Source organism: Macaca fascicularis, chromosome 13 (assembly GCF_037993035.2).
Source record: "Macaca fascicularis isolate 582-1 chromosome 13, T2T-MFA8v1.1".
Lineage (NCBI taxonomy): Eukaryota > Metazoa > Chordata > Mammalia > Primates > Cercopithecidae > Macaca > Macaca fascicularis.
In genome coordinates, this window is record NC_088387.1 from 116,974,524 (window position 1) to 117,096,419 (window position 121,896).

A 121,896-nucleotide genomic window follows, 5' to 3' on the forward strand; every position below is an offset into this window, starting at 1 on the left:
ATAAACCCAACAAAACTCAAGCAGGAAAAAATTCAAAGAGAATCACACCTAAATATATCTTGGTCAAGATTTTGATAGTTAAGGACGTAGAGAAAATGTTGAAAGCAACAAGAGAAATACTAGTTATCATGTGTAGAGGAGCAACAATATGACTAATAGCTGACCTCATCAGAAATGAAGTAGGTCAGAAAGTAACAGAAAGACACAAAGTGATGGTTCAAAAGTTCAATATCCAGGCCAGGTGCAATGGCTCATGCCTGTAATCCCAGCACTTTACAAGGCCAAGGCAGGAGGACTGCTTAAACCCGGGAATTCAAGACCAGCCTGGGCAACAAAGTGAGACCCTGTCTCTACTAAATATTTTTAAAATATTAGCCAAGCATGGTAATGCGTGCCTGTTGTCCCAACTACAAGAGAGGCTGAGGTGGGAGGATCACTTGAGCCCAGTAGATTGAGGCTGCCATGAGTCATGATCTCACCACTGCACTCTAGCCTGGGTGACAAAGCAATACCCTGTCTCAAAAAAGCAAATCAATATCCAACAAAGCTATTCTTCAAAATGAAGGTGACATAAAGATATTCATAGATTAACAAAATCTGAGATATATTAATGCTACTACACTTTCAAAAAATATTAAAGAAAGTTATTCCAGTTAAAACAAAATGACACCAAACTACTATGCGCTGCATACACAGGAATAAACAAAGGTAATACAAAAGTATGTGAGTTAATATAAAATTTCACTTTGTAAGTGTGTGGGCTTATATAAAATTCTCCCCTCCTCTCTCTCACACATGCACGCACACACACACACAAACATATGTATGTGTGTGTGGATATGTATACATGAGTTATTAAAAATATTATATGTATATGTTTATGTATCTATCTATATATCAGTTATACATATCAGTTGTTTTTCTCATTTCTGTTTTTAATCTTCATATGACTCAAGATTGCATAAGGTAATAATTAAAACACTGTATTGCTGGGCTTACAACATAAATAGATATGAAGATTATATATATAGTAATTATAGCCCAGAACAGGAGGAAGGAAAAGTACTGGAAAAAAAGTTGCTATATTTTATCAGAGTTAAGTGAGCATAATGCCGAAGTATATTGTACTATGTTTAGTTGCATATTTTTATCCCTAGGACAACCACTAGGAAAATAACTGAACCTATAGCCAATGAAAAGAGGAATTAAAAAGACACACCAAAAATGTTTATTTAACACAAACATAAGGCAGTGAAAGAAAAACAGGGGAACATGAAGACACAAGGCAAACAAAAAAATAGCAAAGTATCTGCTACAAATTCTACCACACAAATAATAATATTAAAACTTTAAATGGGCTAAATACACCATGAAAAAGGCAGAAATTATCAGATTGAATAAAGAGAAATGTATGTAAGAGACATACTTTGGATTTAGTGATGCAAATAGGTTTAAGGAAAAATTGTAGAAAAAAGATATACCATGAAAAAAATAGTCATAATAAAACTGGAGTGACCATATTAATATCAGACAAAATAAAATTTATATAATAAATATTAATATAGAACAACAGAGGTAACATGATAATCACATGGTCAATATATCAAAAAGATATAACAAAAATGTATGTACACTTAACAATGAAGTACCAAAATACATAAGAAAATCCTAGTAGGAATGGAAAAGAAAACACAATTCAGTGATGATAAAAGTTGGAGATGTCAATAGAAAACTTTTAGTAATTGATAGAACAACTAGATGGCAAATCAGCAAAGATGGAAGGCTTGGACAATGCTTTCAACCAACTTGATCTAATTAACAGTTACAGAACATCTCACCAAATATTAGCATAATATACATTCTTTTAAAGGATATATCTATTTAAATAGATTGAAATTCTATAAAATAGGTACCTTGATCACAATGAATTTAGTGATCCACAATTGAACAGAAAAAGTGAAAAACTCAAAATATGTGTATACTAAAAATTACGATACCAAATAACCCATGAGTCAAAAAATATATAACAAAGAAAATTTTAAGACATTTTTGACCTGAGTGAAAGCAACAGCACAATATATACAAAGGGATGATATATAGGTAAAATTATGCTTAGAAGAAAATGTATAACTTTAATGCATATACCAGGAAAGAAGAAAGATCTCTACAAATGATAATAATCTATGCTTCCATCTTAAGAAACTAAAAGAAAAATAATAAAAAGATGCTCCACATCATTAGCCATTAGGGAAATATAAACTAAACCACAATAGGTACCACTGCACACCTACTAGAATATCTATAATAAAAAGACAAACAATCCCAAGTGTTGCAGGGAGGAAAAGGAAGCCTCAAAGATTTCTCTTGGGTGGAATGTAAAAGGGTGTAGCCTCTTTGGAAACAGTTTATTAAGTTAAACATAAACATGTCACAGCAAGTGTACTTAAAACATCTACTCAATGAAAATATGTGTCCACAAAAGACTTCTGCACAAATATTTGTAGCAACATTATTCATGATAGCTAAAGAGTGGAAACCACCCAAATATGCCTCAACAGGTGAAGGGATAAACAAAATATGGTATATCCATACCGTGGAATACTTTCCAGCATGAAAAATGAATGAAATGCTGACACATACTAAATCATGAATGAATCCCAGGAACATGACACTAGTTGAAACAAGTAAGTAGCAGGAGACCATTTATTGTGTGGTTTCCTAGATATGAAATGCCCAGAGAAGGAAGATTGAAAACAAATAAATCCAGGGAGTTCAGAATATTAGCAAGAGAGTGTTTGAGGCAGTAGACTTTTTTATTTTTATTTTTATTTTTAAAGTGGAGGAGTGTTTGAGGCAATAGACTTTTTAATTTTTATTTTTAAAGTGGAGTATCACTCTTTTTGCCCAGGCTGCAGTGCAATGGTGCGATCTTGGCTCACTACAACCTCTGCCTCCTGGGTTCAAGCAATTAGATTCTCCTGCCTCAGCCTCCCAAGTAGCTGAGATTACAAGAGTCTGCCACCACACCCAGCTAATTATTATTATTTTTATTTTATTTTATTTTATTTTATTTTATTTTATTTTATTTGAGACGGAGTCTCGCTCATCGCCCAGGCTGGAGTGCAGTGGCACGATCTCGGCTCACTGCAAGCTCCGCCTCCAGGGTTCACACCATTCTCCTGCCTCATCCTCCTGAGTAGCTGGGACTACAGGTGCCGCCACCACACCCAGCTAATTTTTTGTATTTTTAGTAGAGACAGGGTTTCACCATGTTAGCCAGGATAGTCTCGATCTCCTGACCTCGTGATCCGCCGGTCTCAGCCTCCCAAAGTGCTGGGATTACAGGTGTGAGCCACCGCACCTGGCCTATTTTATTACTATTTTTAGTAGAGATGGGGTTTCACCATGTTGGCCAGGCTGGTCTCGAACTCCTGACCTCAGGTGATCCACCCCCTTCGGTCTCCCAGTGTGCTGGGATTACAGGCGTGAGCCACTGGGCCCAGCCATGAAGCACTCAACTTTTAAAATCTAAGTGATATATAGCAAGATGTGAAGTCAGGAAGGTACCGATTGACAGAAACTGGAATTATCATTGCCTTGATGGGTTAGAGAAGAGTGATGTAGCAACTCCCAAAGACGAGGACAAGGACAGGAAGTGGAGGCCAGAGAGCAAGCGTTGAGTTCCTAATTTTACTAGTGGAAAGCTCTGATGAGGCCCAGGGAATAATGGTGTCTCTGTGGAGTTAGACTCCAGAGATTTTGGTCCCGAGAAGCCTGGGGATGAGGGTGGCGTCAGAGGAATGGATACTGGCATCACACAGATGATGCTGAATGAGGCCATTGCGGGAATGAGAATATTATATCAAATGCTTGCGTTGTGGCTTTTGGGCTTCATACCCCTCTGGTTTCTGGTTTTCTGAGTAATCTTTGACCTTTTTTTTTCCATGCTTTTGCTCTTTCTGTATGCCTGGATACCTTTTCGATAGCGTGACTCTGACTCATAACCTTCTGTTCCAGAATATGCTGTCAGTATAAATTGATGCCCTAATTCCAGACTCCCAGATTTGCTTTGACAATGGGCTCTTCCGCCCTGCCCTGGCCTCACCTATCTCCATGGACATGTTCTTGCTCCTGTGAGGGTCCTGCTAGCTCCCTGGTTCGTCCTTCTCAATCTGCCTGTGGGACACACTGACACCCAATTTCTGAGTATATGTTTGTGGAGAATAGAGGGGAATCTTAGATGTGGTGAATAGGGCTAGTAGCAATCCCTAATGAGTGATACAATGGTGCTTCAAACTCCTGTCTCGGTGTCAAATGTGGGTCTAAGTAAATTAGTAAACTAGTTTTAAATATTCACCTTTGCCAGTCTTAGTCTTAATGGAATGATTTAATTGATACAGTGACTTTCTCTTGTATATCTCTGAGTAGCTTACATTTCTGAGATATATTTTTCTTCAAGATACTTTATTAAAATAGTCCCATTACCAATAAGTATGGAAAAGAATAATATAAATATTATAATGTACTTTTCAAAGCAGAGTAAACCATTAAAAAAAGAAAGTTCACTTAAATAGATGATACTATATGGTATGCAACCAAAACTTATTTGTGATATGTATTTGCTACAGAGCACACTACATCCCAATGTGATTATGGCTGCATGCGATGTGACAGCAACTTAATTTAGCGATGAGGTTTCCTACTTCTTGCTCTTATTTATAGAAGTAGGTGTTTGGTCAAATTAATTTCTGTTAACCAAATAAATTAAATATACTTTGGTCAAAATGTATTGATATTACTTTTTCAGATTCTACTTATATAAATCTTTCATTATATACTATTTTAATGTATAAAACTAATTTTCTCTTGATATCAAATTTATAGTAATTGTAAAACAGTGTACATTGAAAGACCAAATGTTCCATAATAAGCCTAAATGTTATCTAAGTGAACATTTCTGTAACCTCTGTAGGTTTCTTTTTGTGCTGTTACTGATCTGAAAGAAAAACAGATTAAAATAGGTGGTTTTTTTTTCTTTTTCCTTATTCTCGATATGATATTTCAGGGGATATTCAAATATAAAGTTTAAGAGAGCCTTCAGGGAGTATTTTTTCACGGCAGCCAAAGTGAACAAAAGAACAGTAAAACAATTTTTTTCTCTGCAGAAAAATCATCACGAGGCTGGACACAGTGGCTCACATCTGTAATCCCAGGACTTTGGGAGGCCAAGGCCAGTGGATCACCTGAGGTCCAGAGTTCGAGACCAGCCAGACCAACGTGAAGAAACCCTGTCTCCAATAAAAATACAAAAGTAGTCGGGGCATGGTGGTGCATGCCCGTAATCCCAGCTACTTGAGAAGCTGAGGCAGGAGAATCACTTGAACCGAGGAGGCAGAGGTTGCGGTGAGCCGATATCATGCCATTGCACTCCAGCCTGGGCAACAAGAGTGAAACTCTGTCTCAAAAAAAAAAAAAAAAAAAAATCATCACCTTCTCTGGTGGAAGGTGGCTGTCTTCACAATAAATACCGCACATCTCACATAGGGAAAGACACCACAGACGTATAGGATGAAGGAGGTATAAAGGTGATAACCTGAACTAACACCAGATCACAGGCTGTTGATGTGGTGTGATGCTCTGTGAAATGAATTCAAGCATTCAATCCAACAAGAATGAGTTCAAGCATTCAATCCAACAAGAATGAGTTCAAACTTCAATCCAACAAGAATGAGTTCAAGCATTAAATCCAACTCTGAAATGCAGGTCTCTTACTTGCTATTTCTAGAACTTTGAACAAGTGTTTTGCTCTCAGAATCTAAGTTCAGTATGAATAAATGAAAGTAACTTCTTATAACACAGTTTATTTTGAGGAACAAAGACAATATTCAGCACCTGTAATATAATTGGAACTTAATAAGATTATCTAAGGAGGGCAGTAATTAGGAAGGAAAACCCGTGAGTTGTTATCCCCATGTAAAATATGACGGATTTAGTGAAGTGAAAACCAAAGCATGTAATCAGGTCCTAATGAATCATCTTTAAAAAGATACATAACATTATATTAAGGAATAAGCAACTATCAAGAAATATCTATTACTTAGTACAATGTTTAATATTTGATGTTACGACTTGTTTGTAGGAAATGAGAAAGGGACTTATTTCCTTAGCACACATTATTACATAGAAGATCAACAGGGAGAATTACTGTTTATGAAACTATTCAGAATAAGTAATTTCTCATCATCACAACCACTCTTTGAGGCAGACATTTCATCCCCGTTTTACAGGTGGAAAGTATGGGCTCAGAGAGTTTAAAATATTTGACAGTTGACAGATTCCAGAACTGAGATTAAAGCCCAGGTTGACTCTCATAGTGACTTCTTTCCAAAGACTACAACGTGGAAAGGGGAACAAAAGAGTGAGTTTACAGAGAAGAAAGAGGACCTCCCTCCTCCACCAGGTGAAGACGGCGAGTACCTACAGTGAGCATGGCCCCTTGCGTCTGTGGGCTACCTCCCCAAAACCCACAGTCCAATCTATGACAAAAACATCAGACAAATCTCAATTATGAAACATCCTACACAATACTCAGCCAGTAGCACGTAAAACTGTCAGGTTCTTCAAAAGCAAGAATGCCTGAGAAATTGCCATCGCCTTGAGGAGCCAAAGGAGACATGACAACAAAATATAAGGCGAAGTCCTGGATGGCACCTGGAATAGAAAAAAGAAAAGCAAGTAAAACACAAAACAAACAAACAAACAAACAAGAAATACAAGTAAACCATGGATTTTAACTAATGACAATGGACCAATATTGGCTTATTTATTTTGTCACACGCCCCATATTCACGGAAGTTAGGAACCACTGGGTACAGAGCAAAGGGGCACTCTGTTCTGTTTCCATTATTTTTCTACGAATCTAAAATTGTGCCAAAATGAAAAGTTTATTTTAAAAAGCAGGCCTATAGTAGGAACAGATCCTATCTATCACTGCCTGGAGTTTTACTTTGGCTGTGGAATCTACAATCTTATGTGGAGGAAAAAAAGTAATGTTTAATTTGCTGGAAACATTAAAATCCTTGGGCCTGAAACCAGGTAGAGTGCTTGCTGATGGCAAAAGATCCGCATGATGGCTCGTGAGGTGCCAGTGCTAAGGCAGCTTCTCGGCCTGTGTGGTGAGGCAAGAAAGACTCAGAAATGCATTTAGTGATGACAACGCCCTGTGTCTTCTCATTCTCACTATGTTCCCCTCAGTATCTGACAGAGACACTGCACGTCAGCGATCATTTAAAAAACGATGAATGAGGGCCGGGGGCAGTGGCTCATGTCTGTAATCCCAGCACTTTGGGAGGCAGAGGGGGGCGGATCACGAGGTCAGGAGTTTGAGACCAGCCTGACCAACATGGTGAAACCCCATCTCTACTAAAGATACAAAAAATCAGCCAGGCATGGTGGCAGGCCTGTAATCCCAGCTACTCAGGAGGCTGAGGCAGGAGAATCACTTGAACCTGGGAGGTGGAGGTTGCAGTGAGCCGAGATCACGCCATTGCACTCCAATCTGGGTGACAGGGTAAGACTCCATCTCAAAAACAGAAAAACAAAAACAAAAAAAAAACCATAACAACAAAAGAGGAATGAATGAATAAGTTAAAATAATGTAAATCCAGCTAAAATTTTTAAACAATATGAAACAACTACCAAAAGAAAAACAACCCAATTTTTTTAAAAGATAGTGTTTAATGTAATGTTGGGAAACACACCTAGAAAATTGATTTTCCCCTCAGCCCCACATTTGGCAGCTTACTGATAAGAACTATGTTTTCCTAATGTGTTAACAATCTTGTAAAAAATAATCTCCAATAACAAATGCATTTAAACTTATACCACCAATATTCTCCACCTTGGGCCATTAGCACAAAGTAAATTTTCTCTCACACAGACTGAAATCAGAGTCTTTCCATTTAAAATAATGTAAAATAAAAATGTAAAACATATTGTTTTGAAGAAAGAGGATGCATGGGGAAGATTAAGTGTCTTGAGATGTTAGCATGGTTTTCAGGTAAGTGGACAGAAAAACACTCTTGTTGTGCAATTGTCTTTCTCTACAACAATTTACTTTCTGCTTAGAATTGGCTATTACATATAAGTAAACAGAAGTGTCTACAATATGCCAGGCTATTTCCTACTGAACAAAATGGTGTTCATTTTTTATATAAATGTTGGACTTCCTTCTAATGCTCCCTAAATTATAGTCTGCTGAAAAACTGAACAAGACAACTTTTGTGAAGACCCATAATACATGTAAAACCACAAGGCAAAGAATATTGACTCTTCAATAATTCAGATGCTTGCACTGATTTAGAATAAAAATTGGGAAGAATAATAGAGAAGTACAACCACATCATTGTGTTTAATATGGCTAATGGATAATAATTTACATGAATTTCTTTGGTATGCCATGATACTAAAATATCTTCCTGTTTATTGGTTTGTTTTGTTTGAAATGCAGATGTTTCTAAGAATGTAGCTTTGTAGGACTTCTTACTTCAGGACCTGAACCATATTTGTGAAGGTCAGAGAAGGGCGGTCCTAAAAATAATACATATGAGAAAGAAAAGAAAAATATTTTACATTTCCTATTCAATTCCCATCTACAGGCATCCTTCCAAGCTATTACAGGTCTGTTCCAGACTACTGCAATAAAGTGAATATTACAATGAAAAGAGTCACATCGCTGGATGTATTTTGGTTTCTGAGTGTATATACAATTTATGCTTATGCTATGTTGTACTTTAAGTGTGCAATGACATGTCTAAAAACAGTACATACCTTAATTTAAAATATGTTATTGCTAAAAACTGTTAATGATCACCTGAGCCTATAATACATTCTAATCTACTATTTTTGCTGGTCGAGGATCTTGCCTCATTGTTGATGGCTGCTAACTGGCCAGGGTGGTGGTTACTGAAGGCTGGGGTGGCTGTGGCAGTTTCTGAAATGAAACAATGAAGTTTGCTGCATCCATTGACTCTTCTTTTCACAAAATATTTCTCTGTAGCATGTCATGCTGTTTGGTAGCATTTTTACCCATTTTTACCCACAGTAGAATTTCTTTCAAAATTGGAGTCAGTCCTCTCAAACCCTGACAACTGCTTATTAACTAAGTCTAGGGACTATTCTAAATCGTTTGTTGTCATTTCAACAATGTTCATGGCAGCTTCACCAGGTGTAGGTTCCATAGACTCCATCTCAAGAAACCACTTTCTTTTTTTAAAAACTTGTATCTTATTTTTATTTTTTATAGGCAAGCTTTATTATGTATGAACTTTATTTCACATACAAAGTTAGAATAGCAATTTTACTTAAAAATAATTCATTATAAAGTGTAAATATCACAGCATAGATATGTTATCCAAAACTCCAAAAGGTAGTGAAACTGGTAACAGATGCTGCTACTCATCTATGGATACCTACAACCAACAACAGTATTAATGAAACTGGTCCCAGACAAGTATGTAGTATGTACCACTCATCCCTGTGCCTTAGGTAAGAGAGGATGTTCTAACACAGGCATTGCTGATGCAAAGACTCATGGAGAGTTGCTCCTTATTAACACTGCTAAAATTAGGTTCACATTTGTTACTTTGTGTGGGAGCTGATGACTCTTGTCCTTTTGTTTTTTTGAGGGATATCTTTCAACGTGTTGGCATCAAACCCACTCATTCCAAAATGTATCACAGATGGGAATTTGAGCTTCTTTACAAAGCAAACCACTGAAAATTCACTGGTAGTATCCAACATTGGTCTGTAACTGATCTCCAATAATGTGGCAATGTCATTTATTTAGAACATCATTTTCTTGATCCCACAAGAATTGACAGGAAAATAAAACTCGTAGTTAAATGAGAGCAATCATGTTATAGGACAGTTACCTTCCAGGTCTATGTCACCAATTCTAATTTCCGTGTTGTTATCAAAGGGCCTTATTTTCATTCTAACAACCAATCATCAGAACACATTGAAACTATTGTTGAGTTTCAACAGTAGTTGAGTCCAGAAGAATTCTAAAACAGTAGAGAGGAAGGACCTGCCTAAGAGCACAAGGTCTTCATCGTTCCAGACTCCAAGACACAACAGAGGGAACAGGAAATCTTCAACTTTTATTTTAAGTTCAAGGGTACGTGTGCAGATTTGTTCCATAGGTAAACGTATGTCATGGTGCTTTGCTGCCCAGATCATCCCAATGCCTATGTATTAAGCCCAGCATCCCTTAGGTACTCTTCCTGATACTCTCCCTCCCCAACTCCCCTTCCAACAGGCCCCAGTGTGTGTTGTTCCCCCGTCATGTGCCCACGCATTTTCATCATTCAGCTCCCACTTGTAAGAACATGTGGTGTTTGGTTAAGAAATCACTTTCCTTTATCACCCATAAGAAGCAACTCCTCATCCCTTCAAGTTTTGTCTTGAAATTGCAGCAATTCAGTCCCATCTTCAGGCTTCCTTCTAATTCTAGTTTTTTCTTTAATTTTGTTTTGCTTTGTTTTTGCTATCTCCCATACATCTGAAGTTAATTCCTCCACCAAAGTCCTGAACTCCTCAGTCATCTGTGAGGATTAAAATTAACTTTTTCCAGACTCTCTTAATGTCGATATTTTGACTTCTTCCCATGAATTACCAATATTCTTAGTGGTAATCACCATCTACAGCAGGTATAGCTTTACAAAATGTATTTTTCAATAGCAAAGTTAAAAGTTACTCCTTGATCCATGTCTGCAGGATGAATGCTGCATGAGTAGGCATGAAAACATTGATCTCCCTGTACATTTCCATCAGACCTCTTGGGTGACCAGATGTATTGTCAATGAACAGTGATATTTTGAAAGGAATTTTTTTTTCCTGAGCTGTATATTTCAACAGTGGACTTGAAATATTCAGTAAACCATGCTGTAAACAGATGTGGTGTCATCCAAACTTTGTTGTTCATTTTTAGTGTATAGGGAGAGTCGATTTAGCATAATTCTAAAGGGTTTTAGGATTTTAAGAGTGGTAAATGACCTTGGCTTCAACTTGAAGTCACCTGCTGCATTAGCCCCTCACAAGAGAGTCACCCTGTCCTTTGACACTTTGAAGACAGACATTGACTTTTCTCTAGCTATGAAAGTTCTGGATGACGTTTTCTTTAACAGAAGGCTGTTTTATCTCAGTTGAAAATCTGTCATTTAGCATAGTCACCTTCATCAATGATCTTAGCTAGATCTTCTGAATAATTTGTTGCAGCTTCTGTATCAGCACTTGCTGCATCAAGTTGCACGTTTATTCTATGAAGATGGCTCTTTTCCTAAACCTTGTGAACCAACCTCTGCTAGAATTGAAGAGAGTTAGAGACTTGCTCTGGACTGGTCTTTGGCTTGAGCAAATGTTGAAGCTGTGTGATCTACGCAGACCCTGAAAACTTTCTCCAGTCAAAAATAAGATTGTTTTTCCTCTCATCTTTTGTTCACTGGAGCAGCACATCTAGTTTCTTTCAATAACTTCCCCTTTGCATTCTCAACTTGCCTAACTGCATGACACAAAGGGCCTAGCTTTTGGGCCATCTCAGCTTTTTTACTGCTTTCCTTACTAAGCTTCACCAACCTTTTCTGCCTTTTAATTTAAAATGAGAGATGTAAGATTCTTACTTTCACTTGAACAGATAGAGGCCATTGCTCAGTTATTAACTGGTGTAATTTTAATGTTGTTGTGTCTTAAGAAATAGGTGGGACAGAAGAGAGAGAGAGGGGGATGGGGAAAGGCTGGTCAGTGGAGCAGTCAGAACACACACATTTATTGATTAGGTTTGCCATCTTTTATGGTTGTTGTCATGGAGTCCCACAACAATTACAAGAGTTCCATCAAATGTCACTGTTCAGAGATGACCATATCAGATATAATAATAATGAAAACGTTGGCAATATTTTGAAAATTACCAAAATGTGAAACAGATAAAATGTAAGCACAGGCAGTGCTTGGAAAAATGGTGCCAATAACTGTTTGATGCAGGGTTGCCACAAATCTTCATTTTATGAAAAATATATATGGTATCTGTAAAGCACAATAAAACATAGTGCAATAAAATGACTTGTGCGTATACTCCCCTCACTGTGGACTTAAAAAAGGGGCATTCTTTTCTTTTTTAGAGACAGAGTCTCACTCCATCACCCAGGTTGGAGTGCAGTGGTGGGATCACAGCTCACTGCAGTCTTGAATTCCTGGGCTCAAGTGATCCTCCAGCCTCAGGCTCCTGAGTAGCTGGGACTACAGGCATGTGTCACCATGCTTGGCTAATTTATTATTATGTTCTTAGAAATGAGGTCTTGCTACATGGCCGAAGCTTGTCTTAAACTCCTGACCTCAAGCGATCCTCCTGCCTTGGCTCCCCAAAATGGTGGAATTATAAGAGTGAACCACCATGCCCAGCCTGGGGTCATTCTTATTGCCATGAGAAAACTCAGTTTGTTGAGTTCTGTGACCATTGTCCAACTGAAATACTCTTTAAAGGAAATTTTACACTCTAATTCCTTGTTTCGTAATTTCAATTCCTAAATTATCAACATAAATACATTCTAAACACACATGTACATTTGCAGAAATAATACATGAAGTGCACCTGTCCCATTCGCAGAAGTAACTATACAAGATTTTACTATGTATTTATAGAAATTTTCTATGCTTATATAAACAAATGTATAGATGTTGATGCAGATAGAGACATGTATTTGTTTCCTGTGGTTTATATAAACAGGTGAGCATTAAACTGGTGGCTTACATTCTTAAGAGACCAGAAATGTATTCTCTCACTGTTCTCAAAGCCAAAAGTCTAAGGTTAAGACTTTAACAAAGCTGTGCTCCCCATAGATGTTGTAGGAGAGGGCCCTTCCATGCCTCTTGCAGCTTCTAATGGCTTCAGGGGCTCCATGGCTCGTGCCTGCATCATGCCATGTTCACAGGTCCCCAGGGTTGGGACAAGGGCATATCTTTGGGGACAACACAGTTTAAACCATTCCAGGGTGTATGGGCACATGTATATCTACATAAATACACAGAGATTTAGAAATTCTTGGTTTCAAATGGACTCCCAGCAAGAGACAAATGGAACCTTCAAATTGAGATAATCTGAGGAGCATTTACTAAAGAGACCATGTGTATAGGTCTTGGTAGGATAAACAGCAAAAACAACAGCAAAACCCAGAAGGGGTAGTGGAGTACCCTGCAGCCAAAGGGCAGAGAGAAGGAAGTGTGAGCAGAACACAGGAGGAAAAAGTGGTTTAAAGACAAGTTGATCCTGAGAGGAGCAACTTTCTCTGGTCAGGGGAAGCCGTCAGATCTTCTCGGAGTCCTGTCCTCCACGAGGGATCAGCAAGGAGGCAGAATAGCAGAATGAGCCAAAGAGATCCACGTATGTCCAAGATGACAAGATACCATTTGCAAGGGAGCAAGCACACTATTTCTCTCTCTCTCTCTTTTAGAAACGGGTCTCACTGTCATCTAGGATAGAGTACAGTGGTGCTCACTGCAGCCTCCAGCTCCTGGGCTCAAGCAATCCTCCCACCTCAGACTCTCCAATACCTGAGATTGCATATGTGCACCACCACACCTAGCCTGAATAATTATTTCTCTTAAAACAAGCAAGAATTGAAGATCAGAAAGGGCAGGATTTACAACTTTTTGTCATTACAGTTATAGACAACCTGGTCATATTGCAAAGACATTTAAATATATTCTAAATGACAAAATATTTTTGAATTCCTCAGAATTAAATATATACATTTTTGATTCATCCCCTCCACCCACTGGATTTTAGAATATAGCTTTTAACTTTACTTTTTGCCTAAAATTAATTGTAGAGATAGCGTGTTGTTAAGTAATCAATGATGGAGGATAACATTATGTGATCCAAATTACTGAATAGAAATTAAAGACATCTTACAATGAAAGTCATGTTCTCCCAAATGCATTGGTTAAAAAAAGTGGCAGGCAAATCTGGCGGTATTCCATTCTGGCTTCTTTGAGTTTTGCTAGTAAAAGAGAATGATTTATTCTGCTTTACAAGTTTGGTTAAATTGCCATATATTATACTTTGTCCATTCTGTCCAAAAACATAATGCATGTCAAACAGATGTAATTCTGTAGTAGAGTGCCAAAATCAAGCTTTCTTCATGTTATAAATTATTCCTTTCCTATACAGAAGATACACAAAACTTTTTGCCTTGGACCACTAAATGATTTACTTATTTATTTATTTTATACTAAAATAGCTTGAGTCTCTTTTTGTAACTAAAGAGATTTAGTTTAACTGACTTACACTGTCCGTGTATTTGCTGATAATTCAAAAATAATGAAATCTAATTTATATTAAAATCGTACTGAACTAATTGAGTTTCCCTTTGCCTACTCCTATATTTTATCAAAATTCCAAAATATGAGGATCATCTTTACTTTTGACTTGACAATGTGCAGTTAATAAACATTCCTTGAAAACAAAAGTTTCATGTGATAGAAATGTGGGTGAATTTATTCCTGTCACGTTGCATATCTAGAAAGAAATGTCCTGAGGATGTTTTTTTTTAGCACCTGGAAAGAGTTTTGGAGGCAGGAAATGAACTCTCCAGCACTAACCCTTCCTCTGGCCCTTCCATTACATCTTGTATATTCACTCACATGATATTCATAGCAGGATATTATATTAGCAATTTTTACCGAGGAACCAAATAAAAAAATTGAGGCACCAATAACAGTTAGGTAAAACCATCAAAATGAATTTCGAAATAGACCATTGACAGTACTTCCAAACATTTAAAATAGGATGCTCCCTAAAACACCCAAAGGGCATAGCAAAAGCTGAGGAGAGGAGTTGTTGAAGATTCTTCAATAAGAGCTGCTGGGATCCTGTGAATCTCACCTCCAGGGACAAGGGTAGGAGGTTCTTAATTCTCGCCTTGCACCTAATGAGATGGGCTTTCTTTCACAGGACCACCTGCAGAGATTAAAGTGTGCCCTCTGGACTTTGTGGGACACAGTGAGCTGTCCCTGAATTGTGCCAGTTAAGTCTTCAGATGGGGAGAGAAACTGGCAGGCTAGATCAGCCCTTGTGTCAAGAGTCTCTTCAAGGAATGAGTGAGTGTTCGTAATGGACCGCATGTAAGCCGCGCACCAGCCATCTGGTGTGGAGTCCTCTCAGGTCCTTGCCTGTGGGCGGACTGCCCAGAGTGTAGAAGAGCCCTCAGCAAAGGAGGAACTGAGCTGGTAGGTAGCCCCGGAATAAAGGGGATCTTCCATGTCAAGGTACAAGGGACTTCTGAAGAACCCACTGAGGATTCACAAGATCCAGATTTTAATGCGGGCCAGACAGAAGGGTGTGAAGTCATTTTACAGCAATACCAGTTAGTTAAAACCTCTCTCTCCTCACAGCTACTCCTCCCTGCAACAAAGTCAGAAAAGGCGGTGGAGGAGTGGAGCAGGAAAGGAGGTGAGAGGAGGCGGGAGGCTGCGGGCCCTGGCTGCTCCCCGGGCTTCTGGAGTTGCCTCACCACGGAAAGAACAGGGTGCATTTATTGATGAATATATTGAAATGTGCTTTCTAATTTCTGACTCAAGATGGTGTTTCGTTCCTCAAAATGACTCTAACCTTTCAAATTATCTGAGAATAATTAGAAAATTCTTGAGCCTGTCAGAGTTTTCATTCATGGACAAGGTAAGAACTTCCCCTGTGAAATCAATTTCCAAGGGATAATGGGAACCCAAGTGACAATGGCTCCGGGTTCCCCGTGTGCTGAGTGTTCTCATCATGCACCATAACCAGCAGTTGGCCTGTGTGTGCTGTGCAGAGCCCTGTGCGCTTCCAAGGACAGCAGCTCTGCTGTTTCCACTGTGCGTTCCCAGGCTGGCTCAGTGCATTGCAAATACAGCTTACTGAATAAATATTTTACATTAGTTGGATGAAAAATTTAGCATAAGGCTAAATATCTCCAGTATTCAAGTTAGTGCATATGTGTAGTGGGTGGTATTTTGTGTGTGTGTGTGGTATACATGTGGGGGTGGTGCTGTGGTGTGTGGTGAGTGTAGTGTGTGCTCTCTGTGGTGAGTGTGATGTGAGAGATGTGGTATATATATTGTGTGTGGTATGATGTGTGGCATGTATGGTGTGGTGTGTTTGTGGTATGAATGGTGGTGTGGTGTGTGGTGTGGTGTAGTGTGGGTGGTGGTGTGGTGTGGTGTGTGGTGTGTGTGGTCTCTGTGGTGAGTGTGATGTGAGCTGTGTGTGGTATGTAGTGTGTGTGTTTGTGAAGTGTGTGTGGTGTGGTGTAGGATGGTGCGTGTGATCTGTGTGGTATGGTGTGTGTATGGTGTGGTGTGGTATGTGGTGAGTGGTGTGATATGGGTGATGTATGTGGTATAATGGTGTGCTGTGGATGGTGGTGTGTGTGTGGAGTGAGGTGTGTGTGTGATGTGGGTGGTGCATGTGGTATAGTGGTGTGGTGTGTCATGTGTGTGGTATATGTGGTGTGGTGTAGATGGTAGTGTTGTGTGTAGTACGTACAGTGTGGTATGTGTTGTATGTGGTGTGAATGGTAATTTGTGTGCAGCACGTACAGTGTGGTGTGTGTGGTGTGTAATGTGTGTGGTCTCTGTGGTGTGATTTGAGGTATATGTGGTATGTAATGTGTGTGTTTGTGGTGTGTGTGTGGTGTAGTGTAGTGTCTGTGTGGTATGGTGTGTGTGTAGTATGGTGGGTGTTTGGTGTGATATGTGGTGAGTGGTGTGTGGTGTGGGTAATTTATGTGATATGGTGGTGTAGAGTATGTGGTGTGTGTGGTATGGTGGTGTGTGTGTGGTGTGGTGTGTGCAGTTTGTGTGGTGTGGTGTGTGTGTGTGGTATGGTGTGTATGATGTGTATGGTATGGTGGGGGTGTGTGTGTCTGTGTGTGTGGTGTGGGTGATTTATGTGGTATGGTGGTGTGGTGTGTGTGGTATGGTGGTGTGGTGTGTGTGGCATGGTGTGTGTGGTGTGTGGTATGTTGGTGTGGTGTGTGTGGTATGGTGGCGTGTGTGTGGCACGGTGGTATGGTATGGTGATGTGATGTGTTTGGTGTGTGTGTGTGGTGTGTAAGGTGTGTGTGGTGTGTGTGGTGTGGTGCGGTCTGTGTGCTGTGTGTGTGTGGTGTGTGTGTTATGGTGGTGTGGTATGGTGGTGTGGTGTGTGTGGTGTGTGTGTTATGGTGGTGTGGTATGGTGGTGTGGTGTGTGTGGTGTGTGTGTTATGGTGGTGTGGTATGTGTGGTATGGGGTGTGGTGTGTGTGGTATGGTGGTGTGGTATCATGGTGTGGTGTGTGTGGTGTGTGATGTGTGTGGTATGGTGGTGTGTGTGGTATGGTGGTGTGGTGTGTGTGGTAAGGTGTGTGTGGTGTGTGTGGTATGGTTGTGTGGTGTGTGTGGTGTGCTGTGTGTGTGGTGTGTGTGTAGTGTGTGTGTGGTGTGGCGGTGTGTATGGTGTGGTGTGTGTGTGGTGTGTCTGGTATGGTGGTGTGGTATCATGGTGTGGTGTGTGTGGTGTGTGATGTGTGTGGTATGGTGGTGTGGTGTGTGTGGTAAGGTGTGTGTGGTGTGTGTGGTATGGTGGTGTGGTGTGTGTGGTAAGGTGTGTGTGGTGTGTGTGGTATGGTTGTGTGGTGTGTGTGGTGTGTGTGTAGTGTGTGGTGTGGTGGTGTGTATGGTGTGGTGTGTGTGGTGTGGTGTGTGTGTGGTGTGTGTGTAGTGTGTGTGTGGTGTGGTGTGTGTGGTATGGTTGTGTGGTGTGTGTGGTGTGGTGTGTGTGTGGTGTGGTGGTGTGTGTGGTGTGGTGGTGTGTGTGGTGTGGTGGTGTGTTTGTGTGTGTCTGTGTGTCTCAGGTCTGAGTATAAGCATCACGTTAGTGATGTATAAGCAGGACTGTGGAGCCTCCCTTCTTCCCTTCCTCTGGGACTCCGTGTCCCTCCCGTCGTGAAGCACAGTGCACGGGGACCTGTCTCCGCTGTTCTCAGGAGTGCGGCCTGGGAGACAAGCATAGCTCTGCACCCTCAGGGCCAGGAACACCGAAGACCAGCCACCATTAGCCACAGGGTTTAAAGCACAGTGGGAGGAAGCCTGTCCTTCCGGAGTCCACCGGAAAAGAAAGCAGCAAAATTAACTCACATGGTAAAGAGAGAGAAGCGAGTCCAGGCCAGGACTAAGCAAACCTGGGCCTTTGAGCGAAGCAATGTCAAGACCAGCTGCCAGCCTCAGGTGTCCTACAGAGGACAGGGCCAGACCTCACAGTATTGGGACTATGGGCTCTGTGGAAACTGGGACTGGCTGGACACCCACTAAGCCAGGCAGGATCACATCCTCATGAGAAGGCTGGAGTGTCTGTGGCAGAAGGCAGCAGTTGATGGCTGGAGGAATCGCCTAAGCACCTCATGAGTGCAGTCTCAGTGCAGGCTGCCTTCACAAAGCATCGTGGACAACGAAGCCTATGAACAAATCTGTCTTATTTCTCACAGCCCTGGAGGCTGGAGAATGAAAGATCACAGCACAGCACCAGCAGATCGGTGTCTGGTGAGGTTCTTTTCTGGTTGAGGGACAGCACCTTATGGCTGTGTCCTCACATGTGGGAATGGCAAGGCAGCTCTCTGGGTCCCTTTTACGAGGGTACCAATCCCATTCACCGGGGCTCCACCCTCTGACCTCATCACCTCCTAACACCATCACCTTGGGAGTGAGGATTTATTTTCAAGGACACACACATCCAGTCCATAGCAGTGCCTTTGCCCTAAGCACAGACATGACTCTCAGGAGTTCTTGCCGTTTCAGCACAAAACTTCCCATTCAGTGGGACTTTGTTGGTTCTGTCAACTGAGGTATGATGACGTTCCTAAATTTCGAAAAGGGAGCCTTATTCTCATAAAGGGCTACAGGCTGTGGGGTAGCTATTTTGACTGCCTGGGAAGCGTAGCCTCCAGTTAGAGGCCAGAAAAGGGCACTTGGAGGGAGGAGCAAAGGGCACAGGAATTAATGCTGAGCCAGAAGGTCAAATATACATGTTCAATAGGCTATGGGTAAAGTCATGAATATTTATGAGGAAAACCACAGGTTTGTGCAGTTGAGCTTCAGGCCTCTTCGGGGGACCCATGTTCAACAAACGGTGGCCTTAGCAAGATCAGAGGGTGGAGTTCTTGGCACTCTGATGTCAAAAGGTGCAGCAGAGGACACGAAGACCCTTACTGTGCATCCACCCAGACATGTCAGAGCCACTCGGTGGCCATGGGCTCTTATATCAGGAAGAAATGCTGGTGGGTTGTTCTGCAGATACCTCAAAAGGGAGGGTCAGCATCAGGTGGTTGGTTGATGTCAGTGGTGGAGTCTTTTGAAAGGGCTGGTTTCTATTCGGTGTTAAGGAGAAAGCCTAGTCATGGTTAGCAAGGGAGAGGGTAGAACCAGGCGTGTCTGACGTCTCATCCCATCACGGCCAGAAATTCAGTCTCCAAGATTACTCTTGAGTCCCCTTGGCCAAGAGGGGCTCCATTCAAAGAGCTGGGTCTTAGGATATTATTGTTAGCTTACAGGTCTTAATGGCATTGGTTTTAGGACCAGGCACCTGGAGTCAGCTAGGTGTCCATTCTGAGTACCTGTGCTGGGACCAGAACCAGGAGGAAGGTGAACTGTAGATGCTGCCATGCACTTCTGTGAGGCGAAGGCATGGTTTATCTCAGCTTATATGGAGCCTTGATTTTAACATCATCTCTTGGGCACACTAGGTGAAAATAAGGGTAGACCCTTACTTTAATTCAAAATTAGCCTATGCTAATTACTTGCATGCCTTGAGAAAGCTTTGTTAAATATTTCTAAATATAATCATAATTTTGTAGAAAGTCAATCCTTGAAGCACATCCACACACACTCATGTTTTCATATGTTTAAAATGAAGTCCCACACAGCCTACTTGATTAACCCCGTGTTATAATTTAGAACTATTTTTCAAGGTATCATGAGGTGTGAAGGTCAAAGACAAGACTGACAGGTTGAACCACTTAACAAATTCCTGGGGCAAGTCACCCCGACTCCCTTGCTGTCATCTCTCCACATCCAGCCACTGCACCCAGCACAGGCCCCACTGACCTTCTCACACTCCTATGGTCGTTGGTGACCCCATTTGTGGTGGCCCTCAACATTTTATCATATTTACATTCTCCTCATAGATTTGTAGAATGAAAACATGAATACATGAACACACTTTGTTTCCCCTCTCAGCTTTGAAAGCCTTGTTTTCAGCTCCATAGTAATTGTGTTTTGATTACAACAGACACAAACCTGCAGGAAGTATTACCCAGAAGCCTACCCCTGAGATAAGGCATCTTCAGCTTCCCAGTATCCACAAAGATAAGGGAGCCAAAGACAAACGACATTCGCAGCTATCCTGTCTCGCAGCTATCCTGTCTCTAACATTTATAGCCATTCATTTATTTGTAATTTAAGTCTGTGATTTTATTCAATATTTATTTACCTCATCCACTATTTCCTTCTCAAACATGTACTGCTATTAAACATCTTCTACTGGATATCTGTTGACACATTGATTAATAGGCATCATAGTAAACCATCTCATAGATATTCAAGTTCTTTTTAGTGCGTGGATAAGAATCCACTGACTAATAAAAATTATCACTTATTTCAAAGTCCTGTCAATATATTGCACTTACATTAAGTACAGGCAAAGACAACTTAGATGTGTGTTGGTGTCTGCCTCTTTCAGTTTCATGACTCCTCAGAGGACCCAAGCTCAACAAATGGTGGCCTTACTTATCATGATCAGAGGGTGTCGTTCTTGGCCGGCTGATGTCCAAAGGTGCAGCAGAGAGCATGAAGACCCTGACCATGCACCCACCCAGACTTGTCAGTGGTCTCGGTGGCCGTGGTCTCTTATCAGGAAGAAATGCTGGTGGGTTGTTCTGTGGAAACCCCAAAGGGATCTTCATTGCCAATTTTCATACTCTAGAACACTTCAGTTGAAAATAAAAATATGGGTTAAAAAATCTCACTGGATAAAAAAGGGGAAAGTTGTACTGGGAATTCATTCATTCGTGTTTCTAATTAAATTAGGGGATCAAAATATATGACAAAGTAAGGAAATGTCCAGTGAAAGAGTATTCACATCTACCCCGTGTTACATTTCTTATCTCTTCTTTCTTCTGTCATCCTGCCTGTCATCTGTGGGGGTGCCATTCACAGCTCTGGAGCCTGTTCGACATTGGCAGAAAAATCTGTTAGCAGGCATTGCTCCAACATCCTCCTGAGACCACACCCAGTGGCCTCACCATGACTGTCAGCACATAGAGGGAGTGTTTGGGAGAGCCCTGTTATTCTAGGGTTAGAGCAACACTCTCCCCAAAGCTACCTGACATGCAGTCATTTTGTATTATTAAACATAATGCACTGCAAATCACAAAATGACCTTTTGGTTGAGTTTCACTTTATAACCAGTGCCTTGGTGTAATATAGCTGCAGTTACAGTAACTGTTATAAAGCATTGGTATCAAAGACAGAGTTGAAAGGACAAATGAGGTATTTAAATAAATTCATCGGAGAACAGAGGAGATAGAGTCTTCCCCATCCCCAAGACAGTGACCTATTCACCTTGGTTATCTATTTGTAAATTGTTTGGTATAAACTACTGTGTTAAGGATAGAAAATCAGGTCTTGAGATGAGAAGCAGTCCTGTTGGTCTTAAAAGATCCTGTAGTTTTTGGCATTGATCCGGAAGGAAAGCATTCTATTTAATGCTCAGTTACCTCTGTCCTCAAGACCCTGTGAGTGTGAGTGTGTCTTCATAGGCACTAAGCAAACTAACTTTATTCTGAGTGCAACTCAGGCCTCAAAGCCAGTTTCCACTAGGTTGAGCAAGAAGCCTGACTATCTCACCATGTCGGGGTGCTGTTGAGGCCATGGCGTCAAGGGCAATCTGGAGTTAACTGCTTCTCATTCTTGCTTTGTGTTTCAGACAGGACCAAATGAGACATCAGGACTTCAAGGCAGAGGACGAACGTGAGAGATAATTTAAATGTCATTAATTCGTTGAGATTCTTAATCTTATTTTTCTGAATAGTTGATTAAATAGGTAGTAACACTTTTGGTTACATGCCTGGGAACATCTCAAAAAATTGATCGACTTTCTGAGCTCCTCATGGGCAAAGCCTCTTTTGGAATAATTCATATCTGTTAGTCAACTTGTAAATTATTCATTTTTTGATTAATATGCTAATTAAACATTTGCTGTTAAAAAGGTATAAATATCTCTCATTGCCTAAAGTAATTAGAATAAGTAATTATTTAAACATTATAATTCTGATGTGAAATAATAGCTATGAGATTAAAGGGAAGGAGATGACATAAAAATATGCTTGATATAATATCAAATGTTGGACCAAATAACAATATTTCATGTTGTTTATGTAAATGTAGACATATGCTTTGGAAGGCTGTAATATCTATTTCTTTTTGGACGAGTCATCAGTTTTCATTTCACTGAAATGTACAATCTAGAATTGTAATTTTGCTCTTCTCTAGCCTCTTTTAAAAAGAAAATATAAATTATTTCAATCCATCTATCATGTAACTTGTGTGTATTTTATTTAAACCTTTATTCGACAGTGAATTTTTAAATGACTATTATTACCAAGTGTGATGCCAGGTGCTGGGGATGCCAAGTTGACCAGGGCTTGGAGCGATCCACACAATTTGCAAATTTATCAGGGTATTACTCGGATCACTGGAGTACAGAATCTTGCCCATCTAGTAGGCAATAATGTGTAAACTTTAGATCATATGACTTTATCTGGTAAAAAAAATCATTGATACATACTCGATAATACACCTACATGTATTCCTATAATAAATGCATTTTTTATTACTATAAGTAGAAATGTTAAAGTCAATTTTTGTGTGAGATTAGGCTTTGACATTCCCAAATTTGCAAGTTGATGAATGCATAGAAAAATATCAAGACCCATGTCTTTATCACTAACATATTTTCATCTATGAATCTGACTCATTTAATGCTTAGTTTTACTTACATTCTAAAGAAAAGCATAATTTCTAGATTTTAGTTATTCATTCATCTGTCCACCAATATAACACTTGCACATTTCTTAATAAATTCCATATATAAGAGTAAAATATACATGTTGGATGAGGTAGATACTGAATAATTGTGGCTGTAAATCCATAATTAAAATAGTCTTACTGATTATTTTGGTTTGGGGGTTCTAAGTGTCTACAATGTGATTGAAAGTGAACTTGTACGAAGCATTTGAAAGAAAGTTCTGCCATGTTCTTATTGATGACTTTGTAAGATCATCTTTAATCCATGTTTTCTAGGTAGACATTTTCAAACTACTTGTACATTTCTCTACGTAACTTAATTAAAGCCAAATAATAGACTCTGTAAATCCTATACACTCAATCCTTTTCTGTCACAGGAGGAGCTTATCTAATTGGTAAGCTGGGAAGAAGAAAAAGGGGCTGCACTGCCCAGGCCACCTCCCTTCAAAACTCTTGGTAGTAAGCTGCTCTTTCCAGGGGCACTTGTTCTTCCCTGCCCTCAGAGGTGGATCTTTTTTTTTTTTTTTTTTTTTTTTTTTTTTAATGTTAACAAGTTAAAGGAGTCAGTAGAGGCAAAGTATCAGCTCCTCCATCTGTCATGGAGCTCCGCCCTTCCCTGGACACAACTCACGTGTCAGACATGACACTTGGTTATGGGTGAAAGTACCAGTCTCAGTAGTAAATCAAGTGTTAATGTAGTTTAAAAATAATTTAGATAAAAATTATTGTATTTCCAAATTTCATGTTTTCTTCTTGTAACACAGTTGGCCACCTTCACATCTCAGAAGCATGTGCACATATGTTTAAAAACAGAACATTAAAGTACAGCCCAATGCCACTTTCTTTCACTAAGATGTTCCTAATCCTGCCATCCTGAAATCCTGACTTCTTCTAATACCTCATGGTCTTTTACTGGCTCTGGTTTGTGACGACCACTTTCATTTCAGGAAATAACAGCTAATATGTAATACTTGCTAATCACAGGCATTCGCTTCATATCTTCCAATGATCTGGTGGCCACTGAAGATCAGAAATCTTCTCCTATTCATGTTCGCATCATCCTAGCACCTGTGAACTGTATGCCATGAGGCTTCTTTATAAATGCCAATAAAAGAATGAGTAAATATTCTATCTCATCTCAACCTTCCAATGTGTACAGGACAAGATAGGATAGGCGGCCTTGAGACTCCATGGAGCATGACATGACTAAGACAGGAAACAAGCGGACAATTGTGGTTTTCAGTGCAGAGAAGAACCCTGGGCCAGGAGTCATATTTTTATCCAGAACCCCTGTGTAACATTTAGGTGATGCAGATGGCTCTTTGTCATTTGTCTTTTTGCTTTGCTGATAGAGTATCTTCAAATGCAACAGAAGAGATTGTAAAGTGCATTTGTGGGCAGGGTGGTAATTTTTCTGGATCAAAATAAAAAATATAACTAAGTATCTTGAATACAATTTCTCTTACAGTATATGTAACTCTGTACATAATAATGCATAGTGGAATCACTGGAACACAACACACTCAGATTGAATCTCTGAGCTATTATCTGTGCCCAGATAACTGGTGAAGTTACTTCTCCTGTCTATGCCTCAGTTTCCTCCTCTGTAAAATGGGTGTAAGCATATCAACTATCAGAATAGTTGTCAGCCTCGTATGAGGTAATGAATGTTGAACTATTCCCCTAATTATAATTGAGCAAGAATCAAACTATTACCAAGCTTATTTCATTAAGAAAAAATGCCATTTTAAAAATAACATTGAAAAGTTAGCCCAAGACAACAGTTCAAGAGCTTAGAAGAGTTTCCAGGAGTGAATACAGTTTTTATAAAAAGGAATAAATAAATAAATCATTGAGGGGGATAGCCCCACAGTAATTGCTAGGGAAAGATACAAAAGAAAAGCAGACAAGTGATACACATCTTCTTTTCTTAATATGTTTTCTTAAGATTTACTGCTTCCTATATTATTGTTGTAAAACTCTTATGAATTTCTTCATTTTTTAAAAGCAAAGCCTGTCAAGTGGTTCATGAGCTGAAATACGGAGATAAATAGCCAAAGAACCAGGAAAAATCTTAGGACCTAAAAGGTGCTCAGGTAGAGCAAATACACAGTTTATACACTGTAAGGGCAGCAAGGGTCGTTTATAAAGTAATATTGAGCATATCTGAGTTTTTACAATTTCTTTGTTGCAAGAAATTTTTTGAATTTGCCTCCTTTACCCAACAATAGACACAGGCTAATGAACAGGTGTCCTCCAAATGCCTGAACTCCAAAAGAGAAAACAGTATTTGCAAAAGATAACATGAAATATGCAAATGAAGACATGTCCTTGCTATGGTATATTTTTCCCATTAGGAAGAGGGATTGGTACAGAGAATAGGCATTTCTCACATCACTTGGCCCCACCATTCTCTATCAAAGGGTGATCTCTGGACTATTTGCATCAGTATCCCCTGGGAATTTGTGAGAAATCCAAATTCTTGGACCCATCTAAAACTGACTAGAGCTGAAAATCTTAAGGTCAGGCCCATCAATCTGCATTTGAATGGTCCCTCTGGGTGGTTCTGATATACATTCAAGTTTGAGAACCACTGATATATACACTTGACACATTAAAATATGAGTGAGCATCCTCACATTTACACCATACAACCTCAGGACTGGAGGGTGCTGGTAGCCCAGGACGCTACCTGAGTTGCTCTATGAACATCCTTGTTTACAACTTGTGCCTTATTTTTGAATTTTAATATAAATAGCTAGCTAACTAGACAGACACAGATGTAGATACAGACAGTGGATACAGAGAAGTGTAGACCTGTATTTCAGCCCCAAGTTAGTGATTAATCACAGAGAAGAGAACCCAAGACAGAATGGAAATAGACTTGGATTCCTATAGAGCAGAATTTGAATGAAGGTTGTTCATTTCCTTCTCTTCTCCCTCTCCAGTCTTCCATAGTGCTTCATTCTCCCCGCACCCCTCCAAGCTAATGGTTGCTTTGTCAACATATGTGAGATGAATATGCAGATTAAAGAATCTCTTAGGTAAAGGTAGGCAAGCTTTCCCAACCCATTTATTTTTGTGAAGAGAAAACCAAGGCTCAGAGAGACCCCTCTTGCTCAACTGGATTTTACTAACTCTTTGCAGTGCCTCAGATAACCAGCAAGAAAATTCTGTTTTCTATTCTATTAGTGCTGGAAAACATGCTGTTCACCCAGGGGACACTCAACAAAACCAGGGAACAATCAACAAAGAGCAGTGGTTGGTGCCAGTCAGCCTGAATGCAGGCGTCTTGATAACAATAGATGGCAAAGCTAAAGTTCACAAAGGTGAGGATTTAATTCTCTTCTCAGGCTTCACGCTATTTGTTTTCATAATGTCTGAAATGCTCTCTACATCTTTGAGGAAACGCACACTCTCAGTGCCTTTTTCAGAGAAAAGAAAAAGTACAGCATTATTCTGAAGAGTAATTACATTTAAAATATGTTCATCTAAATTATAAAAAAATCTATAAAATTTTATATAATAATTTTGCAAAAAATAAGAAATATGTCTTTTTCATTAAGCTTATGAATAAAATAAAAAGCTTATTCATTCCTTTCTTCTCCAGAGATTTGCATAATGCGTAGCTATAATAGATGCTCACTGAATCTGTTAATTGGATGATTGAATGAATTAATACAGGAAAAAACCCTCACTGTTCATGAGTTGAGTCTCAATTTCTAAGAATTCATTTATTCATGGCTTCTTATCACACCACCATCTGAGACAGAAGGTAATACTTGATTCAACAAATTTCTACTGAGTACTTAATCTATACTCAACACGGACTTCTAAACAAATACTTGTCAGTGTTGGGTAATAAATGCAACAAAAATAGTATTTACTTGGCACTAAAATAATACAGGTGGTATCATTTATTTTTTCCAAAGGGTCAAGAAATTCTTGTACCTAAAAATAAAATTGAAGCTGGTTTTGAAGTGTGAGTGTGAGTATTGAAAGGCAGGCAATGGAGGGCGTTTCAGGAGCTAGGAAGGGTGTGCACCAAGGTTTAGAGCCATTCAAAGGTGGCACCTTGCGTCTGCTCTGCTGTGTTTTTTGAATGAATCACAGTGGTCCAATTTCTAGAACTGATCAAGAGGTACATTTTTTTAAACCACATGCTTGAAGGAGGATCCTATACATCCAACAAACCCTTATTCCAAGACACTTTTCTGAATGTTTCATTGGATACTGGGTGTAGATGCCCTCCAAGAAACCAACTCCTCTGTGAACTACTTAAGTAGTTCTCTGTGTAGATACAGTCCTTGAAGCAAACGGTGTTATCTTATTTTCAGTGATAAAGTACCTGCTGTTCTCTTCTCTCCTAGCCCTGTCCTGATATTTTCTGTAATTGTATTAAACGGATTTGTTCCAGGAACACCTTTACTGTAATTATCGTTAAGGAAATGAACTTCACACCTGAGTATCCAGACCTGCAAGATTTTATCTGAACATCAATGTTGAATTATTAGTTTGTAACACTGGCCAGGTTGGTGAGAAAATAAATGCATGCAGGCCACACTGAAGAGATAGGAATCAGCAAGCCCTGATTACTGGAAACAGCCTTTGAGATCCTTTGCTAGGCATTGTGCTGTACAATGTCACTTGAATTGCTGCCTGGCATCATTGGCAATAAAATGTCCTTGCAGAAACGTGTAGTTTCCTGATGAGCATGCACTCACAGCAGGAAACAAGGAACATCATCTTACTTCATTTGATTCATTACCTATGTGTTCTTTCATGCAGTAGATTTGCAGAGGTTTTATTACATTTAGAATTTTGGGAGATATTTTATAATGCTCGTTAAAAGGATTATACAACAGAGAATGTCTTTCTCAGGAAGAATGCACTAAAGCCAGTTACTATACCAAGATGTACCACAGACTGGTTAACTTATGGGTTAAACGACATCTTCCTATGATAATCATGACTTGCAGAAATATACTAATCCTTTATTTTTACTTTTTTTTTTTTAGACAGTGTCTTGCTCTGTCGCCCAAGTTGGAGAGCTGTGGCAATCTCAGCTCACAGCAACCACCTTCTCCTAGGCTCAAACGATGCCCTCACTTCTCAGCCTCGAATTACCTGGGACTACAGGTATGCACCACCACTCCCAGCCAATTTTTGTATTTTTTGTAGAATCAACGTTTTGCAGCGTTGCCCATACTGGTCTTGAGCTCCTGAGCACAAGCGATCCACCTGCCTGCCTTGGCCTCCCAAAGTGCTGGTATTACAGGTGTGAGCCATGGTGCCTGGTCTAGTCCTTACTGTTTATTGAGAACATGTTTAGAAATACCAGTTAGTAAGTGAAAAAGCCATGATTCAAACACTGCTGCTGCCAAAGCCCAGATGCTTCCACCTTATGTGTATACTTGTGTTTGGGGATGGAAGGAGGATGTTGTCTGTCTACACTAGCCAGAAGCACAACTGCATGTCTTCAACTCCTTCATCTCTTACCCTTTGCTTTTATCCCACTAACCTTTCTTGGATCCTCTGTCACCTAAACAAGCTGAGTCCCAGTTTACTCATTAAAAAAAAAAATAATAAAAGGAGTAGAGTAATAATTCTCATTCCATAGGGTCCTTCTGAAGGTTAAATGTAATCATGTCTGTAGATTGCTCGGTGCATGCAAATTTAATTTCGTCTCCGTTTTGTGCCTCCTTGTTATGAAAATTTGCTCAAGGAATTGTGCTTATTTCTGTGTTTATTGTTGTTTCAATCATGCTGGTGTTTAGGATCATTGAAGACCCATGACTACCTTCTTGATTCTAGCTACAGGAGTATTAATATAAATGGGGAATAGATTCTGACTCCAGGGTCTTCCTAAGTGGAATGCAAAGTACACAGAGACAGTTCTGTGTGTTAAGCTCCACAATAGCAATGTGAGATAAGGTCTGGGAGGTCACAAAGAATAAATAAGCAATTATACATGCAAGTCCTAGGGAAAGAGTGTGGTCCTGATGTTAACACCTTTTCTTCTCCATTTTATTGCCTTAGGCTATTAGTTACTTAGCACATAGCCCTAATAGATATTGATAAGATATAGTTATCAGGAGCAATGCAATCCATCAAAAGACCCTCCTCTGAATCTTGTTTTTTTAAAATATATTGTTGGTTTATAGGTTTATAAAGCATATAAAAATATCTGGACCTACTGTGTTAAATAAGTAAAAAGTAAATGTATTTTGCCATTCCTTGTTAACTATATTAATTGATAGTATCTATTTGTAGACAATCTGATTGTTAAGACTTTTAAATAATGAGTCTGGTCTGCCCAGAATTGCTGACACTTACTGAATACATAAAATAAGATTTCTGTCAAATGTACTTTTTAAGTGATATTTCCCATTATTCTGACCATATGCTATTGCAATGTCATTTTCTGTGTATCATGGAAACTTGTGCTTTCATTTTCCATGCTGGGGACGTTGCAGGGCTTAGGACCTTTGCCACCAGGAGCACGTACAGCTGACAACACCAGCTCTGTGGCCACTGGGCTCTACCACAACCTGGGACCTCCCAGATGGTAATCATCTGGGACAGGGCTGGCTCGTAGCAGCTCCTCTATCTATCCTTGAGAGAAAGATTGCAGGGAGTGAGATAATAGAGTAGATTTTCCTAGGGTAAAAGCTCTCAGAAGTAAACATTCCAAAGCATTATACATCTGTGTCTATTTTTCTTTAGTCTTAGATTACAAACAGGCAAACATTTCCTGGGAGCGTTGATAGCACAAGTGTGGCTTGCAGAGTAGAAAGGATTTTTCATGTTACCATGGGGACACCTGAGTGTGAAAAAATATAACCTTTCTCTCCCCTTAGCTCTTAAGATAAGTGCAGAGCTTGAAGCCTTTTATCTGTGGCCATTTATTTATTTTTATATATCTTTTCAAAACTACAGCTTGCTTCATTTTCTTTCATGACAATTTCATGAAAGGCAGTGTCTTTTAAGCAGCCGTGTCTTTACTGCAGTGTGAGTTTTCACTACAGTGGACGGACCCCTTGCTGGACGTCAGCCCGGCCCCTGGCATGTGCAGCACTGAGCCTGGGCTCCTGCCCCACAGAGACAGGCAGTGGAAGGAGAGCAGCATGACCAGAGCTCGGGACTTTGTGAGACCCCCTGCATCCAGATCCCGACGTTCCTGCTTCAGAGGACAAACATGGTTCCAACTTTCTCACAACTGAGAAAATGGTAGCCAATTGCCTAACACACAGAGGTGAACTGCTGATGATTACTCGTTATAAATGAAGTGACTTTTGACCCAGCATAAACCCTAGCAGATTGCACACCCACCCTGTCTCTTGAGTCAAAAGACGCTGTGCCACCCAGATGCACTGTTCGGCAGAGGAGCAAAGGCGGTTCCCTGCAGGGAGAGAGGATGCTCCATGTCCCCGGGGATCCAGGCATCCTCCTCCCTTCTAAGGGGCATAGAACATCTGAGGAAAGTTGATAACTTTCTCAAGAATCAGCTCATTTCAGCACAAATCTTGATGTATAGATTTGCTTAATAAAATGAATTTATGAATGAGGAGCGAGGGACATCATGCTTCAAAAGTTGCATCCAAAAAACACTGAAGAAGAATCCCATCTACTGAGGAGGCGGAAAGTGGTCAGAAAGTGTCACTTCCACACAACTGATAAGAAAAAGTTAATATAGTTACAGAATTATAACCTGTCCGAGTCCCCTAAAGAAGTGAAAAACTCCACAGACGAGAGAAAGGACTCAGAACCCCATTCACATCTGGAAGATTTGGGGGGGTGAAGGTGATGGACATAAAGGCAATGAAGAAGGCTGTGGACATTTCATTGCCTTCTGAAAGTCAGGTGTAGGCTGACGGCACAGTGCCTGGGTCCCCAGAGCCTCAGTGAGTCCTCACTCAGGAGTGCCTGCCCCTGGGGCACCAGTCCCCCAAGCTCCCACCTCTCCAAGGCCTGGACTACCACACTTGGTTCTCAGTTGGCTGGAGTCTAGAAATCGTGAATATATTTACCCTCCGTCCAGAAGCAGAAAAGCCCTACAATATTTTAATTCCTCTCTTCCTGTCTTGGTTTATGTAATGGTTTTGAGTATTTTAGCTGCGTTGTATTTTAACCTGATGAAATGCTGGTATTATTCTAAGTCAAGCTTGTTTATATTAATTGCATACTTATCATTCTTCCCTCTTTATTCCTCCTTCAAAACTTTCAGCCGGGATTACTCTCTTTCGACCTGATATACAACTTTTAATATTTCTTTTAAAGCAGATCTTCTGGTGGTTCATTCTCTTATTTTTTGTTTGTCTGGATTTTTTTTCCCCGTCCTCATTCTTAAATTAGGTCATATAATTACAGGTTGAGAAATGTCTTTTCTCAGCACATTGAAGGTACCTCACTGAAATCTGGTTTCCATTCGTGACATTAAAAATCTTGTTGGCCAGGCATGATGGCTCACACCTATAATTCTTGCTCTTTGAGTGGCCAAGGTAGACGGATCACTTGAGCTCAGGAGTCCAAGATCAGTCCGGGCAACATAGCAAGACCCTGTCCCTACCTACCGCCTCTGCTCCTCAACACAAACAATCTTGTCAATGTAACTCTGGCTCTTTTGCAGATACATGTCTTTTTTGTCTTGCTACTTTCTAGGATTTATTTCTACACTATCCATTCCGTTCCATTTATTTATCATTTTGCTCATTGTAGTAAATTTCAGTGATATTTCCGATGTTGAACATGTTTCTTACATTACTGAAATAAATACAAGTTAATTAAGGTATATGTTTTAATACAACATTTATTTGTTTATCTAATACATATTTAAGGATTTTGCATTTACAATCATAAATGAAATAAATTCTGAAGTTTTTCATTTTCCTCCTTCATTTTTAGAATCAAACTTGTATTAACATAATAAAATGTTTATTGTATTAAAAAGTAACAGTGGGGAGAGGAAAAAGTGTTTATAAGATCTTTGATGACTGTTTCAAATCCATTTAAGGTTGTTAGTCTACTCAGGAATTTTGTTTCTTTTCAACCCATTGTTAACATTCTGTATTTTCTAGCAACTCATCTATTACACTTGGACCACCAAAGTTATTCATATATACTTATTTTATTTATTTTTTCTGTAATCTCTGTTATCTGCTTGGCTGTTTCCCAATTTCTTAATTTAGTGTTGTATTTTCTTCCGTTTTTCTTTTCTTTTTTTTGCAACGTGTGGTGCATGAGCTTGTTACATCCAACAACTGGAGTTGTTAAACTTCTTAATTGCTTTGTTTTTGACATTATTTGATGACCCGGGCTTGTAAAACTCTTTTATTACTTTTTTTCAGACATTACTTTCTGTTAAACTGATTTCTGCCTCGCATTTATTATATGTCTTTTCTACTTTCGTCAGTATTTTAATTTGTTCATCTTCCAACAATTTATTTTGAAACCCTAGCTCATTCATGTATTCTGACAAATGTAAAGGTATAAAATTATTTTCATGATCTGATATTAGTATGTGCTCCAAATTCTGACACATAGCATTTACAGTGTTGATTTATAATTATTTCCCAATTTCCTCAATGCTGTTTTTCCTCAACTCAAATTATTTTATAATGTTATATAATTTTCAGATACCAGAAATTTCTTTTTGCTTTCATTTTGTTAACATTTTCTCATTTTATTGCATTCAATAAAGTGGGTATAAAGTTGATCCTTGGAAATTAATGTGTGTGTTTGTGTGTGTGTACACTAATGCCCAGTAAAATTTCATGAATAATTCATATATTATTTTAAAAACAAAGTCTCTGTTTTGTGTAAAGTTCATGCACACATATCTATATTAAACCTTATTGTTATTCATATCTTCTATGTCTTTGCTTATTTTTTACTTTCTTGATCTACCTATTTAGGAAAGTTATGTTAAAAAAATTCCCAACTATATTTGTTAGTTGATATATTTTACCTGGTAATTTTATCTGTTGTTGTTTTATTATTTGGGGTTGGTTATGGTAAAAATTCATATGTTCATCAATATTATTTCTTCTTGATGCATTTTTTTCTCTTGCTGATACGAAATGTCCCTTTCTATTCATTGTCATTTTTTGTCTTAAAATTAAATCTATTTTTTTGATAGTCAAATAGGTACTCTTCCTTTCTTTGCTCTACACTTCTTAGCTCTCTTTTTAAATTTTCAAAGTTTATGTGTCTTATATTTCTGTTTTTAAGTACTTCTCTTATAAAAAACAAGGGCAGAGAATTGTATTGTATTGTTTGTTATTATTTCATTTTAAACAATCCCAAGAGTTTATATTTTGGTTGGTGGATTTAATTCATTAGCATTTATTGTAATTACCAAATCTTCATTCCCAAACATGCTTTATAACTTTATCTTTGTATTTTCTAGTATTTCTCACTCTCATTTTTTATTTCTATTTTTTGGACATCAAGTACAAAAAATAAATGGGTACTTCTGCTTAGAGCATGAAATCATTATGGGTACATGCAAAATTCTTTCTTAGTTTATGAACTCATTTACTATTTTATCTTTTTGCTTGTTTATTTTTCCTTTTTTTATATTCCTGTTCTACATGCTCATTTCTTTCCCCACTGTAGAAAACCAACTCATTGTGTTCAGTTGTGCCTATCATTACTATTTGACTATGATTTTGTAAAATATCTACTGTCGTTTTATACTGTGACTTTAATTGAGCAAAATACTGTAATATCATGCATCTCCTTCAATTTATTTCTTTTGTCTACTCTTAGTGCCATATGTTGAAGATGCATACTTATTACTCTTAACCACCTTTTATAAGCTTAGACTCATATATCTCAGTATAAACTGGCTATTTACACTAATGGCTACAACATCTCATAAGAGACACCCAAATGGAAAGTCATCAGGTTTACTGAAAATGGGCATTTCTTCCCACATAAACTATGTCATAATCCCCCAACCCCCTGCTCAAGTATAAAAATCTCACAGTGAAAACAGAAATCTAAACTCTATTATGGACTAAGTCCATGCTTTCATTCACTGTATTAGAGTATTCAGTTAATCACCTATTGCTGTAGGTTGTATTTCCTGAACCGCTCTCGGATCACTACCTGTGCCTAAGTGAAGTACCTCATTGCCTCTGTCTATGTCATTGTAAAAATAATCTAAGAGCCCACCTCTTTAAGCCTCCAGAAGTGGCTCTCTAACATCTTACATGTTGTTTCTGGTGGACTTTCTAGAGCACATGTCTGGTCAGCTTATGGGTCTTCAGTGCTTTCTCGTCACATATGGGGTACAGTCTAAGTTTCTTGGTTAAAACCAAACCCTCCCTGTTTTTCCTCTTTCCACTTTTACCTGGACCCTATGATTTAGCCACACACAAAGGCTGCTGATCCCTGGGCCTCCTGCTTTACACCTCCGTGTTTTGCATATGACAGTTTATCCACTGGGCTCCTTTCCTCATTCTTTTTTTGTTTTTTTTTTTGTTGTTGTTGTTCTTTGCAAAACTACTCATTTTAAAGGATTTAACTCAGAAATCCGCTCTTCTATAGAAGGCCATTCTCCTCTCACGTCCACCCCCAACCTAAATTTAAGCTTTCCTCTGCTAGAGTCCCTTTGTTCTTACATTCCGTTTTCTCTGACATCAGAGCATTTAAACTTGTGGCTTCCTTGCTTGGAATTCTCTTCCACAAGCTATTTGCAGAGGTCAACTTTTGCCCAAATACCACTTTATAAGAGAACCTCTCTCTGCAGTGCTATAACATGGCAACTCGCCTCCCATACACTCTCACCCCTTCACATCGTCCTTTGTTCTCCTTGACTTGTAATGTTCATGCATTGCTCCACTGTGGTCTGCACCTGCAACAGTAACAGTCAATGAACTCAAGTGAATTTAACTCTGTTGCACTATGATTTCTCTTACTTTAAGTAGACCTCTAAGAAGGTTAGAATACATTCTTTGTTATATCCCAATCAAAATGATGAAAATCTTCTAAAACTTCCCTTACAAAGGTTATATACTGATTGTAAACGTTTGCAAAACATAAACATAGCACAAAAATATAAATAATTACTCATAAGCTTACCACTCAAAGGCAACCATTTATTTCTAGTATTCATCTATCATTGATTTATGTTCATTTTAATGCTTATCTAGTTATTGTTCTAGCTGAAGAATTGTATTATCTGCACTTTTTCATGCACATGCTATATAAACTCTTCATAAATATTACTTTTAAATTGTTGTACTTTATTCTGTTAAATATAAACATCAAAATCACAATATAGTTAATAATTTCAAAGCAGTTGGGACCACAGGCTATTTCCAATTATATAAACATCACACAAGATGTGTATTTTTTAAAGAAATAATTTTTCCTGCATTTTTATTCTTTCCTTAAGATAGTCTCTTATAATTATCAAAATAAGAGATATAAATTATTTTAGATTTCTTTATGTATCACCCATTTAAAAAATAACTTTTCAAATGAGGTCTAAATTTCAAAAATTCAGACAAATTTTCTGGTCTTAGTGGGCGAATTTTATGGGCTTAGTGTCCCTATGAAACAGTTCCAAAGGAGCTTGCTCTCCCCTTCCACAATTTGAGGACACAGTTAGGGGCCACTGTCTGGGAGCCAGAAAGCGGGCCCTCGTCAGATGCCAAATCTGTCAGCACTTTGACTTTGGACTGTCTTTTCTCTGGAAGTGTGAGCAATACACTTCTGCTGTTTATAAGCCACCCAGTCTATGTTGTTTTGTTATAGCAGCCTGAACAAACTGGCACTCAGATAGCTGTGGTAATATATTACAGATACCATGTTCCTTTTCCAAGATGATGAGTTGTTTTATGTGTATTTATATGAATGAAATAATTAGTTCTCTTAGTTTATTCACACAAGAGAAATGATCAAAGAGATTTTAATATAATTGCCCTGTGTATTAGTCAGTTCTCACACTGTTATAAAGAAATACCTAGACTGGGTCATGCATAAAGAAAAAAGGTTTAATTGGCTCATAGTTCTGCAGACTGTACAGGAAACATAGCAGCTTCTGGGGAGATATCAGGAAACTTACAGTCATGACAGAGAGAGAAGGAGAAGCAGGCACATTCTGCCCATTACCTAGTTCCAAGGCTGCTTTCAAATTTTCAGATATCTTTAGAGCAATGCCTCACTCCTCAGTATTAATTTTCTGTATTAGTCAGTTATCATACTACTATAAAAATACCTGAGTCTGAATAATTTCTAAATAAAAGAGGTTTAATTGACTTACAGTTCTGAAGTCTGTACAGAAAGGAGAGCAGCTTCTGAGGAGGCTTCAGGAAACTCACAATCCTGATGGAGGGCAAAGGAGAAGCAAGCATGTCTTACATGGCCAAATCAGGAGAGACATGGGGGGAAATGCCACACTTTTAGAAATTCAGATCTCATGAGAACTTGGTCACAAGAACAGTACCAAAGGGGGAAGCCCTGTTACGTGATCCAATCACATCATACCAGACCCATCTTCAGCATTGGGGATTATATTTAACATGACATTTGGGTGGGGACACAGATCCAAATTGTATCACCCTTCTTTCTATACACTCACAATAGTGAAACCTAGGGCAGTTGATACCCAAACTTTTGTCATAAATATCAATAGAGTTACAGATTCTCTCTGAATTTTTATTATCTTAATATTTTCTAGCCATTGTTAATCTTAATTATCCAAGCCCTTTTTTACATGGCAAAACTAGAAGAATAAAAATTTTATAACATATTCTATGTATCTAATTTATACAGTTTGTATTTTTATAAATAGGTAAACATGACCAATATAATTGTGTTTATACACAAAGAATTTTTTTGTTTTTTAGCTGTACTAATTTCTGGATCATTACTTGCATAGAGAGAATACACACTTTTCTGAGACATAGTAGTCTATGCAGAGATCACAACTGAGTTGGCATTAGCTAATGGTTTTTACTATAAAGGCCATAGAATATCATAAGTAAGCATAATTAGTTAAGATTAGCTGTTGCCTTCTCAATAGTTCTGAAGAGTCATCTATTTAATTTTCTTTACATTAGCTAAATATAGTTGTAACAGACTTTAATCTGAATCACCACTAACTAGATGTCCCAAAACAAACTGAGCTTACTTATAATCAATAGCAAATAAAGAATAATGGCTATGAAAGTCATAAAAAGGCCAAATTTCTATAAATTATGTCAAGAAAAAAAGTCAAAGTGTATGTTAGTTCAATTTTGGATAATGCACAGCAAAAGCTTGTTATAAATAGCAGAATATGATTTAGTCCTCACTTGATTTATATGGTTAATGGTTATTTTACTTTCATAGGATAATTTATGGGTAGTTTTAAGAATCTCTTTTATTAGATAAAAAATAAAATTAGAGTGCTAAATAGAAACTTTAAAGAAATAATCAAAAGTACTTTTTCATCTTTAAATTAGGCTTTAAAGGGGGTTAAAAAGTATTGCTTTGAAGTCATGAAATGAATGCTCTAATTCTACACTTTGCATATAGCACTTTATTTTTAGATCACATTTTATAACCCCTTATTTTTTAACATAAGTTTTCAGAAAGAAGATATGATTTACGTGTTTAAAACAACCCGACAATACTCTCTCCGGTTTTATAAAATTGAGATGAAAAGTTGAAAATAGTATACCATTTCTTTAAGCAAGAGATTATGGATTTTTACTTTTACTAGAAAATATGTGTACATTAGAAGAACAGGGAGTTCCCTTCTCTCTTGCTATTAATTGTCTGTTTTAATGCTGTCAGCCAATTCACTGCTTTGCCCTGCTATTGTAAACATCAAGGTCATTTTGAGGTTCTGCCAAAATGAAGATCATTATCTACAGAGCAGTATTAAAATAGAGTGGCTCAGCCCTGGGGCTGTCAAGAGCTCTGAAGAATGAGCCACTCAGTTAATGCTGTTTCTCTGTAAAGGCAGACTGCTGCTTAAGGAAGATTCTTACATAGTCAGGTGAACTGACAGCAACTGCTATGGAAATATTTTTCCCTTGCATGCAAATATGTGTTCAATGTTGTTTCTCAAAGCCCACATGAAAAAAAGCAATGGTGGAGGGATGTGTCACTTGGGTCCTCCAGGAAATAATTGCCCGGACATCAACTTCTAGTGCAGCAACAGGATGATCTCCCTTGACCATCTCCCCTGAAAAACTAGAAGAAATTATTATCATTACTATTGTTGTTATTTTCAGACAGGGTCTTGCTCTGTTGCTCAGGCTAGACTGCAGTGGTGCAATCTTGACACACTGCAGCTACCAACTTTTAGGCTCCAGCAATCCTCCCACCTCAGCCTCTGGAGTAGCTGGGACTATAGGCACTGTGCCACTATGCTCGGCTAATTTTTAAATTTTCTGTAGAGATGAGGTCTTACTGTATTGCCCAGGGCTGGTCTCAATCTCCTGGGTTCAATTAATCCTCCTTCCTCAGCATCCAAAAGTGCTGGTATTACAGACATGAGCCCCTGAGTCTTGCCACATTTTTTTTTAATACCACCATTCAGAGGTTCTGGGAATAGTCTTAAGAAAAACATCCACTGAAGAAATATCTATTCAAGAAAATCTACAAAAAACTTGGTAAGACACCAAGAGTCTATGGTATTTGAACCAAGACATCCCCCTCCCTCTACTTTCTAGCTCTGCAAGGTAGAGTCAACTCTAGCCTACTGCAGCCAAGAATGCAGGGCTCCCTCCTCTCTCCCCTACTCCAGCTCTTAAATGGAAGGCTTTCTTCTATTTAGAAGTAGGCAGTTTTCATTAGACCTATAGCTATGCTTTGTTGTGTCTTAGCCTTGGGCAAGGGCAGTCAAGAGATAAGAGCTTCATTCTCTCATCCAGTTTCCAGTCATGAAACAATGACTTTACCATGGGTATAATACTGGTTCCTTAATAGACATTCCCTTACCTGTAGGTCTATGACGGAAGAGGCAAACTAAAAGGTCCATGCTACTGCCTCTGCTCCTTCCATTAAACTCTCATGTGCTAGAACTGGAATCACTAGACATAAGCTCGCTGTTGTCCCTGATTCCACCTTCTGAGTTCTTACTTGGAAGTTGGGAGGAGGTGGGGAAGCAAGCTAAAGAGTAGAAAGCTCTTAATCTCTTCCCAAAGTAACTGTCTTCTCTTGAAACAGAGCATTGAGAAGTTCAAGCCTAAGGGTTCCCTTAAGAAAAAGAGTTTGCAGTGAAAAGTCAATTGTGAAGAGACTCATGGATCTACTAGAGATACAGCCAGACTTCAGGACAGTCCGTTTGCCTGGGTACTGGAAAATAACACAGCTAGATGGAGTCTTTCTGATGTCAAAACAAACATTAAACACTGACCACAGAAGGGAATCCATCAAAAGAGTCATAACTTGATTGAAGTAGTTTGTAGCCAAATTCATGCCCAGAACAATGTAGAAGACAATAAGCAATAAGTTGGCATTAGTGAAGTCTATCAGCTGGATTTGGTCAGGTAAAGACTGGAAGAGATCCTCATCAAAGCTATTGTCATCACAGGGTAAAGGTGGAGATATCCCAAATATCATCATTTTGGAGGAGCAACAACAAAGGATAATAACTGTGAGGGAGGAAATAGATTTCACTAAAATAATTCAGCTAGTCACTATTCAAAGGGAAAAAGGAAAAACAAATAAATAACAACAGCAAGTCTTGGATATATGTTTGATGGTGAGACAAATACCCGGAGTTGCTACAATATGGTGTTTAAAATGTGTAGTTTCCAACAACAACAACAAAGTACAAGGCATACAAAGAAACAGTAAAGTATATCCCACACACTGGTAACAATGTAGGCATCCATAAATTTCTGTGAGAGTGACCGATGTCAGGTTTAATAGATCAAAAGAGCCATAAGAATTATGTTCAAAATCCAAAGGCATGCATGATAAATGAAATAATTTAAGGTATAAATACAATATCACACCAAATAGAGAAAATCAATAAAGAGATAAAAATTACATTAAGAAAAAAAGAAACTGGAAATTTTGGAGTTGAAAAGTGTAACAACAAACCAAAAACATTCTCCAGAGGGCCTGAACAGTAGGTTTAAACTGTCAGATGAAGGAATTAGTGAACTTGAAAATAAAGCAATAGAGATTATACAATAGAACTAAGTATCACAATAAAACAAGGCATCAGGAAAATAAACAGTAATTTTCAAGGCAATCACAATATAAGATTAACAGCCGACTTCTCAGCAGAAATAATGGAGGCCAACAGGCAGTGAGATAACACATGGAATTCAAAGGCCTCAAAGGAAAATTAAAAAATAAAGCAAACAAAAAGGTTTTTTTTTGTTTTTGTTTTTTTTTTTTTTTTTTTTTTTTTTTTGAGACGGAGTCTCGCTCTGCCGCCCAGGCTGGAGTGCAGTGGCCGGATCTCAGCTCACTGCAAGCTCCGCCTCCCGGGTTCACGCCATTCTCCTGCCTCAGCCTCCCGAGTAGCTGGGACTACAGGCGCCGCCACCTCGCCCGGCTAGTTTTTTGTATTTTTTAAAGTAGAGACGGGGTTTCACCGTGTCAGCCAGGATGGTCTCGATCTCCTGACCTCGTGATCCACCCGTCTCGGCCTCCCAAAGTGCTGGGATTACAGGCTTGAGCCACCGCGCCCGGCCCAACAAAAAGGTTTTAAACAAAGATCCAGCAGAGCTATTTTTCTAAATGCATGTGAAATAAAAACACTCCCAGATAAACAAAAACTGAGAGAGTTTGTTTCTGGTAACCCACCTTACAAAAAATGCTAAAGTTCTTCAGACAAGTGACCCATACAGTAATCTGAATCCACACAAACCAAAATTACTAGCAAAAGTAATTATGAAATTATAAGAGACAATATGTATTCATATTTTCCCTTCTTAAGGTATTTTAAAAAGCAATTGTATAAAATAATACATATACAATATGTTAATGGGCATATAACATATAGAAATGAAATACTTGTGTAATATATTTGCCAATAACTTTACAAAGGGTGGTAGGAGAAAATCTTAAGATAGCAATGCAATAATTCTAATAATGCATTTCTGGGTTTATAACATTAATAGATGCAATATGCATAACAATAATACCACAAGAAAGGGAAATATAACAGAACTATATAGCAGTAGTATTTTATTTGGATTAAGCTAGTATAAATCAAGCTTTTTGGATAAGATATGATGTGTGTTGTAAGCCATAGAATAACTACAACAAATGTTTAAATAAATACAGAAACAATGTTTGTTAACAAATGTAAATGTTTTATTAGAAAAGATTCACTTAATACAAAACAAAGGTATAATGAAGTAATAGAGGAACAAATAAACACATGGACAGAAGATATAAAATGACAAACATAAATCAAACTATATCCAGAATAATATTAAATGTGAATGGAATAAATAATCACAAGACAGAGACTGTCAGACTGAATTAAAAATTATCCAATTATATGCTGTCTAAAGGAAATGTTCTTTAGATTCAAAAACACAAATAGATTGAAAGTGGGTTGGAGAAACATATAGTATGCAATCAATCAGTAAACCACAAGAAAGATGGAGTGGCTGTACTGATACCAGACAAAACAGACTTTTAAGCCAAAAAAAACATTTTTCAGAATAAAATAGACCATCTTACAGTGACAACGGATAAAGCAGTTAATTTATTGGAAAGATAAAACAATTATAAACATATATAATATGTATAACAATTATAAATTATATTATGTACTTCAATAAAAGAACATCTAAACATATGTATTTAAAACTGACAGAATAAAAAGTTGAAATAGATGAGTCAACAATAATATTGGAGATTTCAATACTCCACTTTCACTTGTAGATTACATAACCAGATAGAGATCAACAAGGAAGTAGAAGATGAAACTACAAAGCAATTATAAGTAACAGGTATGTATAGAATACTTCACTCAACAGTAACACAATATACATATATTCTTAGTATATACGTATATTGTATAAGTATATTGTATAAAATAATATAATATAATATATAATATAATAATATAATATAATAATATAAAAACACAATATACTTCTCAACTGTGCATAGAACATTGTTCAGGATAAACAATATGTTAGAACATAAAATGAATGTAAAGGAATATAAATAATTTAAAACATGTCCTTCAATCATAATGGAATGCACTTAGAAAACAAATGGGACGGTTGCAAATATTTTAAAATTAAACAACACAGTAACAAATAACTAAGGTGGAAAAGAATAAATCAAAATGGAAATCAGAACACATATTGAAATGTGGACACAAAATACCTCTACTTATGGTATGGAGCTAAAGAAGGGTTCGGAGAGAAACAGGAGCTAAAAAGTGTTCAGAGAGAAATAGTACATGCTTATATTAAGAAAGATAGGGGAAAGCAAGATGGCCCACTAGTCAGAGACAGCTGCCATCGAGGGAGCGAGACAACTGGTGCACTACTAACATCTTCAGAGCGAAGGCACTGAGAGTGAATGGAGGGAAGACACAGGAGCTGAGCTAAAGGAGCAGGAAGCTTGGAACCATGCAAGGGCCTGTCACATATTGGGACTTGTTCCTGGCCCCCAGCAACTCTGGGAGAATGAATAAATTGAACTAGCAAGAAGCAACCTGTTCTCACCATGGGCCTCTGTAATCCCAGCAGGGTGAGACCTCTTGAACACTATGGACACTTAAGTTAGCAAGGATGCTGCTTAGCAAAGTCATAGGGGCAGAAAGCCAGGTGATGTACAACCCAAAGGGTTTGGTGTAGGAGCATCAGTACTGGAGCATGGGAAGGGATAGCCTTAGGCTCGAATTGTTCCCATAGAAGACTTTACCCTTAGTGGAGTTATTGGGCCTGAATTCCACAGAGTGGTCTTCCTCTTCAGACAGGGCTGAAAATAGAATTCAGAATATGGACAGGAAAGAAAATTATTGAGATGCAGGAGCAGGTTGAAATTCAAGCTAAGGAAGCTAAGAATCACAATAAAATGATGCAGGAACTGACAGACAAAATAGCTAGTATAGAAAAGAACATAACCAACCTGATACGGCTGAAAATGCTACACAAGTTTCATAATGCAATCACAAGTATTTATTAATAATAGAACAGGACAAGCAGAATAAAGAATGCCAGAGCTTGAATATTGGCTTTCTGAAATAAGATAGCCAACAACAACAGAGAAAAAAAAAAGAAAAGAAAAAAACAGAACCTCTGAGAAATATGGGATTATGTAAAGGGACCAAATCTACTACACATTGGTGTCCCTGAAAGAGATGGGAAGAGTGTAAGCAACTTGGAAAACATGTTTCAGGACGACAACCATGAAAACTTCCCCAACTTAGCTTGAGAGGACAACATTGAAATTCAGGAAATTTATAGAACCCCAGTAAGATACTCCACAAGAATATCCAAAGATAAACATCATCAGATTCTCCAAGGTTAAAATGAATGAAAAAAATGTTAAAGGTTAGGTCACCTACAAAGGGATGCCCATCAGACTAACGGCAGAACCCTACAAGCCAGTAAAAATCAGGGGCCAATATTCAGCCTTCTTAAAGAAAAGAAATTCCAACCCTGATTTTCATATCCAGACAAACTAAGCTTTACAAGTAAAGGAGAAGAAAGATTGTTTTCAGACAAGGAAATGCTGAAGGGATGCATTACTAAAATAACTGCCTTACAAGAGCTCCTGAAGGAAGCACTACAAATGAAAAGGAAATAACATTACCAGCCACTACAAAAACGGACTTAAGTATATAAACCAGTAGCACTATAAAGCAACCACATAAACAAATATGCATAGTATTCAGCTAACAACATGATGACAGGATCAAACACACACATATTAGTACTAACCTTGAATGTAAATGGGTTAAATTCCCCAATTAAAAGGCAGAGAGCAATAAGTTAAATTAAGAACCAAGACTCATTGGTATACTGTCTTCAAGAGACCCATCTCACTAGCTACAATACCCATAGGCTCAAAATAAAGAGATGGGGAAAAAATCTACAAAGGAAGTGGAAAACAGAAAAAGGCAGAATAAGAAACTCCATAGTCTTGGCCCCAAAGCTCCTTCAGCTGATAAAGAGTTTCAGCAATGTTTCAATGTACAAAAATCACTGGCATTCCAATACACTAACAACAGACAAGACCAACAACAATAGCCAAACATAATTCCATTCACAATTGCCACAAAAAGAATAAAGTACCTAGGAATATAGCTAACCAGGGAGGTGAAAAATCTCTACAAGGAGAATTACAAAACAATTCTCAAAGAAATTAGAGATAACACAAACAAATGGAAAAACATTCCATGCTGATATGGTTTGGAACTGTGGCCCCACTCAAATCTCACATTGAAATATAATCTCCATTGCTTTCGGTGGGGTTTGGTGGGGAGCGATTGTGTCATGGGTGTGGTTTCTCATGGCTTAACACCATCATCCCTTGGTAGCAATAGTGAGTTCTCTTGTGAGAGCTGGTTGTTTACAAGTGTGTGGCACCTCCCTCCAGCTGTTGCTCCTGCTTTGGCCATGTGATGTGTCTGCTCTGGCTTTGCTTTCTGCCATGAGTAAAAGCTCCCTGAGGCCTCCCCAGAAGCAGATGTTGCCATGCATGCTGTACAGCCAGCAGAACGATGAGCAAATTGAACTTCCTTCCTTATAAATTGCCCCATCTCAGCTATTTTTAAAGCAATGTGAGAATGAATTAATACACACACTCATGGATAGGAAGAAAAAATATTGTTAAAATGGCCATACTTCCCCAGGCAATTTATAGATCCAATGTTATTCCTATGAAACTACTGCATACATTATTTTCAGAACAAAGAAAAAAATAAACTAAAAAAATTTACATGGAACCAAAAAATAGCTAACGCAGTCCTAAGTGAAAAGCACAAAGCTGGAGACATTATGGTACCCAACTTCAAACTACATCACAGGGCTACCAGAACCAAAAACAGCATGGCACTGGTACAAAAGCAGAAACATAGACCAATGGAACAAAATAGAGAGCCAGAAATAAGTCTGAACACCTCCAACCAGTTGATCTTCAGCAAAACTAACAGAAACAAGCAATGGGAAAAGGACTCCCTATTCAATAGTGTTGAGATAACTGGCTAGCCATATGCAGAAGATTAAAACTGGACTCCTCCCTTACACCATATACTAAAAGCAACTTAAGATGAATTAAAGTTTCAAATGTAAAACCCAAAACTATAAAAACTCTAGAAGACAGCCTAAGCAATACCATCCTGAACATAAGAACAGGCAAAGATTTCATATAAAGACACTAGAGCAGTTCCAACAAAAGCAAAAATTGACAAATTGATCTAATTAAACTAAAGAGCATCTACACAGGAAAATAAACCATTAGTAGGGTAAATAGACAACATACAGAAAGAGAGAAAATTTTTGCAAACCATGCATCTGGCAAAGGTCTAATAATCTGCATCTATAAGGAATTTAAACAAATTTATAAGGAAAAATAAACAATAAAATGTGTGCAAAGGATGTGAACAGACACTTCTCAAAAGATGACATACATGTGGCAAGAAGCATATCAAAAAAAGCTCAGCATCACTGGTCATTAGAGAAATGAAAATCAAAACCACAAACAGATACCATCTCACACCAGTCAGAATGGCTATTATTAAAAAGTCAAAAAATAGCAGATGCTGGTAAAGTTGTGGAGAAAGGAAAACTCATATACCATTGATAGGAACTTAAATTACTTCAAGCATTGTGGAAGACAGTGTAGTGATTCCTTAAAGTGCTAAAAGTGGAACTGCCATTTGACACAGCAACCCCACTGCAGGGTATATACCCAAAGGAATAAAAATAATTCTATTATAAAGACATGCACACATATGTTCACTGCAGTACTATTTACAATAACAAGGAAATGGAATCAACCTAAATGTCCATCAGTGGTAGACTGGATAAATAAAATGTGTTACACATTCACCATGGAATATTATGCAGGCATAAAAAGAACACGGTCATGCTGTTTGCAGGAACAGAAGCTGGAGGCCATTATCTTTAGCAAACTAATACAGAAACAGAAAACCAAATACTACATCCTCTAACTTATAAGTGGGAGCTAAACATTGGATACACATGGACACGAAGATGGCAACAATAGACATTGGGGGGTACCAGAAGGGGTATGGAGGGAGGGGGCCAAGATTTAAAAAGTAACTATTGGGTACTATGCCCAGTACCTGGGTGATGAAATCATTCATATCCCAAACCTCAGTATCATGCACTATACCCATATAACAAATCTGCACATGTACCCCAGAACATAAAATAAAAGTTGAAATTACTGAAAAAAGAAAGAAAGATAAAAGTTCTGAAATCAATAACACTGGACAAAGGAGAGAAAACTAAAACTGAAATAAGTAGAACAAAGGAAATAAAGAATGCAGCTGAAAGTAATTGATTATAAAATACAAAAATAGAGAAAATCCAAGAAGTAAAATGCTGAGTCTTTGAAAAGATCAACAGTGTTGAGAAACATTTAGTTATAATGGCCAAGTGAGAAAAAGCAAAAAGAAAGAGAAATCTCAAATTACTAGGATAAGTAATGAACAAATGCAGGTTACTATTGGTGCAACAGAAATAAAAAAAAAATACCAATTAATATGAGCAATAGTGCACTCATTATAAATTAGGTAACTTAGACGACATAAACACATTCTTAGATAGACACAAACTAACCAAACTAACTCAAGAACAAATAAACAATCTGAATATACTTGTAGTAGGTGAATCATTGAATAAGTAATCAATACAAAATAAAACAAAATACTATTTGCAAAAGAAAGCCCACACGCAGATGGCTGCACTGCTTAACTATGCTAAACATTAAAAAAATAATAATACCAGCTCTTCAAAGACATTTCAAGAAGTAGACAAAAAACAAAAAGAAAAGGAGATAATATTTTCCAGTTCATTTTATGAGAAGAATATTACTATGATACCCAAACCAGACAAAGATATCACAGAAAAAAAACTACAGATATGTCTCATAAATACAGATCCAAAAATCCTGGACAAGATACTAGCAAACTCAACCCACCAACCTATGTAAAGAATTATATACTGTGACCAAGTGGAATTTATCCCAGGAATGCAAAGTCGGCTCAATATTTGAATTGAACTTTTTTTTAAGTGGAGGTCTTGCTCTATCTCTCAGGCTGGTCTTGAACTCCCGGGTTCAAGAGATCCTCCTACCTCAGATTCTCAATTATTTAGGATTGCAAATATGTGCCATTACACCTGGCTAACATCTGAATTTCAATTAATACATTACTCTATTTCAATAGAATTTTTTTTGTTTTTATTTCAGCTTTTATTTTAGATTCAGGGCAGACATATGCAAGTTTGTTACATGGGTATATCGCAGCATGATAAGATTTGGGATATGATTGATCCTGTTGCCCAAGTAATGAGCATGGTGGTCTATAGGTAGTTTTTCAAACTTTTCCCTCCTCCCTCTTCCCCTTCTAGTAATCCCCCATGTCTATTGTTCTCATCTTTATGTTCACGTGTGCCTAATGTTTAGCTCCCACTTGTAAGTGAGAACATGTGGTATTTGGTTTTCAGTTTTTGTGTTAATTTGCTTAGGATAATGGCCTACAGTTGCATTCATGTTGCTGCAAAATACATTATTTATTTCATTCTTTTTTATGGTCTGTGTAGTATTACATGGTGTATATGTACCACATTTTCTTTACCCAATCCACCACTGATGGGCACTTAGGTTGACTCCATGTCTTTGCTATTGTGAATAGTGCTGTGTTGAACATACACACGCATTTGTCTTTTCAGTAGAAAAATGTATATACTCCTTTCAGCATATACCTAGGAATGGGATTACTGGGTCAAAAACAAAAACAAAAACGAAGTCAACAAACTAGGAAAGAAAGTATATTAATCAGGGTTCTCCAGACAGACAGAATCAATTGAATGTACTGCCTTAGATATAGTTATATGAGAATAAGTTTATTAGGGGGATTATTTCTCATGATTATAGAGATGGAGAAGTCCCATGACAGGCCATCTGCAAGCTAGAGGACCAGGGAAGCCAGTACTATGGCTCAATCTAAGTCCAAAGGACTCAGAACCAGGGAAACTGATGGTGTAATTCTCAATCCAAAGACATGAGAACCCAGGGGCTGCTGATGCAAGCTGTGGAGTACAAAGGCCAGAGGACCTGAAGTTTAAATGACCAATGGCAGGAGAAAAGCCTAGTTCTAAGAGACAGAGAGAGAGAGAGAGAGAGAGAAAGAGAGAGAGAGAAAAGAAAGAGAGAGAGACAAGGAGAGAGAAAGAGAGAGAATTCGCTTTCTTTTGACCTTTTGTTTTATATGGGCCTCAGCTGATTGGATGGTGAGCACTCACATTAAGTGAGGGCGGATTTTCCTCACTCAGTCCACTGATTCTAACGTTAATCTTTTCCAGAAATGCCATTTCAGAAATAATGTTCTGCCAGCTATCTAGGTATCCCTTACTCCATTCAAGTTGACACCTAAAATTAACTATCATGGAAGAGAATGTTTTCAATTGATATCTATGAAGAAAGTAACATTATACTCGATGGTTAAAGGCTGGATAATTTCTTCCTAAGATCTGGAATAATAAAAGTATATCCACTGTTGACACTTCCATTCAACAGTAAACTGTATATTCTAGTCAAGGTAATTGGTCAAGATCAAGAAATAAGGCATCCACAAGGAAGAACGAGGAGTAAAACTATTTGTATTTGTAGATGGCATAATTCTGCACATAAAAAATCTGAAAGAATTCACACACAAAAAATTAATAAATGAATTCACCAACATTGAAGGATACAGGATCAAAATGTAATTTAATTGTGTTTTTGTACAATTTCAGTAAGCACTGTGGGGATGAAGTTAATAAAACAATTTCATTGACAATAGCTTCAAAAATAATAAAATACTTGGCTGGGCGCGGTGGCTTACACCTGTAATCCCAGCACTTTGGGAGGCCGAGGCGGGTGGATCACGAGGTCAGGAGATGGAGACCATCCTGGCTAACACCGTGAAACCCCGTCTCTACTAAAAATACAAAAAATTAGCCAGGCGTGGTGGTGGGCGCCTGTAGTCCCAGCTACTCAGGAGGCTGAGGCAGGAGAATGGTGTGAACCCAGGAGGTGGAGCTTGCAGTGAGCCAACATTGCACCACTGCACTCCAGCCTGGGCAATAGAGCGAGACTCCATCTCAAAAATAATAACAACAACAACAACAACAACAACAACAAAATACTTAAAGGGATTATAACGGAAAAAGGATGAAACATATTCTAAAAACTATAAAATGTGATTGAAAGAAATTGAGGACTATGTATATAATTAGAAAAGCTTCCTATGTTCATTGATCACAAGACTTAACATTGTTAAGATGGTATTATTCCTCAAACTTATCTTCAGAGTCAATAAAATTCTCATCAGTATCTCAGCTGTTTATAGAAATTGACAAGCTGATTTTAAAGCTCATATGGGATTTCAGGAAAATTAGCCAAAACAATCTTTACAAAGAAAAACAAAATAGGAGTAGTTATATTTCACGATTTCAAACTTACTTCAAATCTACAGTAACTAAGTTAGGGTGAAACTGACAAAAAGTCAATTACATAGGACAACAGAATAAAACTGAAAGCCCCCCAGAAGAAAATCTATTTATGGTCAAGCGATAATCCGTAAGAGCACAAAATTATTCGATGAGGAAAGAATAGTCTTTTCAAAAAATGGTGCTGGAAAAACTGTATAGCAACATGCAAGTGGATGAAGTTGGACATTTACTTCATACCACATACAAAAATTGACTGAAAATGGATCAGACCCAAATGTAAAAGCAAAATTTGTAAAATTCTTATGATAAGACAGAGGTATATAAATCTTTATGACCTTAATTTTACCAAAGGAGTCCTACATATGACACCAAAAAGCACAGCATCAAAATAAATATATAAGTTGCATTTTATCAAAATTTTCTTTTTCACAGTTTTGGCTTTCAAAGCAGCTTTAAGACAGTAAAACATCAACCCTCAGAATGGTAGAAAACATTTTTAAAGCATCTATCTGCAAGAGACTTGTTTCCAGAATATATAAAGAACTCTTACAATTCAATAATAAAGAAAAAGAACCGAATTAAAAAAAAAATGAGCAAAGGACCTGAACAGACACTTTACTATGCATAACATACAAATGGACAACAAACACATGAAAATGTGCTTGACATCATCAGTCATCAGGGAAATGCAAGCCAAAAATCACAATAAAATACTACATTACACCTTGTAGGATGGCTAAAATCAAAAAGTCACCTAACAACAAGTATTGGCAAAGGGGGAAAAATCGTAACACTGGCACATGGCTGGCGGGAATGTTAAATGGTATAGTCACTCTGGAAAACAGTCTGACATGCCCTCAAATGATTAAGCAGAGAATTTCCATATAACCCAGCAATTCCACTACCACATTCATGCCCAAGTAAAATGAAAACATGTTCACATAAGAGCTTATACACAAATGTTTATAGTAGCATCAATCACAATAGCCTAGAAATGGAAACAACCAAAATGCCCACCAACTATTAGATTGGTGCAAAAGTAATCATGGATTTTGCCATTACTTTCAATGGCAAACCACTATTACTTTTGTGCCAACCTAATAACAAATGTATAGGAAAATATGTTATACCCATACAGTGAATATTATTTAGCCATTAAAAGGAATTAAGTACTGACACAAGCCATGACAGGGATGAACTTTGAAAACATTATGCTGAGAGAAACTTGCCATGAAGCACAAAATATTGTATGATTTAATCGACATAAAATGGCCAGAATAGGCCAAACCATAGAGACAGAAATCAGATGAGTGATGGCTTAGGGCTGGGGATGAGGTGAGGGACAGGAGGCTAGAGGAGTAAAAGCTAAAAAGTACAGAGTTTCTTTTTGAGATGATGAAAATGTTTTAAAATCGAGGATTGTGATGACTGCAGCACATTGGCATTTTGGCCATGGCTACTGTCACTGAAGAGGACATAGTTGGTGCACTTTGAGGACACAGCTGTCAAGGAAGGAAGCTGTGCATCCATGCACGGGCTTTCCAACAGTCACGAAATGGAAATGCCTCAGCTCCTTGAAAAAAATAAAGGTTAAGGAGAAGTTAAGATGTCAACATTACTAAATTTAAGAAATGTCTTATCTATGATTTAGAATTCTTTTTTTTTTCTTGCAGTCTATATTACTAAGACTATGAAAATGTGAGTGAAATATTTTAGAATGTTTTATGGAGCCAAACATACAGTTATGCTCATGGCAGAAACACAGAGTGAAAACTAATTCCAGAAAGTTCTGGAAGAGGAGCAAACAACTGTGTCCGAAGAAAGTCAGGAATCCCATGGTCTCTCATCAGAAAACACCCTATGATGGCGATTAAGGGTAAGATTTTTGGAATTCCTCACACTTTGATCTAGGTCTCTCATTAACAAACATGGAGTTTCTGAGCAAGTAACAATTTCTGAGGCTGTGATGCTTCATCTGTAAAATAGGGATAATATCTATTTAGATAGGTTATTGGAAAAATTATATTAGATCTTGTGCATAAAGTACTGTATTAGTCGGGTTCAATTAGGAAACTGAAGATATAACTGATATAACTGAAAAACAGCAAATATTTTAAGAGAAAGTATATAACATATGAGAGAGAGCATAATTTTAAGGGAGGACCTGAGCAGGTTGTTATATAAAATTAAGTAGGGAACTGAAAGAAAGGAAGAAAACAAACAAACCACAACACTAATACATGAGGGTAGCAACTACAGGAAGTAGCTTGCCCTACTCTTTAGGACTGGCAGAACTAGAGAGAGAGATGTGTACTATTGGAACTTAGAAGCCTCAAGGAGGGGTGCATGGAGCTGAAACATAAGACTCCCAAGGAAAGGCAGTTGCTGGGCTCTATGAGAAGACAGGATCGTCTCTGGCTCTCTGAGTACTGAAGAGCTGCTAAGTGTCTTTACCTGCTGCTGCAGACAGAAGCATAGGGTGATTTTAGGATGATGTTTGTAGGACCAGGAAAAAGACAGGGAAAAAGCAGAAAAAAACAAATCCTTACCTCCTTTTGCCTGCCTTGCTCTTGTAAGCCTTTTGCCAAAACTGAATTTAGAGTCAGCTGGCACAGCAGAAAAATTATCTGCAGAGCCTAAATCCAGCATCACAAAGCAAAGGAGCAAACATTGTGTTTGGAGCTGGGAGATAAGAGCTTAATCACCATCACAAGCAGTTTATAAAAAATTAGAATTGATAAGTCTTAATTATTATTGCAAATATCATCATGACCAGTGGATAATCTGGAAGTGAAAGACCTCTAGAGTCAACTCCCTTATATAAAGGACATCAGATTTGGGGGACTCCTAATGCCTAAGGGATTTTTACTTTTTCATATGCCATGCATTCATAACAGACTTGTCAAACATTGATGTCTCTTTTAATTATTCTACATTAAGAAGCCTAAAAAGGGCTGGGCATGGTGGCTCACGCCTGTAATGCTAGCACTTTAAGAGGTCGAGGGAAGTGGATCACTTGAGGCCAGAAATCTGAGATCAGCCTGGCCAACATGGTGAAACCCCCTCTCTACTAAAAATACAAAAATCGTCCCAGCATGGTGGTATGCACCTGTAGTCCCAGCTACTCAGGAGGCTGAGGCACAAATCGCTTGAACCCAGGAGGTGAACGTTGCAGTGAGCTGAGGTCACACCATTGCACTCAAGCCTGGGTGACAGAGCGAGACCCTGTCTCAAAATAATAATAATTTAAAAAGTCTAGTAAGAATGTTGTATCAGCTGTGCCTGTTCAATAGGTCAATAATCTTTACGGTGCTATAAATGCTGTACTAAGAGGAAATATTTCTAAACTATGCATCAGAAATTATATGATTTCATAATTTAAAAATTGATCAAACTATTTATTATGATTTGTGATTTAGGATTTAGAAAATAAGTTCCATATACTCATGACACTGGATTTACTGTCATTTTCATCAGAATCCTGATGTTAGAGTGGGTAGCTAAGCAGACATGCGCAGGGCAGGAGGGAGCCCCCTCTGAGGAATGGAAGGCAACCATCAGGTGATGGTCAAGAGGTTGTTAAACTGTTTGTCTAAAATAATAATTGCTCACATCTGGAGCTAGGGAAAGGTAGTCTTCCAATATATAGAAAATGCCTGCAGCTGATGATTAGCAGCTTCTCAGTAAGATTCAAGGAGTTGCGTGAGTAGGCTTGAGCATGTGCACTAAGAGGCAAAATGGCATAGTTTAACTGGTATAATGACCCTCCTCTAGGAATACTTGACTGGTAAGAAATGCCTCAAATGACCATGTGCACAACTCCAGTAAACACACTGCATTTGTAGCCCCTCCTAAGTGCTTGCAGGCCACTGCTCATTGTGGGCAGCCCACTCCAGTGAAAAGTCAAAGAAGGAGAGATGCAAAAAACTCTGAAATATGTCAACATATAAAATCCCAAGTCAAAGGACTAAATGGTGCACTTGAATCTCTCAAGTTGCCCGGCTGGACCTCTTCCAAGGGTACTTTATTTCCTTTTGTTCCTGCTCTAAAACTTTTTAATAAAACTTTCACTCCAACCCTAAACCTTGCCTCAGTCTGTCACTCTGCCTTATGCTGCTCAGATGAATTCTTTCCCGTGAGGAAGCAGGAATTGAGTTGCTGAGACCTGTACAGATTCACCATGGCTAACACTGATATTTCCTCTGTAACGATGATTTCAAGATCTAAAACATAATTTACTTCAAGGCTCCTTGTGGCAGACATGGACTTATGATACTCCAATTTATCTTTAAGAACTTGTTGATCAGCTATAAGAAGGGTAATTAGCTGATGGCCTTCAGCAATTGCACCTTTGGGATCCACGACAGTGTTTGAACTGAGGTCATGCTTCTCCTAGCAGCTCCCAGCCAGTGACTAGGCAAGACAGCAGTACAAGAAACCATCCACCCATGCAAGACTCATTAATAGCCATGCTTTATGCCGGAGCTCCTTTTGAGGCTGGGTTAGAAATGCTCAGAGCTTCACTGCACTCTGAGGCTCCTTCTACCCAAGCATCCCCCGCTTTTACCCTCCCTTAGTTCAAGTCAGGTCTGTATTATGCTCTGAAGGCTCTCCTTGGCAACGCTGCTTGCTCTTTCTTTATCCTCCATGGGAAGAACCCCGAATAATTTTTTTTTCCTCTAACACCATCTTGGCAACTGTTCCTTTTTGTTTTGATATCCTTAAGTCTAATCTGTTTTTCCTTTTCTTTTTTTTAATAGCTTTATGGAGATATAATTCCCAGAACATAAAATTTACCAATGTAAAGTGTACAATTCAGTGGATTTTAGTATATTCACAGATACATGCAAATAGTATCACCATCAATTCTAGAATATCATTATTCCCTTTGTCCCCAACCTCAGCCCTGAATAACTACTAATCCACTTTCTATCTCTGTAGATATATTTATTTTGGACATTTCAAATAAACTGAATCATATAATATGTGGTCTTTTGTGTTGAGCTTCTTTCATTTGGTGGAACGTTTTTAAGGTTCATCCATATGCTAACATGTATCAGTACTCCATATTTGTTATAGGCAAGTCATATTGCATTGTATGGTCATTTCATATTTTGCTTATCCATTCACCTATTGACAGACATTTGAGTTATTTTTACCTTTTGGATATTATGAATGATGCTGCCATAAACATTCATGTACAAGCATTTTTGTGGACATATCCTTTCATTTCAGTTGGACACATACCTAGGAGTGGAATTGCTGAATGATACAAAAACCATTAATTACTATGGGAACTGACAGGCTGTTTTCCAAAGGATTTTACCCCATTTTACATTTCTACCAGTAATGCACAAGTGTTCCAATTTCTCCAGATTCTTGCCAACATTTATCTGACTTTTTGATTCTAGCCATCATAATGGGAGTGCAGTTGTATTTCATTGTGGTTTTGACTTACATTTCTATGATGACTAATGATGCCAAGCATATTATCTTGTGCTAATTGACCATTTGTATCTCTTCTTCAGAGATTGTGGCTTCTTGGATGAATCTGTTTCTGAGGTCAGTTGTTTTTTTTTTTTTTTTTTTTTTTTTTTTGAGACAGCGTCTCACTGTCACCCAGACTGGAGTGCAGTGGCACAATGTCGGCTCACTGCAACCTCTGCCTCCTGGGCTCAAGGAATTTTTCTGGCTCAGCCTCCTGAGTAGCTGGGATTACTGGCACACACCACCACATCCGGCTAATTTTTTTTTTTTTTTTTGTATTGTTGGTAGAGAGGAGGTTTCACCATTTTGACCACGCTGTGAAGTCAGTTTTTGATATTTTTTCTGACACTAAGAGGACTCTACCCAGCTGTTCTAATCTACAGTTGACCTTTGAGCAACACAGGTATGAGCTATGATTAAAAAAAAAAAAAAAATCTACTTATATGTGGTTTTTCTTCTGCCTCTGCCACCCATGAGACAGTAAAACCAACGCCTCTGTAACCGGTGGAAGGTATCCGAGTTACTGATGGCGAATCCTCATGGGTCTGCAGCAGCCTCAATTCTTGCCTCCTCCTCAGAAGAAATTTGACTGAGGGGCACAAGGCAGAAAGAGACCAAGACAGGTTTCAGAGCAGGAGTGGAAGTTTATTTTAAAAGGATTTAAAACGGGAAAGAAAATAAGGAAAGTACGCTTGGAAGAGACTCAAGGGGGCACCGAGGTCACGTGCAGTGTTTAACCTTCATCCTAAGACTTTAAACGCTGGGCCCTTTCCCATGGTTTTTTCCCTTAGGGTGGAAGTAAGGAACCTCTTACCCTGGAGAGGTGAGCTTGCGCGGTATGGACATGCGCAGTAAGGACGCTCTTACCCTGGGGAGGTGAGCATGCGCGGTATGGACATGCGCAGTAAGGACGCTCTTACCCTGGGGAGGTGAGCATGCGCGGTATGGACATGCGCAGTAAGGACGCTCTTACCCTGGGGAGGTGAGCTTGCGCGGTATGGACATGCGCAGTAAGGACGCTCTTACCCTGGGGAGGTGAGCATGCGCGGTATGTTTAGGAAGTTGCAGACAAGCCTCTCTGAGGCTTTCTTCCGTTTTCCAGGGGACTGTCCTCAGAACGTCACACTCTGCCGTTTTGTCTCTTAATGCGCACGCTCAGGAAGCTGTGTCTCCGTGGTGCCTGCATTCAATTAACATTTTAGTACAGCACTTGTGAATCTTCCGAAAATGGCCTCTCCCTGGCACCGGCTGCGAATTTATCACTTTTAAAGAGGCAATGTGGTAAGTGCCAAACCATCACCGGATATTTCTAGTTGGTGGGGAAGGAGCCCTCCCTCTCCTGCCCCGCTCATGCTTGTCTAACTACCTGTAACACCTCCTTTTTCTCCTCCTCTCAGCCTACTCAGCCTACTCAGCGTAAAGACGATAAAGGTAAAGACCTTTATGATGATCCACTTTCACTGAATGAATAGTAAATATATTTTCTCCTTCTTATGATTTACTTAATAATATTTTCCTTTCTCTAGCTTACTCTATTATGAGAATACAATGTGTAATACATATAACCTACAAAATCTATGTTAGTCAACTGTTTATGTTATCAGTAAGACTTCCTGTCAACAGTAGGCTATTAATAGTTCGTTTCTGGGGCAGCCAAATATTATACACAGATTTTTAACTGCATAGGGGGTCAGGGCTTCTAACTTCCGTGTTGTTCAAGGCTCAAGTGTACATCTGTCTTCTGAAAGCTAGCTGGATCATGGTCTAACCTGTACCATTATGTGACTCATAAATTCCTTTCAGGGTTTTCACCACAACTCCATTCTTCTTGAGAAAGCCCTTGGTCTTGACTTTTTCCTTATTTTATTGCAAATGAAGTCAATGTCTTTGGGAAGGGATCAGGAGCTGTTTTAAATCTGTTTCTCCCCCAGCATATCTCTTAACCAGGACTCTGGAGCCTGGGTTGGGACAATGACAAGTCTCTCTTCGAGTGACATCACACTCTAGTCGGTGGTGCTGGGTGGGCTAGTGAAGCAGCCAGCTGAGGGACTCTTGGTTTATGTCTGCAGGCCTAGGATCACCACCTCATTAGTTGGGTCAGGGTTATGAGGAGCCTGGTGTCATCAGCCTGCCATGTTTTGAGTGGGCAATGCAGTCACCCAAGACTCAGCCCCAACACAAAGTAGCTGGAGGGGAGATGAGAAATGTGGATGTTCTGGGAAGACAGCCTCCAGCTGAGAGCCAGGGAAAGGGACCCCAGTGCTTGGCAGCACCAGCAGTCTGGAGTGGAGAGTCTACCTCACTGAGCTGTAGCCATCTTCATTCAAAATAAGACAGATTCTGTTCTTCCTTGCTGATTTTTGTAATTGTTCTTGAATAGATGTTTCTTTATTTGCTATTTGTACTTTGTACCATTTCCAGGGATCTTTAATTTTTTTTTATAGTTTTCACCAATTTATCTGGTCAGTGGAGGTCCACACCATCAAGCTATCATAATTCTCTTTTTATTGAAAAAATAACATATGCAAACAGGACTAATTTAGAAACCAACCCACAAACAAACATTGGACGACATAATATCCACCACTCAGAATTATAATTATATTTGAACATGTGTCATGGATGTAAAGTGATTATTGTAGTGCCTAACAAATGGTGCCTATAACAGATAGTTCCAAAGATAATGTGGGAGCTAAGAATGGTGAGTAATTTTTTTAGTAACAGCCAAAGAAATGGTGAGAATGAGCTTTCTCTAGAAACTTGTGATGGAGCAGGCACAGGAAAAGTAAGATATGTAGTTTAACTGAAACACTCCACTGCTTGTGAGGAACAAAAGCAGCATGAGATGTGGTCCCTGCCCTCCAGGGAATTGCAAATTATTTTAGAAGACAAGATGCTGACTTTCAAAATATGTACTTAATCTGTGAGGCCACTGAGAAATCATCTAATACAGTGCTCGTATTGTGATATAAATGAGGAAATGAAGGCTCAGGGATTCACTTTCTAAGATTTCTACATGCTATAGTAGAAGCGATCTAACCTAGAATGTACACCTAATTTGACCTAGTGATCATTCTGTAAATAACTATATTGTGAAACTGTCTGTAGTTGGTGTTCCTGAGAAGTAATTACTGCTAGAATTCAGATGTAGGAGCCATCACTACAGTTGCTGTGATTAGAGAAGGCTGCAGCTTAGAGCTGAAGGTTTATCCCAGCTGTGAGGCAGTGGGGTTCAAAATGAATGTAGAATAAAATTAATGAGCAGTTTTCAAAAACCCCACCGACCATACCTCACCACGGGTGTCAGGATTGTTTAATGTGCTCCAGTCGATTCTAACTTCTAGCCCAGGTACAGAAGCACCATTGTAATGGAAAGATAGGAGCGATCAGCAAAACTTAGAGGAAAGTATTTCCAATGAGGAAGATTGATTAGCTAGTGCAAGGAAGTAGAAAATTGCATAATGTGTTGACAAGACTGAAAACATAGACATTTACAAATATATTTATTGTTAAGTAAATCAATACTACCTGTGTACCTATCTGGATTTATTTTACAGTGGTCAAAAGCCATTAACTGTTTGGGGAGGAAGCAATAGAACTGAACCCTATTGCTTAGAAGATTAAAATGAGAAGACACAGGGACCCTCCTCCAAAAGCAGGTGTTGTGTTTCTACAGTTCCTGCAGTGACTTGTAGGTATCTGTATCCCAGGGTACAGTCTTGTAGTTTGGTTCTTCCAGCTAGAAGGATTTTAGGCACTCTGAGACCTCTGTTCTCAGGTCTGGAGTCAGTCTTGTCCATTTTGGAATAAGGACAATTGAGGCAACAGGATGACAGCTAATATCTATAGTAGACCCACAAAGGGCATGCACATTATCTCATCTAGCTCACCGAGTTAGTGCTACGCAAGGAGTCAATAGGTATTATATGCTGAACATTGGCCAACCTGATTACCAGTTTTTTTTATGTGATGTGCCCAGGTGTGAAGCTCATGAAAACTATGCTGTCTTTCCCTTTCTCAATTCTTCTAGTGTCACTTCCTATGATACATTATCAATGTGCATTGTGGGTTACATGCATATTTTGTCCTAAATTGGATATCATATTGTACCTTTTTTGAATTTCTATTATCTGATACATAATACCCCACAAATATTTGTGTTATTATCACCACTCTATGACTGGAGGAGCTGAAGCTCAGGGAAATAGCTTGCCTGGAGTGACAGGCGGATTAAGGCATAACTGGAACTGGAGCCCAGGCTGACTATGGATGCCGGCACTTACAAGCTGCCTCCACTGGGATGTGTTTTCAACCCTACACTGGTGAGACTGTGCTCGCATGTCTGGCCTGTTTTCCTAAAGCCTGGTGCACCTGAAAGCTACTAGGCTCCAAATAAGTATGTATTGATTGAATAAGATCTCCTGCCAGCCTTGCTTCCTGCCCTAGAAGTATGAAGAAGTGTGGCCAGCCTAGAGAAGAGACATCAGCTAAAGCAGAGAAATATTCTAACAGCCCATGGGCCAATTTAATCCATAGGGAGAATCAGGACCATGACAATTAGGTGCCATGAAGCAGATTCTGGTTTCAAAAAAATTTTTTATTTTGCTACTGGACCCTCCAAATTGAAGTTGACTTCATAATGACGAAGGAGATTCTGTGTCACTGGGGCCTTTAGAAAAGGAGGGCAAACTTCCCTTCGGTCTGCATATTATTGAAGATACTCCTGCATCAGAAGAGGCAGTTTTCAATATGGATTGCACGCAATATTCATGAGGGAGATTTTGCTAACACCTGGGCTCTGCTTAAAACCAATAAAAACCAACCATCAGCAGGGAGAACTAGCCATTGGTAGTGTCCAGGTTTACCTGGCGATTCCAGGGGGCAGCCAGGATTGAGAATGACTGAACTGGGGAGTGAGACAAGAGTGAGGAATAATTAATAATGATTGTTATGTGGGAATGCATAAAAATATGGACAGACTCTCGGGTTACCCTCTGAAATATACTAGTTTATGATTCCTGGAGGAAGGAGTTTAAGAAGGAGGAAGAAGAACCTTCTAATTTAAAAAGTCTCCAAGGTGATTCAGATGAGCCTTGCTAGCCCTAGGATGTAGACCAGCATTCCAGAACATTCAGACTAGAGCTCAGCGCCTGTGTGACGTCTCCTGACTGTCCCAGGTGTGTGGTACCACCCAATCTGGACCATGCCCAGAACACAGGGCCCCTCTAGCAAAAATATTCAGTACCAGTTCCATCCATGCCCAGCTTATGTCATTGTCTTCTTTCCCCAAAATTGGAGTATACCTTAATCCAAATTCTGCTTGTGCTGGCTTCTGGGTTCCCCTCAGTGTCTTCCAGCCTGTAGGGCCCAGGTTGGTCTGGTCTCTGGGGTCTAGCACAGTGCTGTAAAAGAGACGTCTTTCTCCTGGTCTCTGCTTTGACAGCAAAAGCTTTTAACTCCCTGTGTGTTTGATTTTAATTGCTTTGTAGTATCAGTGCTTTCTGGGAACCTGTCAGGTCAGCATATAAAAAGAGATCTGCAAAAGATTAAGTTGTTCAATACCAGGTCTTTTTGAACTGCAGCATACGGGGAGGGAGTCTCATTTTTATAATCTCTTTCTCCAAGATGCAAAGGCCTAAAAGCTGGCCTTTCTCTTCAAAACATGAATGCTTTACCTAAGGGAGAAAGGGTCTTTCTTTCGTGTCAGTTAGAGTCAGCCATCAGGCACACACACACACAAATAGAAATGCATCAGCTTATCATCGGTGGCTCTTGATTGTACACAGCCAGCCCCTGGGCCCTTTTCCATCACAGGTAATTACAGGTGAGCTACATGACAGAGCCTCAGTCAGTGTCATCATTTCTAGAATATGCAATTTTTTGAATCCTAATAAAATTTGTTACAATATATATGAGAAAAGTTAATCATGCTTATAAACCAGTTTATAGATATAGATGTATTTTGTAGATGTACATAATTTCAAAAATAATATACACAGACTAGCAGACACTTCAAAATGATGAATTGATAATTTCTTGCTTATCTTGGTATATTGAGCAATTACCTAACATCAGAGAATTTTGGCTGTGTGTTAAATAAGCTCATTTACATTTTTATTTTTCATTCTTTTGTTCTCTCTTTCAATGTTTCAACTACACAGAGGTTCAAAATCACTAAATGGAAACACCAAGACATTAGATCTGGAATGTAGTCTTCAAAACCGGTATCCCCCAAGATGCTAGGCACAGGCATTGCGCGCCAAGAATAACCACATTATTTCAGACTTCTCCTTTAGTCCTCAAAGTCTAATTTAAATGCTGATGATGTTTGTACATTGGCTTAAAAAAGAAAAAACTCTTTACAGAAAACTCTTCACTGCTTTCACATAGGACTCTGCTTTAGATTTTCTCAAATCTGTCACTAATCAACCATAGAGTCTTTCAATACTGGTAAAGTTAAATATTGGTATTTTTACAAGGTAACTCATGCAGGGATAAGCTTTGGTGTCATTTAATCTGTGTCTATAGCTGGACACTGACTGGATCTTTTTTGTAGCTTTTAAGTAGCCTTCTGGAGATTAATCTGGGGATGGATTGTAGCCTCAGAGTCCAATCAGAGTCAGCCCGTTTGGTGGTTTAGATAACCAGGTCTACTAGGCTCTTTAATCTTATCCTAGGAGATATGACTGGCATTTAGGATCTGCTTTCTCAGTGGAAGACTTGGCAGCATCCTTTTGTTGAAGGATAATATCAGTCCACCTTCTAGTATCACCTTGGTTCTGTTCGTGGTTTGTTGTTGATGTAACTCTAAAGTATGAAACAGTGGTTGGCACTTAGGAGATGACCTGTAAGCATTTTTCTTGTTAATTAAATACTATTGACATGTAGCCATAGTTAAGGTATTGTATACTTGAATTTTTTAGATCCTAAGTGTTCTTACCAAATAAAGGTAATCGTGAGGTGACAAAGATATTAATTAGTGTGACTCTGAAAATCATTACACAAGTTATACTTATATCAAAATACCACATTTTACATCTTAAGTATATAATTTTTTTATTTGTCAATCATACCTCAATAAAGCTGACAAAAATTAGTTAATTAATTAATGCTATTTATTGCCAGTTCTTCCTCCAGCCAAATGTTGATCTACGTGTAGTTCAGTGGAAAATTTTATCTCGGACACTGTTGTGGTTTGGCTCTGTGTCCCCACCCAAATCTTATGTTGAATTTTAATCTCCCCGTGTTAGAGGTGGGGCCTGATGGGAGGTGATTGGATCATGGCGGTGGTTTCTAATGGTTTAACACCATCCCCCTAGTGCTGCCTCATGGTAGAGTTCTCATGAGATCTGGTTGTTTAAAAGTGTGTAGTACCTCTCCCTTCATGCCCTAGTGCTACCTCTCTCTCTCTCATTCTCTCTCTCCCTCCTGTTGCCATGTAAAGATGTGCTCACTTCCCTTTCCACCATAGCCTTCCGTCATGATTGTAAGTTTCCTGAAGCTTTCCAGTCATGCTTTCTATACAGCCTGTGAAACTGTGAGTCAATTAAATCTCCTTTCATTATAAATTACCTAGTCTCAGGTAGTTCCTTATAGCAATGTGAGAACAGACTAATACAGACACATTGCTGTCTCCTTGAACACAATACATCTTAAGCCAAAGCATATTTTCTTTCTTATGTGGCTTTTTTGGCCTAAAGCACATTCATCTCTTAATCTATCTATATATTATATATATATAAACATATATAATATATAAACATATATAATATATATAAACAATATATATATGTAATTTAGGAAGCCCTGAATGTATTTAGGGTTATGATGAAAAAAATAACCCTTCCTATAAAGTTTTCCCAGTTCCCCTTCCACCAACCTATAATCATCACTCTCCTTTCATTCCACTGTTCACTGGTAGCTTTACCACATTATAGTTTTGTATTAGTGATACTAATAATTGTCATTTACTGAGTGTCTTTGTGACTGGCATGAATGGTTATATTATTACAGATTGGCTATTCCAAACAATATTTTTGTATGAACTTCCAAACCTCCAAGCCTCCAATCACTCCTCTACTGCCTGTTGACCAAGGTCTGGTGACTTCCCCTGGAGAAGACCCTGCCAAAAGACCAACCCATTGTCCTCTTCATGAAGGGGCTAGACTAGGCCTCCTCGGTTTGGCTGTTTGTCCTCCTTGTCTCCCCTGGCTTCTTGCTAACTACCCCCCACCGAATCCTGAATATGACATAGTAAGTGTTTTACCACTGCCTTAACTCAGACGCCTGGGGTCAGAAATGGACCCTGGATCTGCGTGGAGATGCTCTCAGATTCCATACTCTGACGTAGCTTTTGGTTCAGTTCCACGCCTGGGTTCTCCACTCTTTATAGTGTGTGTTACTCTAGGGTCTACACAGTGCTTTCATTATTACTTTATTCTTCAAAACAAGGCTGTAAAGGTGAGTAGAGGGTACTGGCGCCTCCTGTTGGTGGACAGGAAGATAAAGGGGGGCTGTGCAGGATGTCCAATTCAAGCATAGAAAGTGCTCAAGTTGAATTCACGTCTGTTTCTTTTCCTGTCCCACCATGCTGCCTCCAGTTCTGGAGACTGCTTGTTTTGCAGAGACTTGATTGGTTCTCAATAAACAATCTTAAGTCCTGGAAATTCTGTCTCCAATATAGTCTCCAACCTTCTGAAATTACTGTGGCAGGTCTGGACCTGATGCCTTCCACTTATGTGGATTTTTTTTTTCAGACACTGGCAATATTGCAAGTATAGTTATCATTCAATCTCAACAATGTGCCTTCCAAATATAAAAATCTAAATAAAAACTGTCTCAAGAGATTTGAAAATACGATAATCATTTTGGTGATTGATATGATTGTTCACAGCTGAAACTCATCAGTTCTCTAATGTCTATTTCAAATAAATGTATATAATTTGGGGCAAGTCAGCTAAATTTGCTTAGCATCAGGAACTTCGAAATTGGTACAATAAAAATAGCTAATACTTATACTAGAGACTCTTCATGTAGCATCTTTTTTGATCCTCACAACTTTGTGAGGCAAGTACTATTATTACTTTCATTTAATGATGGGAAAACAGAGACTCAGAGAGCTTAAAAGTGTCAGGGCCACAAAAGTAGTATGTGCTGAATTCAGAAATTGGATCCATGAGCAATGCTCCTAAATACTGTGTTGAATTTTACTGTAATAAAACGGCCCCTGCCATCAAGTACAGTTCTACTTATTAAAATGAGATGTCGTTTGTTAAAATTCAGCCTATGTAATTGCTCATTATGGTGAATATGAGTTTGCATATACAGTGAGTCCTTCCTTATGTCATCAATAAGTTCTTGGAAACTGGGATTTTAAGCAAAATGATGTATAAGGAAGTCAGTATTACTGTAGGCTAATTGATATGAACATGACTTAAATTCCTGTGGCATGCTTCTGGTCACAAAAACATCACCAAACTTCAAAAATAAAGACCCTAAAACACTTCTAATATTGAACGTTGGAATAAATGTGAGCTATGTGTACATTTAAGAAAGGCTAATAAAAACAAATAAGATATTTATCTTGTGACTCCAGTTCAGGGGTGCAGGTGACTGCAGCCTGTCTGGGCAGCTCAGGGTCAAAGACCGGAACCAACCCTGGACAGGACGCCATCCCATCGCAGGATGCCCTCATACACACACTCAGTTCGTGCAGAAGGAGGCCACTGTGACACACCAGTGAACCTAACGTGCCCTACTTTGGGATGTGGGAGGAAACTGAGTACCTGGAGAAAACCTACACAGAGAGTTGCACTGGCCGGGGGCAATGTTTATTCTCATAAACTTTATTACAAAACAACATTGAACAGAATGACATTATTTGAGGACCTGCCATACCTCTGCCTTGAAAAACAGGGCTAAATTAACTTAAGTGAAGTGTTTTCCTTAATTAATGTTTCTATGTGACAATGTTAGTTTAGACACACTCTCTGCTAAGAAAGACATTTGGAACTCAAACTTTAAAGACTAAAACATTCTTCTCTCAAAAGCAATTACTCGTGACTGAAAAATGCAGGAGAAAATTTCATGGAAACAGCCTACCATCACAATGAAGCACCTTTCCAACACTTATCGTCGTAAATGCTACTCTTGGAATAAGTCGTTTCTTTTGATAAGACTTTGAAGTAAGTATTATTAGTTTCCCATGCTATAGGTGAAGAGATAGAGGTACAGAGAATGTAAGCCACTTGTCCAAAACTAGTAAGTGGCAGAGCTGGGATGGTAACCCAAGCAGTCCAGCTCCAAGCCTGTGTTTTACCTTCTTCTTGCACTGCTCCTCTCCCAGGGATTGGGAACCATGTAAAGCCAGAACCAGTTTGTAGACATAGCCTTCATGTGGGTGAAGCTCAAGTCAGAGGAATGAGTTCATCCAGTCCCTGTGTGGCGAGCACTCCTTGCTACTGTGATGATCTCTGTTCACTGGCCACACCCCTGTACAGGAGCACTTGGCTCCCACCTGGGATTTCTCATGGCATTTTCACCTTTGTCTTGCTTGCTCTTTATTCCTGCATCTAAGTGACACCTGACTTTTTTTTTTTTTTTTTAATTCCCCATTCCTGCACTGTGCTCACCCCTGGGTCAGATTCCTTGTGTTATTTTCACCTGGCCCTTGGGCTCTGGATTTCCAGAGAACACCCCTCTGACTGTGACCTGTGCTTAGCACTTAACACAGGTGGGCATCGTCACCAGATTCAAATTATGTGAAATGCAATCGTGTGTGATGGGTAGGAAATCGCCACTATGGATTAATACCATCTATGGCGTTGCCTTTTTTAGAATTCCGTCAAGGTTCCAGCTATGAATACAAGAGCTCTCACACCAGCTCTGGGCAAGGACTTTTCAAGTCCAATGTACAAAAGAATAGATAAGAAAAACAACAGAGGACTTACAGAAAAATTCCATTTTACTTGAAATAAAGGTTTGTCTAAAGCCTAGTACGTTTTGGTTCACCTAAATCTTTCTGGTTTGGAAAAAAAGGACCAGGGATTAATTTTTCAACCCATGTCTGTAACTCCTATAAAATCAGATTTATTTTACTTTCCATTTGGGAAAGATATTCTTTTTAATGGCCATGTCTACTTAAGAAGCCTTCAGCTGAGGTTTAAATTAGATTGAAATACGACCTGGATTGTGAATGTATCACTCTGTCTTTAATACCATAATCCTTTCATTTCCTAGCGTGGTTCAATAAATGAGAGAGAATTCATGCAAAAATGTACGTCGTTGAAAAGGTTGACTTGGAATTATGCTCATGATTGGTGGAGAGATTCATATCCATGATGTCATACTCATTTGACCCTGTTGCCATTCCTTGACTGGAGGAACTAGAGCAGGAGAACATGCTTGCACCTCACTGATGCAGGACCTGCTTCCTTCAGCCCATGATGTATGGAGCAGCCTTTCAGAGTATGTAGAAAAATAAGATTTCTTTTCTTTGAAATTGCACATGAAGGACTCAAAATCAAATATATCATTAATGTTGCTTCGGAAGTTTTAATAGAAGGGGGTTTGTAGCTAACTGGAGAGACATGATTTTGCATGTTAACATGCTGTAAGCCACTTGCTAATATAGCATAATGCATGCAAGAAAGAACACCATAGTTAAACTTTTAGAAAATATGTAACTCCATTATCTAAAATGCATGCAGGTGCTATAAAACTATAGTAGAAAGCTCATCCACCCTATCCAGTTTAAAGAAATGTTTGTTTTTCCTGCTATATCATATTGGTTAATATGTTGTTATTGATTACGTTTTATGTGACTTGAATTAAATTTGGCAAGTTGCAGCTTATTTGGTATAAAACTTATACTCATCAAAATATATCTTTTTATACAAATATATTTATATGGTTATAAAATAATATATGTATTTATCATAGAGAGACTAAAGCACAATTATATAAAATTACACAAAAGTATATAAAATATAAAAACACACAAGTATATAAAATAGGTTTATATTTATACATATATATACACAAATTAATACACAATCATTTATAAGAAAGTGGCCATGGTAAAGAGTAAAATAAAATTTGACTTAGCAGTGTAAGACTCGGACTTAAATTCCAGATCTCTCTGTTAATGGGTTTACCTCCCTCAGCTCAGAATGCTCAATTTGTTTATCTAGCAAAAATAAAAATAAAAAAATCATTTCTATGCTTTCTATTTCATAAACAGAGTGTGAAAGAGCTTGCAGCAAACTCTAAATTGAATATGTGCATCATGACATCTATGTATATTATATACAGATTACCCATATCTATATTATGTGTTTACAAACTATGAAATAAACCAAACCTCTCGCTCCCCATACCACCGCTCCCTGTTCTCATTTTGAACCTAAACTCCTCCCCCGACATCATCATCAGCCTATCAGCTTCTCTCTCGTAATTGAAAAGCGGCATACCAGGCCTGGCATGGTGGCTCACGTCTGTAATCCCCGCACCTTCGGAGACCGAGACAGGCGGATCACTTGAGGTCAGGAGTTTGTGACGAGCCTGGCCAGCACGGCAAAACCCTGTCTCTACTAAAAATACAAAAATTAGCGTGGTGGCGGCCGCTTGTAATCCCAGCTGCTCGGGAGGCTCAGACTGGAGAATCACTTGAACACGGGAGGTGGAGACTGCAGTGAGCAGAGATCGGGCCATTGCATTCCAGCGTGGGAGACAGAGTGAGACTCAGTCTCAAAAACAAACAAACAAACAAACAAAAAAGAAAGAAAGGAAAGAAAGAAAGAAGAAAGAAAGAAAAGAAAGAAGGAAAAAAAAAAGAAAGAAAACCAATACACCTACTGGAAAATTTCTAAGGACAGGACAAAATTGAGCCTTAAAATAAAAGATATCACTCAGTGAGTTGATGTCACTCAGTTTTGTGTTTTAGCTGACATTTATTACTACTTGGTGTCACGTGCTGGTTTAAGCACATTTAAACTAAATTCTGGAATAGCCATATGACATAACTACTGTTGGCATTTTACAGAGGAGAAAAATAACTCATGGGAAGTTATATATACCTGCTGAAGAGCTTTTATTTTGTTTTATTTTTTTCTGTTTTATGATATGGCTGTTTTATTTTGTTATGAAATTTAGTTTATGTCAGGATGTTCAGACAAGTGGATTACAGCAATATTCATGCAGCTCCATGAAATGCTCATTGTTCAATGTGCTCAAACAAGCGAGAAGCCTCCCAGGGTGCCAACTGGGAAATGTTTATAACCAAACATGTTTTTAAAACATGCACACAATGGAAAAGGCACAGAGAAATCAACATGCTTTTGTACATTTTTCCAAAATAACAAGAAAATATTGAAATCTTGAGAAAATTATTTTTAATGACTTCTCTATTGGAAATTTTTGATATTTATGAAATGTTATCATTTCCCAGAATAAACTATTGTTTCTACAAAGCGCTTTTCAATTCTTCCTCCAGAAAAATCCTATGAACAATTGCTTAAGGAGAAATGTAATTCAGAATGGAAGAAGAAAGGGGTAACACTAATTTACCAAGTTGCCAGCAATTTTTGGTATTCGTAGTTATTCAATAATAAACTGTTCTTATCCCAGTCTTTAGAAAAATTAAGTTATTTGACTAAATACAGATTTTAAGGGGTAAAATTAATATTTGAATTTTTAGTAGATTTTTGTAACTCTAAGTGCTATGATTTTTCATTGATTAAAAGAATAATAAACTCAGTGTTTTAAAATTGTGAATTATTATTCAATTTGTGATAACATTTTTCAATTAATTTTCAGGCACACAAGATAAACTTATCATAAGTCTAAATATAAATATTTTTAGATCTATTCCACTGGACCTAATTTGTATCTCCAAAAAATCCTAATAATTAAAATGGTTATTGGTATCAATAGCATAATTAGACCTTGAAATATAATTCTTCTGCTAACATTTGTTGAAAGACTAAAAATAACACTTTCCTGTATCTATTATCATGTGCTGGACCCTATGCTAAGCCTTATCTGCTAACCCTCATTGTCACCCAGGGTGAAAACTGCAATCCCCATTTTTATTTTAGAAATCAGGATGAGAAAGGCTAATTAAGATTTTCCCAAGGACTTACTGTAAATTAAGTGGTGATTCCAGACTTTATATTCAGCTTTTACTGACTTTAAAGCATAAAGTGGTTCCATCAAACCATGAATCATGTATGACTGAGTCCACGAGCCCTGTGGAGTTCATTAGCGCTGTCAGAGTGACCCTTAGCACTTTGGGGAAAATGGTCTGATTTTCTATGTCCCACAGAGTGCTTTGGACATCACATCTGTCTTCTTCATATCTCCTTTTCTGATTACCATCTTAGTCCACCACATTTGTGAGAACCATGCACCACCTGCTACAGGAATCAATGGCCAACTCTTTCGAAAGATGCACAGAGAAACTTTTTTTCTCTCCAATCTTGAGAGTCACTTGTCAGAGAGGCACAGATAAACATAAAAATTTGAGAAAGAAAAGCCACGTCCAGCTGGAGAGGTGGAAAATTCAAATATACCATTTACATTAATAAACATTGAGTGTCTCTGTGTCTAGAACTCTGCTAGGTCTCTTTCTGGAGATGGATAAATGCTATTCACTTGTCAGGAAAGGAAGCTGTTCAGCATGGCTGGCTGAAGAATAGGATACTTAGAGGAGAGAGTGGCTGGAGTTACATGTGCAAGTTGAGTAGAGAGTGTAAGAGTCTGTGTGCTCTATTGAGGATTTTAAACCTTACATCATCAGCAATGAGAGTCAACTAAGTTTTTAGTAGAAATGATGTGTGTTCAATTTTGTATTTTAAACAGCAACTCCAGGAGAAGAAAGGTGTGAGATTGGAAGCTATAAACATAGTTGCTGGCTGTTGATCAGATTAGTTTAAAAGTGAAGAAGACCTGAGCTAATATGAAGATGAAAATTGAGCGGTAAGACAATATTTGTAAATTACTTTTCTGGAAAATTACAATAAACTAAAGGATACATTGGACAGAGGGGGCAGTTAGGAAAGAATCAACAAGGCTGGAGGTTTCGAATTTGAGTGACTGGGCGGATGACGGAGCCATTAACTGGTTGGAAAAGGAGCTATTTTGGTGGGCCCGTTGAGTTTCCTTTTGGAATTGGGACTTAAAGTTGTTTTTGAATAGCCAAATGAAGGTGCTTTTGGACATAAGTGTCTATGGTTAAGAGAGGTAGAGGCAGGTGACTTGAGAATCTTGGCTATTGTGTAATAGTGAAGTACTTTCAAAAAATTGGTGCAGGCAATGTTTCTATCTAGTGTACAATGGTTGGTTATCTTTCCAGTAACATTGCATCTTTCTTACCAGATAATGCATTCAGCTAATTTGTTTTTGTTATCCATTAATGAGGATATAACAAGGAAAGAAAATCAAAGAAATGGTATGATACTGGTGGGTGCTGATCCTCAGTAGGATAAGGGGAAAGACAATTTCTGCCAGATACTACTTTGAAACACAATGGATGGTGGCTCTGATGAGAGGAAGTAAGAGAGTGGGGAAATGTAGAATCATAAATGTTTTTTTTAAGTGTAAAATGAAACCAACGTCTTTGAGAAAGATGGAAGTGAGAGGGAGCCCAAGAGAAAGTAGGATTGAGAATAGAGCATAGATACACTTTCCTGGGAGCAGTATTCTTCTGGGTGAAAAATGGCATACATCATCTATAATTTTAAGGCATATTGCCTATTTCAAAAAAATGCTGCTATCAATTATTATATAAGATTAAGTGAAGTTAAAATGTTACTTTAATTTCTTTATTAAATATCATGTGTCTAAATAGATAAAAAAAGAGGGGGCTGAAAGGTGCGTCACATGATGCACCAAACTTTTCAGGGTGGCTGTGGCCTTTGGTGTAATTTATTTTACCCTGAGTGGCTTGGACAGACCTACAGTTAAACACTGTCCCCCAGCATATCAGCCATGTGAGCTTGTATACACACATGCACACACACCACACACACAGACACTAGACACACACATACATACACACACACACTTTTCCTTAACCTCAGTTTATTTAATCTTATAAAGTGCATTAATATCACCTAAGAATATAGCAGGGATTAAAATAAACCAGGTATGTAAAGAACATTAATCTGACAATCCTTTATGTTACGTTTCCTGCTTTCAGTTTGAGAAGAAATTTAAATTACATCATCTGTTGCTTTCCACTTATTATAGGCAATTCTAAAATGCCACATCCACCTAAAAAACTTTGCTTTGTCGTTGACTTTATCCCTTGGTTTTTCCCACTGCATGTCTAATGGAAAGACTGTTCATTTTCCCCAGTATATCTCCTAAGTTGCAGATGAACAACTGTCTTCTTCTAGTCAGAGTTCTCTCAGGAAGACGTTTATATCCATAAAGAAATCTGACTTCCCATCAGCAACTTCCTGGCTTTATCAGTTTCAAATATCTCTGCATACCTACAGCATTGAATCACAGGAAGTATCTTCCTCCAAAACTTTCATGGGTAAAAGGATCTCTTTAATTATTTTTTCTTCTCTCTCTCTCTCTCTTTTTTTTGTCCCCTGTTGTCTAAGGAAGAAAGGGTCTCTCTGTGTAGCCTTTTTCTATGCACAGGATGTATGTTAGGCTAATGTTAAATTGAGGCACAATAAAATTTTAATGTAAACACACAAAAATTCATGAATCAGGCAGCTCCAAACCAGAAGTGTCTCAAGAGCTCCACCGAGGGGGAGGCATTTATAGGATGTACGTGGAAATAAAGCAAGGAAGATGTTTGATTGGTTACAGGTATACAGTGGCCTTAATTCGTATATCCCGTTGGGAAAAGTCCCTAGTTCCATAATTATAGGTTTGTTGGCTACTTCTGATTGGTTGAGCTTGAGTTCTGTTTTTTCTTTTAATGTAGGTATTTATAAGAAATAAGTTAAGTTTTGCTTATGTTTATAAATCAAGCAAGGTTGAAATTATTTATGACACCACACTGGTTTTGTCTGTTCAGGGATTCTTCAGGCCTGGTCTTCATTTGATTATACTTTGACCCTAATAAGCAAAAGCCTTTTCTTTTTTTTTTTCTTTTTCTTTTCTTTTCTTTTTTTTTTTTTTTTTAAGACAAGTATATTTGACTTATTGATTTTGGAACTATGCGTGCTATTGAATTAGAGGCCAGCAGTGAATGCCAGTCTAAACTGTTGAGTTAAGGAAGTGGTTGGCACATGGTCCCAGCTGAGGTGTGATAAAGTTTGGTATCCAGAGACCCTTTCTTCCCAGGAGACACTGTAGAGAGTTGGTTCAGGACCCAGGCATGGTCCGGGTCTGGCCTTAGTGAGAAGCAACATTTGAGTGAGTAGCTAGGAATGGGCTCTGCAGAGACAGAAGTCAGATAGGAGAACAGGTAGAGGCCCTTCGAGTATCCAGGAGGGGTCAACCTGGCAAGAAAAAACAGGGAAGGCGGCAGCCATCCTAGGGAGGCCACGCCCACTCAGTAAAGTCAAACTACATGAAAATATGATCTTTATTTTCTTACAGTGGTGTCTTCATGCATTCTGCCCAAACAAGAAGCCTTCCTAAATTAAAGAAAGAAAGAACACTGCTTGCGGTTGATTGTGGTAGTCCTAGGCCCCCTGGGTCTCAGTTGAAGGGCTACATCCACAGTGAGAAGTCTAGGTGCACCATCTCACAAGTGTACTTACCTCCATTATAATAGTTATTTTAAGGACATCTTTGTCCAAATCCTTAACTCTTTTCCACCAAGCCACAAATTCTCTCAAAGCATAGTAATCAGGTTTACATTAATCAAATTTGCATCCTTGGCATGTAACTGGCCATAGAAGTGTTTGGAAACTGTATTTATATTACATTATAATAACACAGCTCTGTTCAGTATATACAGTGCCTTTCACTGATTCATAAGGTGTGAGAATATTTAAATGTAATCTCTGATTGGTTTGTGTTTGTTCTTCATTTCATTCCTATTTCATGTCTGTGTATCTCATTGCTGTTTTCAAGCCCAAAGTGCATCAAGTACTTATATTTACATACAGAGTTTCATTTTTGTACAATCAATACAAATTATATGGATGAAAGCAATGCATACTTAATTGGTACATATTTTTATAGAATAATCTATAGCCTAAATAATGATCGTTTTTAAAAGAGGAAAGTGGGATTTTTTTGTTCTTGTCTTTTTCTTCCTCGTTTCCTTATGAAGTAGTCTCTGCAAGTTGAATTGCAAAGTCAATATAATTTTTTAAATATCTGAAATAAAATATATAAAAGCTTTCATTAATTTCCATGTTAGGCAAATTGAGATTGGAAAATCTCACTTTGACTAATTAATGTGAACTATAAAATGTGTAGACAAAAGTTAAATATTATGGGAACAAACCCATCCTCCTTAGTATTTACATGAACCTTTTATATACAATGAGGTAGTATAAATAAAAGCATAAAGGACATAGTCTACTGCATGAGGTGCTTGATGTAATTTAATTTATATTCTTTCATTTTTAAAGAAAAATTTCTTTCAAATTCATATTTCATATTTCAATTTATATTCTTTCATAATTCTTCAAGTAATTATCAAATATGTGCATAATAGAAATTGTCTTGGAATTTGCTTTACTTAACAGATTAAAAGAGAAATCAATAGAGAAAGCCATTTGCCATATTTAATGGCTTGTTTTGCTTTTATTTTTTAAACTCCACTATTCAAGAGGCATCTAAGTGCGCAACTTACAATCAGGCTATAATATGAATTACGTGTTGGCAATTTTTGCATTAGGGCAAATGTGCACCATTTACATCTCTGCAGTTTTCTATTCCATTTTCAAAGGAAATAATTTTATATTGTAATTTACTGTTTTTAACTTGCATCACCATTTTTAGGAAAATGTAGAGGGGAGCAGCTCAGGTCAGATGAACTCCATGGTTCCTCCTAACTCTATACCACTATCATTTATTTTCTAAGGGCATGTGAAATAAGGGCAGAACATTTAAAAGCAATCTCTGGGAATATCCTAAGAGATATATAGATGATTGCATCCAAAGATCTCTTTTAAGCATAACCTCTAGTGTATTTTTGAAAAGAATGTAAGAGAATATGATCAAAATGCAGAAAACGTTTGGCTTTTACGTTGATCATTCTCTGGACACAAATCTCTCCTGATCTGTGTGTCAACAACAAAAACACAAACAACAAAAACCACATTAATTGCAGGACACACACCGCTCCTGTGTTTTCTGCCTAATTCTCCTTCACAGGCCATGTGTAATCCTTATTAAAATCTACAAAGCACATTTTTTTGTGAAGTATTTTCTTTCGTGCTATAGCATTTTTTACAGCTGTGAATTGATGGTGTATGGGGGGGAGCTGGCTGACTTAGAAGATAAGCAAGACTCCAGGGCTAATTAGCTCACCCAGCTGGTCATCCTGTACTAGATAAGAACACCAAGGCGGGAACTCAGGCTGCCAACTGATATTCATGGTGTTCATGTGGCTAACCAGATAAACTCTGTCCCTTTCTGGCTTTCCTTGAGCCCTCAGCCTTTGGGCAACTGTATAAAGCTATAGGCTTACATTTCTCATACCTAAAGATACATAAGCATCAGCTGGCAGGAAAAGGTCTGTTTTAGGCCAACTAAAATGCATAGGAAAGGGGGTTGGGTGCTACTTCTGTGTCAGTAGATGGAGGTTGGATTTCTACTCTACGATCTAACAAATTAAATTCAACGTATGGTAACTGATCATCTATTAGATGCTTTCAGGCATTGGAAAGTTTTTAAAAAACACCTCCTGTTCCTAAAGAATTCACAGAATTCTGAAGAGGTCAGATGGGGACACACCAAAATCATTATCATACAGATTCTGCATTCATTAAATCACAAGGTGCAAAGCCCGATTTGGCTATCAGGAGAAGGAAGATGGAAGAACAGCCAGAGCTGACTCTGCAAGATGAGTAGGAAGTACCTGCTAGATTCTGAGGAAGAGGATTTCTAGCCAGGAAGACAGTTAGTGCACAGCTGTGATGGTAGAAACATAACATTCTTGAAAAGTCTGAGAGTGAGTAGTGAGCCCAAAAGTGCCGAGGTGAGGGTGTAGCAGTAGCAGCCTTGCAAGGTCAGAACAGACAGGGTATCTTGTCAATGACTGTCAGAAGCTTGAAAAGTTTACCCAAGTGCCACACACTTATGAGGGCTTTCAGTATCCCCCATCTTCATAGGACCATTTTGTGTTATTCGTAGAATTACATACAGTTCTGTGTACATGTACATGTCAGTCAGCTCGCAGGAGATCTTGGTAATTGGAAGTCAAACATTGGCTAACAAAAGTATGACTCAAATTTCCCATTTTCTCTACCGTTTTTAACCTGCTTACTTTGCCCCCAAGGGTGCTACACCCCATTTGCCTGTTACTAAATGACTGTCTTTGAATGAGACAGAGCAAGTGTGACAAAATCATCACTTCCTTCAAGTATAAACACTGTGTAATCAGTAAAACTGACCATTTAGAGGCATTTTGTATAAAGTGCATTCCAAAATCAGAAGAAACAACTGAAATAAGTGTTTGATATTTAATGAACCACTTCAAGATTTATTATTCCTGTCTTGGAAGATGAGTATTTTAATGGTTGAGATTTTTCTTTTTTTTTCTTTCTTTTTTTTTTAGCTAGAGAAAAGATAAGAGAAAAAAGAAATGAAAGACTTAGTCTTAATTCAAAGATAATGAACAACAAAGCCATATTTTCAAAGAGAATATTAATGCTCATGAAGACACTCATGCAACATAATCCTGTACCCAAAATACCATTTTGCAGCGCATACAAAGCAGGTGAAAGTTCAGAGTGTAGGTCATTTTTAAATAATTCGTCATCTCAGTAACCTACCCATTTTCATTCTGCTTAGAGAAAACAAGAGTCTAGTAATTTTATTTGTATTATTCAGAAAACGGCATTGACGCTGGAGAGAGGTGAGTTGATACCACAGTGCCTGGCACATGAAGATCCTTAGTAAGAGCACATTATGGGAGCAAGATGGCAGAGGAGGATGTGGGCCTTGGGGTTAGGCAGACAGGAGTTCAAGTCGTGATTCACCCCTCACTTTCTGCGTTTACATTTTAGTCCACTCAGGCTGTTCTAACAAAATACCATAGATGGTTTCAACAACAGTAACTTATTTCTCAAATGTCATGCAAACTGGGGAGTCCAGGACGATCAGGACTTAGAGCCTGGGGTGGTTCCGCTCCCTGTCCTTCATCAACAGTCATCTCCCAGGGCAGAGAAGAGAGAGCGAGGTCTCTTGTTTCTCTTCTTATAATGACCCCCATCCCTCTCATGGATGCTCCATCCTCATGACCTAATGATCTGCCAAAGTGCATGGCTCCTGACATCATTCCACTGGGGTTAAGATTTCAGTGTATAAATTATGGAGGAACACTCCTTCCATAGCATATAGAAAAGATTTTCAACCGTGCTAAAGCTTACTGTTTCCATTTTCAATGTAAATTTCACTCTACTGTGTACTTAATATTAACTCATAACTGGATCTCATGAATGGGTAAATGGAGAAATGTTAATCAGCTGCTTAAAACTTTTTCATTTAATAGTATCAATTTGTGAGTTCATTGAGTATTTGGCACAGCATATTTAGTGAACAAAAAACCTTAGAAATAAACACTTCACAATGATGTGTGTGTGTATTCATGCGTATCTGCATCTGTGTATACATTGTGTGTGTTTGTGGTACCTCTGTGCATTTGCAATTGTGTATTTGTGTATTTGTATGTATGGGTACCTGTCTGCATCTGCAATCTGTGTGTTTGGGCATGTGTATATGTGGGTACCTGTCTGCATCTGCATCTGTGTGTTTGGGCATGTGTATGTGTGGGTACCTGTGTGCATCTGCATCTGTGTGTTTGTGTATCTGAGTGTGTACCTGTGTGCATCTGTATCGGTGTATTTGTGTATATGTGTAGATACTCATGTGCTTCTGAAATTGTGTGTTTGTGTATGTGTGTGTAACTGTGTGCATCTGCATCTGTGTATTTGCATTGTGTATGTGTGTGTACCCAAGTACATCTGCAGTTGTGTGTACCTGTGTATGTGTATGTGCTTGTGTGCTTGTGTGGATCTGCATCTGTGTATTTATGCATACATGTGTGTACCCATGTATGTATCTGTACTTGTGTGTATTCGTATGTTTGTAGGTGTGTCTCCATGTGCCTCTGCATCTGTGTATGTGCCTGTGCATGTGTATGTGTACCCGTGTGTGCATCTACATCTGTGTGTGCATCTGTGTGTGTGGATGTGTGTACCCATCTGTATCTGCATCTCTGTGTGCATCTGCATGTATATTTGTGTGTGTGTGTGTGTGTGTGCCCATGTATGCATCTGCTGTGTGTGCGTCTCTGTGTGTGTTCCTTTGAGTAACAGACTGCTCTCCTTGTATTCAATGTAAAGGTCCTGATAAGAAATAATGAGCATAGGTAAACTGCTCACAGAGCATAAGGGTTATGGAAAATAACTATGAGCTTATGGCACCTAGGTACAACATAGAGGATAACTGAGGCCAGTCTTCTCAAGCTTGGAGCTTATGTACATAGATCCTAGAAACTTCTCTCCCACTGAATTTGGGCATCACATCCTTTGCAGAGGCCGTGAGGAGCATAGCTGTCCCATATGTGCCATAGCAGGCAGAATTAGATTTGTGTACGTATTTTTATTAGGAATGGTTAGTGAAATTACAAGACTTTAGTTCTAGACATTAATTAAAAGTCAATGTAGGTCAACATTTTCTTACCATCAATTTATAGGCAAGCAAGGTCTTCCCCTTTTGCTTTGTAACAAACAGCTTTCTTCAAGTAATAGCCATGGTCTCACTTTCCCTTTTTTGTCTCCCGTCTTGCTGGAGTCATGGTAGAGATCTTGTATGTGCCAGCATAAAGCAGGATAATGCACGTTGAGAATATAGGTCTTGACCAACTCCCTCACTGTGTAGCTGGTGACAGTGAAGCTGTAGTGGCTCATCTCAGCTACAGAGCTGTGTGCCTTTCAGAGTCCCTGCATCACCCTAGTTGGCCTCATACAACCTACAGGTGGTGTCTGTCCCTAACACTTCCTCACTGTATCCCCAACTAGGCTGGCTGTGGATTTTCAAAGTTTTAATTTCCCTAATATCCATCAAATTATATCGGCCTCCAATGCAGAGAAAGCCATTATGTAGGTACTTAACTAGTTAAAATGAAAAATATTGTATATTAAATTTAAGAGTAGTTAATTTTCAAGCTTAGCCAAATCAAACAGTGTGGTGTGGTGGCAGTCGCTGTGGCCAGGGAGCTGGGAGACGTCATCCTGGCTTAGTTGCCCGTTCACTGTGTGATCTTGGTGAATATACATTTACTCCAAGTTGTCATTTATTTTTTGGTTTGGTAAAATAAGAATTTTGGAAAATCTCCAAAGTTTCTCTGACAGCATAATCCTACAAGTTTTGTTTTAAAGTTAGTAGCTGATAAACGTGTCCTTTCTCTAGAAGTTTTTTTCTGAAATATTTCAAAGTATAGGAAAATAATGCTCTCTTCCATGTGAGGTCAGTTTCTTGCTAAAGTACATTCTGTAGTAGTTCCTTGTACAATCAAGGATATTTTAATTATATTTTTAATTTGGAGATATTTGTAGGTTAACACATAAATATCAGAGATATCCTCCACCTTTTACCGAATTTTCCCGGAAGGCAACATCTTGAATAACTGTCCGGCAGTGTCACAGCCAGTGATACAGAACATTTCCAAGAAGTAGAATATTTCCACCCCATGAGTTCTTTCCAGTTGCCCTTTACCACACCCCCTTGCTCCCTGCCTACATTTTTCTCTGTAACCCTTGGCAATTAGTAATTAGTTTTTCATTTCTACAGTTTTCTTATTTCACACGTTATAAACACGTTTCAAATGTTACATACAATCCTTCTGGGAGGGGTTTTATTTACTCAGCACAAATTCCGGAAGAGGAATTCAGGTGGTTGATTGCATCAATCGTCTGCTGGTTTTGTTTGCTGAGTCATATTTCACAGTAGAGTTCACCACAGTTTGTTTGAACAGTCACCTGTTTAAGGACATCTAGGTTGCTTCTTATTCTTGGCTATTAAGAATAAAACAATCCTTGATATTTGTTTATGGGTATTTGTATGAACACACTTTTTCACTTCTCTGGGATAAAAGCCTAAGTGTGCATTACTGAGTTTATACGATTGTTGCATGTTTAGCTAAACAACAATTGAAAAACAAAAACCTTCCAAACTTTTTTTCCAGAGTGCATGTCCATTTTACAGCCCTACCAGCCAGGTATTTGTGATCCCATTTATCAGCCTCCTCACTAGCATTGGGTGTCATCACTGTTTTTTATTTTAGCTGTTTTCATAGGTGTGTGGTGATGTCTCACTCTGGTTTTAATTTTCATTGCACTAATGGCCAACATTATGGGCTGAATCATGTTTCTCCAAAATTCATATGTTGAAACCCTAACCCTCAATATATAAGAATGTGGTTCTATTTGGAGACAGGTCCTTGAAAGAAGTAATTAAGTCAAAATGAGGTCTCTGGTTTAGGCCCTAATCCAATCTGATGTGAGCCTTTATAAGAAGAGGGATAAGGACACCAGGGAGACATATCCAGAGGGGCAGCCATCTGCACAGGATGCAGGAGGGTGGCCATGATGAAGCCCCAGAGAGAGGCCTCGGGAGAATTCAATCCTGATTGATCTTGGACTTCCAGCCCCAGAACTGTGAGAAAATAAACGTCTGCTGTTTAAGCTGCCGGTCAATGATGGGTGCTATTATGGAGGCACAAGTGCACTAACAGCCAGTGATCTTGAACTTTATTTTATTTCACGTGTTTATTGAGCATTCACACAATCCTCTTTGGTGAAATGTCTCTTCATGTCTTTTGACCCACTTTGTAATTGGAACGTTTGTACTTTTACTATTGAGCTTTAAGATTTCATCTATTCTAGATACTCATTCTTATACTCATTCTTTGTTTTTTTTTTCTTTTTTTTTTTTGAGACGGAGTCTCGCTCTGTCGCCCAGGCTGGAGTGCAGTGGCACAATCTGGACCCACTGCAAGCTCCACCTCCCAATCTCGGCTCACTGCAAACTCACACCATTCTCCTGCCTCAGCCTCCCAAGTAGCTGGGACTACAGGTGCCTGCCACCACGCCAAGCTAATTTTTTGTAGGTACTCATTCTTAAAAGCTATGTAGTCTACAAGTGTTTTCTCCTAGTCTATTGCTTGCCTTTTTATCCTGTTAGTGGGGTTTTCTACAGAGCCAAAGATTTTCATTTTGATGAAGTCTAATTTACTACTTTGTCCTTCTGTAGATTATTTGTTTTAGTGTCAAGTCTAAGAACATATTGCCCAACTCTCAATCTCCAAGGTTTCCTCTTATTTTTTTTCTAAAAGTTTCATCAGGTTACATTTTATATTTACGTACAAGATCTATTTTGAGTTAATTATTATATGAGCTGTGAATTTTAGGTCAAAATTTTTTTTTAACTCTAAATATTAAACTGCTCCATCACCATTTGTTAAAAAGGGTATTCATTTTTAATTGCATTGCCTTAGCACTTTCATCAAAAAACAGTTGGTCATATTTATTTTGGTCAATTTCTCTTCTGTTCAGTCGATATATGTGTCTCTCGGCCAATACCACACTGTCTCAATTAATGCAGCTATATAATAGAATTTAATATTGGGCGGAGTGATTTTTTCCACTTTCTTTTTCATTTTGAAGGTTATTTTTAAGCTATCCTGTGGCCTTTGTATTTTCACATAAATTAATAATAAGCTTGCCTACAATGGAATAAATACTGCAGGAAATGCTGATCTAGGAGAATCATAAACTTGTGTCCAAGCCTAAGTCCCACCTAAGCCATCTGGACACAGGCATTTGGGAGGCCAGCTTCTAACACCGAGTTCAAAGGATAGGGGAAGAATTCTGAACAAGAAACAAATCATAAATGGCCTGGTCTTGTTTCAGAAGAGGGATGTGTAATAAAAGTGTCTTAGCCATAACTCTCTTAGTGACAAATGACAGAAACCTATTCAATTTGACTTAAATAAAAAATGAAATGGAATACGTCAAGAAACTGAGACGTTTGAGGTAGAAATTCAATGGATCCAGGTGGTCTTTATTATTCTTTCAAGTGAGATTGCCTTCCTGCAGACTCATACATGTACAACGTCCATACCCGTCAGCACCTCCTAGTACATTCTTTACAAATAGCAGGAAGTCTCAGCATGAAGACAATGACCCTTTCCCAACATTCTCAGCAAAAGCAAAGGGAAGACTTGGTGAACTGGCTTTGGTCCTATGACCATGACTGAGGCAGTTCCCATGGCTGCTGAATCGGTCCTTTTATTGCACTAACATTTAGTTAATGTATACTTAGAATTTTCAGAATTCCAACCATGGCTCGAAAGCCCAGACCTGGAACCTGAAAATTGGGTGATCTCCTCATTTTCAGGTTCCAGTACGTTTCCCATAGTTCCATTTCCTGAGAGGGTGTTTTGCTGAGGGAAGAGATTTGGGTTCTGAAACTAGAAGTTGAGCAGCTGGGCAGTGAGACAAAATAGAATGAGAGCAACAGCAGTAACACACATTCAGCCTAGGAGGAGGATCTGGTACAATAGTCATCCCAAAATAATAGCTGCCACTGGTAAGTTCTCCTGTGCCTTCCTTTTCATTTATCCTCATAATCATCATTGCAGTTGGAGTTATGAAGGATATTTTATTGATGAAGAAAATCTACTCAGTAGCTTAGATCACACAGCTTGTGAGTACAGAGCTAGTCTTTACATCTCGCTCTCTATGATCAACGCTCATGCACTTAATCAATATGCTATACTGTGTGGATATGCCCCATTGGCTTACAAATAGAGTGCCTAGATTAATTAGAACATATATGAACAATATGTCCAGAAGCACCTGTTCTCTCTTGCTTGTGAACAGATGCAGAACTAAACTACTGCGAATCTGAATTTCACGCTACGATTCAAACCCAGACTTTTCAATCCTGTCTAATGTTCTTTTTCCTGTATCTACCATCCAGTGATTTTTGTGGTAAAAACTGGCATTTACACAATTTGTAATTTTGTCTGCTATATGTTTGGTGCAGATCTTTGAAGTCTATTTTTTTTTTTTATTTCAAAGTTTATTCTAGATGAAAAGGTATACATGCAGGTTTGTTTCATGGGTAAATTGTATGACATTGAGACTTGGGATTCCAATGCTCTCGCCACCCAGGCAGTAAGCATAGTTTCCAATAGGTGGTTCTTTAGCCTACATCCTCTCTACCTCCAACCTCCATCTAGTGGTCCCCAGTATCTATTGTTCTCATATTTATGTTCATGTTTATTCAATGCTTAGCTCCCTGTTATAGGTGAGAACATGCCGTATTTGGTTTTCTGTTCTTATGCTGGTAAGCTCCATTTATGTTGCTGCAAAGGACTTGGTTTTATTCTTTTTTATGGTTGCATAGTCGTTCGTGGTGTAAGTCCACCACATTTTCTTTATTCAATCCACTGCTGATGGGCACTTAGATTGACTTTATGTCCCTGCTATTGTAAATCACTCCGCAAAGAACCTATGAGTGCAAGTACCTTTCTGATAGAATAAATTATTTCCCTCTGGGTATATACCCAGTGATGGGATTGCTAGATTGAATAGTAGTAGAGTAAGACAGTATTCAAGACATTGGTCCACCCATCAGCTGTTTGGTTCCAAAGATATGCACCTCCAAATCACAATTTCCCACCTTTTCTAGGATAGCGAGAGACTCCTACCCAAGGAGATGACTTATCCTCTTTGATTCTCAGAAACTCTGACTGGCACAGGAAATCTGCAGAAGTTAATGGAAACATTTTTCTTTCTCTAGCCTAGGTCCTATGCCATGTCTCTGAGAGGTAGGAATATGCTGAGATGAAAAGAAGATGCTACAGAAAGGAGTAAAGAGGAGGACTGTTTCTACTCCACATGGTGACAGCCTCTGTCATTTGAAACAATGTTTTATGTGTAGGCATTGGTGCAGAGAAACTAATAAATGAGTTTTCACATTTACCCAGAAAGAATTCAAGTTCCCTGCATCCTTTGAGCCAACAAGTCTTATGCCAAGGTAGTGCCAAACTACTAACAATCTCCTGGGTTTCTCTGTGGGTCCCCATGCTGTGAGTGAGATAGCCAGCTAAGGCACTCTGGCTTCCAGGAAACTCATACCTCTCTGAGTTACAATACGTAGTGCACATTGGAAGCAAGGACATCTTTATAAATGACAGTACCAGAGCTTCAAAACACAACACATAGAGTGTGGCATTTTATACATTTGCCGCAACACTAACAACTATGTAGAATTCAGGAAAATGCCATGTTTCACGTTTTCAAGCTGCCATACCTTACTTGCAAGAATGCAGGATTCAGCACGTTAGAGAAACTCTAAAAGAGAAAATCTACATCTGAAAATGATCATGATAAAAAAAAGTTTTTCTTGTAAAAGATACAGCATCTCAGAAAACTGAGGAATATAGGAAAGATAAAATTGCCGTCAAAGTGCTAACCTCAGCTCTGCATTCTGCACCCTTCGCCATGTTTTTCCCATCATTCTTCAGTGAAACACTGTGGGAAGGTAGCACATGGAAGCCCCAGGTCTGTGATGAGAAGCAACCTGGCCCTTTGCTGAAAGGCAGTATTGAGCTTTTCCCCATGAAAGCAAGGACAATATATACAGCATTGTCTTAAAGTTTGAATGGCATTATCTATAGTGATCTACATAGGGAAATGGGTAACATTGCTATTTTTAACAAACATGGTTTAGTTCAACATGCTTTCAGCATCTAAAAAGTCATAGTGCTTTTACTTGGCACTAGGGACACTGAGATGAAAAAATAGTCTGCCACTGAGGGAGAGGCAGCAACAGAGCAGAAATATTAGTGCGTGTAGCAAGGTGAGTGACTGAGCTTGGAAAGCAAGGTCTAGATATGCAACTGTATTTTCCAACGAAATGACAAGTCAGTGATGAGCTTCTATGCCTCAGTTTGCTGGAAATTGAGTATGGAAATATTTATGTTTTACTTTGCTCCCATTTCCTTTCCTTTTTCTTTCCTGGAGTATTTGCATCTAGTGGGAGAAGAAAAATACTTTTTTCCTTAATTATCATGAGTTTTTCATTGAAATGAACCCCTATAACAAAAGACAGACTAACAAGTGAAAGACAAACAGAAGTTTACGAACATGCATATTTCACATATACATGAGAGATGCCTAGAGAGTGAGACATTTTCAGTAAGATGGCTCTGATTTCCAGCTTATGTAGCATCCTCAACAAAGAGCAGTAAATTTTTAGACAAATGACAAGACATGGGAAAGGAATCTGAGTTCCTGGGGGTGGCAACCCTTGGGAAGGCAGATAACTGGCAGATGAGTTTTTTCTGCCTTTCTCCAAGCCAGAAAGGGTCTAAACTTGCCTTAAGGGGGTTAACCTTTGTTTTCCCTTGTAGAAAGGGAGGTGGAATATCTCTGGTCTTCGTAAATCAGTTCCCTGCATTTAGGCAAACAGGCAATGCAGAGAGCACTCTTGCATCTGCTGTTTCTTAATTGCCTTGAGCTCAACAATCCTTAGGCAAAAGAGGCATATTTTGAGGTGGCATATTCTAATTTTCTACATATCTTAAGAGGGGAGTCTCGGGGACCCCAAAGCTTCATTTCAAGCCCTGAGAATGGCAGTGGAGAAGGAAACTTTGAGTCAGGGTTCAGTGCCAACAATTCTACCATGTCTTCATCCACTGCTACTTGTGGTCGATATCACTGTAAATGGTAAATCCAAGGGAATTCTACAGTCAGTGACATGTAACACCCTGGACAACTTATTAGGACCACCCACAAAACAATATTAATCTTCCACCAACTATGTTGACATGCCATTTATATATAGCGTATCTCGAGATATTCTGTTTCTAATGAGACACATTACATGTAAGATTACACATTATGTGCAATGATTACTCATTGTGTGTAAGGAACTCATTGATGGGAATCTGTGTTCATGTCAATGGCTTTCTGATGAGAGTCCACTAGCAATAATCCAGATCCAGTCCTGAATGTCTGGTGCCCTGTGGGCTCTCTTCTTAAAGTTTGCTCATGTGACAAATAAGTTTAGTTATTCCTCATTGCACTATTAGCTCAGTTTTTTCTTAATATGGAGCCTGGTTCCAATGCCAGAAATCAAAAAAAGAAGTCATCTGTATCTATATCTATATCTATACATTTATGGAATGGAGTAAAATTCCAGTGACGTTGATTCTTATTATTCAGATCTTTCAAAAGATACGACTTACTATTGTCCTTGAATCTTTACAACTCAAAACTAGGCTTCTCAGTGAACCGAAAATTAAGCAGATGTGCAAGTACAGTGGCCTAAAGAGAAATCAGAAGTTCTTGAATTTTTCTTCTAAATGATACAGTTTGTTTACTTTTCAAACAGAGCTGAAGAAAATAGTTTCAGCCTTCCAGTTCCCCATCCTTAGCTGTCCTGCGGCACACACGTGGAGTAAGCAGAGAGGGGCGTGGTCCAGCCTGCTGCATCGATGATGGTGCTGCCTTGTGCCTGTTCAGCATTGAAAACTATGTTCATGTGAAAATCACGAGTAAAATTAATGAATCATAAATGTAGGACCCAGCCCAGGATCTGATTTTAAAGCTAAGGTACTACAGTAATACTTGCACTGCCCTGCTGTGGGTTTTTAAAATTTTTATGTAATTATGTCTCCATTGTAATGATGAGGAGCTTTAAAATGCCTGAGTTGTTTGTAAAGGTCCTTATTGATTATCCTAGTTGCGTTCTGAGCCTCAATGCTTTTACGTTCATTAGGAAGAATAAGACGAAAAAATACAAAGCACAACGGCACTTAGAGATTCAGCTCATGCTGGTGCAGGGGGTTGAACTGCGTGCTTTTTTCTTTTTAAGGATTCATTCTTAACGTGTATCAAACTTAGAGATTAACACAATAGCTGGGACAGGAGATAATGTGCCTCATACCTATTTTTTCCTAAGCAGAATGGTCTTCACTGACCTCGGGATGTTAGTCCCTGGGAGTACTGATTCATTTTACCTTTATTTCATATGACGTGAATGGGATTCACTGGTACTTTAGCCTGAGTCACAAGTGGTTTTTTACTGATAATGAAAACCTTTATCCATAGTTAGCAGATTAGCAGATAGAGAATGGCAGAGAGAAAAAGGGTGTCCCTGAATCCTAGCTGGGGTGTGCATAGTGCTCTTAATGGAAATTGATTTTGATTATTTTGACTTTTCACAAACTGCCAGGCAGAATTGTGCCTATAAATGAATAAGTCAAATGTTAACAAACAGCTTCTCACTTGATCGTTTGAAATCTGAAGGCCTTCAGCAGTTTTCCCCCATCCTAGTGCTACGTTATCATCACCTGAGAGCTTTTCAAACCCCACGCGTGGTCCACACTGTAGAGCAAGGACAACAGATCTTCAGGGGTGGCAACTGGGCATCTGTACTTTTTAGGTCCCTCCCCCGCTTCCAAGTACAGTAAAGGTTGAGAATTACTACCTTAGGCATTAAGTGTGGAGTCATGTACTTGTCATTAAGGTAGAACTACTACCTTAGTTAATAAATTTGAAGTGCATTTAAAAACAGTGTGGTAAATAGTAGTATTAGCAGTAGCAGTAGATAATTATGATGATGGTGGTAATAAGAGTTCTTTAGTAATAGCTACTTAATTTCTATGTTCATAGCCCTGTGATAAGCACATTATATTTATTTTATCACAGATTCCTCACAGCAACCTTAAGAGGCAGGAATTTTTACTGTCTCCATTGCATAATAAGGGAATTTGGGTTAGAGAAAATGTAGATAACTTGTCCAATATTACATATTTATTCAGAGGTAGAGCTGGGCTAGGATTTGAATCCAGATCTGTCTAACTGGAGTTGTAGAGCTTGACCATTGAGGTTCTAATTTCAAAAAGCCCTGCACAGCTAATATCCCATCTTCATTCTACTAAGATGGGTTCATTTTACCTAACTCAGCACTAATTTTTTTCACTTTTCGGCATGGAAGAACACCCAGTGATTCCAAATATACCCCAGCAACCTATATTCCTAGTCTTTATTGAGATCAACACACATGTTATGTATTCCAGAAATGAACACTACAAGTTTACCTTTCTGATGTACAACTGTTTCATTCTTGTATTCACATCACACACACACACACACACACACACGACTCACGTCTAAGTTTAGAACTTTCTCTCTTGCCAATTACTTTGCTATATATAGACACAGAACCTGACCCCACTTAGTTCCTGGTCAAGTGAGATATACTGGCATGAACACACACAAATGTATAATATCATATATACAATGATTGCAAATAATATAAATATTAAGATGGTGTTACAAAATAGCTGGAGGACTCTAAAACCATGAAAAATATTATGTAATTTTTTTAAGAATGAAAAAGAAAACAATCTGTAAAAATAGAAATAAATGAACCTAAAATATATCAACTAAGTAGTACAGGAAGTCAAATAATGATTAAGTTACTCTAAAACCCAAGTATAATCTAAGCTAAAAGTAAACACAAGGTATCTGGTATGGTTTTGACATTCGTCCCTCCCAAATCTCATGCTGAAATGCAATCACCAGTGTCAGAGGTGGGGCTGGCTGGGAACTGTTTGGATCGTGGGGGCAGATACCTCATGAATGGTTTACACCATCCACTTGGTGAGAAGTGAGCTCTTGCTCTGATTTCACAGGGGATCTAGTCATTTAAAAGCATGTGGCTCTTTTCCTTACCTTCCTTGGTCCTTTTTTTTTTTTTTTTTTTTTTTTTTTTTTGAGACGCAGTCTTGCTCTGTTGCCCAGGCTGGAGTGCAGTGGCGCGATATCAGTTCACTGCAACCTCCACCTCCTGGGTTCACGCCGTTCTCCTGCCTCAGCCTCTCAAGTAGCTAGGACTATAGGTGCCCGCCACCACACCCGGCTATTTTTTTTATTATTATTATTATTTTTATTTTTTATTTTTAGTAGAGACGGGGTTTCACTGTGTTAGCCAGGATGGTCTCCATCTCCTGACCTCGTGATCCACCCGCCTCAGCCTCCCAAAGTGCTGGGATTATAGGCATGAGCCACCTCGCCCGGATGGTCCTCCTTTTGCCATTGATGTGTTTGTTCCTCCTTCACCTCCTGTCATGGTTGGAAGCTTCCTGAGGCCTCTCCAGAAGTGAATGCCAGTGCTATACTTCCTGAACAGCCTGCAGAACCATGAGCCAATTAAACCCGTTTTCTTTATGAATTATCCAGTCTCATGTATTTCTTTACAGCAATGAAAGAAAAACCTAACACAGTATCTTATATTGCATCTGGTAATCTATAACAATTTTGTTATAATATATTTGTTCTGTCAGCAATATTGACATTACTACTTTGTTTTTTGAGACTATTGCATATGCCTAGCATAGTTTAAATAGGATAAAGAAAATATGTTTTTATTAGTATAATTAGAAAGGAAGATTTTCATAAGAGAAATGAAATACAAAAATAAAAAGAATTTCAATAAAAGTAAAATCATATAATCTTTACATAAATTGAAAAATTATTACACACTTGTGTTTTTTTTTCTCTTTTAAGAAATATATATTGAAGTAATCAAAAGCCAGGACCAATTAACATTTCATCCCCTATGATATCTAAACACTATTTCACTATAAGGAACCAGGACTCCCTGAACTAGCTCACTCTACTATAGGAGCAAAATATGTATTAGTTTGAACTGTATTACATTGTCCCTTTGTAGGTCCAAAATGATTGAATTTCGGCAATTTAAAAGGTCTCATCTAATAAAATGTGAGCCTGGCACATTTGGTCATGTCGAAAGCAAATAAATTATCACAGATGAACAAGAGGCCATCTGTATAAGAAGCAACTTGCAAAACGGAGTTCTACTGCCCTTGATGAGAAAATTTGAGCAACCAAGAGAATGTCAACTGCAGTGGAGTGAATTACACCATAAAAATATTTTGAAAATGTACACACACATATACATACACACAAACGTGCACACGTCCATTCATTTATAATAATACATTTTTAAAAATAATAACCTTATTGATCAACTTTGGAGTTTGCTAGGGCACCCACTGATTATTCTAAATATTGCTAAGTAAAAGAAGATAACAACATTTATCCTGCCTTTCTAATACAGACTGCATTTTAGAAAAAAAAATACTTGGTGAGGCTAAGTTTGTTACAGAAAAAAATTACAAAAAAGGACAAATGTTTGAATTTAGAAATTACCATTTTGCTACTTCCAATGAAATAATGGTGCTAGGCAACAAATATTTGTTTTCTTTTGTTTACTACTTTACCACGGGTGAAATCCACTGGGAAAGATAGACAGGGATGTCATTAATGAATGGATCAGATTGATAATGTCTGAACCCAGACATTAACTTTACTGTTTTAAAAGTGGAACAATAAGATTGTATGTATTTCTTTGAGATGGTGCAATAGGAAATGCTTGATACCCCATTTCAATTATTCACATATACATACATACAAAATGTATTTAATCAAGCATTTAATCAAGTTTCATCTATCTATATATAAAGACCGAATGTAATCAAGCATCTAGACTTAATTGCCTAGTTAATAAGAAATAAGATAAAGGAACATATTAAATAGCAGGAGATGCAATGAATCAAATCCAGACTTTGAGAAATTCTACCATTTCTTCAAGAAAGGAAAAGCATGGGGGAAATGTCGGAGGTAGGTGGGGAGCCTGCTATAGACTGAGGGGGATACAAGTTCCACATCAAGAAAGTACAGTATGAGAATCTCCTCTAATTCTTATTTGAATAAGCCAACAGAAGATACATGTTGAAAAAACTGAGGACAATTGATGACATACTGGGGAAGAAATGACATAATCATAAATAGGTTACAAATGGGAAACAAAATGTTTTAGAATGTATATGAACATATTCACAGATGTCTAAAATTTGTTTTGAAATTTTCTGGCAAACAGCAACACAAAACCAACAAATACATCAAGGAAATGATGGAAAAATCACAAAGGACTGAAGATTGACAAATGTTGAGGCTGGAAGAAATTCTATTTTGGGGTGTGTTTGGGCATTAAATACAAAGTTTTAAAAAAATATGGAAAGGTGTCTGGAAATGTGATACTAAGGAGATGATGACAATGAAGAATTTTAGAAGATCAACAGGAGCTTCATTGTTCACCTGGAGAAGAATTCCAAGCAATCAGAACAGGCTGTGCAAGCCATGGGCTTCTGGAATCACATGGCAGGTCTGTTCACCGATAGCATTTCAGTGTTACTGAGGCATCAACCACAAGGCATGGTGTGGCAGGGGAAGGAACAGATTTTTTAATGGACAGAGACAGAGTTGGAAAAGAAAATAAAATGGAAAAGAAAACAGATTTTGAAGCCAGAATTCCAGCCTAGCACATTTTAGATTCATCTTCAAGAAGAGTCACTTAACTTTCCTGAATCTTCAGTTCTTCATGTGGAAAATGAAGTAGAGCTTGTCTACCTCTCAGCATAATCAGGATGATCAAAGAAGGGACCAGGTGAGCAAATTCATTTCAGACTCCAAAGCCCTGTGCATGTGTTCGCTCTCATCACTACTATTGTTGGTTATGTGCAGTGCGCACACAGAAAACTCTGGGCCTAGAAAAATGGTTTCTGAAGCTAGAAAATATCTAACTCCACTTCAATTTAGTATTTGCTGTTTTGTTGATATTGTTGCTGAATCATGGTAAAATCATTTCTGAATGTACTTTGATGAATTATAATCATGAGATTGTAATGACCAAATAGTACTTGTTTCTGTCACTAAATACCTAACGCAAAATTATGTTACATAATTAAGCATATTCTGGGATTAGGTTAAAAAAACTAATTTACTAGAAATTGAATTTCACCATTGTGCTCTGAAAAACATCCATTAAATATTTGATAACTTCATTAAAAAAAAGACTCTTGTAATTGATTTATGAAATTGTTAATTGAATTTTTGCACAATAGAGAGAGTTATAGGGGATACAAAGAAAGCAATTGGAAGACTCATAAGGAAAACATACAATATTTTATTTTTTTATTTTTATTCCTTTTTGCACAATACTGATCTATCATCCTTCTTTAATGCATAACCTTTGCGGGTGTTGGTGTGTGTGGGTGGGGTGTCAACAAAGGCTCCTTGATTTTGGTCACAGCTCAGGGACATCTGGTGGGTCCCGATACTCAGCTGTGATGCTGTCAACATGCAGATCTTTTTAGTTTCCTAGCAGTCTGTGGCTCATAGACAGCCCCATTAACTCAGCCTTCCCTATTCTTTTCACGTGTCATATAATCATGATAATGAACCAGGAAGTGGCTATTTGAGAAACGCACAATAGACAGAACCAATTTATCATGTTTTGTTAAATGAAAGAGTAGCAATAAAAACAAAATTGCCCATGACAGTGCGAAGCCTTCTGAAGGATTTATGATGAGTGGATGGCAGCACAACAGCCTTACCAGCCGTGGCCTCTGCCCAGAGCAGCAGATGACTCTTAAAAATTTATGGCACGCATCAGTAACCTTTAACAACCCTGGACAAGGCATGCACACTTATTTACATATGTGCAAACACCCTTCATTGAACTCTGTGACACTAAGAATTTTTGTAAATAGATGTCAGAGCCTTTAGAAAGAAGCTAAATGAGGAAGGAGCGTTGGTCTTTTGTGGGAAGTGAGCTCCCTCATTCCAGATTACAGAGAAGATTGGCATAAATATCAAAGGACCAATATTTATAGATTTATGGAACTGGAGAGTTGGAAAGAAACTTCAAGATTTTTCCATGTGTACTAGACATGCTCATTAGACATTAATGATATGTTTCAGTCCATCTTGATGGTTATGATAACTAGAAAGTTCTTTCCTGTATTGCATTTTTACTCATCGGTGTTAGTTGTGCCTTCTGGGGTCAACAGATAAATTGTATACACTTCTCAAATATTTGAAAACATAAAAATAAGTTCGCTTATTCTCTTAGCAAATTTTTCTGCCATTTTTCTCCTTCAAAGGATTTGTTTTCTTATTCTTTTACCATTCTGACCAGGTTCACCTTGGTTTAGCTTAGTTTGTCCAAGATTTTATGTAATTTATTTGAAAAACAAAATGGGCTATAAGCTCCCAGGAAGCCAAAATAAAATGAAAAACAGTTACATATTTGTCATTTTCCTTGAGGACATATGTATGTATGTAGCCCCCACGCCCTCAAAATCTAAGGCAGAGCTCCACATATAACTTAAAAAATGAATTCAGTTAGACAAGTGCAGAAGTGAATATAAATTAATATGATCTACATAAACAGTACATCATATTCATTCCCAAATCATGTAGCTTGAATTTACCAAATCATGCAGCTTGATTTGGGAAATTAATATGAGGTACTCTTTATGATGTTTTTTAATATGATGCACTTGCTTTGGGAAATCAAGCAGCATGGTTAGAAAACTGATACATATATACATACATACATTCATATATACATATATACATAAGTAATACAATGTGATATGAGATCTACTTTTGTAAATGTCTCAGTGTTAAAGTATTTTACAGGAGAGCTCTGGTCCTAGTACATATTGGCAAACCTTAGAGATAAACAAGACCCAAGTTGAAAGGAAAATGAAGTCAAAGTTTTATCTCGTTTCTCAGGCCACTGTCTTTCTTGCTTGCTTTGTTTTTCTCTGTAACATCCCTGCTACTTAATCTATCATCCCTGCTTTGAATCATTCATTTACTCCACTTGTTTGTCATCTGTCTGTTCTCACTGGACTATAACCCACCTGGTAACATGGTATCATTTTTTAAACTGCTCTATCCTCAGTTTTTAGACAAGTGTCTAACTCGTAATCGGTATTTTATAAATATTGATTGGTTGAGTAGTAAAACAAACAGGGAACCACATTTATTTGCAGAAATCATTTATAGCTGTTCACTTGAAAAAAATGTGTCTCATGTTAAAAGATCTCTGAGAAATACTGAGTTTAAAGGAAATAATATGTTATATCCCAAAAGAACAATGCAATATGCCAAACTTCCAAAGTTGTTTCTCCTCTTTATGTTAAAAAATCATAAAACATTTTAAATTTCAAGCACACAGGAAAGCAAATAGGAACCAATATATGCACAGCTGAGGTAAAGTGCTGTTAACATTTTTGCATTATATGCTTTTTGATTATTCACTTTTTAATGAGACACATTTAATAGGTATATATAAGCCACCAGCTTCTAATGCTGTCTGCATTCACCACCCTCAGTGGTAATCGCTTTCCTGGAATTGGAGTGTGGATTTCCCATTTGTTTTACCATTCAATAAACTAGTATTTATTTAATAACAACCACGAGTTAGACACTGTATAAGAACTAAGGATGAAGCAATTTTAAAAAAAGATATTAGGTGGTTGCAAAAGTAATTGTGGGTTTTGCCATTAGAAGCAATTGAGGTTTTTGGCCCTCACTTTTAATGGCAAAAACTGCAATTACTTTTGCACCAGTATTATCACATAGGTAACAGTTTACTAGGAGCAAACAGATGATTAATGAGATAAATAAAGAATGAAGACATGAATATTAGATTATGTAGTGATGATGCTTTGAAGAATAATAGAGCAAAAGACAGACAGTGGCCTGAGAAAGCTTCATTGAAAGTGGAACATTCTCATCAGGATCTGAAGGAAGTGCTGCAGTGGCCCTCTAGCCATCCGGGAAAGAGGGTTCTCCACAGAAGGAGAGCCATGCAAAGACTCAAAGAGTGACCTTGCCTGGTGTGTTCAAAACCAGCGTGGCAGCCAGTGAGACTAGAGTGGAGACAGTCAGGGGGTGGTGGCCAGTAGAAGGTGAAGCCAAAAGCAGAACTGGGAGTCTGATGGTTTGGCCTGAGACACTGCTACACTTCAATGAGATGAAGGGATTAGGACAGAAGTGTCCCCTGATCTGATGGTTCAGAGTGACACAATCACACTGGAAATTTCACCTTCTCTCTTGGGCCTTGCCTTTCTCCTCAATAATATGCTTTGTTGAATATTCATGTTGTTGAAGATAACTGTAGTTATTTTATTTTATGTAATATCATTTGTATAAACATACCACAATATATGTATCTATTCTATAAGGCATAGTAATTTGAGTAGTTTCTAGGTTCAGACTATTTCAGAAAATGCACCTATGAATATTCTAGGATATATCTTCGTACTCATGAGCAATAACTTCTCAGGGGCAGATACCTAGGAGCAGAATTGCTGATCATACATTCACACATACTCAAGTTTTACTGGATATTGCCAGAAGACTGTCCCATGTGTTTGCACTGGTTTTTATTTTGGCCAACAGCATACAAGAGTTCCCATTGCTCCACACCGCCGTAAATGTTTGGTCAGACTTAAATGCATTCCTAGTTATGGTGTCTTGATGTAGATACCTTGTTTTGTCAATTTTATTTGTTATTTTTAATCCATAGCTGTATGTATCTTTTTTCATTGGTATATTATAGTCTCTTTTGTTTTTTACCATAGATTGGGTATTCATTCTTTGTTAGCTATATGTTTTGCAAGTTTTTCTTCCCATTCTGTGGCTTGACTTTTCATTTTTCTTACGGTATCTTTAATTTTTTTAATCTTAATTTTAGTAAAGCAAATTTTACAATATTTTACTTTATACTTAATAATTTTGTATCGTTTTGAAAACCTCTTTCCCTGCACTGAGGTTATGATCATATTTTATATTTTATTTTAAAGGCTTTCTGCTATTTATATCCTCATTTTTAACTTAAGGGGAATTAATATACCCATAGCCTAAAATAAGTGTTTAATTTTACTGTTTTTAATAACCTAGACACCCAATTAAATAGATTAGTTATAGCTTTATTTAAGTCAATTTGCATATTTACATAAAATGGATAAATTCTTAGAAAACTACAACTTAACAAAACTAGCCCACAGTGAAATCTAAGTAATCTTAAATTCAGTAAAACCACATCTGCAGTAAATTCATGTCACAATCAAAATGCAAAGCTGAAAGACTTTACCAACAACTTTTGCCAATTATTCAATAACAACTTTAAAAATTTTTAAACATTTCCAGAAGATAGAAGATGAGCAAATACTCCTCAACTCATTTTATAAGGTTATCATAACCACGTTAATCAAAGAAAAGTAACAAGAGAAGATACTGTGAGAAAGAAACACCACAGGCTAATCTCACCTATGTCAACATGGGTAAAAAATCTAAACAAAATACAGACAATCAAATTCAACAATATTTAATAGGGCTCAGTTAGAAGATAATCATAATCCCAAAAGGCACAATCTCAGGTGCTAAAATCTTGAGTGCTGAAATCCGGGAAGACTAAAATCCTGAAAATATAATTAGGTATATTTTTATGATCGTATCTTTAGAAAGAGAGTTATTCTCTCTTTCTAAAGATACAAAAGAATATGCTTAAATATTTTTCATTTTTATTATTTTTCTAGCCATATGTAGAAAGCTGAAACTGGATCCCTTCCTTATACCTTATAAAAAATCAATTCAAGATGGATTAAAGACTTAAATGTTAGACCTAAAACCATAAAAACCCTAGAAGAAAACCTAGGCAATATCATTCAGGACGTAGGCATGGGCAATGACTTCATGTCTAAAACACCAAAAGCAATGGCAACAAAAGCCAAAATTGACAAATGGAATCTAATTAAACTAAAGAGCTTCTGCACAGCAAAAGAAACTACCATCAGAGTGAACAGGCAACCTACAGAATGGGGAAAAAAATTTTGCAATCTACTCATCTGACCAAGGGCTAATATTCAGAATCTACAAGGAACTCAAACAAATAAGTGTATTACAGGGATAGATGTTAGGACGTCCTCTTTTTAGAGAATACATTCACATTCATTTTCTGTGTGGCGCTACTCAGTTTGAAATTCTTTCATGATCTGATATACACCAACAAGAGCATTCTGCAATAATTTTTCCTATCTTCTTTGCCACACTTCTTTGCTGTTTTGGTCCACAGAAATTTATTCCACATGTGCTCATATACAGTCCACACATTTGGCAGGAACAATTACTGGTGATCAACCAACAACACTTTTGTACGTCTTGTCATCCCACCATGCATGTAATTAGTTTTGAACCAGTCAGTAACTTCGCTGGCTTTTTACAGCAAATATGGCTTTAATTCATTAAAAGGTCGTGACATGTCATCAGTTGGAATGAATGCCAATGCAGGCGAATAGCATATTTTTAAACTGAAGTTTCCATTGTTTTCGTAGCTTATGGCCAATCCACTCACCTGATTTTTCGGCCAAATGCATTGGGCTGAAGGTTAAAAAACAACAACAACAACAGTAACAAAACCCTTTACTGGTAACATCTTGAAATTCACTTTTCAAAGTCTGATTGCACCTAATTCCAAATCTGACATGGTTTGAGGATTCAGCTGAAACCCATTTTCTGCTGCATAAAGAAAATAACAAGGTGATAGTTCTGCCTAACATTAGGCAATTATCCTGTGATAGTGATTTTCAGGATTTTAGACATTAGGAATTTTCAACTTTAGGGACTTACACGTTAGGGATTCTCATCTTTAGAGATTTCAACATTTGGGATTATGGCATTCAAGATAGTGTCTTTCCAGATTACGATCCAAACCCAACGCAGTTACATCTCCCTGCTTCCAGTCCCCTGTAATCCATACCTGATTTAACTTTTGAAAGTCAATAAATGTCAGAAAATACATTAACAGATTAGAAGTCACAGAATGGGAGAAAAATATTGCAACACGTATAGTCAACCAAGAACTAGTCCCGGACTATATAAAGAACTATAGCATATCAATAATAATAAAGAAGACAAATACAAATGTAGACAAGAGTTTAACTTATTTAATATACTTAACAAAGTCAGACTTCTGCATCCCATTAAATGTATGAAAAGGAGAAATGCCATATGAGAATATTTCTATACAGTAAAAAAGCTTTAATAAAACTTAAAATGTATGTGAATTGTGTTAAATACACACACACACACAAACACATTTTGGTAATGAAAGCATAGAAAAGAACTTCTTCACCTGATGAAGTTCATCCACAAAAAGTCTACCGTGAGCTTACCTCTTCTTCTTCACCTCTCCATCTCCTTCTTTCCCAGCTTCTCTCCTTTTCCTTTCTTTCCCTTCTATTTCTGATGAATTTTGTGCAAAAATCCATCAGATGGGGCAAAGTAGGCTTCTAGACTAGCCCGGCAGTGGAGGGAGCAGTGGCCCAGGGCAAGGCGTTAACTCCCAACCAGAGTGAGAAGAAGGTCCACTCTAGGGGGGTGGCCTAGTGTGAGGTGTGGGGATGTAGCTGGGTATTCAGGTACCCATGCAAGGGCATCCATGCTAAGATTTCCTGCAGGGGGCGTCTCAGAATCAGAAGGGAGTGAGGAGGATGTAGAGCCAAACAAACAGCTGGTGCAGAGGATAGAAGCCCAAGGAGAGTGAGCAGGACACTCATGTGCTAGGGTAGATGGGTAAGGAGGGCTCCTACATAGGGGTGTGCCTGTAGGTGAGAAGACATTGTTTGCATAAGGGGAAATTGATCAGATAAAAAAATAGGAGTTGGTTTTCTCACCACTGGAGAAAAGAATTGCAAATATGAAAGGAAGAAAAACAAGAATGAATGTGTAGTGTTGGATTGCGACTGGAGTGTGAAATCATGGTTAGAGAGAGAGGGAGTGAGAGATGAAAATTCACATATGTATGTTGACCTTAACTATTGAATTCCTAAATTGTGCAAATGGATTCAGAATATGACTCACTACTGTCTTCTCTGCAGAGCAATGGGATCCCTTTTATGATGTTAATTCTGGGCACCATATGTGTGTTTCGATTGCACTGGGAAGAGAAAAATGTTCACAGAGAGAATGAGATGGCAGATTGTACGGTTTTACTTTTTTTTTTCTTCCATAGCCTTGAAGTAGAAGAAAGGCTAAAGCTGCTTTTATCTAATAAAATGTAATTTGTATTTTATCATGATATCACCAAATCATAGGTCAGCAACCTCTTTGAATTCTGAACCTATTTTCACATCCACGAATAGAAATGTATTATTTAAACTGGTCCCAAAATGCAGTTCAAAATGCAGTCCTCTCTCTAGGAACATAAAAGGTATTTGCAATCTGCTTTTTCTTTCTTTTCTTTATATACACAGTAGAAACTCTGGAAGTATTGCAAATGAACAACCATACCTGGGTGAGAAGCTATCAATTCTCAGGACTTTTTCAAATGGTGAAGTCTAGCCTGGTCCATTGCATGTAATACCTCTCACCTTTGCTGTGAAAGCCTCTCTGACACCCTGTGGTGTGCGATGGAAGGTGCTGAAAACTAGCAGAGGCTTCTCTTCCAGCTGCTGGTTGAAATGTCAAAATGTCAAAATGTTCCTATTGGTTGCTTCCCAACACTCTGGAGACGAACTCACAGAAACACTTCATTAAAGAAGAATCTTTTACATCTGTTTTGCTTGCTGTCTCTGCTAATCCTTCCTCCACTGGCTAAAAAGCCCTAACAACAAGTCTCCTTTGAAATCTACATTTAAATCTCTTAATTACACTTTGATTTTTGCCAATGTCTTGCTTGCAATCTATGTTCAAAGGCAATTTTAATAATATTAGTCTCTGTCAGTATGCAGAGCCAGCTCTGTCCTTCAAAGTGAATTTTTTGGTCCTCATCGGGCAACTATTGGCATTGGCAGGCATCAGGAACACATTTCCCAGAGCCTCTACCCAGTAACATTTTACATTTGCAATTAATTGTGTAGGCAATTGGACACTAAAGTAATTGTGGGCTAAGCAAGCCAATTGTACTCTCAAAAATGAAAGAAAATTATGGCCACATTTAGTAAATTATAGTATAATTCTCCCTACGTGCAATTGGATTCCCCAAATTAAAGGCGGACATAAAACTGGAGTTGCAGAAATGAAATTGTGGCTTCTCATTTTCATTTTGGTTTATGCAGTATTTTAATGAAGTTATCTTTTTTCCAAAAATCTTCATAATCTATATTTCCAGTTTTCTCATAAATTGCTAACGGGAAAAAAATGTACCCCTTCTGCGATTTTCATATTGTTTTGTTTTTTTAGGATAAAATCAAGATATTGATGCTAGTTTACATTAGTCACAGTCGTTTTTATGTTGTCTGTTGGTAAAAGTATTTTTAATGCTAAACATTTGCATGGGATATTTTGTCACTAATAGGTCATTGGCTTTACCATATAATTAAATCGTATTTGTTCAAAAGCAAGTGGTCCTTTTGACCTCAACTCTTGAGAAACTGGACATAGATTTTGTTAAAATGGGGTAAAAGTATATTTTATACTCAAAATTCATATTCCAAATCCCATGTAACCCGTATTTCATAATTCATATTTTCCACATTTAAATCTACTCGGCACTTCTTTTGACTATCTAGTTTTCCACCCACAAAAGATTAAGTTCTGCAGGTTGTGACAAGGGCACCTAGAAATAGAAATACTGAGAACAAAAAGCAAATATAGCTGACTACCTTACAAAAGGAAAAGACAAAAATAATAAAATCAAAACCAACATCAAAAATTGTACAAGCTTGGAAAACTGTCAGAAATTTATTTTGTATAGCAACTGTCTCAGAAGGCAAAGTACTATTCCAATAAAATCTTCACATTTTATAGTTTATAGTTAGTGGTTTACAAACAGCACTCACCTGTATTAGTTGGGTTGGTCCTGTGTCATAAGCAGGGTAGATATGGAGCATTCCCTTCAATAATAAATTATGTAGCATAGGGCCTAATAGATGATCTTTAGAATAGAATTTTGGATTTTCCTCTAGGTTGATGTGTGACCTTAGACAGTAATGTAACATTCTTGACACTATGCAAATGGTGATAATAATAGTTACCTAACACGGCTGTTGAAAAGACTAAGTCAAATAATGCACATGAAGCATTCAGCAACACTCAGTAAATGGGAGCCATTGCCATCATTGAATGTCATAAATGGAAGCTCAGTTGGAGTCATCACATTACCTGATTTCAAGTTATATTACAAGGCTATAGCAAATGAAAATATCATGATATTGGTATAAAAATAGACACATAGATCAATTATATAGCTTCTTATATGCTTTTCATATTTTAGGTATGTTTCTTTGATACCAAGTTTGATGGGGGATTTACCATGAAAAGATGCTGAACTTTATCAAATGAGTTTTCTGCATCTATTGAAATTATCATATGGTTTTTGTTAGTAATTCTGTTATGTGGTGAATCACTTGTTTAAGACATTACCTGGATGCAATTTCCTTTTAAATCCTAAAGACTGCAAGTCAGCTTGCAGACAAATGGCAGAACTGAAAAAACAAAACAAAGTGACTTTATGTCTTCTTAATTTTGTGACATCAAACAAGTCAAACCTGAATAGACAAAGAAATTCTAATCAAAAGAAAAAAAGTTGGAGTCATCACATTACCTGATTTCAAGTTATATTACAAGGCTATAGCAAAGGAAATATCATGATATTGGTATAAAAATAGACACATAGATCAATTATATAGAATACAGAGCCCAGAAAAAAAGACACAGGCCCACGACCAACTGATCTTAGACAAAGTCAACAAAAATATACACTGGAGAAAGGACACCCTACTCAATAAATGGTACTGGAAAAATGAGAGAGTCATATGCAGAAGAATGAAACTGGACTCTTTATTTCTCACCAAATATAAAAATTAATTCAAGATGAATTAAAAGATTTAAGTGTAAGACCTGAAACTATAACAATCCTAGAAAAAAAACTAGGAAAAACTCTTCTGGACTTTGGCCTGGGCAAGTAATTTATGAACAAGTCCTCGAAAACAAATACAACAAAAGCCGACAAATAAGACATAATTAAACTAAAAAGCTTCTGCAGAGCAAAATAAACAACCTAGTAAACAGATAGCCTATAGATGGGAAAAAAGTATTTGAAAACTATGCATCTGAAAAAGGAATAATATGTAGAGTCTACAGGGAACTCAAACAACTCAACAACAACAACAAACAAAAAATCCCATTAAAAAATGGCAAAAGTCATAAACAGATATTTTTAAAAGAAGACAAACAAGTGGTCAACAAACACGAAAAAGTGTTCAACATCACTAATCATCAAAGAAATGCAAATTAAAGCCACAATGAGATACCATCTTACATCAGTCAGAATTGCTATTATTAAAATGTCAAAAAACAGCAGTCGTTGGTGAAGATGCAGAGAAAATGGAATGCTTATACACTGTTGGTGGAAATGTAAATTAGTATAATTTTTATGAAAAACCCTATGAAAATTTCTCAAAGAGCTGAAAAGAGAACTACCATTCTATTCAGCAATCCCACTACTAGGCATATACCCAGTGGGAAATAAGTCATTATATCAAAAAGATACCTCCACTCATATGTTTATCACAGCACTATTTGCAATAGTAAGATATGGAATTAACCTAAGTGTCCATCAATGGAGAATTAGATAAAGAAAATGTGTGTGTGTGTGTGTATTTCATTCATGTGTGTAGTGTTGCATATACACCATAATACTATACTATATATAGTGTGTGTATATATATACACCACATATATGTATATATATACACTATAAAAGTATTATGGTATACTACACACACACACAAACACATACATACACATTACCTATATAAGTACTACCATATATATAGTATGATATACTATATGATATACTACATGTATTTATGATATACTACATGTATGTATATACACAGTACATATATACTGTATTATACATATATAAATTACACATATGCATTATACTATGTATGTATGTAGTATATACATATACTGTGTATATAGACTATATACATATATACATATACTGTGTATATACATATTATATATACATGTATGTAGTATATACATATACTGTGGATGTATAGTACATGTATATACATATACATATCTATACAGTATATCTACCTATACATACATATATATGAGGCCCATTGAGGAGTTAGTATATACAGTATATGTATATACTACATACATACTATATGTAGTATATATGTCTATATCATATATGTCAAGTATAGTATATATAGTGTATGCATGTACTATATAGATGTATATATGTTTATATACACATATATACATAGAATATATGGAATGCTACTCAGCCATTAAAAACAATGAAATCATGTATTTTGCAGCACCCTGGATGGATCTGGAGGCTATTATGCTAAGTGAAATAACTCAGAAAGTCAAATACTGCATATTCCCACTCATAAGTGGGAGCTGAACAACAGGTACACATGGACGTAGGGAGGGGGAGAGCAGACCTTGCTGACTACGAAAGGTGGGAGGGTGGGGAGGGGGTGAAGTTTGAAAAATTACCTAATGGGTACAATGTTTACTATTTGTGTAGTGGGTACACTAACAGCCCAGACCTCACCTCTACACAATATATACATGTCACACATCTGCACTTGTACCATCTAAAACTATAAAAATAGCAATTATTAAAAGAAACTAAACTTAAGATTTTTCCCTTATAATCATAGGGTCAAAAGATTGGTTCCAGCTGGAAAAAGTAATTACCTACAGTGACGTAAATAGTGAATGCCAGAGGGTAGAAGACAAAACGTTACCTTGGATGGGCCCTGAGGGTTCATTGACCTATAAAGGATAAGCGCCGGGAGAGAGGTATGGAAAATAGTAGATTCTCAAAGTCAGCCCTTTCTAATTGATTTTCTCCTTTTCCTCTTTCCTTCCTCTCTTCTTTTCCTCCAGTCCTTTGTTCTTTCTTCCCCTTTTTCTTTCTATTCCAACAAGAAAAATTAGTTTAGGATTTATTATAGGCCAAGATTTACACTAGGTATTTACACTATATTAACTAGAATCCTTAGTCGAAAGGAGTTTATATATAACTGGGTAAACAAAGAATTAGACACCTTTAAGAGAGTGAGGAAAACACCGTGACAGAAATAACACGGGGCTACAGATGGAGGAGGAGCAGTGTTTAACCTTTATTCGAGAGCTTGGGAAGGTTTTTATGGAGAAGAGTTACTGATATTGAGGTCAATGAGTTCCAAAAGCAATATATGGCAACTGGGGGGTGGTAGATAAAGAAGCCCAGAGGAAACTGAGAAATCGGTTTCTTTTTCAAAGTTGTGAGTAGTTAAATAGGACCAGAGAGAACAGTGGTGAAAGACGCCCACAGAGGAGTTAGCAGATAACGGTGACAAATGGGTGCGTGTGCAAACTGATGGCTCCATTGGCAAATTGACTAACTGGAAACTGAAGTCCCTGGAATCCTCTTCTTTCTGTATTTCTGGGTTGTGCTTGTCCTTTTGGGCCACTAAGTTGTGCTAGGTTGGGAGATGGAAGTGAAGTATCTGCATCACACTCTGAAGGTCATCATTCGTGGCAGGCAGTGACAGACAATGAGACAGAAGGCTTTTCATTTTTCTTTTCTGCTCTGCGTGCCCTGTTCTTTTCAACTATTGACTCTGTAGCAATCCCGGCTGATCACCAGAAGCTTTGCCGTAAACCCAGAGGCAGGCGATAGTTGCTGACACCCAACAAATTCCCACAGACGACCATGTCTGACCCTTCAGGTTCTACTCCAGCATCTAGGCAGGTCCAGCTCTGAGCTTCCCCCAAGCTCCAACTCATTCACATTCTCCTGAGCTGGTGAGTGACTTGTTTTGTTTTTCACATTTTCCTTATTAGAACTTTACTTTTCAGTTTTTACCATAATTTTTATGATCTAATTTATTAATGCAGAATATTTTATAATTCTATTCTGCTTCCATTAATATAGTTGGTGATACTAAGAGTAGCTCTAGGGCAACATAACTTTAAGGATAAGAAAGTGAAATGAATTCTTTGGATACTCTGATGAGGTTAAAGGGCATCAGTGACCATGTTGCAGGGGCACAGGAGGCACTGAGGGCCCTTCCCAAGCAGTGACAAAGCTCTTGATTAAATTTTCACCTGTGAGCACCAGTCAACATGTGCCTAGAATGGAATTAATTGGCTGCTTGCAAACATCCTAGAGATCTTGGAGGAAAAAAAAAAACAGGTAAAATTGCATGGATTTAAAAATCTCAATTCTAGGTCCAAAATGTACCGGAAAGCTATGAGATTGCCCTAAAAGCAATCTGATCTCTAGCTACAGGACTGAGATTTCTATAAGCTGAACCTGAAGTCTAATCTAGTGGGTGGCCAGATTGCCATGAAAATTGGATCAGTACAGCTAAGGATGGGAGCAGGTGGGAAGGTCCCTATGAACTGAGGACCTCAAACATTCTGCTGAGCCTCTTCTGCCCACAGAAACAGCCTTTTCTCCTGTCTGAGGACATTAGCCAGCCCTTGCCTGAGAAAGCTGGAATAGCATTCTCTGAAGTAATCACCTAAGGAGAGTCTTAGGATCATTCTTTGGGCCTTCTCTCACCAAATCTCATTGCTTCTAGTCCAGAAATTTCCAGATTTCCTCAACTGATGGCTACCTTAGCATCTCTAATGTTCTGCAGTGCCCTGGGCCAAATGAAATACCCAATAATTCTGTTCATGAAGTTTACCCCTCAATATTTATTGATTTATTCATTTATTTCTTTTTATTTTGTTATTACTTGAAAGAATACTACACATAAACCAAAAGAAAAAATAATTGTATTTCATTCTTAAGCAACCACAAATATTTGCTAATGGCACGTGCACACCTAAAATCTCAATCTAGAAACACGGGACACCATGGGAGGCTGCAGCATGATCTCATGCTGAAACTGGACGTACACCAAGCGAGTCGTTCCCATGGAGTCTGACAAACATTGACTATCTCTGTATTTTCCTTAAAATATCCTGTAGAACCCTTGTAAAGCTATTGTGGTACCCTGGGGCAGGTTGATGCACAGGCTGGGAACTGTAGTTTTAAACCTATAACCAGATTCAAGTCCAGGCATTTCCCAGAGAAACAGGAAAAAAGTGTGACCCAGGAGAAAATGAAGTATATACAAAGGAGTTGCGAGACTTGGCCAATTTACATCGACAGAATTGGGAGCTACCCAGGGAAGGGAATCCTGAGTGTATTCGATTACGCCCTGCCCAAACTGCTCTTGGTGTAGACTACTCAGTTTAGGGTGTTTTGTTACATTTCCATCAATTACCAGAGACATTAGTAGAATCAGTAATGTTATTATAAGATTTGTTTTAGCAGGACCACATTGGCTTTAATCTGGAAGATGTATTGGAAGCAGAGGGCAAGATGGGGCACATGGGAATCAGTTAAGTCTCGAAGAAAAATGGTCAAGGGCATACTTAGGCAACAGTCAGCAAATATTCATCAGAGCAATTTGCCACCCATTGGAAATGTGGGATTGTCTTAGTCCTTTGAGACTACCATCACATAATACCTTTAGGTAACTTATAAACAATAGAAATTGGCTCGGCGTGGTGGCTCACATCTATAATCCCAGGACTTTGGGAGTCTGAGACAGGCAAATCGCTTGAATCCAGGAGTTCAAGACCAGCCTGGGCAATTGGTGAAACCCTATCTCTACAAAAAAATTAGCCCCTGTGGTGGTGTGTGCATGCAGTTTCAGCTTTTGGGAGGCTGATGTGGGAGAATCGCTTGAGCCCAGGCAGTGGAGGTTGCAGTGGGCCGAGATCGCTCCCCTGCACTGTAGCCCCAATGACGTAGCCAGACCCTGTCTCAATGGAATGAGGCAAGGGAAGGGGAGAGGAGGGGAGGAGAGGGGAGGGGAGGAAGGTATTGCTCACAGTTATTAAACCTGCAAGTCCAAGACAAGGCACGAGCAGAATCGGTGTCTTGAGATGGTCTGTTCCTCATGAGTGATGCCTGCTGTGTCCTCAGGCAGGGAAGGGATAAATAGGCTCCCCAAGTCTCTTGCAAAAAGACACTCATCCATTCCTGGGGACAGAGCCCTTATGACCTAATCACCTCGTAAAGGCTCCACTTTTTAAGACCATTACACTGGGGATAAGGTTCCAGCATTGGAATTTGGGAGGGACACCAACATTCAAATCATAGTAAGAGTAAATGAGTCTTAGACTCTGCTCTCCGGGTTTACACTTGGCCGGAAAAATCAAGTATTAGACCACTAGATAAGCAATTCAGTTGATACGGGGGACATTTTTAAATGGCGAATACATAGACAAAAGCAGTATAGATTTAAGTCTTAGTAATGTTTAATCTGAGGAATTGACATGTAATCTGGGATCTTAAGATCAGAGACTTGAGGAACTGGCCCAATAAAATATGCGGTGGAGTGCAGAGGAAGCGTGCTTGAGTCTTAGGAGAGCCTGGTGTCCCTGCAGCTGGGTGGGTGCGGAGCCACTTCTAAGAAAAGGGCATGCAGCAGTTTCTAAAAATCACTTCTGTGGAATTCTCGTTTTCCCAAACATGCCAAGTGACTGAAACTTATGACTATAGTAGTTTTTCTGTGACTTGAGATCTTACTTAATAGTATGCAGACTCAGAGTTTTTGAGTGGATTGTATATTGGCTTTATTTCCTATCTAAATGAGTACAGGAATATCCTCTGTGTCCTTACCCATATGCCTTCTTGTCATATTAAAAATACTGGCAGTCATTTGTATGTCTCATCAATCTCCCCCATTAATTCACTCAGAGCTAGTGCTAGACAGCAGATGGGCAAAAATGTGCTCCAACCAGTCAGCCCCTCCCTGAAGACGGGGGCCGTTAGCATCCCAAGCCCAGGATTGTTAATTACCCGGTAGGGCTAGTAGATTGCGGCCTGCTTGGAAGACGGGAGGTTTTGAATGTCTGTTCACAGGTTTATGAAGCAATGAGTGTCTTCTCTTGGACCCTCCTGGTTCATGGTGTCTTTGGGCTTCTATTTCTTTCTCTAATCAGTGTAAGTGTTGTTTTGTGTCTTACCTTCTGTAGTGAAAGGGCACTTCAACCAGTATTCAGGCATCCTCAGGTTGCATTCACACTCAACCTTCATATAAGATTGGAATGCATCGTCTTAGTACTTATGGAGCAGACTTTGGAACTAAATAAGGGAAGAGGGAATGGGGTCAGGCTCTCCTAGTCCTCTCCATTCGGGAACCCAAATAGAGGAGATAGAGCTGCAAAGTTCTCACAGGAGGTTGATTAGTATCACCTCAAAACTTATGGACTAAATTTCTGAAAAAAGAAAAAGTTCCATAATGGAGAGAGCTGATGGGAAGTGTCCTATGCGCAAGATGCTGCCTTCGTCCAAGATGATGACAGGCTGCTTGGAAGGACCTTTATCCGCTTCACTTAGGATACTCCTTGAGCTGAAAGGGGTTGAGTACTACAGTACTTTGTCACCTTTCCATCTCCCAACCCAGAAAAGCATCTCAATTATTTTTTCAGAGGTCAATCAAAATCAAGGGGAATGCTTGAATAAACCAGTTTACCTGAGAAGAATTACTAAGACTAGTTACTGTGGTGATAAATTTATCAGTTATTCAGTCAGGTTTTCTTGTTTGTTTGTTTTCCTCCTTCTAAAAGTATTTAAAGACACCTTGGTTGCCAGGCACTGACTCTGAATTAGTCACTGAGGGCCTGAGAGAATCCATTCATTGCTTCATTCAAAGCTCTGAGTGAATTAATAGGGGAGAGATTGATGAGACATACAAATGTGCCTTCGTCCCTTCCGTGAGCAGCTTCCTATTATGACACACACACTTTTTATTTAATGAAAGAAAGAGCAGGCTGTACCTTGCTTGTATTCTGCAATGAACTGAGAATTATTCACAAGCCAAGGATTTGCTGTCTGAACTGCAGCAATCCGAGAGCACATACAGTAGAAACTTTTAGTTCTGCATCTGTGTGACTTTGATAAGCTCACAAAATATTCTCATCTTCTATGTCTTTAGCTGTATAATGAGGATAAAATAACACTTGTGTCATAGATTTGTGTTGTACAGTGAATGAGATGATGCAATTAAAGTGCTTAGCATGGTGGCCAGCACAGGCAGACAGCTTAGTGAACACTAGTGTTGCTCTGATACACACAGATGCAAAGCACATTAAAACAACATGGTTCTCACTTCACCTTTGAAATGCACCACATCTTTTGCATTGTTCCCTGATGGCTTTCATGAGCAGATGGTTCTAACCCTTAGATTCCAGAGACTGATCCCGAATACTGAGTCTTACTGAATGAGAAAATAGTAAGAACTGGCGATATGGTTTGGCTCTGTGTCCCCACCCAAATCTCACCTCGAATTGTAATCCCCATGTGTGGAGGGAGAAGGTGATTCGATCATCTGGGCAGTTTTTCCCATACTTTTCTCATGATTAAGTGAGTGAGTTCTCACAATATCTGATGGTTTTATAAAGGATTCTTTTTTGTTTTGGATTGTAGAAATTTATTAAAATTAGAAGACATTGTTTAATTAATCTTCTTGTGCCATGAGACTCCATCAGGCTGTCTGCAAAGACTACTGGGAGGCTGAGGATCACTTGAACCCGAGAGTTTGAGGCTGTAGAGAGCCTCAAAGGATCACTGCACTCCAGCCGGGGTGACAGAGTGAAACCTTTTCAAGGGATAATTTAAAGGGGGATTCTTCCCCCTTTGCTCTCACTATCTCCTGCCACCATGTGAAGAGGATGCCTACTTTCCCTTCCGCCATGATTGTAAGTTTCCTGAGGTCTCCCCAGCCATGTAGAACTGTGAGTCAATTAAACATCTCTCTTTTATAAATTACCCAATCTCGGGTATTTCTTTATATCACTGTGAAAAACTACTAACACAATTGGCAAACAAGCAAATGAATCCTAAATATATATAGCTTTTAAAAGAAGGCATTAAGAGAGCACATGATTGACTTATGCTTCTCGGGGCTTTCTTTTGGCCTCCAAGGTGAAGAAGGAAGAATTATTTGCTCTAAGCAATTGGGCATGCTTGTAGGACCAGACATAAAATTGGACCAGACATAAAATTGATCAAATGTCTGATTAGAAATTATTAGAGTAGAGGTTAAGTCAGTCTTAAGGCCAGCAGGGGCTAGGACATAGGTTAAAATCACACAGTACAGAGACTTCGAGATTCGGGTCCTCTCTACTTCACTTCTTCCCACTCTTCTCTCGTAATGCGTTGGATCACGTGTCACCTAGACCGCCTTCTGAAACTCAATACAACCTTCCTCATATAGCATTTGACAGTGATTCTCTTTCCCTAGTTTAAAATTAAATTTCATCTGTTTTGCCTCAGGCTTCTCCAAATTTTTATTAGCGCTCTGCTTCTCAGCCCTGTGGGAAGCCATATTTGGAGTTTGGGTTGGATTTCTGTGGAGGAGATGGGATGAAGCAGGCAAGCCAGGAGGCTATCACAAGTGGCAAATCCTGGGACATTTGGAATAAAAGCAGATCACCAGAATACCTATGAATGTCAGAAGTTTGAACTAAAAGGGAGGTAGAAAACATTGCGTATTTTACTATTTGGCTTGGTCTGGTTGGCCAGCAGGAAAGGTAGCCTGTTAAATGTACAGCCATCTCCCGAGAAGGCATCTGGGGAAGACAGCCTGATCTTCTCGTGGCCCTAGCCGGCCGAAGAGGATCCTGGAAAGGCAATAAAATCATCATAGGCAATGGAGGGATGGGATCGATAAAGGAGTCTCCTATGTAACTGAATCATAAATTAATAATGGAAATAAAACACAGCATAATAAAAATGATCATTTCTTGCATACTTACTGTCAAGTAGTATACCAACAGCTTTGGAAAATATTACTTTTTTTAACTTTTCCTCTATGAATTATTGTGTGGAGATTACTCATACTCTTGATGTTTGGTTCTTCTGCATTTCCTGCACGTGTGAACCGACCAACCAGCTTCTCTCAGAGTTTCTTTGTAGCCATTGGAATAGTTATAGCCAATTGAGGAGAGAAGCTGTGCGTCATTTCCAAGCACAGGCAATTAAGAACAAGTGCAAAATTCTCACATGATGTGCAGTGGTATCTTTTTTTTTTTTTTTAGATGGAGTCTTGCTGTTGTTGCCCACACTGGAGTACAGTGGCGCGATCTCAGCTCACTGCAACCTCTGCCTCCCGAGTTCAAGCAATTCTCCTGCCTCAGCCTCCCAAGTAGCTGGGATTATAGGCGCCTGCCACCACGCCTGGCTAATTTTTTTGTATTTTTAATAGAGATGAGGTTTTACCATGTTGGCCAGGCTGGTCTCGAACTCCTGACCTCAGGTCATCCGCCCGCCTCAGCATCCCAGAGTTCTGGGATTACAGACATGAGCCACCGTGACCAGACGTGCAGTGGCATCTTTTGATGGAGGCAGCCTGGATCTCAATGTTACCATGCAGAAGGCAGGTGCTCTTGGGGTTTTCTGACCCACTTTGGAGGTTAGGAGAGTAAGAAATGAACATTTATTGTGTTAAGTCACCAGGATTATGAGGTTTGTTTATTACAGCAGCAGAGCCTTACAGTCTCGAGTAATGGAAAAAGAAGCAGGCATGGTGCAGGGAGGGTAAAGAATGAGCCTAGATCAGAGATTGGAAAATCGCAGGGCCAGGTTTTGAAATCAGGCTAGTATGACCCCCACATAGCCAAGTGCATAATTAATATATTCTCCTGGCTTCACTCAGATAGGGGACCTGCTCAGTCTCCAGGAGTCAAACCAGAGCAAAAGCTTCCCAGGGAGCAGGTCTGCAGACACAAACAGATGGCTGCCCATGCACATATGTACAAGGCCCATGGGAAGAAGCTGTTCCAGCAATTCCCCACCTCCTCTCCCACAGTTTGATGACTTCTCTCATTGGTTTAAGCTCTTCGTATTTTATGTTCGTCTTAGAAATAATTTATAAAATATGAGTTTACATCACTTGCTGAGCTAATAGATTATAATAAACATGAGTAAATTATTGCATGTTTATTGTAGCTTGGAAGCAGAAATAATAGTCAAAATATTGGAGTATCAGTGAAGTAGATATACAACCAATCAGAATAGACCATGGTTTGATATTTTAAGTACAGAATACCTTGTTTGATCCTGTAAGTACATACTGGTAGAGTGTCAGCACTCCTTAGAAAAATTTCAAAGTCATTACTCTGATGTTTATCCAAAAATAGCAGTGGTTATACTGAATATGTAGATCCAAACAGAAGGTTAATGACTCCAGGATAAACTTGACTTTTAAAAATTAGCTTGCTTTTTGTTAATTTTTAACATGAATATCTGATCATCTCTTGTTATTTTCTTTTTTATGTTAAAAGTCTATTGCAAGAAGAAAACATTTTGTATAATTGACAATGTTGGTTATTTGAATTCTTATTAATTACAATATTAGCAGCTTTGGATATATCTGGTAAATATTAAATTGTTATGCATGTTGTCTGCAAAAATTTTGAGGAATATCTTAACTTCTTGTGTTAAATACATGGACATGTGAAACTTCAACACTGTGTGTGTGTGTGTGTGTGAGTGTGTGTGTGTGTACACATACAAACAGTCTATTTTGGAAGTACTTATAATTTAATATTGTAATTATGTAACAGTTTATCTTTTGTCACTTCAGAATGATCTTTATGTGATCAAATAAAGAGTAACATTTCAACCTAGCAATTAAAAAATAGTTTGGCTCTTTCTAAATGGAGAACCTTGTTCTGTGAGGCTTAATATGAGAGCATTGCTGCTTCTCTCAAAGTCACCAGAAGTCCCTCTGGAATATGCTGGTGCCATCCATGCTGGTTGACCTTTACCATGTACTTTTTTAGACTGGCAATGAGACCAGGCCAGGCAGGTGGCAGAGATTGGGTGTCATTATCTCCATGAACTTGGTGCTCACTGGGGAGGGTGAAGGGAGACCTTGCTTTAGCCTTGCCTGGATCACATTACATAAACAGAATTTGGCTACCTTCTTCCATAGGAGCATCTGCTGTACGAATGGTCCCTCGTGTGCCCATTTTGTTTTGTCCAAGACAGTGATCATGAGTAATGGATCGGGGTGAGCCTGCTAATGCATGATGTAATTGTCAGAGGGATTTAATTATCAGCACATTACATATGGGATTATTGTGCAGTGCCGTCTCCAGCTTACTCTCAGGCAATTTAGAATGAGCATGAACCACAGGAGGGGGAGTCCTCCAAAAAGTCACCAGTAATACATTTGCTCCTCTCTTACCTAAGAGCTTGGAATAACCATGACTTATTTTACTTGCTAATTTTAATAGAAAATCTATAATAGATTTCTGTTCCTTATGCATCATCCCATCTCTGCATAAAAGCCATTCATCTATCATGCAAGGCTTTTTGCAAAATACTGAGTGTTGAGGATATTCACTCACTGAGTGCTAGCCACTCAGGCACGGACTCTGTAAAAGCAATAATTATCAATAATTATCAGACATATTTTTATTCTTCTGGCAACATTCCGCCCTGTGAATAATGAAGTATGGCTCTCTGGTTTTAAGATGGGTTAAAGAAAGGCGTAGTGAAGCCGTCAAATTATACCTTTACCTAACAAACTAAAATTATTATTGATATCAGTTATTGAGATCAATTAATTATCAAATTATTTGTAAAACACAGAAGGCAAAATGCTATACTTACTGTAATTGAAGAAAATTTATTTTAAATTGAATGTTATATACTAAACTAGCTATAGCATATAGTTGTATAGGTATTATACATATATTAAAATACTTGCATTCATAATCATGAAATCCATTATATGGATGAGGGAACAGATTCAGGGATGTTAGGTAACTTCTCAGGGACATGCAATAAGAATTTATATAAAAGAAGTGAAGACAAGGCCGGGTGTGGTAGCTCACGCCTGTAGTCCCAGCACTTTGGGAGGCCGAGGTGGGTGGGTCCACTGAGGTCGGGAGTTCGAGACCAGCCTGGCCAACATGGTGAAATCCCATCTCTGCTAAAAATACAAAAGAAAAAAAAAACTTAGCCGGCCATGGTGGCCGGCACCTGTAATCCCAGCTACTCAGGAGCCTGAGGCAGGAGGATCGCTTGAATCTGGGAGGCAAAGGCTGCAGTGAGCTGAGATCATGCCACTGAACTCCAGCCTGGGTGACAGAGCAAGATTCCATGTCGAAAACACCACCACCACCACCACCACCACCACCACCACCACCAAAAAAAAAAACAACAAAAAGCCAAAGTGAAGATGAAAGTCAGAGATTTAGATTAAAGATTGTTAAAGATTAAGGAAGTTAAGGAAGTAGTTAAGGAAGTGAAATATATACGATGTATTTTTTTTTAACCTATGTGATTAACAATTAACCTGTCAGCTCTGGGATTCAGAGTTTCTGCTTCACAATCTACAGGGTTCCCAGCCACGTTCAGGGTCCAACAGCCTGCACAGTGGAACCACTTCATCCTCATCTGTCCTCCGCTTGATCTTTCCTGGGTGTCTACATTCTGCTCCCACACCGACAGCCCCGCACCCCACTTCTCACACAGGCTTCCTTCTATCCACGTTTGCCAAGACCCTTTTTCACACCACGCCATTAGTGTTCTCCTCTCTGTTAAGATTAGGAAACCATTGTTAGCAACGCTATTGGGTATACACTTTCGCTTTATAAATTATTAAAATTATGTTCTCAAAAGAATTTCTAATCATGATAATATAAAAATATTAACCTGAATTCCAAAAAGCTTTATGAGTCCAGTTTTCATTTTTAAATGGCTATAAATATGCAGAAAAATAAGTTTATTTTTAAATTATTCTAGATTATAGCATTTATATTTCTACAATAAACATGAACTATTTTATAAATAATTTTTAAAAACTTTCTTGCCTCCAATATTTAATAAAATTGGAAAGCAATTTACTTGATGTGAAACCTGATAATTTTCTTATATCTTTCTGATAGATATAACTATGTATCAGTGTATGTATATATGCATGTGTGTGCTTATGTGCATTAGCTGTAGTTGTCTGATAGCTGTATGAGGAAAATCTGATATTACATAAACTAAGGATTTTTTTTCTTAAATCAGAAGCTACTTGACCTGACCCGTAATTGTAAATTTTCTGTATAATTTACAAGTCCAACATTCAAATGATTATTTAATTTACATTTATATAAAATTAACTCTTTGTTTGAGAATAACTTCCTTGTTTTCTTTAAAAATCAGATTTGAAAGATAATTATAATTTTTTTGGCATACAAATATTTTTACATTGTTCTTTTAATATTTAATATTGACCTCATATTCCTTTTTAACTGAAGGTGTATTGTATTTAAATTGTTTCTTATTAGAACTCATATTCCAAGTTTCTGTTTTGTTTTTGGTTTTTTTTTGGCTATAATTCAGTTTCTCATTTGTGAGCACCAGAAAACTAAAGTCTGTTTTTTAATCATTTTTAGTTTTTCAACATCAAATGGACTTCCTGATATGTAGTCAGCATAGGTTGATTTTGGATTTTGTTTTCCCTTTATCAAGTCAAAAGTTTGTGAACAAAATAAGACCAGTTCCATGTCACTAATTATTACATGTCATTAATCTTCAGCTTTCAAAATCATGCATTCCTTTTTTTTTCAACATTTTTATGTGTCATCATTTCTGCAACGTAAGTCTTCCTCATTGGTACTTCCTTATCCTCCAGGAACCACTCCGATCTGGGGTAAGAATGCTGGATGAAATTCTAGATGATCTGAAGCCTCACCACTGACTTGCTATATGATTTGGGCCAAGCCAATCTCACTGAGCTGCCAATCATCTGGAAAGGTAATATTAACATATTTGTACCTAACCCCCAAATTCTTAAAGGTATACAATAAGTTAATGTTTATGAAAGAAGTGTTATAATCCCAAATATGTTATATAAATGCAAATTTTAGTATCTTATTTTATGCCAATATGTAATTTAATTGTTGTTCTTTCTGAGTGTTTGAAATTATCAAATATATTATATTGCACTGTTTTATCCTATCTGTACAATAATCAGATTAATGTGATAATGTAAAATTTAAATCTTTTTTATTATGTATCTTTTCTATTATATGATTATAACATAACTTTTATTCTCACAAATTCAATACTTTCAGCCAAATCTTTAGGCACATTCTAGTTTCTTAGGATATGTGTGTGTGTGTATGTGTGTCTGTGTTGTGCATGTGTGCATGAGTGTTCTTCATCCTCTTTCAAACTTAGAGTGATTTTTTATGAAAACTATAATTAAGGGGCTTCAACAATTTTTAAAAATCATTTTCCAACTTCAGGAAATATTTTCTGTTGAGAGAGAGAGATTGAGGATATCATTCTGTTCTATTTTTATAAATCACTAGTTACAGAAAATTGTTTCCAACTTTAGATAGTCCCTCAATAATAGGGTGAAGTTAAGGGAGAAAAGCTAGAAAATCAACAGAAGGACGTATTTGGTATTACCAAATGGCTTGCTTTTTGTAAGGGCATCCCCAAAGTCACGGGGAGGTCACCTGTAACACTAGGGTGTATTTTTCTGAAGACGTTGTGCTGTATTAAAGATGGCTCAGCCAGAAGCTTGGTATCTCCTTCCCGTTCTTTCACTAAGTAGCTGTGAGATCTCTGGTAATATAATTAGTCTTCCTGGGTTTTGACTGATTTATCCAAAAAATGAGAAGACTGGACTACACAATTCTAAAAGTCCTTTCAATTCCAGCAATCTAATAATAATTCTATGGCTACTTTAGGGCAAAAAGGTTTTTTTGTTACAATAATCCATTAAGGCCCCAAATGACTCTCTGATGCAAGCCTCCTGGTAACCATTGTCTTTGAATATTTCTATAGATAGGGGCTCACAAGGTGACTTCCTACCATCTAAGAGTCAGTCAAGGAGAGATACAGGTTTGGAATCAGTTGGTAATTCCATTTCATGGGCTAAATTTATCTGTTCTTTTAAGAATTTTTTCTTTTATAGTATGAGAATGTCACATCTGAGCAAAAAAAAAAAAAAAAAGGGCTTGAAATGCTATTCACTTTGATATTAAAAATCAAGATTTTTTAAAAATCCCACAGAGTGAAAAGTAGAGCCCTGGTAAAAATGTCCACATTTGACCTTGGAAAATTGGTCTGTGTCCTCAATGGCCTATTTTTTGTCTATTAAACAGGGAGTAAAGTCTTCCTTCCTCATAATTTTTTTCCAGAAGCAACCGTCTAAATAACAAATCGACTTACTATAATACAGTAAACACCAACAAGCACAGTGAGGATGATGGAGATGGATCATCTCTCTTAGGTCTCCGTGCTAATTCTCAGTTCTTTTTTGCCATGTGCAAATCAAAACAGCCAACTGATGATTACCTTGTCAGTTCAACAAACATTTATTTGAGTATTTGCTATGTACCAGGTACTGTGTTGGTGATGGAATTAGGAGTTCTCTCCTCTAGAAGGTCATGAATATATAACCCTCATTTTCATATCAAAGTTCATAGTCTCATCCAAGCTCTTAAAGCCCACACATACTATTTCATGAAACATTAATTTGGTGGTAGGCATCTCTGAAAAATCACAAAGAATTGAGACAGAAATATCCAGAAAGAAAGAATAAAGAGAATATAAGTTTCTAATATGCATTCAAAGTCAAATTCAAGAAAAGAATTAAAAATATAATCCACAGAGCCATAAAAAGGAATGAAATCATGTTCTTTGCAGCAAGATGGATGGAGCTGGAAGAATTAAGCTAACCAAATTAATGCAGGAACAGAAAACCAAATATCACATACTCTCACCAATAATCGGGGGCTAAACTTTGGGTACTCGTGGACATAAAGGTGGACCCAGTAGACACAGGACACATAAAGGTGGACAAAGGGCTCAGGGACAACCCTGAGCAAGGGTTGAAAACTATTGCTCAGTATCTGGGTGATGAGATCAGTCACACCCCAAACTTCATTTTCATGCAATATAACCAGGTAACAAACCTGCACATGGACCCCCTGAATCTGAAATAAGAGTTGAAATTACTACAAAAATAAATAATAAAATAAAATATGTATAAGAAATTAGAAAAGGGGAAATACATTCTTTCCAAATTTATCTTAAATAGCATCCTGCCTAATCATGGAATGCAAGAAAGGATGTTGGCTATTACAGCTATTCAGTGTTTTCCAGATGTTCTGGCCAGTGCAGTAATATGTAAAACAAATAGGCCAGGCTCAGTGGCTCATGCCTGTAATCCCAGCACTTTGAAAGGCCAAGGCAGGTGGATCACGAGGTCAAGAGATCAAGACTATCCTGGCCAACATGGTGAAACCTCGTCTGTACTAAAAATACAAAAATTAGTTAGGCGTGGTGGCACATGCCTGTAATCCCAGCTACTCAGGAGACTGAGGCAGGAGAATCGCTTGAACCTGGGAGGTGGTGGCTGCAGTGCACCGAGGTTGTACCACTGCACTCCAGCCTGGCGACAGAGTGAAACTCCGTCAAAAAAAAAAACCACAAAAAACCCCCAAAAAACCCAAATAATAATAATAAACAAATAAAAAGTATCACAAAGAATGAAAAGAAAAAAAGAAATAAGATCTAAACAGAAAACAATGAGGCCTCCTGCAGATGGTGCTGAGCTGACTTGCGCATGGTCAACATTGTCTTCCTCTGGATTCAGCACTTCCTTGCCTTCTTGTGCTTTGAAAGATGAGTTCAAGAAATGTCAGTGAGGCCAACAGGACTGACCATGTTCACAGTATCTGTTGAGCCTGGTCAATATTTAGAAACAAAATCCCTACTGGGCATCGGGGAAGGAAAGGGAAGCTATTACTGTTGTTGTTATACCTGCTTGTAAAAGCTTAATTATTATTAGATCAGGATGTTATTATTTACTAAAAATTAATGTAACATGCAAAAACATTTATTACAATGCATACTGGTTTACTTAGTCAAAGACGATAACAAACCTTCCTTCAGTACTAAGGAACCATCTATGGATTGTCTCATTTAATGCTGACACAATTCTATGATAGAAGATCTGTATCACCATTATTATCACCATTTCATCAATTACAAAAAAAAATGACATGACACTGAGGGAAGATAAATAACTTGCATCATGTCTAACTAGTAGTTAGTGACAAAATAGTGATTCAAATTAAGAACTGCCTCTAGTCCCCATCACTAATCATTATCCTAGGCTGCCCTGTCTCACCAGACTTGAAGTTCCGCTTGCCTGATCTAGTATTACTGTGGTTTCTGCCATCTTCCTTATCCTGCAAGACACTGCAAAGTTCAGATTATTTAGCCACAATGGTGTCTTCTTCCCTTGCGCTGGAGAAGAAGCACCAGGCGGCTGAATCTGCTCTGTCCTCAACAAGAATACAGCCCACGTGTGAGTCAAACCCTGAGAGAACATTAGGAGCACACTAAATGATTGATAGGCTGGAGCTTGGTCCTAGAAAAAACATAAAATCTTGACTTTCTGGGTCCAGGTCAACAGGAGTTAATGAGAAGACAAAGCATGGAACTCGGGTAAGGAAGTGACCTTGTGAATTCTCCTACTGCTAACCTACTTGTGCACTTTCATAAAGCAAGTGCTTCTGTTGCTCTTCAAGTTAATTTCCAAGTTGGTACCATGCCTAGTTATGTATTCCAATGTTTAGCCTGAGGAAGCATTTGCAAACTTGCATCTTATACATGGTCCAGGGCAAGGGTTTTAGAATCACAGAGCTCAAGTCTTAAGCTCCAGCTTGGTTTCTTACTGAAAAGGTGACTTTGGTGATGTAACCCTCCCTGATCATTAACCTCAGCCTCAGGATGCTCATAGTATTGGGGGTAATAAATGAGAAGATGCAGTTTGACTTTTGTGTCTATGACATCTCAATTTATTTCCATTTTCCCCTTCCTTGTGATCTCAGTACCAACGATCCTAAGCATGTGATCTTTTGAGATAAGAGTTTCTGAAAACAGACAAGGAAAAATATTCCTTGACTCAATATTTAAGTATTAAGAGACTACTCTCTATCACAAGCTGGGCTAGATGAGTGGAAGTCAGTGACGATTAGTCAGGTGAGGTCCCTAATCTTGTTGTCCTCATGGAATAAAGTGAAGATGACCAAGTTCCTTCCTCTGGGAAGAGTTTATTTTAATGGAATAAAGTGGAAATCACCAATTTCTCCTTTGAGTATTCTAGTGGATAATGTGTCCTCAGTTTGGCAATTCTTAACCCTGTGTCATATCTCAGCTCATTCCTGCCTTCCAGAAGTCTTCCCTAAACCTGCCATGAACATAGGAATCTACTATAGTAATTAATTTAGCTTCATTGCCTTGTGTTTGCTCACCTACCTGAATGCATGATTTTTGAACTCAGATCTGCCTGTCCAAACTCATTGTTTACTGCTTCCCTTCATACAGTTTATTCTCCAGATAAGCTGACAAGACCTGAAAAAACTGTACACATTGAAGAATGAATGAGTTAATTTATGAATGAGGGAAGTAATAGAGGAAAGAGGGAGAGAGGAAGGGAAGAGAGATGGAAGGCTGGGTCTTGGCCAATGTTCTTTCCACCTCTTTAAAATATGTGCTCTGTATGCAAAAGTCCAGGAGAGAACATTACATGTTCATTGCACTTCGTAGGTGGTTTTGTTTGTTTGTTTCATATGTTGTCTAAAAAATTAGGACTTAGATAATGTTTTTTAAAAATACATTCCCTTGTGGAAGATAATTCTCTTCAATTTTCTTTCTTCAAATGTCCTCTTCTTTAGTTCCCTTTTCATACACTCCCATATTTTCTATTACATGATCATTTATTAAACAGTAGAGACGTGAAAAGAGTGTGGGGTTTGGAAACAGATGAGAAAAGTATTTAAAATATAAATCTATCCCGTTTTAGTTATATGACTGAGGGGTAGTTATTTACCTTTCTAAGCTACGTTTTATAAATTATATAACTGACAAACATTTTAACTCTAGAAAAAACATAAAATCTTGACTTTCTGGGTCCAGGTCAACAGGAGTTAATGAGAAGACAAAGCATGGAACTCGGGTAAGGAAGTGACCTGGTGAATTCTCCTACTGTTAACCTGCTTGTGCACTTTCATAAAGCACAAGTAAAGGTTCAGTGATATAATTCATGAGGAGTTTCTCAGATTTTGAATGTGCAGTAGATAGTAGATTACTGTTCAGAGAAATTTGATGTGTTGTCAATTTTGTCACTATTAATATCAAGAAGATAGTGACCCTGTCCTCCAGCAATGCACAGGGGCAGGTATAGAAAAATAAACCATCCATCGCTATATTCACACTATGTCCCAGGGGCTAGTGGCTGCCCTGGTTTCTGCAATATGTGATTTTTAATGTGGTACCACAGACTCAGACTGGTTTATAAGAAGACAGCCGTACCCTAAGTGATGATGTACCTCTATGTCCTGATTTACAGATGCGAGCACAGAGAGGCAAGATTGCACAGTGGCCTCATGCCGGACACCAGGCCCTGGACTCCAGATTTTCCAGGAGCCTAGGGTGCTTTTCATCTTCTCTCATCCCTCACAGCATCTTCTCTTACGGTGATGAACTCAAGTTCACAGACTTCATCTTTTGCAGGTGCGCAAAATGTCCTTCTCTCATTACTGCAGCAGCCTTCTCAGTGGCCTCGGTCCTGTGCCTGGCAGCCTAATTGATGCTAACTGATGCAATCCGGCTGCAGTTGCTAGAAGCTTAATTTGTCCTCTAAGCACTTTCCCTGCGCTCCTTCCTGCTGCTGCTTTAGCACCAAAATGGATGGATTCAGCACACTTCATCCCCCACACCCGATTGTGCTGTCATCCTACGTGGGTTCTATGATTCTTTCAAGCCCTCTGACTGTAATTGCATTTCTAATTTTATATCTAAGTATCACTATTTTAATGCTACAACTTAGGATTCATTTCACGTGAGAGATTAGCAGACTGCTTTGTAAACCAGACAACGTCGAAGTCTATAGAATCCTTTTTCGATTGATTAGAACATTTCATTCTCTATTTCTTCCTGAATTCTAAATTTTTCTTCTCCCAAACAACCAGCAATTATACTGAATATTTGTGTTAGAAAATCAAGAATTTCTTAGCATTTGAAACTCGGCGGTTAACCAGTAAGAAAGAGCTCTGGATGCACTAAACTTATCAAGGTAGCTAAAAACATGGATCGTTGTATGTTATGTCACTTCGGAAACTTTGAGAGGGACTTTTTAAATCAAAATATTACACTACATGTAGCATCTACTTGTCAAGACACTGTTATTAGAATGACCGCCTTCTCATGATTATGCTCATGACTTAATCTTATTTCTATTTTACTAGATTTATTTGAGGATGAAAGAGCACTCAAATTTCTTTTCTTTTCTTTTCTTTTTTTTTTTTTTTTTTTTGAGACAGAGTCTCACTTTGTCACCCAGGACCCAGGCTTGAGTGCAATGGCGTGATCTCGACTCACTGCAACCTCTGCTTCCCAAGTTCAAGCGATTATCCTGCCTCAGCCTCCCGAGTAGCTGAGATTACAGGCACCTGCCACTGCGCCTGG

The 121,896-nt window shown here is 38.1% G+C and overlaps 1 long non-coding RNA gene across 6 annotated transcripts; it reads left to right on the forward strand.

The window, feature by feature from the left end:
- Nucleotides 1-56,350: 56,350 nt before the first annotated feature.
- LOC102140924 (uncharacterized) lies at nt 56,351-120,942 on the forward strand. 6 transcript variants are annotated; one of them, XR_012421807.1, is made up of 7 exons: nt 56,351-56,538; nt 56,655-56,728; nt 65,307-65,441; nt 66,496-66,723; nt 70,117-70,233; nt 85,813-86,033; nt 90,391-92,428. It is a non-coding gene; the product is annotated as an uncharacterized lncRNA (long non-coding RNA). The 6 variants fall into 6 exon arrangements; XR_001484683.4 differs by lacking the exons at nt 56,655-56,728; nt 85,813-86,033; nt 90,391-92,428 and adding exons at nt 115,037-115,158; nt 120,779-120,942; XR_012421809.1 differs by lacking the exon at nt 85,813-86,033.
- The last annotated feature ends 954 nt before the right edge of the window (nt 120,943-121,896 follow it).